This window comes from Bufo bufo, chromosome 1, assembly GCF_905171765.1.
Source record: "Bufo bufo chromosome 1, aBufBuf1.1, whole genome shotgun sequence".
Taxonomy (NCBI): Eukaryota; Metazoa; Chordata; class Amphibia; order Anura; family Bufonidae; genus Bufo; species Bufo bufo.
In genome coordinates this window covers 686,484,670-686,628,848 of record NC_053389.1, presented here as the reverse complement: position 1 = coordinate 686,628,848, position 144,179 = coordinate 686,484,670, and the positions used below count along the sequence as shown (strand labels likewise).

The 144,179-nt window shown below is 43.9% G+C and overlaps 1 protein-coding gene across 2 annotated transcripts; it reads right to left on the bottom strand.

Moving 5' to 3' along the window:
- Window positions 1-51,620: 51,620 nt before the first annotated feature.
- Window positions 51,621-115,205, bottom strand: HAPLN3 (hyaluronan and proteoglycan link protein 3). 2 transcript variants are annotated; one of them, XM_040414166.1, is made up of 5 exons: window positions 114,950-115,205; window positions 88,931-89,087; window positions 60,163-60,534; window positions 55,460-55,762; window positions 51,621-52,576 (listed from the first exon to the last, which is right to left on the bottom strand). In XM_040414166.1, the coding sequence occupies exons 2-5, from the start codon at window positions 89,049-89,051 to the stop codon at window positions 52,293-52,295; spliced, it is 1,080 nt and encodes a 359-aa protein (XP_040270100.1). In that variant the 5' UTR covers window positions 89,052-89,087; window positions 114,950-115,205; the 3' UTR covers window positions 51,621-52,292. The 2 variants fall into 2 exon arrangements, with proteins under 2 accessions (XP_040270100.1, XP_040270098.1); XM_040414164.1 differs by lacking the exon at window positions 114,950-115,205 and adding an exon at window positions 108,535-108,683.
- Between the last annotated feature and the right edge of the window lie 28,974 nt (window positions 115,206-144,179).

Genomic DNA, 144,179 nt, shown 5'->3' with positions numbered 1-144,179 from the left:
ACTTGGATCTGCACTGTAGCGTGTGTGTGAAGTTATTGAGAATTACCCTATCAGCACCTTGAATCTAATATACCCTTTTAGGAATAGATTTAAAGTAGGCCTGATACAGCAGAAACCACTAATTTAGAGAATTGCAAAATTGGGAATTGTATTTCAAACCAGAACAAAAACTGTGCTTTGACGGACACTAAATAACTTGACCAGCTAAAGCAGTAATGACAGATTTGGATGAATATAAATGTGAGGCCTATTATTTAGGCGCTGGGTGACAGGTATACGTTTAATCACAGAATTAGACTTGGATCTGCACTTAGCGTGTGTGTGAAGTTATTGAGAATTACCCTATCAGCACCTTGAATCTAATATACCCTTTTAGGGATAGATTTAAAGTAGGCCTGATACAGCAGAAACCACTAATTTAGAGAATTGCAAAATTGGGAATTGTATTTCAACCCAGAACAAAAACTGTGCTTTGACGGACACTAAATAACTTGACCAGCTAAAGCAGTAATGACAGATTTGGATGAATATAAATGTGAGGCCTATTTTTTAGGCGCTGGATGACAGGTATACGTTTAATCACAGAATTAGACTTGGATCTGCACTGTAGCGTTTGTGTGAAGTTATTGAGAATTACCCTATCAGCACCTTGAATCTAATATACCCTTTTAGGGATAGATTTAAAGTAGGCCTGATACAGCAGAAACCACTAATTTAGAGATTTGCAAAATTGGGAATTGTATTTCAACCCAGAACAAAAACTGTGCTTTGACGGACACTAAATAACTTGACCAGCTAAAGCAGTAATGACAGATTTGGATGAATATAAATGTGAGGCCTATTTTTTAGGCACTGGGTGACAGGTATACGTTTAATCACAGAATTAGACTTGGATCTGCACTGTAGCGTGTGTGTGAAGTTATTGAGAATAACTTTGTTACAGGCTCAGCTTGACCCTGATGTAGGATATAGCCAAAAAATAACCACACTATTGATGGTTAAATGCACTTGGGTGACAGGCTCAGCTTGCCCCTGATGTAGTATATGGCCAAAAAATAACCACACTATTGATGGTTAAATGCACTTGATGACAGCTTGACCCTGATGTAGGATATAGCCAAAAAATAACCACACTATTGATGGTTAAATGCACTTGGGTGACAGGCTCAGCTTGCCCCTGATGTAGTATATGGCCAAAAAATAACCACACTATTGATGGTTAAATGCACTTGATGACAGCTTGACCCTGATTTAGGATATAGCCAAAAAATAACCACACTATTGATGGTTAAATGCACTTGGGTGACAGGCTCAGCTTGCCCCTGATGTAGTATATGGCCAAAAAATAACCACACTATTGATGGTTAAATGCACTTGAGGACAGCTTGACCCTGATGTAGGATATAGCAAAAAATACCCACACTATTGATGGTTAAATGTACTTGGTGGCAGCTTGTGCTGGCGCACCACAAGCCACAAAATGGCCGCCGATCACCCCAGAAAAAAGTGACTGAAAAACGCTCTGGGCAGCCTAAAAACAGTGAGCAATTGAATAGCAGCAGTTCAATGATCCACAGCTGTAGATCGATCACTGAATGAAGTCTTTTGGAGGAGTTAATCTGCCTAATCTCGCCATAACGTTGCAGCTGCAACCTCTCCCTACACTTGTATCAGCAGAGTGACGTGCAGCGCTACGTGACCCAAGCTTATATAGAGGCTGGGTCACATGCTGCACTGGCTAATCACAACCATGCCAATAGTAGGCATGGCTGTGATGGCCTCTTGGGGCAAGTAGTATGATGCTTGTTGATTGGCTGCTTTGCAGCCTTTCAAAAAGCGCCAAGAAAGCGCCGAACACCGAACCCGAACCCAGACTTTTACGAATGTTTTACAGTTCGGGTTCGCTCATCCCTAGTTGTCAATAGTTGACACACTCATGACATAAATTTTATTCCTCTATGCGTCAATCTTGGTGTAGTGATGACTGTGCTCGTGCGCACGTTTGGGAGATTGCAGGCGATGGCGGTTTTTCTAAGCCTATGGTCGTGCTGAGGTTGTTCAGTGATAGTTAAGTGACCCAGAAAACAATGATTCTGCAGTGTGGGCCCATTGTTGGCCTAGTAGGCTTTAATGATCACCTTAGATGATCACAAAGAAAATTCATGTTTTTTCTATGCAAAATTATCCAGCCGATCGCTTTTGGTCTGTTCACAATGAAGCAACGACCTTATCATCTGGGGTGTGCCAACATTGCCATTGCCAACACACTCATAGAGGTGATCGCTTCATTGTGATACGCAAGCCCCTTCACCACAACAAGGTAACGATCACGAAGGGGAATTGACACATGTATGTGCCTTTTTTGTTTTTGCAGCCACAGTGCAGCACCAGAGGCCAGAAAAATTAGGCATGTACACATGCCCGAAAAACTAGGTATTGTTGCAGCCGCTGCTGCAGCGGCCGGAAAAATTTATGTTTTCCAGGCAGAAAGTGCACTAAAACATTGCAACTTGAACCCTAGTTGGTGGCGAAGAAGTCACGCTAGTCATCCGGCATGCAAAGATTAAATACAGCAGCGTGTGGAGCATTTTTAGCCCAAGGCATCTCATCAGGCCTTTTTTAGTCAAATGCATCCCCCACTGTCAGTCCCTTCGGGATCTATGCCTCATTCATCTTAATAAAGGTGAGGTAATCTAGATTTTTTTGACCTAGGCGACTTCTCTTCTCAGTGACAATACCTCCTGCTGCGCTGAAGGTCCTTTCTGACAGGACACTTGAAGCGGGGCAGGCCAGAAGTTCTATCGCAAATTGGGATAGCTCAGGCCACAGGTCAAGCCTGCACACCTAGTAGTCAAGGGGTTCATCGCTCCTCAGAGTGTCGATATCTGCAGTTAAGGCGAGGTAGTCTGCTACCTGTCGGTCGAGTCGTTCTCTGAGGGTGGACCCCGAAGGGCTGTGGCGATGCGTAGGACTTAAAAAGCTCTGCATGTCCTCCATCAACAACACGTCTGTAAAGCATCCTGTCTTTGCTTGGTCTGTTAGATTCCCGATGTGCTGTGACATTACCCTTATACGCTGTGTAAAGCATACTTTTTAACTTGTTTTGTAACTGCTGCATCCTTTCTGACTTCCGGTAATTTGGTAACATTTCAGCCACTTTCTGCTTATACCGGGGGTCTAGTAGCGTGGCCACCCAGTACAGGTCGTTCTCCTTCAGCCTTTTTAAACGAGAGTCCCTCAACAGGCATGACAGCATGAAAGACCCCATTTGCACAAGGTTGGATGCCGAGCTACTTATGTTCTGTTCCTCATCCTCACTGATCTCATTGAAGGTCTGTTCTTCCCCCCAGCCACGTACAACAACACGGGTACCAGATAGGTGACAACGAGCACCCTGGGATGCCTGCTGTGGTTGGTCTTCCTCCTCCTCAAAGCCACATTCCTCCTCTGACTCCTCTTCCTCAGACTCCTCTTCCAGCGTTGCCGCAGGTCCAGCAAGCAATGCTGATAAGGCTGTTTCTGGTGTTGATGGTGACCACAACTTTTGCTCTTCCTCTTCACGCTCATCTACGGCCTGATCCAGCACTCTTCGCAGGGCACGCTCCAGGAAGAAAACAAATGGGATGATGTCGCTGATAATGCCTTCGGTGCGACTGACTAGGTTTGTCACCTCCTCAAAAGGACGCATGAGCCCAGGGCCGTCTTTAATATTGATTGGACCCTGGGCAAGAATTTACTTGGGCCCCCTGGATCCCGCCTTCCCACACCTTAAAAAAAAGCGAAAATCTTATACTCACCTGTTTCCATTCACTGGCGCTCACTAGCTGCTGGTACGGCGAGGGATGGTGCAACGCAGACGCGCACACCTCACTGCGTCCTGGCACAGGCGGGCGTGATGACATCATCACGCCTGCCTGCGCTGAGATTTCACTACCAAATAGACCTCAGGCCTGTAGTCTATGACAAGTCTTGTCGCCATCTGCAAATTTTAAGGCACATTGGCGACCATTTTGCTCGCCATCTGGAGCGCTGTATTGCATCAGTGACATGAACACTCTCCACATATAATGATATATTACATCAGTGACATCACCGCTCTCCACATATAAGTGATATTTTACATCAGTGACATTACCGCTGTCCACATATAGGCGATATATTACATCAGTGACATCACCGCTCTCCACATATATGTGATGAGCGGTGATGTCACTGATGTAATATATTACTTACCGGTATATGTGGACAGCAATGATGTCACTGATGTAATATATTACTTATGTGTGAAGAGTGATGATGTCACTGATGTAATATATCACTTATAAGTAATATATTACATCAGTGACATCACCGCTGTCCATATATAGGTGATATATTACATCTGTGACATCACCGCTCTCCACATATAAGAGGCATATTACATCAGTGACGTCATCCCTTGGCGCTGGGGTGCGCAGCCAGGGCCGGCCTTAGGTGTTCAGGCGCCCTGTGCGAGCTAACCTTGTGGTAGTGTTACCTGCAGTCCTATGTAAAACCACAGATAACACTAGTGCTAAATAATGTAGTAGTGTTACCTGCAGTCCTATGTAAAACCACAGATAACACTAGTGCTAAATAATGTAGTAGTGTTACCTGCAGTCCTATGTAAAACCACAGATAACACTAGTGCTAAATAATGTAGTAGTGTTACCTGCAGTCCTATGTAAAACCACAGATAACACTAGTGTAGATCATGTGGAAGTGTTACCTTCGTCCTTAGTGTGCCTCCCTGTGTCTATCGCACGGACTCCATGCTGGCGCTGCCTCCTCTTCCATCTTCTTCCTCTTGTCCCGCACAGAACGTTCTGAAGCAGCTGCGTCAAGACATAGGAACACTGTGGGCATGGTGATGGTTACACACAGGGAGAGACACACACACAGGGACGGACACACACACAGGGACGGACACACACACAGGGACGGACACACACACACACAGGGACGGACACACACACACTGGCACACTCAACATCAGCAGCAAGGAGTTAAAGTCCAACCCTTAATGCCCCCAAGATCCCTGGGGGGGGGGGGTTGATGTAGTAGCAGGAAAGCACACACTGTCCCCCTGTCCTATATGAGCCCCCCCCTGTCCTATATGAGGCCCCCCCCTGTCTGTCCTATATGAGCCCCCCCTCCCCTGTCCTATATGAGCCCCCCCTGTCCTATATGAGCCCCCCCCTGTCCTATATGAGCCCCCCCTGTCCTATATGAGCCCCCCCTGTCCTATATGAGCCCCCCTGTCCTATATGAGCCCCCCCTGTCCTATATGAGCCCCCCCCTGTCCTATATGAGCCCCCCCTGTCCTATGAGCCCCCCCTGTCCTATATGAGCCCCCCCTGTCCTATATGAGCCCCCCCTGTCCTATATGAGCCCCACCCTGTCCTATATGAGCCCCCCCCCTCCCCTGTCCTATATGAGCCCCCCTGTCCTATATGAGCCCCCCCTGTCCTATATGAGCCCCCCTGTCCTATATGAGCCCCCCTGTCCTATATGAGCCCCCCCTGTCCTATAAGAGCCCCCCTGTCCTATATGAGCCCCCCCCCTGTCCTATGAGCCCCCCTGTCCTATATGAGCCCCCCCTGTCCTATACGAGCCCCCCCTGTCCTATATGAGCCCCACCCTGTCCTATATGAGCCCCCCCTGTCCTATATGAGCCCCCCCCTGTCCTATATGAGCCCCCCTGTCCTATATGAGCCCCCCTGTCCTATATGAGCCCCCCCTGTCCTATATGAGCCCCCCCCTGTCCTATGAGCCCCCCCCTGTCCTATATGAGCCCCCCCTGTCCTATATGAGCCCCCCTGTCCTATATGAGCCCCACCCTGTCCTATATGAGCCCCCCCCTGTCCTATATGAGCCCCCCCTGTCCTATATGAGCCCCCCCTGTCCTATATGAGCCCCCCTGTCCTATATGAGCCCCCCTGTCCTATATGAGCCCCCCCTCCCCTGTCCTATATGAGCCCCCCCCTGTCCTATATGAGCCCCCCCCCCCCCCCCCCCCCCCCATGGCTACCAAATACCTGTAAGTTCAGTTGCTTGGCTGGCTCAGGCTGTCTGTTGTGGCTGCCTGCTGGGGCTCCGCCTCCTTCTTCTCTCCCTCTTCTTCCTCTTGTCCCGCACAGAACGTTCTGAAGCAGCTGCGTCAAGACATAGGAACACTGTGGGCATGGTGATGGTTACACACAGGGAGAGACACACACACAGGGACGGACACACACACAGGGACGGACACACACACAGGGACGGACACACACACACACAGGGACGGACACACACACACTGGCACACTCAACATCAGCAGCAAGGAGTTAAAGTCCAACCCTTAATGCCCCCAAGATCCCTGGGGGGGGGGGGGGTTGATGTAGTAGCAGGAAAGCACACACTGTCCCCCTGTCCTATATGAGCCCCCCCCTGTCCTATATGAGGCCCCCCCCTGTCTGTCCTATATGAGCCCCCCCTCCCCTGTCCTATATGAGCCCCCCCTGTCCTATATGAGCCCCCCCCTGTCCTATATGAGCCCCCCCTGTCCTATATGAGCCCCCCCTGTCCTATATGAGCCCCCCTGTCCTATATGAGCCCCCCCTGTCCTATATGAGCCCCCCCCTGTCCTATATGAGCCCCCCCTGTCCTATGAGCCCCCCCTGTCCTATATGAGCCCCCCCTGTCCTATATGAGCCCCCCCTGTCCTATATGAGCCCCACCCTGTCCTATATGAGCCCCCCCCCTCCCCTGTCCTATATGAGCCCCCCTGTCCTATATGAGCCCCCCCTGTCCTATATGAGCCCCCCTGTCCTATATGAGCCCCCCTGTCCTATATGAGCCCCCCCTGTCCTATAAGAGCCCCCCTGTCCTATATGAGCCCCCCCCTGTCCTATGAGCCCCCCTGTCCTATATGAGCCACCCCCGTTCTATACGAGCCCCCCCTGTCCTATATGAGCCCCACCCTGTCCTATATGAGCCCCCCCTGTCCTATATGAGCCCCCCCCTGTCCTATATGAGCCCCCCCTGTCCTATATGAGCCCCCCTGTCCTATATGAGCCCCCCCTGTCCTATATGAGCCCCCCCCTGTCCTATGAGCCCCCCCCTGTCCTATATGAGCCCCCCCTGTCCTATATGAGCCCCCCCTGTCCTATATGAGCCCCCCTGTCCTATATGAGCCCCACCCTGTCCTATATGAGCCCCCCCCTGTCCTATATGAGCCCCCCCTGTCCTATATGAGCCCCCCCTGTCCTATATGAGCCCCCCCTGTCCTATATGAGCCCCCCTGTCCTATATGAGCCCCCCCTGTCCTATATGAGCCCCCCCTCCCCTGTCCTATATGAGCCCCCCCCTGTCCTATATGAGCCCCCCCCCTGTCCTATATGAGCCCCCCCCCCCCCCCCCCCCCATGGCTACCAAATACCTGTAAGTTCAGTTGCTTGGCTGGCTCAGGCTGTCTGTTGTGGCTGCCTGCTGGGGCTCCGCCTCCTTCTTCTCTCTGCCTGTGCGGCAGCTGCATCACGCTCCAGCAGCCACTGGTCTGCTCTGTTAAAGAGACAGGCAAGCCAGGCAGCAGAGCGGAGCGCAGAGCGGCCCAGGGCCCCGCCCCCTCCTCACTCTCTCTTTCTATAGTCCGGACCATGACTTTGTTATGTTACATGGCCGGCGGGCGGCGGCGGCAACAAAATATAGGGGGCCCAAGTAAAATCCAAGTAAAATGCTGCTTGGGCCCCCCAGGAGCAACTGGGCCCGGGGCAGCTGCCCCTTTTGCCCTGCGGTAAAGACGGCCCTGCATGAGCCTACAGGCATTGCGCATGAGCGTCCAGTAACGTGGCAAAAAAATACCCAGCTCTGCAGAGGCTGTCCTAGCACCCCGGTCATACAAATACTCGTTGATGGCTTTTTCTTGTTGGAGCAGGCAGTCGAACATTAAGAGTGTTCAATTCCAACGTGTTTGGCTGTCGCAAATCAAGCGCCTCACTGGCATGTTGTTTCGCCGCTGAATATCGGAAAAGTGCTCCTTGGCCGTGTAGGAACGCCTGAAATGGCCACACACCTTCCTGGCCTGCTTGAGGATGTCCTGTAAGCCTGGGTACTTATTCACAAAGCGTTGTACGATCAGATTCAACACATGTGCCATGCACGGCAGATGTGTCAACTTGCCCAAATTCAATGCCGCCAACAAATTGCTTCCGTTGTCACACACCACTTTGCCGATCTCCAGTTGGTGCGGAGTCAGCCACTGATCCACCTGTGCGTTCAGGGCGGACAGGAGTGCTGGTCCGGTGTGACTCTCTGCTTTCAGGCAAGTCAACCCCAAGACGGCATGACACTGTCGTATCCGGGATGTGGAATAGCCCCTGGGGAGCTGGGGGGGTGCAGTTGATGTGGAGTAAGACGCAGCAGCAGAAGAGGACTCAGATGAGGAGGTTAGCGAAGAGGATGGAGTAGGAGGAGTAGAGGAGGTGGCAGCAGGCCTGCCTGCAAGTCGTGGCGGTGTCACCAACTCCTCTGCAGAGCCACGCATTCCATGCTTGGCAGCCGTCAGCAGGTTTACCCAATGCGCAGTGTACGTGATATACCTGCCCTGACCGTGCTTTGCAGACCAGGTATCAGTGGTCAGATGGACCCTTGCCCCAACACTGTGTACCAGACATGCCATGACTTCCTTTTCCACAATAGAGTACAGGTTGGGGATTGCCTTTTGTGAAAAAAAAATTTGGCCGGGTACCTTCCACTGCGGTGTCCCAATAGCTACAAATTTTTTGAAGGCCTCAGACTCCACCAGCTTGTATGGTAAAAGCTGGCGGGCTAAGAGTTCCGACAAGCCAGCTGTCAGACGCCGGGCAAGGGGGTGACTCTGTGACATTGGCTTCTTACGCTCAAACATTTCCTTGACAGACACCTGACTGTGGGCTGATGAGCAGGAACTGCTGAAGGTCAGAGGCGGAGTGGCGGATGGTTGAGAGGGGGCAAGGAGGACAGCAGTGGTTGACGTGGCTGAAGATGCTGGACCAGGAGGAGGATGGTGGCTTTGAGTTTGTGTGCTGCTTGTACTCATTATGTGTTGATCCCATAGGCGTTTGTGATGTGAAATCTGACCCCGGGTGCCGATACATGCTGTCTGACTGTGCCACTAGCTCCTTGCGACGACCTCCCCCTGCTTCCAACTCGTCTCCTCCTCCTCTCTGTCTCCCCATCTAAACTTTCCCCCTGTTCTTCTTCTCTTCGAGCGGGCACCCACGTGACATCCACGGACACATCGTCATCATCAACCGCTTCACTTGTATCTGACAACTCAGCAAAGGAAGCAGCAGCGGGTACAACATCATCATCACACCGTACGTCCATGTGTGTAATGCTGCCTGACTGAGACATATCCCTGCTATCTACATCCTCTGGCAATAATGGTTGCGCATCATTCATTTCTTCCAACTGATGTGTAAATAACTCTTCTGACAGATCAAGTGAAGCAGCTGTGGTGCTAGTGTTGGTGGTGGCAGCAGGCGGGCGAGTGATAACTTGAGAGTTGCCCGAAGCTGAGCTGGAGGAGGATGGTGCGTCAAGGTTCCGAGCCGGAAGCTGTAGAAGATTGGGTGTCCTGTGTTAGCAAGTCAACTATGTCCTCAGAACTTTTCAAGTTCAGGGTACGTGGCCTCTGAACACTGGGCATTATTCTAGGGCCAAAGAAAATCACAGCACCACGACCACGACGGCCCCTGCGGGGTGGCATGCCTCTGCCTGTCATTTTTTTTAGATTAGTGGTACTATGCGTGCAAGGTACTGTGCCACCCTATATGAGTGGTGGGCAGTGGGCACAGTACAGTCTGTGGGCCTGACAAACACTGGCAGGCAACTGCAATTATATTACAGAGAAAAAATTAAATGACTTTTTTATCTGCAAGGTACTGTGCCACCCGATATGAGTGGTGGGCAGTGGGCACAGTACAGTCTGTGGGCCTGACACTCACTGGCAGGCGGCAACTGCAATTATATTACAGAGAAGAAATTAAATGACTTTTTTATCTGCAAGATACTGTGCCACCCAATATGAGTGGTGGGCACTGGCAGTGGGCACAGTACAGTCAGTGGGCCTGACACACACTGGCAGGCAACTGCAATTATATTAAAGGGTAAACATTTAATGACTTTTTTATCTGCAAGCTACTGTGCCACCCGATATGAGTGATGGGCACTGGGCACTGTACAGTCTGTGGGCCTGACACACACTGGCAGGCAACTGCAATTATATTAAAGGATAAAAATTTTATGAATTTTTTATCTGCAAGGTACTGTGCCACCCAATATGAGTGGTTGACACTGGCAGTGGGCACTGTACAGTCTGTGGGCCTGACACACACTGGCAGGCAACTGCAATTATATTAAAGGATAAAAATTAAATTACTTTTTTATCTGCAAGGTACTGTGCCACCCGATATGAGTGGTGGGCACTGGCAGTGGGCACAGTACAGTCAGTGGGCCTGACACACACTGGCAGGCAACTGCAATTATATTAAAGGGTACAAATTGAATGAATTTTTTATCTGCAGGGTACTGTGCCACCCCATATGAGTGGTGGGCACTGGCAGTGGTCACAGTACAGTCTGTGGGCCTGACACACACTGGCAGGCAACTGAAATTATATTAAAGGGTAAAAATTTAATGACTTTTTTATCTGCAAGATACTGTGCCACCCAATATGAGTGGTGGCCACTGGCAGTGGGCACAGTACAGTCAGTGGGCCTGACACACAATGGCAGGCAACTGCAATTATATTACAGAGAAAAAATGTAATTACTTTTTTATCGGCAAGGTACTGTGCCAGCCGATATGAGTGGTGGGCTCTGGCAGTGGGCATAGTACAGTCAGTGGGCCTGACACACAATGGCAGGCAACTGCAATTATATTGAAGGGTAAAAATTAAATGACTTTTTTATCTGCAATGTACTGTGCCACCCGATATGAGTGGTGGGCACTGGCAGTGGGCACAGTACAGTCTGTGGGCCTGACACACACTGGCAGGCAACTGCAATTATATTAAAGGGTAAAAATTAAATGATTTTTTTATCTGCAAGGTACTGTGCCACCCGATATGAGTGGTGTGCAGTGGGCACAGTACAGTCTGTGGGCCTGACACACACTGGCAGGCAACTGCAATTATATTACAGAAAAAAAAATGAATGACTTTTTTATCTGCAAGGTACTGTGCCACCCGATATGAGTGGTGTGCACACAGTACAGTCTGTGGGCCTGTGGCCTCTCACACACGGGCAGGCAACTGCAATATATATATAGAAAAAAGAAAAAAAAAGCAGACTGATGTACCAGCCCTAAAAAGGGCTTTTTGGGGTGCTGTCAGGACGCTGTCTTTGAGGACTGGAGTGGACACAGAACACTGGCCTAGCTAACGATTTCCCTATTAATTCAGCAGCAGCAGCACTCTCCCTGCTCTAACTAACACTGCAGCTTCAGAATGAATCTAAGATGGATGCTGTCCTTGCTTTTTGATAGGAGGTGGGAGGGTCTGGGAGGGAGGGTATGCTGCTGATTGGCTGGAATGTGTCTGCTGACTGTGAGGTACAGGGTCAAAGTTTGCTCAATGATGACGTATAGGGGGCGGACCGAACATCGTATATGTTCGCCCGCCGCAGCGAATGCGAACAAGCGATGTTCGCCGGGAACTGTTCGCCGGCGAATAGTTCGGGACATCTCTAAAGGCCACCTGCTTTTATCTAATACTTCTTCCACCTCACTGAGGTGAACACACATGCTCAGTTCCATCCTTCAACTGCCACCAGCTACAGCAGAAAGGACAAACCCCTGAGAAACTGCACTCCACCTGAGCTGCCAGCATGAAATAAATCTGGCAGAGCAATTGCAGCAATGATTGAGGAGATCCCTGAATCTAAGTGAGAAACAGGGCTGATTCTAGTTTGTTTGTTTTTTTATTAGAAAGAGACTGTCATGTACTATATGATATCTGATTTCCATTTTTCACATTAATCATGATAACCTCTTTAACTTACATAGAATGATATGATTATTTTGGAGTCAACAAATAAAAGTGGCCAAACTAGAGACCGAGAGATTACTTGCCAAAGAGAGTAAAACTAACCCTAAAATGTTCTTCAATTATATAAATGTTAAAAAGTATAAATTTGAAGGTGTCGGCCCTTTAAAGAGTAATGAGGGGGAGTCGCAGAGAGCGGCGAGGAGAAAGCAAAGCTGTTAAATACTTTTTTCTCTGATGTATTCACTGAGGAAAATAAACTGTCAGATGAAATGCTGAATGTAAAAATAAATTCCCCATTAAAAGTGTCCTGTTTGACCCAGGAAGAAGTACAACAGCGACTTAAAAAAGATTAAAATAGACAAATCGCCAGGACCGGATGGCATACACCCCCGTATCCTAAGGGAATTAAGTAATGTCATAGCCAGACCCTTATTTCTGATATTTGCAGACTCTATACTGACAGGGAATGTCCCACGGGATTGGCGCATAGCAAATGTGGTGCCAATATTTAAAAAGGGTCCAAAAACAGAGCCTGGAAACTATAGGCTGGTAAGTTTAACATCTGTTGTGGGTAAACTGTTTGAAGGTTTTCTAAGAGATGCTTAATTTCTAGAACAAAACACCTGTGGGATCGAATTGCTCACATCACCCCTTAATAAATACATTGAGGGGAGTAGTTTCCCATAGAGGCCTCTTTCACGCAAGCTAGTTTTCCACACTGAATCCTGACCCACGTTTTTCACGCATCAGTTCTGCGTTGTGTGAGAATCGCAGCATGTTCTATATTCTGTGTTGTCTGTGAAGGTTCTCATTTATCCAGGTCATGGTATATCTGTAAAGAATAAATCAAGGCAACTGGACTTACTGTAGATTTCTTGAAAACGTTTCACTCATTCTTCCAACGAGCTTTCTCAATTCTGAGTGACTGTACAAGAATTCTCTGGGAATAAATATGTAACTGAATCAACATCTGGTAATTATACCCAGCATGGGGTCAGAGGTCATTATACCCAGCATGAGGTCAAAGGTGTTGATGCCATTATCCTAATTGGAGTCAGTAGGTGATAATGACCTCCCAGAAAAAGGTGTCAAGACAGCATTGTATGTGGCAGACAATAGATGTCTACCCCCCCCCCCCCCCCCTCCTTCCCCGCCTCTATTCAAGCTTGGCTTCTCCATTTTTACGTAGATGGCCTCCTTCACGTCTCGTTTGTACCAATCGGCCTCCTTATCCAAAACACGTACTTGACTGTCTTCAAAGGTGTGACCTGTTTTTTTTAGATGTAAGTACACGGCTGAATCTTGACCAAAGGTTTTGGCTCTTCTATGCTGAGCCATACGCTGATGTTGTTTTGTTTCGCCGATATACAGTTCTGAGCATTCCTCATTACAATGGACTGCGTACACAATGTTGTCCATCTTGTGTTTAGGCGTTCGGTCTTTTGGGTGAACCAGTTGTTGCCTCAGTGTGTTGCTGGATTTAAAGTAGACAGGGATGTGATGTTTATAAAAAAATCCTTGGGTTTTAATTGTTTGTGTATCGTAGGGCAGTAAATACAAAACAGGTGTCATCGGATATACAACTGTAAGGAACTCCTTTAATTTCATATCGATGAACCCGGCTTCTAAGGCCTCCTGTAACAGGACTTGTATTTTTCTCTCAATATCCCACCTTGGATCACCATTGAGTCGTTGGTACATTTTATCATCCTGTAGTTGTCTATGTGCCTCATTTATATACAATTGTGTGTCCATGACCACAATCGCACCCCCTTTATCCACGGGCTTGATAGTGAGACTGTGGTCAACTCGTTCAATGCTGCACATCTACTATCAATGGATTTTTGAAAAACACCTGTTAAGTTAAAATGCTCACTACATCCATTGGTAAATTCTGTGAGGGGTGTGGTTGGGACATCCTAAAATATTTAATGTGAAAATGGCTTAATGTAGTTTAATGTACCATAATGTGCCTAAACCTCAATCAATTGCCTTGAAACTTTGCACAACTTAAGTTTCCAGCTTCCCAAACCTATCCTGGAAGTTTCATGGATTTTGGCTACCCACAAGGCAAATGAGTGACATTAAGTTTGTTTTTTGGGGAGCTTAATGTGGCTTAACGTGCAAAAAACAACTCAGATGTTAACCAATTTCCCCAAACTTCCCTTCCTACTAGACTCTCTCTATGCCAACATATTCTGAAGATTTGGGGTCATTTGATAAAATATACCAAAAGTTATTCACATTAAACTTTTTTATTCCTTTTTGAAAACATTCAGCTTACTGTAAAGAGAGCTTAATGTACCATAATGTGCCTAAACCTCAGTAAATTGCCTTAAAACTTTGCACAACCTAAGTTCCCAGCTTCCCAAACCTATCCTGGAAGTTTCATGGATTTTGGCTACCCACAAGGCAAATAAGTGCCATTAAGCTTGTTTTTTAGGAAGCTTAATGTGGCTTAACCGATTTCCCCCAAACTTCACATAATATAAGACTCCTATCTATTCAAATAAATCATAAAAAAATCTGTGCTTTTAGTAAAACCATAGCACACTTTATTTATTATTTTTTTAAATGACATTATATCCCTTTTTTTCTGTCAACGTTACCTTCATATTGCAATAACTCAGTTTGCAAGAAGACAATTATTTATTTATTTACTGTATTTATTAAACTATATAAACCAAAACATAATAGTGATCTTGGAGGAAAACGTCAGCCTGTATCCATAACCTTTCGATATGTCCCTATAGATGATAGAAAGCACCATCTGGAATGAAGAGTACATGTGAAATCCATTACAGAGGAGGTAGTGAGTGTAATAAGTATGCACATTCTTATCTATGGCATCAAATAATGTGCATAACTTTTGGTATGTTTTATCAAATGACCCAAAATCTTCAGAATATGTTGGCATAGAGAGAGTCTTGTAGTAAGACTACAAGGGGGAAAATCGGTTAACATTTAAGTTGTTTTATGTACATTAAGCCACATTAAGCTCCCTAAAAAACAAGCTTAACCACTTAAGGACCACAGGCTTATACCCCCCTAGTGACCAGGCCCTTTTTTACAAATCGGCACTTCACAACTTTAGCGGTTTATTGCTCGGTCATGCAACTCACCACCCAAATGAATTTTACCTCCTTTTCTTATCACTAATAGAGCTTTCATTTGGTGGTATTTCATTGCTGCTGACATTTTTACTTTTTTTGTTATTAATCGAAATTTAACGATTTTTTTGCAAAAAAATGACATTTTTCACTTTCAGTTGCAAAATTTTGCAAAAAAAAACGACATCCATATATAAATTTTTCTCTAAATTAATTGTTCTACATGTCTTTGATAAAAAAAAAATGTTTGGGTAAAAAAAAAATGGTTTGGGTAAAAGTTATAGCGTTTACAAACTATGGTACAAAAATGTGAATTTCCGCTTTTTGAAGCAGCTCTGACTTTCTGAGCACCTGTCATGTTTCCTGAGGTTCTACAATAGACAGACAGTACAAACACCCCACAAATGACCCCATTTCGGAAAGTAGACACCCTAAGGTATTCGCTGATGGGCATAGTGAGTTCATAGAACTTTTTATTTTTTGTCACAAGTTAGTGGAAAATGATGATTTTTTTTATTTTTTTTATTTTCTTACAAAGTCTCATATTCCACTAACTTGTGACAAAAAATAAAAACTTCTATGAACTCACTATGCCCATCAGCGAATACCTTAGGGTGTCTTCTTTCCAAAATGTGGTCACTTGTGGGGTAGTTATACTGCCCTGGCATTCTAGGGGCCCAAATGTGTGGTAAGTAGTTTGAAATCAAAATGTGTAAAAAATGACCGGTGAAATCCGAAAGGTGCTCTTTGGAATGGGGGCCCCTTTGCCCACCTAGGCTGCAAAAAAGTGCCACACATGTGGTATCGCCGTACTCAGAAGAAGTTGGGGAATGTGTTTTGGGGTGTCATTTTACATATACCCATGCTGGGTGAGATAAATATCTTGGTCAAATGCCAACTTTGTATAAAAAAAATGGGAAAAGTTGTCTTTTGCCAAGATATTTCTCTCACCCAGCATGGGTATATGTAAAATGACACCCCAAAACACATTCCCCAACTTCTCCTGAGTACGGAGATACCACATGTGTGACACTTTTTTGCAGCCTAGGTGGGCAAAGGGGCCCATATTCCAAAGAGCACCTTTCGGATTTCACCGGTTATTTTTTACACATTTTGATTTCAAACTTCTTACCACACATTTGGGCCCCTAGAATGCCAGGGCAGTATAACTACCCCACAAGTGACCCCATTTTGGAAAGAAGACACCCCCAGGTATTTCGTGATGGGCATAGTGAGTTCATGGAAGTTTTTATTTTTTGTCACAAGTTAGTGGAATATGAGACTTTGTAAGGGGAAAAAAAAAAAAATCATCATTTTCCGCTAACTTGTGACAAAAAATATAAAATTCTAGGAACTTGCCATGCCCCTCACGGAATACCTTGGGGTGTCTTCTTTCCAAAATGGGGTCACTTGTGGGGTAGTTATACTGCCCTGGCATTTTCCAGGGGCCCTAATGTGTGGTAAGTAGGTAAATGACCTGTGAAATCCTAAAGGTGCTCTTTGGAATGTGGGCCCCTTTGCCCACCTAGGCTGCAAAAAAGTGTCACACATGTGGTATCGCCGTATTCAGGAGAAGTTGGGCAATGTGTTTTGGGGTGTCTTTTTACATATACTCATGCTGGGTGAGAGAAATATCTCGTCAAAAGACAACTTTTCCCATTTTTTTATACAAAGTTGGCATTTGACCAAGATATTTATCTCACCCAGCAGGGGTATATGTAAAATGACACCCCAAAATACATTGCCCAACTTCTCCTGAGTACGGCGATACCAGATGTGTGACACTTTTTTGCAGCCTAGATGGGCAAAGGGGCCCACATTCCTTTTATGAGGGCATTTTTAGACATTTGGATCCCAGACTTCTTCTCACGCTTTAGGGCCCCTAAAATGCCAGGGCAGTATAAATACCCCACATGTGACCCCATTTTGGAAAGAAGACACCCCAAGGTATTCAATGAGGGGCATGGCGAGTTCATAGAAATTATTTTTTTTTGGCACAAGTTAGCGGAAATTGATTTTATTTATTTTTTTCTCACAAAGTCACCCTTTCCGCTAACTTGGGACAAAAATTTCAATCTTTCATGGACTCAATATGCCCCTCACGGAATACCTGAAGGTGTCTTCTTTCCGAAATGGGGTCACATGTGGGGTATTTATACTGCCCTGGCATTCTAGGGGCCCTAAAGCGTGAGAAGAAGTCTAAAAAAATGTACGCATTTGGATTCCGTGAGGGGTATGGTGAGTTCATGTGAGATTAAATTTTTTGACACAAGTTAGTGGAATATGAGACTTTGTAAGAAAAAAATAATAATTTCCGCTAACTTGGGCCAAAATTTTTTCTGAATGGAGCCTTACAGAGGGGTGATCAATGACAGGGGGGTGATCAATGACAGGTGAGTGATCAGGGAGTCTATATGGGGTGATCACCCCCCTGTCATTGATCACCCCCCTGTCATTGATCACCCCCCTGTTATTGATCACCCCCCTGTAAGGCTCCATTCAGATGTCCGTATGTGTTTTGCGGATCCGATCCATGTATCCGTGGATCCGTAAAAATCATACGGACATCTGAATGCAGCCTGACAGGGGGGGTGATCAATGACAGGGGGGGGTGATCAATGACAGGGGGGTGATCAGGGAGTCTATATGGGGTGATCACCCCCCCTGGAAGGCTCCAGGGAGACGCCTGTATGTGTTTTGCGGATCCGATCCATCTATCAGTGGATCCGTAAAAATCATGCGGACGTCTGAATGGAGCTTTACAGGGGGGTGATCAATGACAGGGGGGTAATCAATGACAGGGGGGTGATCAGGGAGTCTATATGGGGTGATCACCACAGTCATTGATCACGCCCCTGTAAGGCTCCATTCAGACGTCCGTATGCGTTTTGCGGATCCGATCCATCTATCAGTGGATCCGTAAAAATCATGCGGACGTCTGAATGGAGCTTTACTGGGGGGTGATCAATGACAGGGGGGTAATCAATGACAGGGGGGTGATCAGGGAGTCTATATGGGGTGATCACCACAGTCATTGATCATGCCCCTGTAAGGCTCCATTCAGACGTCCGTATGCGTTTTGCGGATCCGATCCATCTATCAGTGGATCCGTAAAAATCATGCGGACGTCTGAATGGAGCTTTACAGGGGGGTGATCAATGACAGGGGGGTGATCAGGGAGTCTATATGGGGTGATCACCACAGTCATTGATCACGCCCCTGTAAGGCTCCATTCAGACGTCCGTATGCGTTTTGCGGATCCGATCCATCTATCAGTGGACCAGTAAAAATCATGCGGACATCTGAATGGAGCTTTACAGGGGGGTGATCAATGACAGGGGGGTAATCAATGACAGGGGGTGATCAGGGAGTCTATATGGGGTGATCAGGGGTGATCAGGGGGTGATCAGGGGTGATCAGGGGCTAATAAGGGGTTAATAAGTGACAGGTGGGGTGTAGTGTAGTGTAGTGGTGTTTGGTGCTACTTTACTGAGCTACCTGTGTCCTCTGGTGGTCGATCCAAACAAAAGGGACCACCAGAGGACCAGGTAGCAGGTATATTAGACGCTGTTATCAAAACAGCGTCTAATATACCTGTTAGGGGTTAAAAAAAATCACATCTCCAGCCTGCCAGCGAACGATCGCCGCTGGCAGGCTGGAGATCCACTCGCTTACCTTCCGATCCTGTGAGCGCGCGCGCCTGTGTGCGCGCGTTCACAGGAAATCTCGGCTCACACGAGATGACGCCAATCGGCGTTAGCGTAGCCTGGGGGAGCCGCCGCGATGACGCCTTTCGGCGTTACAGTTGCGACAAGTGGTTAATGGCACTCATTTGCCTTGTGGGTAGCCAAAATTCATGAAACTTCCAGGATAGGTTTGGGAAGCTGGGAATTAAGGTTGTGCAAAGTTTCAAGGCAATTGATTGAGGTTTAGGCACATTATGGTACATTAAGCTCTTTTTAGGTTAAGCTAAATGTTTTAAAAAAGGAATAAAATAGTTTAATGTGAATAACTTTTGGTATGTTTTATCAAATGACCCCAAATCTTCAGAATATGTTGGCATAGAGAGAGTCTAGTAGGATGGGAAGTTTGGTGGAAATTGGTGAACATCTGAGTTGTTTTTTGTACGTTAAGCCACATTAAGCTCCCCAAAAAACAAGCTTAAAGGGAACCTGTCACCTCTACTATGCTACCCTCACTGAGCGTTTCTAAATGTTCATTGTGTTACCCTAAACATATAAATTACACTTTTAATTTAATTTGCAGACTAATTCAATAAGTATTATGCATTTTTGTACTTCCCGCCTTTTATGCAAATTAACATAAAAGAGTCATATCCAGGGCCGGACTGGGGATAAAAACCAGCCCTGGAAAAAGTTGCATACCAGCCCCACAGCATTGCGTCATTATTTATTTGCTTATAAAAGGGGAAAGCATTCATTTTAAAACAAGTGTGTAAACAAGAATATGAACTTTGTCCCACAATAGCTCTTTTGTAGAACCCCCATTGTTCATATTCTCACCGTAGACCAGCTTTTCCCTACCAGAATGCCTCCAGCTGTTGCAAAACTACAACTCTCAGCATGCCCAGACAGCATTTGGCTGTCAGGGCATGTTGGGAAATGTAGTTTTGCAACAGCTGGAGGCATCCTGGTAGGGAAACACTACAGTAGACCATTATCCCATCCAATTGGGTCAGAACTAAGAATAATCAAAGAACTTTACTTTAAAGTAGCGGTGGGACGAATCAAATTTTTTTCGAATCCGAATTCGAATCTGAAAAGGTTCTCGAATCTCTCGAATCTTTCGAATCTCAAGTCCTACGAATCCTGTACACAAGAATTGTGCGAATGGTGTAAGAAACAAAGTGATCCAAACTCAAAATTCTTTTAATATGAAAAAATAAAGAGTCCTTTTTTAACCCCTTAAGGACTCAGCCCTATTTCACCTTAAGGACTTGGCCATTTTTTGCAAATCTGACCAGTGTCACTTTAAGTGCTGATAACTTTAAAACGCTTTGACTTATCCAGGCCGTTCTGAGATTGTTTTTTCGTCACATATTGTACTTCATGACACTGCTAAAATTGGGTCAAAAAAGTTAATTTTTTTGCATAAAAAAATACCATATTTACCAAAAATTTTTAAAAATTTGCAAATTTCAAAGTTTCAGTTTCTCTACTTCTGTAATACATAGTAATACCCCCAAAAATTGTGATGACTTTACATTCCCCATATGTCTACTTCATGTTTGTAGCATTTTGGGATTGATATTTTATTTTTTGGGGATGTTACAAGGCTTAGAAGTTTAGAAGCAAATCTTGAAATTTTTCAGAAATGTACAAAAACCTAATTTTTAGGGACCACTACAGGTCTGAAGTCACTTTGCGAGGCTTACATAATAGAAACCGCCCAAAAATGACCCCATTCTATAAACTACACCCCTCAAGGTATTCAAAACTGATTTTACAAACTTCGTTAACCCTTTAGGTATTGCACAAGAGTTATTGGCAAATGGGGATGAAATTTGAGAATTTCATTTTTTTGCCTAATTTTCCATTTTAACCCATTTTTTCCACTAACAAAGCAAGGGTTAACAGCTAAACAAGACTGTGTCTTTATTGCCCTGACTCTGCCGTTTACAGAAACACCCCATATGTGGCCGTAAACTACTGTACGGCCACACAGCGGGGCGTAGAGTGAAAGGTGCGCCGTTTGGTTTTTGCAGGGCTGATTTTGCTGGACTGTTTTTTTGACACCATGTCCCATTTGAAGCCCCCTGATGCACCCCTAGAGTAAAAACTCCATAAAAGTGACCCCATCTAAGAAACTACACCCCTCAAGGTATTCAAAACTGATTTTACAAATTTTGTTAACCCTTTAGGTGTTGCACAAGAGTTATTGGCAAATGGGGATAAAATGGGGATGAAATTTGAGAATTTCATTTTTTTGCCTAATATTCCATTTTAACCCATTTTTTCCACTAACAAAGCAAGGGTTAACAGCCAAACAAGACTGTATCTTTATTGCTCTGACTCTGCCGTTTACAGAAACACCCCATATGTGGCCGTAAACTACTGTACGGGCACACAGTAGGGCGTAGAGGGAAAGGTGCGCCGTATGGTTTTTGGAAGCCAGATTTTGCTGGACTGTTTTTTTGACACCATGTCCCATTTGAAGCCCCCCTGATGCACCCCTAGAGTAGAAACTCCATAAAAGTGACCCCATCTAAGAAACTACACCCCTCAAGGTATTCAAAACTGATTTTACAAACTTTGTTAACTCTTTAGGTGTTGCACAAGATTTAATGGAAAATAGAGATACAATTTCAAAATTTCACTTTTTTGGCAGATTTTCCATTTTAATATTTTTTTTCCAGTTACAAAGCAAGGGTTAACAGCCAAACAAAACTCATTATTTATGGCCCTGATTCTGTAGTTTACAGAAACACCCCATATGTGTTCGTAAACCGCTGTACGGGCACACAGCAGGGCGCATAAGGAAAAGAATGCCATACGGTTTTTGGAAGGCAGATTTTGCTGGACTGGTTTTTTTGACACCATGTCCCATTTGAAGCCCCCCTGATGCACCCCTAGAGTAGAAACTCCATAAAAGTGACCCCATCTAAGAAACTACACCCCTAAAGGTATTCAAAACTGATTTTACAAACTTTGTTAACCCTTTAGGTGTTGCACAAGATTTAATGGAAAATAGAGATACAATTTCAAAATTTCACTTTTTTTGCAGATTTTCCATTTAATATTTTTTTTCCAGTTACAAAGCAAGGGTTAACAGCCAAACAAAACTCATTATTTATGGCCCTGATTCTGTAGTTTACAGAAACACCCCATATGTGTTCGTAAACCGCTGTACGGGCACACAGCAGGGCGCAGAAGGAAAGGAATGCCATACGGTTTTTGGAAGGCAGATTTTGCTGGACTGGTTTTTTTGACACCATGTCCCATTTGAAGCCCCCCTGATGCACCCCTAGAGTAGAAACTCCAAAAAGGTGACCCCATTTTAGAAAGTACGGAATAGGGTGGCAGCTTTGTTGATACTAGTTTAGGGTACATATGATTTTTGGTTGCTCTATATTACACTTTTTGTGCGGCAAGGTAACAAGAAATAGCTTTTTTGGCACGTTTTTTTTTTTTTTTGTTATTTACAACATTCATCTGACAGGTTAGATCATGTGGTAATTTTATAGAGCAGGTTGTCGCGGACGCGGCGATACCTAATATGTATACAATTTTTTTTATTTATGTAAGTTTTATACAATAACTTCATTTTTAAAACCAAAAAAAGTTTTAGTGTCTCCATAGTCTAAGAGCCATAGTTTTTTCAGTTTTTGGGCGATTATCTTGAGTAGGGTCTCATTTTTTGCGGGATGAGATGACGGTTTGATTGGCACTATTTTGGGGTGCATATGACTTTTTGATCGCTTGCTATTACACTTTTTGTGACGTAAGATGACAAAAAATTGCTTTTTTACACCGTTTTTATTTTTTACGGTGGTCACCTGAGGGATTAGATCATGTGATATTTTTATAGAGCCGGTCGATACGGACGCGGCGATACCTAATATGTATACTTTATTTTTATTTATGTAAGTTTTATACAATGATTTTATAGTTTTTTATGTTTTTGGGCGATTATCTTGGGTAGGGTATGATTTTTGCGGGATGAGATGACGGTTTGATTGGTACTATTTTGGCGTACATGTGACTTTTTTGATCACTTTTATTACCTTTTTGGGAAGTAAGGTGGGCAAAATTTCAATTTTCTCATAGTTTTTATTTATTTATTTTTATGGTGTTCACCGTGCGGGGAAAGTAACATGACCGTTTTAGAGATCAGGTCGTTACGGACGCGGCGATACCAAACATGTGTAGGGAATTTTATTTTTTGAATTTTTATTCAGTGATGAATGTTTTTTTTTTATCTTAACTTTTTTCACTTTTTTAAAAAAAAAATTTGACCCAGACCCACTTGGTTCTTGAAGATCCAGTGGGTCTGATGTCTGTATAATACAGTACAGTACAATATATATTGTACTGAACTGTATTTTACTTACACTTTGTCTGAACAGATCTATGCTTTTAGCACAGATCTGTTCAGCACCATGGACAGCAGGACGCCTGAGCAGGCGTCCTGTTGCCATGGGAACCTTCCCCGTCTGCCACAACTTCGCAGACGGGGAAGGGTAAGCACAGGGCTGAGGGGGGCTGTCGGGGGGCTCTCTCCCTCTCCATCGGGGGGCTGCAAAGGCACAGCAGCCCCCCGATGGTGAGGGAGGGAGCTCCCTGACCGATGACAGTTAACTTTTCCCATACAGCGGTCCGTACGGACCGCGGTATGGAAAGGGTTAAACGGCTGACATCTGCACAGATGTCATCCGTTTATACCAGGGTGCCAGCAATGTGCTGGCACCCTGGTATACCCACTAGAAGCCAACGATCATTCATGGGGAGGCGGGCGGGGGATCGCGATCCCGCCTGCCGCACCGCCCGCCTCCCGCAATGCCCCCACCGCATGCGACACCCCCCCCGCACCACCCGCCGGCATCAAATCGTGCAGGGGTGCAGGGGGGTGGTGAAAAATATTGATTTTAGGCACTCAAAAGTTTCTGATCCCCGTGGTCAGGGACAGCGGGGATCAGAAACTGCAAAAAGCGCAGCAAACCCCAGGTCTGAATTGACCTGCGGTTTGCTGCGATCGCCGACATGGGGGGGTCACATGACCCCCCCTGGCGTTGTCACAGGATGCCGGCTGAATGATTTCAGCCGAAATCCTGTTCTGATTAACCCCTGGGGCGCCGGAATACTGATTTCAAGTTAGGACGTACCGGTACGCCCTGAGTCCTTAAGGGGTTAACAAAGTATTCGGATTTGGATTCGAAAAAAATTGGAAATACAGGGTAATACAGCACACATACCTCTTACATCCAGTGACGTCTTTCTGACGTAGATGTTCTCTTTTCTCATCTTCTCCTTTCAGACCTTCAGATCAGACCTCCAGTTTTCAGCCATTTTTCGTCTCTGCAGTTTGACCAAAAAAAAATCTTAGTTTACTACTTTTCCATCATCCTCCCATCTTCTGGACAAATCATCCTACTACCCCCAATACTGTGCCGCTGTGCTCCCCAATATTATACTGCAGAAACAGATAAACCCCCTAATAATACTAGTACCACACAGAGCCCCTCCATATAAAATACCCCTTCTTTAAGGCCTCAGTAGATGCCCCCATAGTGCCCCCAAATAATGTGCCAGTAAAAAGGGACCCCCATAATGCCCCCATCATGTGCCAGTATCAAGTGCCTCTCTCCTCCCCTCCACATGTCCCAGTATCATAGTGCCATCTCGCCTGCCCCTCCAAAGTGCCAGTATCATAGTGCCATCTCTCCCCCCAATGTGCCAGTATCATAGTGCCATATCCCCCTCAATGTGCCAGTATCAAGTGCCTCTCTCCTTCCCACCCCCATGTGCCAGTATCATAGTGCCAAACCCCCCCATGTGCCAGTATCAAGTGCCTCTCTCCTCCCCCCTATGTCCCAGTATAATAGTGCCATCTCGCCCCCCCCTTCCAATATGCCAGTATCAAGTGCCTCTCTCCTTTCCACCTACCCCCCATGTGCCAGTATCATAGTGCCAAACCCCCCCATGTGCCAGTATCAAGTGCCTCTCTCCTCCCCCCCATGTCCTCGTATCATAGTGCCATCTCCCCCCACAAAAGTGCCAGTATCAAGTGCCTCTCTCCTCCCCCCATGTGCCAGTATCATAGTGCCATCTCCCCCTCCAATGTGCCAGTATCATAGTGCCATCTCCCCCCCAATGTGCCAGTATTAAGTGCCTCTCTCCTTACCACCCACCCCCCCACATGTGCCAGTATCATAGTGCCATCCTCCCCTCAATGTGCCAGTATCATAGTGCCATCTCCCCCCCAATGTGGCAGTTTTAAGTGCCTCTCTCCTCCCCCCCCATATGTGCCAGTATCATAGTGCCAACCCCCCCATGTGCCAGTATCAAGTGCCTCTCTCCTTCTCCCCCATGTGCCAGCATCATAGTGCCAACCCCTCCCATGTGCCAGTATCAGGTGCCAACCCCCCCCCCCCCCCCCAATGTGCCAGTATCAAGTGCCTCCCGCTCCCCCATGTGGCAGTAACAGTCGGGTATTTAAAAAACAAAACAAAAAAAACACTTATACACCCAGCTCTGCTACATCTATACACATGACAGCTGCCCCAGCACACCCAGCTCTGCTACATCTATACACATGACAGCTGCCTCAGGACACTCAGCTCTGCTATATCTCTATATATCTATCTACTGTATAGTAATACTTAGAGATATATAGATTTAGCAGTGCTGAGTGTGCAGGGGCAGTTGTCATGTGTATAGATGTAGCAGAGCTGGGTGTGCTGGGGCAGCTATCATATATAGAGATATAGCAGAGCTGAGTGTTCTGAGGCAGCTGTCATATAGAGATATAGGAGTACTGGGTGTGTTGGTGTAGCTGTCATGTGTATAGATGTACACTGACTATAAGAGCTATAGCAGAGTCTACAGTAGAAGTCTCATATATGGCTATGCAGCTTTATAGCTGTGTGGGTAAGTGCTTTGCCTCTGATACAAAAGGTCGTGGGTTCGAATCCCAGGAGACACATCTCTCCCTTTCCTGCCAGATGACTATGCCTGGCCTGGGATTTTGTTGATGAGAAGCGTGCAAGTTGTGATACAGTAGTAAGGGTGCTGCCGAGAGGTAAGAGAAGGCCGCAGCTGTCCTGCAGTTTGTGGCAGTTGCTACACCAAGGAGCCTCCTCAGCCGCCCGTGCAGCAGTCAAGGCTACAGGCCTAACAGGAATTTTCCAGGTAGGCCAGTCCGGCCCTGGTCCTATCTTACTTGTGTGACCAGAGAAGAGTAATATTTTCAAGCTCGGACTCATCTCAGGTAAAATCCTTTTTTACACAATAAAAGCACACAGAGCTATTGGGACTGGGTATTGCGGATGTGCTAGCGGCCATCTAGCAACCCATGTCCTCAGCTCTATACCCAAAATCCAGGTGACAGGTTCCCTTTACTGTCACTCATTTGCCTTGTGGGTAGCCAAAATCCATGAAACTTCCAGAATAGGTTTGGGAAGCTGGGAACTTAGGTTGTGCAAAGTTTCAAGGCAATTGATTAAGGTTTAGGCACATTATGGTACTGTCACGGGGCGCCGATCGTGCGGTTCGCTTCCGCTGTGCCGCCGGCAACCTGAGAATAGTTTGGAGCGAGGAGACGCACTGCGTCCTCTTCTCCAGGGCAACAGGGAGCGGGGAGGTCCCTCTCCCATGGGAACCATTGTAGGTCTCAGCGCCGAACTGATCACTCGGCGCTCAGCAGTAGGCAGAAGGACGGGTCATGTGACGCTGGCCACGTCACATGACCACTTCCCTCCTCTGTGGCCAGCAGGTTGTCTGTGATTTAGGTCCTCAGCTAGGTTATCATTCCTGTGGTCTCCTGGTCTAGGTGTGGAATCTCGGCTCGTGTATTGAATTCTGGTTTTGCCTTCTTTTTGGATCTCCACGTATCTCCTGGTATTGACTCTCGCTTGGCATTTGGATTCCCTTTGGTTGCTCCTTTTGGTCTGGTTTGTTCCTCCTGATTTTGACCCTTGGCTTGTCTCTGTTATTAGTTTTGTTTGCTACCTGGTGCCGTCGTTACCTCCTGGTATTTGTCCTAGCTTGCCTGACCTTGTTGTGTGTTGTCTGTCTCGTTTGTCGCCTCTGCACTTACTCAGGTCAGGGATCGCCGCCAAGTTGCGCTCCATTATTTAGGAAGGGTAAGTGCAAGTAGACAGGGACAGAGGTGTGGGTGGAGCCAGTTTGCACTTTCCCTTACCCCCTGTCCGTGACAGGTACATTAAAGGGAACCTGTCATCTTCAATTTAGCTATTAAACTTATCCTTTCTAAATCTTTATTGTGTTTCCCCAGTCATATAAATCACAATTAGAATTAAATCTGCTGCCGATTTAACTAACTAACAATCTTTCCTTTACTTCCTGCCATTCATGCAAATGTGCATAAAAGAGTCATATCTTACATCTCTCAGCAGAGAAGAGTCATATCTTCCCGGAGTCAAGCTCCTCAGCCCCGCCTCAGAAACGCCCCATATCGATGTAATCTCGCGCATTATTCTTATCATTGAAAATGAGGTTGCGTTGCTGTGAAGCAGGAACTAACGCGCCGCTATCTACTATCGCTGGGGGACCGGATAGTTGGGAAAATTTCAGCACGTTGTGGCGTGAGGGGACATACACTGAGCTATCTGATTGCTCCAAGAAAGAAAGGGCAGTTGCGCATGCGCGCGATTTCAGATGCGATTTCGAGCAAAGATGCAGAATATTTGCTGTCAATCAAAGTCTAGGGGGAGGGAAATAGGCGCTGATGGTGTGAGGGGAAGGAATTAAATATGCTGATGAGCATAACAGCTGGAAAGCTTTAGGGGCGATATATTAGGATATGGGGGTCCTGAGAAGGTTATGGATGGATCGCTGGAAACTCTCATGGTAGACAAGATTTAAGGTACCTTTAGTTTAATATGTAAAAACATGGTGACAGGTTCCCTTTAAGCTACGTTAAGCCATTTTCACATTAAATGTTTTAGGATGTCCCGTGTGGTTTCTAAAATGGGATCATTTCTTGGGGGTTTCTTTTTTTTAAATTTAACCTCAGATAATTGCATGATTTTCCTATTTTATGACGTAAAGTCATGATTTTATTAAAGAAACGGAGGCGAGTATTGCATCACTCCTTCTTTACTGAAATTCCACAGCAGCAAAGAATTAACATAAAAAACCAAGGACAACCCCAAACAACCCCTCCCAATAGTTAGTCCATAAATAGGTCCTCCCCTGTCATCTCTTCCTCTTTCTTTGATGAGAACCACACTCGAATACTGGACCGAACCTCTTCCAGCGGAAACTCCAACCGGGAACCATGAACCGAGAAACTGGAACCAGAGCTCAACCGGAGCATCGGCCAACTGGCATCAATAATTTTTTGGACACATCACTAGGTGTATATCGGGAATCAACCTACGGAAAGAAAAACAGGATAATACGAGGTAATTCACAGAACCTAAAATTTTTTACAAGCATGTGGAAGACAAAAGCGTCAATTATAAATAACATATAATACAATCATCTGGTCATCAGCTATAAATAACATATAATACAATCATCTGGTCATCCGCTAAACAAGAAGGGAGGGAAACAGAAGGGTGGGCAATACTCGCCTCCGTGTCTTTAATAAAATCATGACTTTACGTCATAAAATAGGAAAATCATGCAATTTTATAACAAGACACGGAGGCTCGTATTGCAAGTTTAAAGCGACAAAATAACAGCAGAAAAAGCATGTGGAGGTGGCCTGAAATAAAATTCCCTAAACGTTGAAGCTCTTGACCAATCAGCTAATCGCAGAATATCCTCCAGACGGGCTCCTGCAACGTTCATGGAGGTAGCCGAAGCTCCTCTAACCGAATGAGCCGTGAATACCGACGTATCAACCCCGGCTTGAGAAAGAATCCACTTAACCCAACGGGATAAGGTGACACTAGAAACCGGGAGAAACGGTCTGCGGAAGGAAATGAACAATTGCGGGGCAGAAGGAATACGTAAGGAAGTCGTGCGGTCTAAGTACTCCTTCAAACATTGCACCGGGCAAAGAGCTTGGTTATCAGGAAAAGACGGGTAGGATACCGACCGAATATTAGTCTTTGTGCGGCGAGATATATTAAAGGAGACACCACTTGGAGTAAAAGACAGAGCATCGAAATCCAAGGCTCGCACATCTGAAACCCTTTTGCAGGAGATCAGACACAGCAGGGTGACCAGCTTCGCCGAAAGTTGGCGTAGAGATAAAGAAGAATTGAGAGGCCAACCAGAGAAAAATTGAAGAACCAACATAACATCCCAGGAACTAGTGAAACGGGGTCTAGGAGGACGAGATAACCGTGATCCCTTGAGAAGCCGACACACCAAAGGGTGTTGACCCGCCGGGCAACCCGCAAACCCTTGGTGGCGAGAAGATATGGCTGAACGGAAGAGGTTAATGGACCTATAAGCCTTACCCTCTTCATAAAGAGACGACAAAAATTCGAGCATGTCCGTCACAGGAGCCGAAAAGGGATCCAGACTCCGCCCCACGCACCAGTCAGACCAACGTTTCCAGGCTGACTGATAAGCGCGTCGGGTGCCGGGGGCCCAAGCGCTCTCCAGAAGGGTACGAGCCGTTCCCGATAAGCCTGTGACGTCCCAACGCTCCCTGAAACTCTGCACGCGAGGAGACGAAGAGAGCCGTCCGTCACCAGTGGATGAAGTTGGTCCAGAGGTCCTCGAAGGAGATCTGGAAACGATGGAAGAAGACGGGGGTCCTCCACTAGAAGCTCCAGAAGTTGAGGGAACCATGATTGGGCTTGCCAAAAGGGAACTATCAGCACCAAGTCCGCCAGTTGACGACGAACCTGTGATAGCACCCATGGGATGAGCGCAAATGGGGGAAAGGCATAAGCCAGATGACCCGACCAATCCTGTAGTAGGGCGTCCACAGCCTCCGACCGAGGGTCCAGCCTCCAACTGTAGAAGCGCGGGAGCTGGGCGTTCCAATGTGAGGCAAAGAGGTCGATAGAGAGGGGTCCCCAAACCGACATGATGGAGGAGAACACCGCTGGATCTAATCTCCAATCGCTGAAGTCCGATGAGTGACGAGAACTCCAATCCGCGAAAGTATTGTGTAGTCCTGGGATATATTCCGCGATTACCGTGAAGCCTTTGTCTAGGCAAAAAGACCAAAACTCCTTCGCCAGATGGGTTAGGATCGATGAATGGGTGCCCCCCATGGCATTGACATAACGAACGGCCGACACGTTGTCCATCCTGAGTCTGATACATGCCGAGATCCTGTCGTTGGTGAAGCTGCGGATGGCGAAAGATCCCGCCAACAGTTCCAGAGCGTTTATGTGGAGATGAGATTCGTTGCCTGACCAGGGTCCTCCGGTGGAAACCCCATTGCAGTATGCACCCCAGCCGAGGAGACTGGCATCCGACTCCACAATCAGGTCCGGTTGAGGTCCCACGATGGCCCTGCCATTCCACGCGTCGAGGTTGGAGATCCACCACATGAGTTCGTCCCTCGTCTCGCGATCCAGGGTCACCACGTGCGCATAGGATGCTCCCGCTTGCAGGTGGGCGATCTTGAGCCGTTGCAACGCTCGATAATGAAGAGGTGCCGGAAAAATCGCCTGGATAGAAGAGGAGAGAAGACCGATAATGCGTGCCAGGTGACGTAGTGACATTTGAGGAAGTTTCAGAGCGTGACGTAGTTCTTTGCGTATGGACCTGACCTTGGGCCCCAGGAGGCATAGGGTCTGCTCGCTGGAGTTCACCACAAAACCCAGAAATTCCATCGACCTGGAAGGTTGTAAACAGGACTTCTCGGTGTTGATGACAAACCCAAGACCTGTAATAAGAGACATCGCAGACTGCAGGTGAGTTAGAAGCTCCGATGGGGATTGAGCCATGAAGAGGATATCGTCCAGGTAGATCACAAGACGAATACCCTGACTGCAAAGCCAAGCTACCACTTGTCTCATCAATTTGGTGAAACACCAAGGGGCTGACGAGAGGCCAAACGGTAGGCACGTGAATTGCCAGAGGAGGTCGCGCCAGCGAAATTGGAGGAGCAGTCTGGACTGAGGGGACACAGGAACCGTCAGGTAGGCATCTTTCAGGTCCAACTTCACCATCCAGTCCCCTGGAAGTAGAAGGTCCCTGAGTAAATGAATCCCTTCCATTTTGAAATGGCGGTAACATACAAACCTGTTCAGATTCCGTAAATTTATTACTGGTCGGAATTGGCCTCCCTTCTTTTCCACCAAAAACACATTGCTGACAACCCCAACAGAATGGGGAGGAGCCCTCTCTATTGCTCCTTTGTCCAAAAGGGAACAGAGCTCTTGGTCCATGCAAGACCGGGCCGGTTCTGCTAGGATTAGTGGATGAGGGTCTGGAAGTGACAGATGAGAAACTATCAGATCTATCCGAAACCCCTGGACCGTGTCTAGCACCCACGGATCGGAGGTAACCCGGTTCCAAGCGTGTAAAAAATGTTGGAGTCTGCCCCCGATACAAGGGTTGGAAGAAAACCATAGGTTTTGAGGACTTACCAAGTGGACGACTTGATCCAAGATTGCCTCTGAATCCTCTGGAGCGATACGTCTGACCCCTGGAGACTCAACTTCAGAGTCAGAACTGAGTTCGGGACGAGCCCGAGCGGACTTCCAGGGGCGCGCTTTTTCCGCCTGGCGCGGACAGGCTCTCTTACGTGACCTATGCACGCTGTCTTTTGATGGAACTAAGCCATCATTACAATCAATTCTGGAGGTAATCAGGGTTAGGGTAACAGTTGGGGTGGTGACAGGGTTTTGCGCTCTAAGAGCCTGGGATATAGACTGAGAAATAATAGAAGATACATTGCCCATGGCATTAGCAATTGCTGTAGAGATGGATTGTTGAAAATCCACAACCTGGGGCTCAGTATGGGCGAGATTTGATCCTGCAGGGAGCAGGGCAGAGCTAGTGGTGGGGCCCACTAGAGCAGAGGGAACAGAGGGAGTATCGCTAGGCAGGGACATGATAGAGGAGTTAGTCACTCCTGAGAAGAGCAGTACAACAATAGAAGGTAATAGAAAACACCTAACGATAATCAGAGCAGGCAGGAGCAGGCACCGATGTCCGAACGTGCGGTGGAATGGCGCCGCCGGAACAAGGAAGAGGGTGAAGGGGGAGGAAGCAGAAACGCCTCTCTACACCCAACAAGAAACAGAGGGGTACCAAGATGGCGGCCGAGATGTCCAGTCTCGGTGCCGCAAGAAGTAATACAGGCGAGTAGCAAGATGGCGCCCGAGAATCTCGGGACCAGCGCGCTAACCCCCCCCCACCCCCCCCTACCCCCTGCGCGACTGCCGCCGAAGTCCCGCGAGTCGCGATACTTCGGGCGGCAAGAAGCGCGAACGGCTAGACGAATAGGGGAGGAATGGCGCCTGGAAAAAGTAAGTAGGGAAAGGGGGGAGACGGAACGGGGAACTCGAGATAGAGAAGACTATGGTCCGCAGTAAAACCAAAACCGCGCACAGCTATCAGAAGGAATTAACTCCTAGGTACAATGAAAGAATATAGGACAAAATAAAAGAACCAAACGTAATCACATAAGAATCATCGTAATACATAAGGCTATAGTCTCAAAGGTTATAAGAAATAGACATTCATAACAGTAATACGAATAAAGAATAATCCCAAGTAAAATCGAGAGGCACTTATCTGCTGTGGGCAGCAGCAAAGAAAGAGGAAGAGATGACAGGGGAAGACCTATTTATGGACTAACTATTGGGAGGGGTTGTTTGGGGTTGTCCTTGGTTTTTTATGTTAATTCTTTGCTGCTGTGGAATTTCAGTAAAGAAGGAGTGATGCAATACGAGCCTCCGTGTCTTGTTATAAAATCAGCATTTGTCAGCCAGTGCTGAATAAATCACTCAAATGCACGTGAAGCTCTTTCTCTTCTCAACCCTGCTGTGTGTCCATACATTACTTAACAACCACATATGGGTTGTTGCTGTATTAAGGAAACAACGAGGAACAAATTGTGGGGTGATTTTATCCGGTTACCCTTAAAAAAAAAATGAAAAACTTGGTCCTAAATCAACATTTTCTTGTAAAATATGGAATTTTTTAACTTTCATGGCCAAGTGTTTCTACTTTATTTAAACCCTACTTGAACCAAAGTGGTCACTATGTATTACCCCAGAGTGGGCACTACCATCTTTATAGCCAGTTACTCTCTCTACTCGTTAACAATAAATACAGTATCATCTTTGTGCATTCCTTTACAAGTCTTCTTATTCAGTGTCATTATGCAACAGTTAATGTATTGCATTTCATGTAATGTGCCTAGTTTTCCAGCAGGTGGCATACGTTCTGGCAGATTCCTTTAGATAGGATGGAACTAACCATTCCATTCTTATCCCCCCTTGGGGCAGAAGTGGGCTAATCCTAACAGAGGAGAGGGTTGCTGAGGAAGGAGTGAGTTGAAGTTTAGATTCCAAAGGGACAAGACATGGTACAGGAGGGAGTGTTTTCCCCTTCTGCAGCAGGAGTCTTCCAGGGGAAGCAGCTTGGAGAGCAACCCAAATTTAATAGTTTGAGTATTACGAGGGGGTCAACAGCCAAAGCCACCCCACTCAACAGTGCCAGAACCTCTAGAAAGTCCAGTAAGCAGCCTGAAGCCTAAGATTAGCACAGCAGAGAGAGCAGAGTACTAAGGCCTGCCACCATATTGCATCCTGCTGGAACCAAGTAAAGGATAATTGTACTAAACCCTTTGAAACCTATTGTATTGTCAAGTTCAAGTTATTCCAGTAAAAACTATTGAAACATTCCCAATTCTGGACTTTACTTTATTCTTCAACTCAATCTCTGCAATGGAGTCTGAACCCCAGGAAACAACAGCCTGAAGGTAGGAGTACTGTGACACAAACATTGGGCTATGGTATACCACTTGGCATCCTACGCTCTGGGACTACTACTCCACCTGAGGGGAGTGGCCCATTGCAGTTTTTGGGATCACGAACAGGATATTTATTCTGTGCCTTACTACTGAAGGCTTACAACATCTGTAGAACCCCTATAAGTGACTTTATTGTATTTCCTGCTGAAGAGTGTGAATCTGCATCAGTTGTAGCACTGTGGCCAAATAGGGGTTAATCGGCTATCTTGGATTTGTTCCTCATGTACTAAGGGTAAAGACTGTTCCATCCAGCAGTAGGACAGGAATCAAAAGGCCCCCCTCCATAGAGGAACCATCCTTTGAACAGAAGGAACTGTTCAAGTTCCCAGGGGATGAAGAAACCAACTTTACCATTACAGGAAGTAAAAGCAGCAGCCATCGTGCAAAAGGGAGTGCAGAGCTGCAATACAGTTCATCAAACCCTTCATCGAAGATTCAACTGCCAAAGAGGTCTGAGTGAGTACTGCTGGTGAAACTAACCTTAATAAAGGCTGTTTGGGGCCATCTTCTGCCTTCCAGAGCATCATACTTCCCTATATTGATCTGTCGCTGCAACTCTTAAAGGGGCCACACACCTATTCTACTGCCATTGCCCATAGCAACACGCTCCCAAATTGCTGGAACAGCTGCACAACTCAGATTGGAGAGGCATGATGTGGGGCGACAAACCGAAAGTGCTCCTCATGGTAAGAGTAATACAGACTGCCCGGAAGAAGCTGCAGCTTCCAGCGACGTCATTGCACCCCTCACTGGCCGGTGCCGCGGACACAGCTGGAAAGAGCAGAGTACTAAGACCTGCCACTATGTTGATTGAGGCTGGAACCAAGTAAAGGAGAATTGCACTAAACCCTTTGAAAACGATTGTATTGTCAAGTTCAAGGGAAATCCCCCTTTCGTGCATGTGTACACACCATAAGTACACAGTAAAAGGTAGATCAACTAGGTCTCTTACTGGAAGCTTTATTGCTGAATTATTTGATTTGTTATGGTCAGCAGCTAGACAAAGTGACCTCTACATGCCTGGACTAGAAGTCAGTGCATTCCTATGAGAACCTCGATGTAAGTCACATGTACCTCGATATCACTGGATGTCACCATGTAACTTACAGTGCAAAGGCAGACTGACTTCTGGTCCACAGAGCAGACACTGTAGGATTTGCCTACACAGAGTGTTGGACATGTGGTCTAACAGCAGACTGGAAAGAACCTGACAAATGAGCAACAAAGTAGCGAGACTCTCTTTTACATCATGTATTTCACAAAATGTACTAATGGAGCGCTACTTTATTGGAGAATATAAGTATTTACTTATGCAGACATGTCAAGAGAAGTAAATGGTTGGCACATGGTCCCTTCCAGTATTCATCACTGATGACAGGTCTATAAAATACCAATCTTATTTAAGTTTTCTCTGCTCAGTGTGAAAAGTCTACCAGTGCTAATCATGTAAGTACATTTTAGGCTCTTCTTGATGGGTGAAATAACGAAAACTGCACAATGATCTAATCAATACCGCTACTGTCAAAGCTCCAAATCTTTGATTTCTCAGGATTCATTAAAAGGAAAGAGTGGTACAGATGAAGTGCACGCTTATTGATTTTGCATCAAGTAGGTTTTTGATCCCTTGACAAAATAACTCTGTATGTCTGATGGCGAAATCAATTTCCTACTTCGGGAGCAACACTCTAACCTGTGACCTGCAATCAGTTTGAAAAGTCTATTAGAGGAGCATTGAGAGCCTGGACCTCCTGTGTATTTGTTCTGAAATAGTAGGTGTGGCGGCACAATGACTGGCAGCTATAGCTTTACGGGTAAATGAGCGCACAGGGCTTTATAGCAATAAGAAGCTCTGCTCTCTGCCTTGTCAGAATGTTATTTTACCTCTTCTTTATGTGAGAGTCAATTGTTCATTTTCAGGATATAAAAGTGAAACAGGAGAAAGCTGGTAATATTACTGGACTGATGATATTAGCTGAGGTGCTGCATTTCATATATTAAAGGTGGATTCAGATGAGATGGTCCTGCATCTTTCCCGACAGTCGGCTGCTTGTTCAGTAACGGAGACTAGGGATGAGCGAATCGACTTTGGAAGATTTGCATAAAAACTTTGTTTCAATACTGTATGAAGCGAGCGCTCTGTACAGTATTAGAATGCATTGGCTCCAATGAGCCGAAGTTATTACCTTGGAACCGAACCCGAGTTCTGGAAATGTTTTTTTACACTAGAAATCAATTTATGAAGTTATTATGCAAAGTCTTGTGAGACTTCATGAAGTAATAATACATTCTAATACTATATGGAGCGCTCGCTCCGTACAGTATTGAAACAAAGTTTTATGCAAATCGACTTTGGATGTTTAATCCGAAGTCGATTAGCTCATCCCTAAAGGAGACTGCTGCGGTCATTCCCGATAATCTTGAGAATTATTGGCTCTAGTAAATGCAGTCTTAGGCTTCATGCACATGGATGTATTTTGCATCCGTGTCAGATCCTCAGTTTTTGAAATAGCACATGGACCCATTGATTTCTATGGGTCCAGAAAAATACAGAACAGATATGGCCATCATCCATGTACTGTCCACATCTGTTTGTCCGTTCCACAAAATGTAGAACATGTCCTATTCGTGTCCATATTGCAGATATGAATCGTCATTTCTAGTGATGGGAGTGAGAAAAATTTGCACCAATAACTGCAATTACATCTTTTCCGTAATTGTTGGTTAGTCCTGCACATCGGCTTGGATGATTTTTAGCCCATTCCGCTGTACAAAACAGCTCCAACTCTAATGAGGTTTTATGCTGGAATGCAGTGTTTTCCTTTCTCTAAACATAACACTTTTCATTTAAACCAAAAACTTCTATTTTGGTCTAATCTGTCCATATAACATTGTTCCATTAGTCTTCTGGCTTGTCCAAGTGATCTTTAGCAAACTGCAGACAGGCAGCATTGTTCTTTTTAAACAGCAGTGGCTTTCTCCATGCCATCCTGCCGTGCACACCACAGTTGTTCAGTGTCCTCCTGATGTGAGAAATGTGAGCTAGGCCTTCAGTTGTTTAGAGGTTAACTTGGGCTACTTTCTGACATTGCAGACTATTACACTCCTTGCTCTTGGCGTGATCTTTGTTGGTCAACCAATCCTGGGGAGAATAGTGATGGTCTTGACTTTTGTCCATATGTACACAGTGTGTCTCACTGTGGATTGTTGGAGTCCAAACTCTTTAGAAATGGTTGTGTTACCTTTTCCAGCCTGATGAGCATCAACAACTTTTCTTCTGAGGTCCTCGGAAATGTTCTTTGTTCATGCTATGATACACTTCCACAAATGTGTTGTGAAGATCAGACTTTGACAGATTCCTGTTCTTTAAATAAAACACGTCACCCACTCACACTTGATTATCCCATCCGAATGATTGAAAACACCTGACTAATTTCACATTCAAATAATTTGCTAATCCTGAAGGTTCAACATACATTTGCCACTCATAGACATGTAATATTGGGTCATTTTTCTCAATAAATAAATGCTTAAGTTTAATATTTTGGACTAATTTGTTTGCTTAAATTATCTTTATCTACTTTTAGGACTTCTATGAAAACATCATGGAGTTTTAGGTTAAATAGAAATATAGAAAATTCTAAAAGGGGTCACAAATCTTCAAGCACTCAACTGTTTGTGTGTCTGCAGCATTTTCTGCCTGATCCTGGCAAAAGCAGTAGAAATCCTGCAGAGAATAAAGGGGTTAATCTCATGCTGATCTGTTTCAGCTGTGGGAAGGGGCTTAGCCAAAGGGACAGAGCATAACATAGAGATGAGCTAATTGATTCTAAATTAATCAAATTCAAGCAAAGTTTTCTAAAAATTCTGATTAAATCTGATTCCAATCTTTTGGCAATTTTATTTTGGGAATCTTTTAAAATGGCATCAACATTTTTTAGGTCAGAAAACATGAAAGATGAAGGAGGATTACATGATCCCAAGGTAATGTGCATGTATACACAATGGCATTTGCCGCCACAAAGTCAACGTTTTTCGGACCTTTCTTTTTAAAAGAGGCTGTTTGTTACCACCAGCATTTTCCCATAACCATATATGTCCCCATATATGTCACTGTGACTTTAAGATTACTAATGCTGTCTTTGTGTTAGAGAGGCTTGAAATTATTTGCACACAGTCCTAGGAGACCCCAGAATGTCATTCAAAACTTTTCAGTGCAATTAGAGTATTTTCAATACAGGGTGAAATTATTTGGCTCAGAATTGAATCACCAATTTGGCCGAATCAAATCCGAATTGCTTTTCAGAGAATTCCCTCCTCACTATACATGTATAACAATCTTTTAGTCTTACAGCAGGCAGAAAACAGTAGGGAGCCTTCTGCTCAAGCCAGTTGTCTTACAGCCAGACACAAGGAGAAGATAGGGAGATATGGCTGATCTCCTGGAACACATAGAGCGCATTTTGTTATATGTTTCTTTATATATTTCTTAGCTTTTAATTGTAGTATCAGATAAATAGGATCACCAGAAAAAGAGGAAATAAAGGGAGGCAAATGCTGGGATATTTTGGGTTTTTGTGCATTTTCTGTTTGTAGAGTTCCTTTACAAGGGTTGTCACAAAAAATGCTCTGTTAGCTCAGGCAAAACAAAAAAAAATTTCATTGGAATCATTGACGTCTAGATAGTGCAGTTACATACAATACTTATTATTTACAACCCCTGATGTTCTTTAAATTCCCTCTTAGAACGTCACCCTAATGTGACAGGTGTCACTCAGTAGCCCACATACTCCTGTACCCAGGTGGCAGAGTCATTCCTGCTATTGTACAGGACAGTCAATAAAAAATCTAAGCTCTAGAAGTTGTCTCCTCTCGCCACTAGTGAACACATCTGGTACATAGTCAAAGAAGGAATAAGTAAAATAATGTTTAATCTTTAAAACACACCTGCATAACTCTGTGGAGACCATACATGGAATGCAATATTACATCTTCAAATTTTACTTCTTCCCATTGCAGCTGGTGAGGTCCGTTTGTAAACTGTACTTATTATATACTTAAAGGCTATGGACACCTTCGGGGCATTTTTGATGATTTTACTCATTTTGGGACAAAAATTATTTGTTCAATTGGTCTTTATTAAATATTTTCAGCCTTTTTTGAGATGCAACAGTTAAAAATCTATCTGTTTGCAGAGTATCACTTCTCAGTCCCATATTCTTATAAGCTTGATAAGAATTTAGCTATAATGAGTGTTTATGAGATCAGGAGATCAGAAATAAGGCTTCCCATGAGCTGACAGGACTGAGAAGTAAGACCAAATGAAAACATGATTTTTAGCCCAAAATGAGTAAAGTGCAATCCTAAAATAACTTGCCCCTTACGTGTACATAGTAGCCTCATTCCACTTGAAAAAAAACACCTTTTAAAATATGTAAATATATACATTAATAATAGCATAAAACTTTTGGTGTGGAATGATAATGAAAAATAAATTAGCCTTACAAGAAAAACATTTTTGTATTGACAGATGCTAAATAGCTATACATTTCTGCAGCAGAGCAAGGTGCTCTCTCTGCTTCTTCTCTCATAGTACATGGCTTATCGTGTATGCACAACAACCTTGACTGGGACACAGAAGAATGAATTTTGGTTTAGAATGGTCATACAATATCAATAAGGCATTGTACAAGAGGAAATGTTCTAAGCATACAAAACAGTATTTTTAAGAGAGGGGAAGGGGGGCTTTTAAAAATGCTTGGTACTGGAAACCTATCAGCACAGCTCTGTTGTTTTATAAGGAGTGACTCGTGGCAAACTGTATTTTAACAAACTAGCAAAAATACTTAATATTTCTGAACCCTGCATTGGCATTAAAACACTCAATTGAAATTGCATTCGCTGTGGGTTGGAACATGACAAGGCTATTTGGTGTGGGAGACGCAACATAATAACAGTACTAAAGTCTATTAATTTCCCTATCCTTGATAACAACATTAAAGGGAGCCTGTCAGCAGTTTCGAGCCCTAAGAATTAATAAAAGAGGTAGGTAGGTGAAGGGAAAAGTTTTATATCTAGTGGTGGTTGGTGTGGTTAGCGAATCAAAGCTAAACAAACTGACTTCGATCCGAATTTCAGGTAAAATTTGATTCGTCACAAAGCCGAATTTCCTGGTGCTTCATGGTAACGAATCAATTTTTCCTAAAATAGCGGTAAAAAAACAAAAAAAAAAAACATACTCACCTCATCCATTTGCTCATGGAGAGGCCGTCGCGGCCATCTTAATAAAAGAAAACGCAACAAATTTTCTGCGTGCTGACACTGGTCAGGCGATGACGTCTTCACGATGACGTCATGATGTCATCATGTCCGCGTGCATGAGTTTTGGAGCATTTTGCTCAATTAAGGTGGGCGCAGTGGCCTCTCCGCAAGCAAATGGATGGGATGAGCATGTATTTTTTTTGTATTTAACCCCTGATTAACCCCTGAAAGGGTTCAATGTGACCGTCAGATGCCACTATCAGTGTTGAATGTGGCATCTGAGGGATTCAATGATGAAGGGCGGCACAATCGTCGTTCCCCGTCATTGCGTCCCGCTACATATAATGGAATGCTTTTCATAATTCATAATAAATGTAATTTCTTTGTGAACTTTGGTGGAGAAGCCAAATAAAATTTTTGATAACTCCGCTTATCTCTAGTGGTGGTACTCATGCTTTTTGAATGACGAAGGAATAGTTTTAATGCCCACTGTACTGTGATTGAAAGTGTCATGGGGATTGTCGCTTTGTGTGCAGTCTCTCTGTACTGAAGGTTTGTGAGTGATGCTAGAGCTCTCAGTGAGAGAAGAGGGGAGAGTTAGAAATCCTTTGGGGCAGAGATCCCAGGATAATGCCCATGAATGGACTGCCCCTATATCAAAACATTAGGGGCATTAAAACTTGTCCTTAGTCACACAAGAAACATGACCACCCACCGCAGTATGTTTAAAAGGTTTGGTCAGATTTTTATACTGATGGCCTACCCAAAATATCTGATGGGTTGGAGTGCTAGCTCTGTCTTCCCCACCAGTCAGCTGTTTAAAGAGGCCACAGCGCTATGGAGAGTGCTACAGCTTTCTCCTAGCTTACCAAGCACAGTACCGTACATTTTATAGCAGATGTGCTTGCCATTGGTTCTTAGCTCTATTCACCTGAATAGGACTGAGCTACACCTAGGCCGTGTGTCTGATGAATGTGACGTCACTGGCCTAGGAATAGGTGGCAGCGCTTACTGGAGCTCTTGAAACAGCTAATCAGTGCGGGTGTCGGGAGTTGCACCATCACTGATTAGATATTAGTAGCCTATCCTGAGGATAGGCCACTGATATAGAAGACCCAGAAAACCCCTTGGAGACCTGAACCCATACTTGTTTCCTATGGTGCTGTAAAATTGGTACAGTATATTGGATGGGGACACCACCACCAGTTGATTAATGTCCTTTGTGTCAAAGCCCCTTCAATCACAGCACATTTTTGAGCAAAATGTTGTAATGGTTGCTGATAATGTGCTGACAGGTCTAGTATTAGCATCTACAAGTGATATTTTTTATAAAGTAAGGCTCATTTTCTGCTAATGTTGTCTTAAATCAGTGATGCCCAACCTACAGCCCGCTGTGCCATGCGGCCCGTGCAGCAGAGGTCACAATTTTACTCCCTGTAAAAAGTCTAAGGCGTACCGATACGCCTTAGACATTTCCCTTGCGTTCATCAGCGCAGTGAGCGCTGTGAACGGCATGGGCAGTTCAGCGATGCTGCCTGTGCTTGAAATAACCAATAGCAAAGCTCCTCACAGCAAGAAGCTTTGTTATTGGTTATTTTTGGCGGGTGCTGGAGAGATACAGGTCCTACAGTAGGGGAAGCTGGCTGGAGCTGGAAGGAGGAGGGGTCGGCACCCGGGGGTGGCGGCAGCAAGTAGTGCTAGGCGCGCTGCGCAAGGACCCTGGCAACCATGGCTTAGTTTGGTGCTCAGCAAAACATGCTGTGACCAGAAAAAGGAAGATAATGCCACCCCAGGCTGAGCTAAGACACATTCCCTGTCACCGCCGGCCCTGGGAGAGACGTTCAAATAGACGGAAGACTCAGGAGTCTATTTGACAGATCTCTTGTTTTCATTGTTGCTGACAGGTTTCCACTCCTTTGCAGATGCTGCTCATTATCAGTCAGGTGGCTCTTTATATGTTCCGCCTCTCACTTGTTTCATTGCAGCTGATAGCTTTTCTGTGGTGTGCTCTGCTTGTGTGGTGGTTCTCCTGTTCCAGTTACATCTCAAGCTAAGTACTTTCCCTTTTCTTGGTACATCTGTCCTGTCTAGGCCTCAGGGGGACACTAGCTCCTTCAGTTTGGAAGGAGCCGGTTGCCTCTTTCCCTGTTCCCTAAGCTGAGGGTCTGGTGCAGTGTTTCAGCAGTCTCAAGTTCCTGTGCATGTGCATTTCTACCATTGAGATTTGCACATGTTGTTAGCAGCTTAGGCTGAATCAGGGAATGCTAGGAGGTGACCTCTTTACTCCCTAGGTTTGGGGCCTAGTATGTTGTTGTTTAGTTGTGGTTCCCTTTGGTTGTCTTTCCTTCCCCGTACTTCCCGTGACATTCCATCTCCAACAACATTCTGTGTTATGGCTTCATTAAATCTAACAGCATCAATAAACCTTAAATTTCACTCATACTGCTCCATTCTCCTGATCATGACGTTAACCATACACACTGCGCCACATACATCACTCTGATGTATGTGGTGCAGTGTGTGTGATGCGTGTGGTGCAGTGTGGAGTGCCAAGTGATAAAGTACAGGGAAGATCCGCCATATTGGATTGGACTTCATCACTTGGCTATAATTGTCTGCTGTTATTCAGATCAGTAATGGCCCCCTACATAAATACTCACCTCTTTGGCCCCGTTCACACCACCGCTATTTATTTATGTTGTTCTGCTCAGTTACCTGAGGAGAAAAATGAAAATAACGGAAGTGCGGGATGCGCCCCCTTCACAGTGGTAATGCCCAGATGTGCCCCCTTAACAGTAAAAATGCCCAGATGCGCTTCATTCACAGAAAAAATGCCCAGATATTTTCCCCTTCACAGTAGTAATGCTCGCACGTGCCCCTTCACAGTGTTTGAATTTCTTTCTGGCAAAGCTACCTGGTTCCGGCCCGCTAAATTTATACCATGTCTAGTGCGGCCCTCAGACGAGAAATGGTTGGGCACCACTGTCTTAAAGGTGTTCTCCGGGCATATGCTTTTTTTTCCTTTAAAAATATAACCTGTGGAGGAAAGATTAATGATCACATACTTACCTTCCACAGTGCAGCCACTCCCAGTCACGTGGTCCCTCCAGATGGGTTTTCTTGGCTTCCGTCCGAAGTCCTTCTTCTTATCTTCCTGTCTTTGCTTCCTTTCTCCAGCAGGAGATGGATCATCATTAGTGATCCTGTGACCCCCCCCCCCCCCCCCGTATCGGTGATCACTGCGGATTAACCCCTTCTATGCCGCTGACCGCAGCATAGAAGGGGTTTGTGTTTGAGTGAGTCCATCGAGTCCCCGCGCTGCTGTGGCGGGGACTCGATGTCTCAGAAGGCAGCCCGATGCCATAGAGAGGCTGCCCAATGCCTTGCACGGCATCGGGACCTGCCTTCTATGGGAGCCGAAGAGATCCAGCCTCAGGCTGGGTCTCCTAGGCAACCTGTTAGGCCCCTTTCACACGGGCGAGATTTCCGCACGGGTGCAATGCGTGAGGTGAACACATTGCACTCGCACTGAATCCGGACCAATTAATTTTTATGGGGCTGTGCACATGAGCGGTGATTTTCACGCATCACTTGTACATTGCGTGAAAATCGCACCAATCTTCTATATTGTGCATTTTTCACGCAACGCAGGCCCAATAGAAGTGAATGGGGCTGCGTGAAAATCGCAAGCATCCGCAAGCAAGTATGGATGCGGTGCGATTTTCACGCACGGTTGCTAGGAGACGATCGGGATGGGGACCCTTATAACATGGTTATAAGGGAAAATAATAGCATTCTTAATACAGAATGCATAGTACAATAGGGCTGGAGGGGTTAAAAATAGGGCTGGAGGGGTTAAAAATAATAATTTAACTCACCTTAATCCACTTGTTCATACAGCCCGGCTTTTCTTCTGTCTTCATCTTTGCTGTGCACAGGAAAAGGACCTGTGGTGACATCACTACGTTCATCACATGGTCCGTCACATGATCCATCACCATGGTAAAAAAAGATCATGTGATGGACCATGTGATGAGCGCAGTGACATCATCAAAGGTCCTATTTCTCAAAGAAGAAGACAGAAGAGAAGTCGGGCTGCGCGAACAAGTGGATTAGGGTGAGTTAAATTATTTTTTTTAACCCCTCCAGCCCTATTGTACTATGCATTCTGTATTAAAAATGCTATTATTTTCCCTTATAACCATGTTATAACGGAAAATAATACAATCTACACCACACCGATCCCAAACCCGAACTTCTGTGAAGAAGTTCGGGTCTGGGTACCAAACATGCCGATTTTTCTCACGCGCGTGCAAAACACATTACAATGTTTTGCACTCGTGTGGAAAAATTGCACATGTTCCCGCAACGCATCCGCAACTTTTCCCGCAACGCCCGTGTGAAACCAGCCTTAGGCCTCATGCACAAGACAGTATTTTTTCACGGTCCGCAAAACAGGGTTCCGTTGTTCCGTGATCCGTTTCCATTTTTGTTTCCGTGTGTCTTCCTTGATTTTTGGAGGTTCACCAGACATGAAGGAAAGTGAAAAAAAATCTAAATCAAGTTTGCCTTGCAAATGATAGGAAAAAAACGGACGCGGATGCGCGGACACGCATGACAATCTTGTGTGCCTCCGTGTTTTTTCACGGACCCATTGACTTGAATGGGTCCGCGAACCGTTGTCCGTGAAAAAAATAGGACAGATCATATTTTTTTGACGGAATGGAAACACGGATCACGGACGCGGATGACAAACGGTGCATTATTCGAGTTTTCAACGGACCCATTGAAAGTCAATGGGTCCGCAGAAAATCACGGAAAACGGAACAACGGACATGAAATACAACAACGGTCGTGTGCATGAGGCCTGAGTGTATGACTCAGTGTCATACACTTACAGGCAATGCATTATAATACAGATGTATTGTAATGCATTGCAGAGGGGATCAGACCCCCAAAAAAGAACATCAGAAATAAAGTAAAGAAAAAAAAAGTAAAAAAAATGTGCTTTTAATAAAATTAATAGAGTAATAAAATTAATAATGTAAAAATAGAAAAAAAAACACCCCTTTCCCCTTATTTTATAATAAAAAACTGGAAAAAAAACACATATTAGGTATCGCCGCATCCGTAATGACCGGCTCTATAAATCTGACAGACTAGAGAGAGCATTGCACAAGAAGGTAGGGGGAAGATCCTGTGTGTATTAGCAGTGTCATTATACAGCTGGGACTTGTAGTTCTACACTTACAAGTTGCTGTTTTCTCCCAGCACTCAGGGCAGCTCTTGTATCCACTCCCTTAGCAGTGTCAGTATACAGCTGGGACTTGTAGTCCTACACATACAACATGCTGCAGAGTCTCCCAGCAGGCAGACATGTCACTCAGGGCAGCTCTTGTATTCACTCCCTTAGCAGAGCAGGGGGAGGGGCAGAGATTGTTTTTATTGCATGTAAACAAAGGGCCAGAAGAGAGCCAGGGAAATGAGGAAATATATATATTTTTTTTTTGCCTGAAACTTGCTTAGCTTAGTTATACAGGGTGGGCCATTTATATGGATACACCTTAATAAAATGGGAATGGATGGTGATATTAACTTCCTGTTTGTGGCACATTAGTATATGTGAGGGGGGAAACTTTTCAAGATGGGTGGTGACCATGGCGGACATTTTGAAGTCGGCCATTTTGAATCCAACTTTTGTTTTTTCAATAGGAAGAGGGTCATTTGACACATCAAACTTATTGGGAATTTCACAAGAAAAACAATGGTGTGCTTGGTTTTAACGTAACTTTATTCTTTCATGAGTTATTTACAAGTTTCTGACCACTTACAAAATGTGTTCAATGTGCTGCCCATTGTGTTGGATTGTCAATGCAACCCTCTTCTCCCACTGTTCACACACTGATAGCAACACTGCAGGAGAAATGCTAGCACAGGCTTCCAGTATCCATAGTTTCAGGTGCTGCACATCTCGCATCATCTTAAGGCAATCGTCTATGCTGTGAAGATACGAGATGTGCAGCACCTGAAACTACGGATACTGGAAGCCTGTGCTAGCATTTCTCCTGCGGTGTTGCTATCAGTGTGTGAAGAGTGGGAGAAGAGGGTTGCATTGACAATCCAACACAATGGGCAGCACATTGAACACATTTTATAAGTGGTCAGAAACTTGTAAATAACTCATGAAAGAATAAAGTTACGTTAAAACCAAGCACACCATTGTTTTTCTTGTGAAATTCTTAATAAGTTTAATGTGTCAAATGACCCTCTTCCTATTGAAAAAACTAAAGTTGGATTCAAAATGGCCGACTTCAAAATGTCCGCCATGGTCACCACCCATCTTGAAAAGTTTCCCCCCTCACATATACTAATGTGCCACAAACAGGAAGTTAATATCACCAACCATTCCCATTTTATTAAGGTGTATCCATATAAATGGCCCACCCTGTATATTGCTGCCCATCAGATTTTCAGTGCTATATTATTATTTTTCATAACTCGGACAACCGCTTTAAGTAAATTAAAAAAGTAGACATATTAGGTATTGCCGCTTCTCTGCTCTATAAAAATATCACATGACCTAACCCCTCAGGTGAATACTGCAAAAAATAAATAAAAAAATACGGTGTAAAAAAAGCTATTTTTTGTCACCTTACATCACAAACAGTGTAATAGCAAGCGATCAAAATGTCATACGCACCCCAAACTAGTGCCAATCAAACCGTCATCTCATCCCACAAAAATCATACCCTACCTAAGATAATCGCCCAAAAACTGAAAAAACTATGGCTTTCAGACTATGGAGACACTAAAACATGATTTTTTTTGTTTCAAAAATTAAATCATTGTGTAACACTTACATAAATAAAAAAAGTAGACATATTAGGTATCAAAGCATCCGTAATAACCTGCTCTATAAAAATATCACATGACCTAACCCCTCAGGTGAATACCTTATAAAAAACGGTGTAAAAAAAGCAATTTTTTGTCACCTTACATCACAAAAAGCGTAATAGCAAGTGATCAAAAAGTCATATGCACCACAAAATAGTACCAATCAAACCGTCATCTCATCCCGAAAAAAATGAGCCCCTAGACAAGACAGTTGCCCAAAAAATAAATAAAACTACGGCTTTCAGAATGTGGAGACACTAAAAAATCATTATTTTTTCAAAAATGCTTTATTATATAATAATGAAACAAACAACCAAAAAAAGTAGTCATATTTGGTATTGTTGCGTCCGTGACAACCTGCTCTATAAAAATACCACATGATCTAACCTGTCAGATGAATGTTGTAAATAACAAAAAAAAAAACTGTGCCAAAACAGCTATTTCTTGTTACCTTGCCTCACAAAAAGTGTAATATAGAGCAACCAAAAATCATATGTACCCTAAAATAGTACCAACAAAACTGCCACTTTATCCCGTAGTTTCCAAAATGGGGTCACTTTTTTTGAGTTTCTACTCTAGGGGTGCATTAGGGGGGCTTCAAATGGGACATGGTGTCAAAAAACCAGTCCATCAAAATCTGCCTTCCAAAAACCATATGGCGTTCCTTTACTTCTGCGCCCTGCCGTGGGCCCGTACAGCAGTTTACAACCACATATGGGGTGTTTCTGTAAACTACAGAATCAGGGCCATAAATATTGAGTTTTGTTTGGCTGATAACCCTTGCTTTGTAACTGGAAAAAATGGATTCAAATGGAAATCTGCCAAAAAAGTAAAATTTTGACATTTTATCTTTATTTTCCATTTATTCTTGTGGAACACCTAAAGGGTTAACAAAGTTTGTAAAAAATCAGTTGTGAATACCTTGAGGGGTGTAGTTTGTAAAATGGGGTCATTTTTGGGTGGTTTCTACTATGTAAGCCTCACAAAGTGACTGATCCTGAAAAAGTGGGTTTTAGAAATTTTCTGAAAAATTTCAAGATTTGCTTCTAAACTTCTAAGCCTTGTAACGTCCCCAAAAAATAAAATGACATTCACAAAATGATCCAAACATGAAGTAGACATATGGGGAATGTAAAGTAATAACTATTTTTGGAGGTATTACTATCTATTATAAAAGTAAAGTAATTGAAATTTGGAAATTTGCTAATTTTTCCAAGTTTCTGTTAAATTTGGAATTTTTTTATAAAAAAATATAACTTTTTTTTACTCAATTTTACCACTATCATGAAGTACAATATGTGACGAGAAAACATTCTCAGAATGGCCTGGATAAGTAAAAGCGGTTTAAAGTTATCACCACATAAAGTGACACATGTCAGATTTGCAAAAAATGGCCCGGTCCTTAAGGGGTTAAACCTCTCCCCTGAGAAAATCTTGCATACACCCCTGAAACCAAAGAACGCAAATAAAAGAAACAGAATAAAGATACAGAACATGTTAATTGGGGATAAATGGCCAAATTGTTTATTTAAAATAGTCACCCTCCAGCACGCAGGAGAGGGAAACCTCTAGGGAACCAAGGGCTGCCCTTCCCTTGGGCTTAGAGGGTAATGCCACTATGTGGCTGCCACATAAATAATACATAATAAGCTAGGGGTGCAGCAGCCAATCTGATCTGGTTGGCTAGGCAAATGCCTCTTTTCTCTTATGGGGCTTCCTGCTAGAACCTCCAAATTTCATCATTAGTAGTTAAACTCAAGGTCCTCAGGCCATCAAGTACGGCACCAAATATGGCCGCACACCTGCTTTTTACAAGGGTTTGTCTCTTATGACTCACCTACTTGTGATGTCACAGGTGTCTATGACTAATGTGTGTGGCAGTGTTCCGAAGGGTTAACCCTTTAGTGATCTATCAGCTAAACAGCTTGATGGTGTCAGTTTTTCACAGAGAAATATAGCCCTATAGTTACAAATCTCAGTTGCAGTTTCTGACAACTCACGCTACCAAGATGTGGCGGGGCACGTGGATCAGGGCTGTCTTGTCAGGGCCACACTATGGAGGCCATGATATACTCTCTTCCCTCCTCCCAATTGTCATCTTCCCCTCAACTGCCTCTTGCTGTCTCCTCTCCTTGCCTGAGCCTATGAAGAACAGACTCACTTGTTTATATTATTATGTATTCTTTATTGTCACATTTATTTTATGTAATGCGTTTTGGCTAAATCAGCCTCCTTCAGACATATTCTGAGGAAGGCTGATTTAGCCAAAACGCGTCACATAAAAGAAATGTGACAATAAAGAATACATAATACTGTTCTGTTCTTCATATGCAAAGCGGAGTGCCTCTCCTAGACGAGATCAACACATCTGTACCGGAGTGTCGACTTCTGTTCAAACTCCTTTACACATATCGGACACAAGAAGACATCATATGTGTCCTCTGATATCACATAATAGCCTGTTCATTCTGGGAGTTGTAGTCCTCTTCTCTTATACCCCCTCCCTGAAATATCCTCTGATGTCCCATAATATCTGTCTGGACATGCTGGGAGTTGTCGTCCTCTCCTCTTATACCAGTCACTGAAATATCAATAATAAAGACCTAGACATGCTGCGATTTGTAGTTCTCTCCTCCTCTACCTCATCCCAGTAATGTTCTCTGATATCACATAACAGCCTGGACATGCTGGGAGTTGTAATCCTCTCCTATTATACCTCCTCCTTGTAATATGCTCTGCTATCACATTATATCAGCCTGAACATGCTTAGAGTTGTAGTTCTCGGATCATAGACCTCCTCCCTGAAACGTCCTCTGATATCCCATAATAATTACCTCCCTGTAATGTCTCCTGACGCTGGTATATAGATTATGCTTTCCATTCTGTATCTTGTATCGTCACCCTTTTTGACGGTTATCAAAGTGGTTACCCTAACAAGGGTAACAATGGATGAGCGAAGCGAGCTTCGGATCCTAAATCCGAAGTCACTTTGCTCAAAACTTCGGTTTAATGCTGTACGGAGAGCCATCTATGTACAGCATTAAAATGCATGCCTCCCAAGTGTCCCTCTTTTGGAGGGACAGACCCTCCTTTTGACCCAAGTCCCTCTGTCCCTCTTTGATCCTTAAATGTTCTCCCTCTCTGATTTGTCTGCTTATATCCCATAATAACAAAATGGACACACTGGGAGTTGTAGTCCTCTCCAATGTCAGACTGGGGTGCCCAGGGCCCACCAGCAAAATTAATTGTGGGGACCTACAGTATGGATACATTCAAATGTTACCTGCTCACACAGCAGCAAGACACTACAAGATGATTAATTACAGGGGTCCCTGCAGCGACTTCAGCAAGGCGGGTGCCTAGAAAAGGAGGACACTGGCCGGCCTGCCGCTGTGTCTACAAGTCATCTCGGCCATCAGATGCAGCTATAACAATAAACTGCTAAATAATCTACCCATTTTTTTTATATATTGTTGAGATACTGTACGCTGCCTATCTGTATGTATGCATTCACTCTACTGTGCCATATGCCAGGTGTGCAGGAGATGGGGGACTAAGGGCCCACTTTGTTCGGGGCCCTCTAGGATAGTCACCTGTACCCCTGTTGGCCAGTACAAGCCTGACTACGACTCTCAGCATGTCCAGGCTGTTAATATGTGATACCAAAGGACTTTACAGGAATGAGGTATGACAAGTAAACTACAACTCCCAGCATGCCCAGGCCATTACTATAGGATATCAGAGGACAATTCAGAGAGGAATTATGAGAGGAGAGGACAAGGCTCAGATTGTCCGCCCCGGTGGGCCCCTAGTCCCCCACCCTGCTCAGTGGAGTGACTGCACTACATATAGGTAGAGAGCGTACAGCATCTCAACCAGCCTAAGTTCATATAAAAACCGGGTAGAATATTTAACAGTTTACTATTATAGATGCACCCGGCTTCCTGAAGTCGCTGCAGGGTTCCCCATAATTAATCGCCTTGTAACTTCTTGCTGCTGTCTGCTGCTGTGTGAGCAGGTAACATTTATATGTATCTGTGGGCTGGGCCCCCACAATGAATTTTACTGGTGGCCCTAGGCACCCCAGTCCGACACTGCTTGTGGCCCAACACATTTTCCAAAATATGTGCCAGGAAAATTACACCTGAAATCTATACCAGCTCCTTTACTGGTGCAGGTTTCATTTTCTGAGGCATGACCTCCCCAACATGTGCCAGAATTATCTTCTTTTAATATTTCTGGGGCATAATACGCAGGGCTTGTTATTAAGAAACACTGGTCTTAAAGAGGTTTTCTTGGTCTTCTATATTGATGACTTATTCTCAGGATATGTCTTCAGTATCTGATCAGTGGGAGTCAACCAACAACCACGCCGTTCAACTGTTTGAGGACTCCGCAGGGCTCTGGTGAGCACCTTGGCCTCCTCATAGCTTACCAAGCACTGCACCACCCATTGGATAGCGGCTGTGATTTTAATTATAGCGCAGCCCCATTTACTTGAATGGGACTGAGTTGCGCTTGGACCATGTGATTGATGAACGTCACATCCGACACTCACCTGAGCACCGCGATCTCTTCGAACAGCTGATCAGCAGGGATCCTCAGACTGTGGCCTATCCTAAGGATGGGTCATCAATATGAAAATCTCGGAAATACCCTTTAATATAGTCTCCCGTTATGTAGGTGACTATTGGTGAGGCATTATAGATCCACATAAAATACAAAGAACATATAACATCATGGTTTTATTGTATAACTCTTACAGGTACAGAAATTGAACGGTACTGAAGAACTGGACTTTTTTCAGGATTTATTCTTTATTCTCCTTCATAAATGAAAGGGGATTCAATATTTACTTCTATAAATAAATATACTGCACCTCTAATGACAACCCTTTGTGGAGTTACTGTTCCCCCTCTTAATTCATAATGTGCCCTCTGTTGGTCAACTATATTATTGCATACGGTAGAGTACATCGATGTACAGAACATTATGTCTCTATGTCTCTCTGAGTCCCAATGTGAGGTTCAGTAACCTATTGACTAGGGGTGTTAATATGCACCAATTCTTCGGTTTGCACTATATACATTCCAGCTCTAATACTAGAGTTAGTATCATTCTTACCTCTTTAACAAATCAAATACCATTCGACAACTGTGAAAAATATAGTCTTAAATTTGACAGAAATACAATATAAGGACTATATGACATCACCGATTTACTGGATCATAGCCCTTTGGCTCATGTTTCCACATGTTTTCTATGACAGTCTTTGCTGTGAGACAGGTTTATCAGGCAGGACTTCTCCTTCTGTATATCGACCTTTATTCTGGTGGAACAAGAGAATATGCTGCATAAAGCAAATGTTCGTGGCCCCCACTTGGGGCTCACTGCAGCATTTAACTCATTTTATAGCAATAAACCCCAAATTTTGTGTGCTTTTCTGGGAAACCAAAGCTCCGTACACCAGGTTCTGGTGGTCCACAGTTAAGACGAGGAAAAGCAATGGGATATCTGACACTTCCATCATTTAACCATCCAGCATCACAGCGATCTAAGTCCACAAACTTCCATGCGGCGTAGAGTTGACCAACTTTGGCAATCTGAGCACCATCTTGAATGCAGGCATCTCTGGCTTCGTGAAATGTCAGCTTGTCTGGGTGTTCAAGGTAGTAAACTCGACCTGTCAAACAAAAAACATTCACAAAATAATTATTTATAGACAATAGCTACCAAATCCGTGGACATCTTACTTACAGTTCTTCTATTATTCCTTCCAGAACATTCACGAATACATTGCTAATTCAGTGTTACCCCGTCTATAGTCTAAGACGTGCGTCCCACACAATGTCAGTACCGATTGGATCGGGTCATAATATGCAGGGGCACCCCCACAACTGGTAACACAACATTGTCATTGTATTCCTATATTTCTACAAGGCATTGAACAACATAAAGGGCTAATGCTGATGCTGGATGATAAATCTGGCGCACCATTAGACCATCTAGTCTAAGCCATCCTTTTAACGTATACAAAAAAACATGTGCATTAAACAGATGCCTCAGATTGATGCCGTACAGTGGCATCTGTTTACTATAGAGTTTCATTGTAAAAAAAAGCTGCGTTTTTGTATCTTTATTTTTTTCTAACGTATAGATCAAATGGAGGCATAAAACGTGACGTGAACCCACCCTTATACAAACTGTTATTTGGCTTACTTTGCGACAAATTTTAGTGCCAGAATGTGGGTGCATCTTAAGCCACGCCCTTCTCTGAGAAGACGTGCCCCTTCTCTGAGAAGACGTGCTCATTTATGTCTATAATGACAAGCTCCAAATTTTGGTGAAAATTACACCATAATTCAGGCACAGCCAGAATAGTACATGTCACCCATTGTATTAAGCAAAAATGCTCCAGAATTGGTATTTCATGAGGAAGACAAGTATTAACTAAGAAAAAAAAGATGAGTCAGGAAAAATGATCCTTAGGGCTCATTCAGACGGCCCTTTGTTGCTTTCCGCATCTGATTCGCAATTTTGCAGATTAGATGCAGACCCATTCACTTCTATGGGGCCCCAGAAGATGTGGACAGCACTCCGTTCCACGGCCCCGCAAAACAAATAAGCGTGTCCTATAGGGCTCATTCATGCAGCCATGTTTTACGGTCTGCAAATTTGCGGATCCGCATAACACGGATACCAGCCCACGTGTTTTCCTCATTTTGCAGAACGCACACGGCCAGTCCTATGATAGAAATGCCTAGTCTTGTCTGCAATTGCGGATAAGATTAGGACATGCTGTATCTTTTCTGCAGGGCCACAGAACAGAAGCTGTCCGTGTGCTGTCCGCATCTTTAAGGCCTCATTAAAATGAATGGGTGCCGCATCTGATCTGCAAATTTGCGGATCGGGTGCGGACACCTATATACAGCTGTCTGAATGAGTCCATACTTGTCAGTGAAAATCGGGACGTGGCCCCATTGTAGTCTATGCAATCCGTTTTTTTGTGGACATGCTGAACTGACCGCAAAAAACGGATCAGAATTTTTGTGGACCGCAAAAAACATACGGCCATCTGAATGAGTCCTTAAAGGCATTTGGTGAGATTCCTAAGTGGTCTGTTTTGTGTTTGCTGCCTTTAGAAGTCTGCCTGAGCAACTTTTATCATTTCTGGTAAAAAATGGCCAGGCACAACTGCTATATGTGAGCCAGGCTATCTAACAAACCAATGGTTTAGCTTTGCTACGTATGTTAAAAATATTCTGCATATAACAATATTGTGCACACATAGCGTAAGTCTCATATTGACTATGTGGCGCTAGCAGTCTAATACAGTACCAGCAAAGTGTCTGAGGTTAGACAAATCTCACGTACACTGTGCTTTTTACTTACAGTAGGTGCGGAAACTGACCTGCAGTGCGGGATTAAGATCTGCGTGTCAATTGTTCTTGCGTTTTTCTTGCACAGATTTCATCCTTTTCAATATAAGGCCTCATGCACACGACCGTTGTGGGTTTTGCGGTCCACAAATTGCTGATCCGCAAAACACAGATGACGTCCGTGCGCGTTCCGCAATTTGCGGAACGGCACGGACAGCCTTCAATATAAATGCCTATTCTTGTCCGCAAAGCGCGGACAAGAATAGGACATGTTATGTTTTTTTAGCGGGGCCACGGAACGGAGCAACGGATGCGGACAGGACACGGAGTGCTGTCCGCATCTTTTGCGGGCCCCATTGAAGTGAATGGGTCCGCATCCGAGCTGGCTCGGATGCGGACCAAAACAACGGCCGTGTGCATGAGACCTAAGGACGAGATCTGCGGTAAATCCGGATCAAATTCGTTTTGTTATGTGCAGATTTTCTGTACATAAATCTGCACCGTGTGCCACCACACTTATAGACTGAGTATAGGTATGGCCATGATAGCAGATTTAAAATCCACACCTCAGGTCCATGTACGCTGCAGATTTTTTCTCCGCATGTGGATGAGACTTCTTAAAATCTCTTCTGTAAAATACTGCAGATCTGCCATACACAAATTCATGGCAACAAATCTGCAGTTTACCTGCTTCATGTGAACATACCCTTTAAAGAGAATGTGTCATCAGAAATTGACCTAAAGGATACAAAAACACAGCATACCATTTTCTTGTATCCTGCAGAGTCCGGTAGAAAAAGTATAAATGTTTTTGTTTTTTTTAACAATGGAACTGTATGATGAACAGATGCCAATGTATGGCATCAGTCTGGGGTATCCGTTTAACGTCTACGTTTTTTGTATATGTTAAGCGTATGGTAAAGACGTGATGTGAACCCAGCCTTTAGAGCACAGCCCACAACCCTTACCAGGTGCAAGGTGAGCCCAGAGTGAAACCTACACTCTGTATTCTATAATCCACTCAATCTGTACCATATATAGATACAACTTTTTTTGGTGTACTTTGAGAAGAATCTTCACCTGTTTCCATCTGTTGTTAACCACATCTATCTTTCTGATTGGCCCACAATTGGAAATGAAAACCAGATAACTGAATATAATTTACAAATCTCCGTCTGAGACCTCACCTTTCAGGGCTGAAGAAAAGCAGAAGGCATTATATTTGTGCAAGTGTTTGTGACGTTCTCCATAGCTCCTTACTCCAGGTGCTGTCTCCTTCCCACCACAAGGTTCTCTGGATAAAGTAATAGGGTACTGGACAGTGCCATCCATTAGCCATCCAGCATTGCACCAGTCTAGACCTTCTTCCCAGGCTCTAAACAGCTGTTCAAAGGAAGCCATCACGGCGTCTTGAGCTTCACAGGCTTTCTTTGCATCATGGAAGTTCAGCTGATACCTTCCATGATGAGGCTGGTATGGATAGACAACTCCTGCAAACAAGAATGTTTCATTAGTAAGACATGGAAGGGCCAAGACTGCGGCCTGCCTGCGACCATATGCTTCTGGCTAAGGGTAAACATAAACTTTGGCAGCATTTCAATCCACAGGGTTCTGAGTTTATGGTCCAGATGTAGCAGATCTGTATTTATGGGTCAAACAGAACTAAGTGTAAAATTTAGGATAACCCATGGTCATATTCTGTGATTTTCTAGGAAACTGTTATATTATCTTAAAGTACTAAATTAAGAAAATAATACTAATATATCTGTGTTCTAGAGCTGACTGGAGGTATATTCCCTCAAGGGAAAGGTACAGTATAGAGAATAATACAGCCCCCTCTCCAGTAGTATAGAGATCCAGCAGTATCAGCTATATACAGTATACAGCAGCAAAGGCACAAAATATAGCCTGGCAAAAATATCATTAGGGAGTCTGATTGACTGATAACTGCTTAATCTCAATGGAAAAATCAATAAGGGTTCCTTTAATTTAGAATGTGAGTGCAATACACAAAAAGTCTATATGACAAATGCAGCCCTGCTACATTAATCAAAATGCATTGGTATTATTGATTTATATGTATTTTGAGCAAAAAAAAATATTTGGATATGCTTTAAAAAATAAATAAAATTTTTGCATTACTTTGCTTTTGTATATCGTATGTTTCACAGTAGATATCAGCTGCAGAAGCCAAGGGGTGCAAAATTTTATTAAACATTTTTATCTAATAAAAAAAAAAATATTTTAACCTGAAATAAATATAAATCAATCATTAAAAAAATGCCTTCAATGGTGTGCACAGCCCACTGGTCTCCTAAGACGAGAAGGAGCAAAGGTCTGTAAAAACTTTTGTACTTGCACCTTCCATAATGAAATTTGTTAAAAAATAAAATAAAATACAGGTCAAACTGAATCTTTCCGTGCAAAACTACATATCAATCTGCTCAGTCCCTCCTGCTCTGCTCATTAATGGCATATGCATAGAGGTGCCATAGATGTCCGATAGTAGGCTGTCTCCCTATCTATTGGGACAATGGAGGTGCCCTAAACTAAATCTACCAGGTGAAGTGGTCAAAAAGTTTGCTCAGCTTTCAGATGAAAGCAGTCCCAATATCTGGGTAGAACCTTTTGAAAGACCATATTTTAAAATAAATGTGTCATCATTGTTTTTTTTAGGATGAGATCATTTTGTTCATTTTTTTTTATATTTTTGGAAATTTTTTTTTTTACGTGTCTGGAAATATGAAAACTTAATTAATAATGGTGACCAGCAGAGGGAGCTAGCAAATGTGTTGAATACAAGCTGATTCTAATCTTGTTGCTGCAAAATTGGCCTCTTTACTTTGGGGTATATATTGTATATCCTGCTAAAGTGAAGATAAGGAGTGCTCTTTTCAAAACTGAATGGGCCTAAGCAGGCCATAGGGTCAATTGGCCAGTAAGACGCTCCAGAAGGGGGTCACATGCCAACATTTACATGCAACATGAAGCTTTCAGATTGCAGGGCTGTTTAGGCCCCTTTCACACGAGCGAGTATTCCGCGCGGATGCGATGCGGGAGGTGAACGCATTGCACCCGCACTGAATACTGACCCATTCATTTCTATGGGGCTGTGCACATGAGCGGTGATTTTCACGCATCACTTGTGCATTGCGTGAAAATCGCAGCATGCTCCTCTTTGTGTGTTTTTCACCGTGGTGATGGACCATGTGATTGGAGCATGTGATCTGACGTCACCAAAGGTCCTTTAGCCCACAACTCATCATTAAAGAACTAAAGACCGGGAGAACTACGCGAACAAGAGGAGAAGGTGAGTTAATTTTTATTTATTTTTTTAACCCTCAATTGATCACCTACTAAGCATTCTGTATTCAGAATGCTATTATTTTCCCTTATAACCATGTTATAAGGGAAAATAATACAATCTACAGAACATTGATCCCAAGCCCGAACTTCTGTGAAGAAGTTCGGGTTTGGGTACCAAACATGCGCGATTTTTCTCACGCGCGTGCAAAACGCATTACAATGTTTTGCACACGTGCGGAAAAATCGCGGGTGTTCCCGCAACGCCGGCCTTAAGGAATAGAAGTGTGCCCAATATCTTCTCTTTATATACAGTGCTGCCCATAATTATTCATACCCCTGACAAATTTTGACTTAAAGTTACTTTTATTCAACCAGCAAGTAATTTTTTGATAGGAAATGACATAGGTGTCTCCCAAAAGATAATAAGCTGATGTACAAGATGCATTATTGTGTGGGGGGGGGGGAACACATTTCTCAGCTTTTTTTTTACATTTGAGCAAAAAATGTCCAGTCCAAAATTATTCATACCCTTCTCAATAATCAATAGAAAAGCCTTTATTGGCTATTACAGCAATCAAATGCTTCCTATAATTGCAGACCAGCTTTTTGCATGTCTCCACAGGTATTTTTGCCCATTCATCTTTAGCAATGAGCTCCAAATCTTTCAGGTTGGAGGGTCTTCCTGCCATCACCCTGATCTTTAGCTCCCTCCACAGATTCTCAATTGGATTCAAGTCTGGACTCTGGCTGGGCCCCTTCAAAACGTTAATGTTGTTGTCTGCTAACCATTTCTTCACCACTATTGCTGTGTGTTTTGGGTCCTTGTCATGCAGAAATGTCCACTGGTGCCCAAGGCCAAGTTTCTCTGCAGACTGCCTGATGTTGTCGTCCTCATGTATTGCTCTTTTTTCATGGTGTCGTTTACTGTGATTATGTTCCCTGGTCTATTGGCTGAAAAACACCCCCAAAGCATTAGGTTCCTACCACCATGTTTGACAGTGGGGATGGTGTTCTTTGGGTTGAAGGCTTCTCCTTTTTTACGCCAAATGAAGGAAACATCATTGTGACCAAACAATTCAATTTTTGTTTCATCTGACCATAACACAGAAGACCAGAAGTCTTCTTCTTTGTCCAGATGAGCTTTTGCAAAGGCCAAGCAAGCTTTTGTGTGCCTTATCTGGAGAAGTGGCATCCTTCTTGGTCTGCATCCTTGGTGTGCAGTGTCCGTTGGATTGTCTGCCTTGAGACATTGCCACCAGCAGAGCCCAGATTCACTAGGATGGCCTTGGTGGTGATCCTTGGATTCTTTTTCACCTCTCTAACTATCCTCCTGGCCAGCACAGGTGTCACTTTTGGCTTCCGACCATGTCCTCTGAGATTTTCCACAGTGCGGAACATCTTGTATTTTTTGCTCAAATGTAAATAAAAGCTGAGAAATGTTTTTTTCCACAATAATGCCTCTTGTACATCGTCTTATTATCTTTTGGGAGACACCTATGTCATTTCCCATCAAAAAATTACTTGCTGGGGTATGAATAATTATGGGCAGCACTGTATGTTATAGAAAAATAACCCACTCAAACATATCGGTTCTCTGCTCTAACTAATAAAAGGGCTCCTGGGCTGGGGAACCCTTCTCTGTTACTTTCATAGGCCCTGAGTACAAAACTTGGCCCTGATCGATTTCACTGACACAAATGAAATCTGTTTATTCAGATTTTATCACAAATCAATTGAAAAAAGATCTGCTTAAGAATGCAAGAAGTCAATCTATGTTTTGTGGTCAAATGCTAGGTTCCTTCAATCTACCATTTCAGATTTTCTTCCTTTTTCTTTTTTCTTTTTTTTTTTGGGGAAGGGGAATTCTAGTTGTAGCGATATGTTAATAGCTTGTCAACAGTGACATCTAGTGGCTGCTTGCAGGAAGGTACTACATGAAGCGATAGCAGCATATTAATAACCATGTTGATCGTGTTCTTTACCAAGGAACAGCTTTTGAAGAGCTATAGGCAAAAAAAAATCTTCCCATTGTACATATTTGTGAAGATAATCTTGCAAATCAATCATTTTCATCTAACAAACTACTGTGTTGTCTTGCTCAACATTCAGATTGAAAAATACCCCACTACTAGCATGGTGACCAGGCTGTCTCTCCTAAATATCACGGCAGCCACCTTCTGGTCCACAGAAGGTCTACAAAGGTGGCATATACAGTACCACTGGTATTTCCGTCACTTGCATTTCTCAAAGAATGATAGCTGACTTTTATTACATTTTCTACAGGAGACATTTACCCTCCAACATGGGGTTTATATGAATATAAGGCACTGTCCAAGGTTACGGTATGAATGCTTAAAGTGGTTTTCCAGCAGTTCAATATTGCTGACCTAACCTAAGGAGACTGGTAAGGAACCAACTTCTAGTACCACCACAATCAGCTGATTGAAGGGTCTGCAAAGCTGCAGAATAGGCATAGCTCCTTACACCACTTACTGGCCATGAATGGTACTGCAGCTTTCTCCCAATCATAAAATTCCCACTAGCAGATAATATTCAGTATAGCTTGTACATATTTTCTGCTTACCTCGTAACTCCAATTCCACAATGCCACTTTCATCTTCAAGTCCGTCAATGACCTCACACTTGTACTTTCCGTAATCCTCTAGGCGTAGATTAGTAATAGCAAGGGACACCTCATTGGGCTTATTTTGATGCAAATGTACTCGACCTTTGTATTCTCCAAAACTACGGTGCCTTAAACCAATAGCTACCAGCACATCCTTCTCCTTGGTGTTATCTTTGTGCAGTTTGGCCCACTTGATGCGGAGTCTTCTTGGAGACTGCAGTTCTGGTTCATAGTGGAATGTGCATGGTAGTGTGATGTTACCACCACGGTAGGCAAAGAGGGTATCTTCAGGAGTATTAACTACAAGCTTCACGCCGTTGAAATGAATGACTGTAAAATAAAGCAAAAAGAGAAGGGCATTTACAGAACTATAATTACAATATGTTTTATTCTTACAATCTGACCACAAGAGTCAAGGTTTCTGGATTCATTCGTTCATTCAGCCATGCAGTTTGAGGGGCCATGGAGTTTGAGGATGGTGTTGAGAAGGAAATCCTATTATACCCCATCTGGAGTGTTACTTTAAGGACAGCTTAATTAGCAAAGTCACATTTTTAATAATCTATGTATAAAATACTTCTGAGAACCCGAAGAACCATGGCTAATATGACTGGCTACATTGTATACAACATGGCAGACTGTAATAATGCTATGCAAGGGTGTAACAAGTAACATGGCAAAATTTGGAACAGGTGCTGCACTCTATCAAGGAGTGTAAAGATCTCATCATTTGTCTGGATCTCACCTTCAAGTGGAGATGGGTCTCTTTAGTTGCTACGGACTGTAGAAACAGTTTTGCCCGCCACACTGCTAGTTACACTTATAGTGCTAGTGGTGTACCTTCAATGGAGGCAGACTATGCAACTGCTATGCACCCTGGGGAGTGGGGCCGATGCTGAATTCCTTTTTCTGTTGTCGACATGAAAAGGCTGCGTTTTCATGTAACAGCCACTAGGGGGCGCTCAGTGCAAAGGGATTATTAAAGCTTCCATTGCAGTGACTGGTAACTATAAATTCCTATGCAGTGAGCTCCCCCTAGTGGTAGCTGCAGGCAGCCAGTTTTGTAATATACAATGGTGGCCAAAAGTTTTGAGAATTACATAAATATTGGAAATTGGAAAAGTTGCTGCTTAAGTTTTTATAATAGCAATTTGCATATACTCCAGAATGTTATGAAGAGTGATCAGATGAATTGCATAGTCCTTCTTTGCCATGAAAATTAACTTAATCCCAAAAAAACCTTTCCACTGCATTTCATTGCTGTCATTGAAGGACCTGCTGAGATCATTTCAGTAATCGTCTTTTTAACTCAGGTGAGAATGCTGACGAGCACAAGGCTGGAGATCATTATGTCAGGCTGATTGGGTTAAAATGGCAGACTTGACATGTTAAAAGGAGGGTGATGCTTGAAATCATTGTTCTTCCATTGTTAAACCATGGTGACCTGCAAAGAAACGCGTGCAGCCATCATTGCGTTGCATAAAAATGGCTTCACAGGCAAGGATATTGTGGCTACTAAGATTGCACCTCAATCAACATATTATAGGATCATCAAGAACTTCAAGGAAAGAGGTTCAATTCTTGTTAAGAAGGCTTCAGGGCGTCCAAGAAAGTCCAGCAAGCGCCAGGATCGTCTCCTAAAGAGGATTCAGCTGCAGGATCGGAGTGCCACCAGTGCATAGCTTGCTCAGGAATGGCAGCAGGCAGGTGTGAGCGCATATGCACGCACAGTGAGGAGAAGACTTTTGGAAGATGGCCTGGTGTAAAGAAGGGCAGCAAAGAAGCCACTTCTCTCCAAAAAAAACATTAGGGACAGATTGATCTTCTGCAGAAAGTATGGTGAATGGACTGCTGAGGACTGGGGCAAAGTCATATTCTCCGATGAAGCCTCTTTCCGATTGTTTGGGGCATCTGGAAAAAGGCTTGTCCGGAGAAGAAACGGTGAGCGCTACCATCAGTCCTGTGTCATGCCAACGGTAAAGCATCCTGAGACCATTCACGTGTGGGGTTGCTTCTCATCCAAGGGAGTGGGCTCACTCACAATTTTGCCCAAAAACACAGCCATGAATAAAGAATGGTACCAAAACACCCTCCAACAACAACTTCTTCCAACAATCCAACAACAGTTTGGTGAAGAACAATGCATTTTCCAGCACGATGGAGCACCGTGCCATAAGGCAAAAGTGATAACTAAGTGGCTCGGGGACCAAAACATTGACATTTTGGGTCCATGGCCTGGAAACTCCCCAGATCTTAATCCCATTGAGAACTTGTGGTCAATCCTCAAGAGGCGGGTGGACAAACAAAAACCCACTAATTCTGACAAACTCCAAGAAGTGATTATGAAAGAATGGGTTGCTATCAGTCAGGAATTGGCCCAGAAGTTGATTGAGAGCATGCCTAGTCGAATTGCAGAGGTCCTGAAAAAGAAGGGCCAACACTGCAAATACTGATTCTTTGCATAAATGTCATGTAATTGTCGATAAAAGCCTTTGAAACGTATGAAGTGCGTGTAATTATATTTCACTACATCACAGAAACAACTGAAACAAAGATCTAAAAGCAGTTTAGCAGCAAACTTTGTGAAAACTAATATTTGTGTCATTCTCAAAACTTTTGGCCACGACTGTATTATCTGAAGAGATTTGGTTGTGATTTAGACCTGTATGGGAAGAGATGTATCAATGTATTTATGCCAGCTATCTGGTGTGAATACACTGAGAAATATTCTGTTCAGAATGAGTGCCATGTTTTGGAAGGACCTGTTGTATTGGGTGAGGCCAAGGGTGACCTTATTTTATCACAATTTTTTTTAATCAACATTTCTTCAACTTAAAAAAAAACATTATACATTTGTCAGAAATCTGTGGAGTTCTTCGTTCTTTGTGTTTTTCTATGGGGCCCTATGAGATTTGTGTATGTCCCGGTGTAGTGCTATCTAAATAAAGAAAAATATTTTTAAGAAGTGAAAGGAACCTTCTTACTGATTTATTAAGATTTATGATTTATTTAAATGAATCCCTATAATGCTACAGTCGAACGTAGTAAACTGAAATAATCAAGACATATGTTGGCACAAAATGCTTCACATATCCCACAAAGATGGAGTGAGGCGGTACATTTCCTGCTCTGCTTGAAACACCTGACAGAATTTTACTATGACCTGCATTCTGATGGTTGACCACCAGAGGAAGCCAAATTGTAACTTTACAACAGTTTAGTCTGCAGAACTCTATTTTATAATCGATCTAGATACAAATTACCGCAAATCAAAAAACTAACACATGCTAATAAATCAAGAAATTTAATACATTCTTGATTCTAAACAAAGTCTGAAAACAACTTGAACATTTAATGTGGTTTAAAAATTTTAGACAAACATGTTATACCAAAGTGTAGTCGTAATAAAGCTCACAAATCTTATTTTTTGTACTGTTATCTGCCCATTCCACTCTCTGCCTCTTTTTGGATTTCAAGTTGTGTGGGCATGCCACAAAACCAGCTGCGAGCTCCCACAATTCCTCCAGTGCACATCTTCTGCACCCCCCCCCCCTTTAGTACATGTTCTAGCTATGATTACATGGTGTCATGTGTTCTGTATATATCACGGACACACTCCCTGGCTCTTTGTCTCTGCTTATGTACATAGTCTAAATAATGCAGAGTACGCACACTGCTAACCTCGGTATCATCTGGCCCATGTACAGTACAGACCAAAAGTTTGGACACACCTTCTCATTCAAAGAGTTTTCTTTATTTTCATGACTATGAAGGCATCAAAACTATGAATTAACACATGTGGAATTATATACATAACAAACAAGTGTGAAACAACTGAAAATATGTCATATTCTAGGTTCTTCAAAATAGCCACCTTTTGCTTTGATTACTGCTTTGCACACTCTTGGCATTCTCTTGATGAGCTTCAAGAGGTAGTCCCATGAAATGGTCTTACAACAGTCATGAAGGAGTTCCCAGAGATGCTTAGCACTTGTTGGCCCTTTTGCCTTCACTCTGCGGTCCAGCTCACCCCAAACCACCTCGATTGGTCCGGTGACTGTGGAGACCAGGTCATCTGGCGCAGCACCCCATCACTCTCCTTCATCGTCAAATAGCCCTTACTTTCAAAGTTTTCCCAATTTTTCGGCTGACTGACTGACCTTCATTTCTTAAAGTAATGATGGCCACTCATTTTTCTTTACTTAGCTGCTTTTTTCTTGCCATAATACAAATTCTAACAGTCTATTCAGTAGGACTATCAGCTGTGTATCCACCTGACTTCTCCTCAACGCAATTGATGGTCCCAACCCCATTTATAAGGCAAGAAATCCCACTTATTAAACCTGACAGGGCACACCTGTGAAGTGAAAACTATTTCAGGGGACTACCTCTTGAAGCTCATCAAGAGAATGCCAAGAGTGTGCAAAGCAGTAATCAAAGCAAAAGGTGGCTACTTTGAAGAACCTACAATATGATATTTTCAGTTGTTTCACACTTGTTTGTTATGTATATAATTCCACATGTGTTAATTCATAGTTTTGATGCCTTTAGTGTCAATCTACAATTTTCATAGTCATGAAAATAAAGAAAACTCTTTGAATGAGAAGGTGTGTCCAAACTTTTGGTCTGTACTGTATGTGATGTCGATGCTAAAGATACATACATGGACCTTGTATACCAAGCAACCAAGATCACATGTGTGATACCTACACCAAAATATAAAAGGGAATGGTCAAAGATAAACCCAGAAAATCCCTTTAAAGAGGCTCTGTCAGCATGATCAACCCTATTAAACCAGGCGTACTGCCTGGTAGGGCTCATAACAATACCTTTCTTTTGTCTCTATGCTAAACAGCTGCAGATAAATCAGTGTTTTATTCATATGCAAATGAGCAAGTTTGAGCACCAGGGGGAGGGGCTGAACCCATGGAGCACTGCTTTGGAACACTCCCTGTGCTCTGCACACTCCTTCCTCCCTCTATTTGACAAGACTAGATATCAGCATTCTGGGGGCAGAGCTGTGTCATATCATGTACATATCATTATAGCCTTAGCACACTGAGATCTGCTCAGAAAACGAATCTACATATTTCCGCTTTATTCACAGGCAGAATATATGATTAGAAAGACACCAGTAATATGTGTTAGGTTTCTGAGCATAGAAATACCATCTTTCTCTATGTCAGGCCGTTCCGTGCATTGTGGACCGCAATTTGCGGTCCCCAATGCATAGGCAACATCTGTACGGCTGCCGCACATGGATCCAGACCCATTCAACTTGAATGGATCCATGCTCCTTCTGCACCGGTGCGGAGGCACAGAGAGAAAACCCAAGGAAGCACTCCGTAGTGCTTCCGCGTGGTTCCATGCCTCCGTTACGCACCGCACCTTCCGTATTGCGGACCCATTCAAGCTGTTTTGCAACGGCAGTGTGCATGAGGCTTTATAATGCCATAGCTTAGTGTTAAGTGCTCAGCCTTGCATGTTTGAATCTTGCAACAATCAGATGTTTTTCTTCAGATATTTTTTCTGCTTCATTTAACCCATAATAAAAGTCTATATCTGTAATATACTTACCTGGCATGGTTCCAGCAGTGCGTTCCTCAGCTACGGCACCCGCGCGTCGGGAGAGACACACTTCTGAGCCACGCCCACCAGTGACGCTGTTGTATTCCTAGTTACAAAGTGCAATGCTCTGCTTTCTCCCTGCAGCACGCATGCGCTGGGGGAGATGAGAAGTGAGCTGAATGACAGCCCATCTGCTCAATCATCTGTTCTGATTGCTGGTTAACCTATGGGAGAATAAGGTCACAGGTTCAAGTCTGGGGATCTGGTTCTCTATTTAAATTCCATAAGAGCATATACCATTGCTAGTGATAATCACTTGTTCCTTATTCCTGTTCAGCTGGTTGGTACTCCAAGTTTCTGACCCCAGCTTGTCTTCTAACCATTCTCTGTCTCACGTCTCTGCTACTGCGCAGTTTGTCTGGTCCTCTGGTTCTCTAATTATTGTGTTTGTGCTGTCTGTGTTTGTCCGTCTCTGCACTTACGTAACGTAGGGACCGTCGACCAGTTGTGGTCTAGCCATTGAGGGCTTGTACTGCAAGTAGGTAGGGACATTAAAACGTAGGGACATTAAAACGTGTGCAACGTAGGGACCGTCGACCAGTTGTGGTCTAGGCATTTAGGGCTTGTACTGCAAGTAGGTAGGGACATTAAAACTAGCTACATGCATTATTGTGGGCAGCATTAGCCTCTCAAATGGAGGGTATTGCTCAGTTGGTGTAGGATTTAGCAGAGAAAATCCAGCAGCAAGAATCTATTCAGACTAGTCCCCCTGCTTCTGCAACCCTGTCACAGGTAGAGTCTAAGATTAAGCTCCCTGACTGCTGCTCTGGTGACTGTAAGGGTTTTGCAACTATTAGGAAGAGTTGCAAACTCTATTTTCATTTGAGACCTCACTCCTCAGGTACTGAAGCACAGAGAGTTGGTATCATCATGTCTCTGTTCAAGGTAATCCCTGTGAGTGAGCATTCTCACTTCCACCTAATTCCCCTTTATTCTGCTGACCATTTTTTTCTAGCTCTCTGCTCTTTTATATGATGAGCCTGATAGAGCAGTTTATCCTGAGCTCCAATCTTTACGTCAAGGCAGGCGACTATTTATTTATTTTTATTTATTTTATGCACTTATATAGCGCTACTATGTTCCGCAGCGCTTTACAGACATTAGCATCCAACTGTCCCCAATGAGGCTCACGATCTAAGGTCCCTATCAGTATGTCTTTGGAGTGTGGGGGGAAACTGGAGTACCAGGAGGAAACCCACGCAAACACGGGAAGAACATACAAACTCCATGCAGATGTTGCTCTTGGTCGGATTCGAACCTAGGACCCCAGCGCTGCTTGATAGGCTGCTCCAGCAGAAACATGCCATTAACGACTACCTGTACGAACTCTGCGGCAGGACAGATTCTGGGGAGCTTGTTTTTTTTTCACCACACCAGTGGCTGCTCATGCGAGACGCATGCAGACTTCTGCGGCCATTTGATGAGATCACCAAACTGGTCAGTCGCAGCCAGGGCGCCATCAGTGACATTATACCTAACGCCTTCTTTCTAGGGCGTGCATTTCGTTGTGTCATTGATCAAGCTGTCGAGAAGCAGGAGCTGGAAGATGAGGAAGTCGCAATGCTGAATGAATTCTCAGGGGGTGCTACTCCATCTGAGACAAGTCAGCAGGAGTCTGAAGAGGAGTCAGAGGAGGATGGTGCCTGAGAGGAGGAGGAGGAGCAAGAAGGCTTTAAACTTTTCTGGGATCCCTGGTGTTGTCCGTGGATGGGGGGAGGAGACCGAGGACGACATTCTCTTGGGCGATGAGCAGGAGCCAGGCCGCTCCACCGCTTCCAAATTAGTGCAAATGGGGGCCTTCATGCTCCAGTGTTTGAAGAGGGACCCCCCGTATATAAAGCATAAAAAGCAAGGACCAGTATTGGGTGGCAACGTACTTAGACCCCCGGTACAAACAAAAAATGGCAGACATGTTACCAGCATCACAGAGGGCTGTCAGAATGCAGCATTTCCAGGCCTTGCTTCGAGAGATGCTGCATTCTGCTGTTGCGAGCGCTGGCAGAGGAATTTCCACACACAGAGAAAACAGTTGCAGGTACCAATCCTACCGCGCATGCAAGAAGAGGGCGGTTTGAAGATGTGTTGGTCACTTCAGATATGAGATCATTCTTGCATCCAACCCATCGACAGCCGTCTTCCGGATCCAGACTCAGGGAACGCCTAGACCGACAGGTGTCCGAATACATTGGGTTAACGGCCAATGTGGACGCTCTGAGAAGCGAGGAACCCCTTGACTACTGGGTGTGCAGGCTTGACCTGTGGCCAGAGCTGGCACAATTTGCCATGGAACTCTTGGCTTGCCCCTCGTCCAGTGTCCTGTCCGAAAGGACGTTTTGCGCAGCAGTGGGGATAGTAACCGATAAACGCACTCGCCTAACTCACGACAATGTGGACTACCTCACATTTCTAAAAATTAATGAGGCATGGATCTCGGAGGAATTCAACACCTGTGACAACCACGTTTAATTTAATTTCACCTATGACCATTGGGGAAGTTTTCAAGAGGGGGGAATTTGTTAGCCATGTTTTTAATCCAATTTTATATTTTTAGTTCTTTTAAACATATGTATTTGACATGTATTTGTACTGGACTGCAGTAAAATTGATATCTAATGACCGTCAAATATACCTCCAGCCACATAATCACTTGATGTTTTCTGTCCGGTGAATGCTTAATGTTTGGGGCCTGTACTCCACTGGCCTGCAGTAAAATTGATATACACTCACCTAAAGAATTATTAGGAACATCATACTAATACGGTGTTGGACCCCCTTTTGCCTTCAGAACTGCCTTAATTCTACGTGGCATTGATTCAACAAGGTGCTGATAGCATTCTTTAGAAATGTTGGCCCATATTAATAGGATAGCATCTTGCAGTTGATGGAGATTTGAGGGATGCACATCCAGGGCACGAAGCTCCCATTCCATCACATCCCAAAGATGCTCTATTGGGTTGAGATCTGGTGACTGTGGGGGCCATTTTAGTACAGTGAACTCATTGTCATGTTCAAGAAACCAATTTAAAATGATTCGAGCTTTGTGACATGGTGCATTATCCTGCTGGAAGTAGCCATCAGAGGATGGATACATGTTCTCATTCTGTTTACGCCAAATTCGGACTCTACCATTTGAATTTCTCAACAGAAATCGAGACTCATCAGACCAGGCAACATTTTTCCAGTCTTCAACAGTCCAATTTTGGTGAGTTCGTGCAAATTGTAGCCTCTTTTTCCTATTTGTAGTGGAGATGAGTGGTACCCGATGGGGTCTTCTGCTGTTGTAGCCCATCCGCCTCAAGGTTGTGCGTGTTGTGGCTTCACAAATGCTTTGCTGCATACCTCGGTTGTAACGAGTGGTTATTTCAGTCAACGTTGCTCTTCTATCAGCTTGAATCAGTCGGCCCATTCTCCTCTGACCTCTAGCATCCACAAGGCATTTTTGCCCACAGGACTGCCGCATACTGGATGTTTTTCCCTTTTCACACCATTCTTTGTAAACCCTAGAAATGGTTGTGCATGAAAATCCCAGTAACTGAGCAGATTGTGAAATACTCAGACCGGCCCGTCTGGCACCAACAACCATGCCACGCTCAAAATTGCTTAAATCACCTTTCTTTCCCATTCTGACGTTCAGTTTGGAGTTCAGGAGATTGTCTTGACCAGGACCACACCCCTAAATGCATTGAAGCAACTGCCATGTGATTGGTTGACTAGATAATTGCATTAATGAGAAATAGAACAGGTGTTCCTAATAATTCTTTAGGTGAGTGTACAATAACAGTCTAATATACCTCCAGCGACATAATGACTTGATCTTTTCTGTACGGTGAATGTATAATTTTTGGGGCCTGTAATCTAACTGGCCAACAGTAAAATTGTTATACGGTGACCGCCTAATGTACCTCCAGGCACATAATGAATTGATCTTTTCTGTACGTTGAATGCATAATTTTTGGGGGCTGTAATGTAACTGGCCAACAGTAAAATTGTCATACGGTGACCGCCTAATGTACCTTCAGCCACATAATCACTTGTTCTTTTCTGTACGGTGAATGAATAATTTTTGGGGCCTGTAGTCCACTGGCCGGCAGGAAAATTGATATCCAATGACCATCTAATATACCTCCAGCCACATAATCACTTGATGTTTTCTGTCCGGTGAATGCCTAATGTTTGGGGCCTGTACTCCACTGGCCTGCAGTAAAATTGATATCCATTGACCGTCTAATATACCTCCAGCCACATAATCACTTGATGTTTTCTGTCCGGTGAATGCCTAATGTTTGGGGCCTGTACTTCCGTGGCCAAAAATATAAATTTTCTATGCTCCAGCAAGGCACATTTTTGAGAGTTTCCCTTTAAAACGCATAAAAATGGCCCCTGATTAAAATACATATTTTTTGTGGGATTTTTTGCCATTGATCCCCCTCTGGTATGTCACTGTCCATGTTGTGTGACGATTTGTGCACTTCTAGTAAGTATTTGGTGGCTGCAAATATGACCTGATGGTATTTCAGGTTTCGCCTGCCATTGAAGTGAATGGGGCCCGCCGCGAACTTGCAGTTCACGAACATTTGATCGCGTTCGCACATCATCCCGGCCGATGTTCGTCCGTCACTAGTTACATCCTCTTCATTGTTTATTACTACATTATTGCAGCTAAGTCTCATTGACTTGAGTGGGAATTGGCTGCAGTAAACTGAAGTACAGAAACAACCACCGCAAAATTAATGGAGCTGTGCTTGATAAAAATTAAGGGGATGCAGTGCTAAGCCGACTCATTCAGCTGATCAGCAGAGGTGTAGGGAGTTGGATACTGTGAGACAGTGACAGGTCTCACGCAGGGTAGAGGCAAGGAAGGGGTGGATAGTTCGGTCCACACTACTATTCCACAGGCGAGACCAGCTGAAAGTAATCAGGCTGGCACAAAGCACCTCCCAGGGTGTCAGCAAGGGGGGTGTGTTGCCTATGGACAGAGGCCTGAAGGCTCTGTGTGGTCCAAGCCAGGAGGGCTGAGAGACCACTATTCCCCATGTGTGCTGAGACACTGGACTGGAGACAGTGGGCTTACTGTGCTCTGTACAGCCAGGAGGCTGTGGGACATTGGCTGAGAAATCCGCATGTGTTCACAGGGTATGAACAAAGACTTAGGTTTTATTATTACAGTATGTTTAGTTAGAGCCTGGACGGGCGAGTGTTTATTATTTTGTATTATTGTTTATGTTTATGCGGATGTGCCGCAATAAAGCACCGTGTTTGGATCTTAAACTTGGTGTCCTGAAGATATCTGTGAGAATGACCCCCGAAAGAGAGCTGATGCCCTACAATACCTAAGAATATGCCATTAACATTAAGTCCTTTAAACAACTCTGGGTCTGGAGTCTTGGACCAGAAAGTCAATTGTGCTGTGGTCAATCACATACAGTACAAGCTCCTTTACTTATCAGGTCCCCTGCACTCAGCAACAGCCTCGGCCTCGGCCTTCAGGCTTATACCGGGACTTTATACTTCAAGTAAAAATTGTATTGGCAACAGGAACATTTTCAGGCTTCTGACCTCCCCCAATGGAGCAATATATAATGTCAAGTGGTTCTCCCAAGCATTGAGAACCTGTATACTTCTATATGTTTCCTCTATATAGAAAAGTGGTGACAGGTCTCTCTCATCATTTTGCTTTTGGCTAATACTTGAAAAAAACTTTATCCAGAAGAAAGCATATTATTTCTGGACTGCAAGAGCCATCATGTGCCCTAAATAAGATGGCATAGGTCAATGTGGGTTATCTGGTGATAAATGGCCCTCAGTTCATCCTTGCACTGTTTTCTTCTCGGTGCAGCCAGGGTTATAATAAGTGTTAGAAAATGGGGTAATTTTTTAAGTCACCTGGTCTAACACAAGAAGAGCAGACCGGCACCTTGACATATCACTGTCATACGAAAACTCAGTCTATAAAGTATAGGTCACACAAGCTCATTACCTGGCCCTGCACATGTCTGATTCTCAGGAGCTGGACCACTCTAAAAGAGCAGCAGCAACAATGTAAGCCTCTTGACTTAATCTAATTATTTCCTGCTGAAGGGAGAGAGATAGCCTCTGCAGAAAACCAATGCACTCACACAAACAAGGACCAAATATTAATTTACTGGGAGTCCTTAAAGGGCAGTTACAAAAGCTGTGTAGTTTGTTCTGCAATGCTGTTTGCATAGCTCCTATTCACTAAAATGGGAATTGCAGTAAAGTGCCGGCCTGCTAGGTAGCCTTGCCACCTAGGGCTGGAGCTTAGTCTCATTTCTCCATGGAAATGGCGAAATGGGGCAACCCCTTTAATTCTGGTTGTTTGCAGCTGTTTATGACACACTGAAGATGGCAAAAAGACTGGGTGTATTGTGACGTCAAGACAAATATTTAATGTCAAATGATAGGTGCAGGCAGGGACGGACTGGAAACTTAAAGTGGCCCTGGAAAAACACTAAAAGTGGTCCCATTTTATAGGCAGGCCCAAATAAAACAGTGTAGAACAATATATTGCCCCAAAAGCTGGCCCTCTGCGGTGGCCATCAATAGCTACCATTTTCTGTCCTCCTCCTGCTGTTGTCTATGGAGCAGGGGGCTAAGGAGGTGAGGTGCGAGCCACAACAGTTGAATTCAGGAGGACATGTGTTGTAGCTGGCATGAGTACCTGATTCTCATAGCTGTTGTCAGTGGCAGAGAGGAGGACTTGGGTGGCACCTCTGGGTCATCGGCCCACGGGGAAATTTCTCTGTAGGGTTTATGGCCAATCCGCCCCTGAGTTCAGGAGCCTGCTATTCAAATTCTAACATACAAGTGCCTTGCAAAAGTATTCACCTCCTTGACTTTTTTCGTGTTTTGTTAAATTACATCCTTAAGTTCACGTGATGGATCAGTACACAATAGTCTAAGTTGGTGAAGTTAAATAAGAAAAAGATATAAATAAAACTATTGGTTAGATACAGAAAATTGGCATGTGCGTATGTATTCACCCCCTTTGTTTGGAAGCCCATAAAAAGCTCTGGTGCAATTGCCTTCAGAAGTCACATAATTAGTGAAATGATGTCCACCTGTGAGCAATCTAAGTGTCACATGATCTGTCATTACATATACACACCTTTTTTTTAAAGCCGCCAGAGGCTGCAACACCTAAGCATCACTAACCAAACACTGCCATGAAGACCAAGGAACTCTCCAAACAAGTAAGGGACAATGTTGTTGAGAAGTACAAGTCAGGGTTAGGTTATAAAAAAAATCCAAATATTTGATGATCCCCAGGAGCACCATCAAATCTATCATACCCAAATGGAAAGAGCATGGCACAACAGAAAACCTGCCAAGAGACAGACAGCCGCCCACCAAAACTCACGGACCGGGCAAGGAGGACATTAATCAAAGAGGCAGCACAGAGACCTAAGGTAACCCTAGAGAAGCTGCAGAGTTCAACAGCAGAGACTGGAGTATCTGTACATAGGACGACAATAAGCCGTACGCTCCATAGAGTTGGGCTTTATGGGAGAGTGGCCAGAAGAAAGCCATTACTTTCAGCAAAAAACAAAAAGGCACGTGAATTTGCGAAAAGGCATGTGGGAGACTCCCAAAATGTATAGAGGAAGGTGCTCTGGTCTGATGACATTAAAATAGAACTTTTTCGGCCACCAAAGAAAATGCTATGTCTGGCGCAAACCCAACATATCACATCACCCAAAGAACACCATCCCCACAGTGAAACATGGTGGTGGCAGCATCATGCTGTGTGGATGTTTTTCAGCAGCCAGGACTGGGGAAATTGGTCAGAGTTGAGGGAAAGATGGATGGTGCTAAATACAGGGATATTCTTGAGCAAAACCTGTACCACTCTGTGCGTGATTTGAGGCTAGGATGGAGGTTCACCTTCCAGCAGGACAATGACCCCAAACACACTGCTAAAGCAACACTTGAGTGGTTTAAGGGGAAAAATGAAAATTTATTGGAATGGCCTAGTCAAAGACCAGATCTCGATCCAATAGAAAATCTGTGGTCAGACTTAAAGATTGCAGTTCACAAGCGCAAACTATCCAACTCGAAAGAGCTGGAACAGTTTTGCAAGGAGGAATGGGCAAAAATCCCAGTGTTAAGATGTGGCAAGCTCATAGAGAGAAAGTATTGACTTTAGGGGGGTGAATAGTTATGCACATTGACTTTTTCTGTTGTTTTGTCCTATTTGTTGTTTGCTTCACAATAAAAATAAATAACAAAAATCTTCAAAGTTATGTGCAAGTTCTGTAAATTAAATGATCAAACAAGCCATGTTAATTCCAGGTTGTGAGACACCAAAACACGAAAAAAGGGAAGGGGGTGAATACTTTTGCAAGGTACTGTAAGTGTGTAAGAGTTGAGATTCCTACAAAAGCAGGAAGTTCAGTGCTACGCCTGATTCAGATGGTATTTTCAGTCCATGTGCTATCCCTGTGCACAATGGACAGTACACAGACCAAGAGAGTCCCTGGTGCACCGCATCATTCCTGAATCTCATTGGGCCCACCAGTGGAAACCACTCTGAGGGCCAGCCTCTGTGTATACAGGACATATGCACGTTCACTTTTAAAGAGGTTTTCCGGTTATAAAGATTTTTTTAGCAAGTACCGCAGTCTGCCCACTGAAACAGAATATTCCTACTTACCTGCTCCTGAAAGTACTGCCCATGCTGCCCAGCCGCTTCCCTACGGGCTCCTCGGCAGTCAGCAGCCAAGTGAAGCTTCCCCCGCCCACCTCAGCTGTTATTGGCTGGGAGGGAGAGGGCAGCACTGCCATTGGCTGGCTGCCTGTGTATTTCAGCCTAGCAGGACCTACAGAGGCAGAAAAGAATGCGGCTTGTGGATTTAACATCAGGAAACATTGTTGCGCGCCCCTCCCCTGCCACCACGCCTAGAGGAAGAAGCCACGAGGACAGAGCACATCAGAACTGTAAGTACCTTTTAAGTACCTTTTCTATCTGAGATGCACCCCTGACCAGCGCCCCCTGCGTTACATGCACCCCTGACCACAACCCCCTGCATTACATGCACCCCTGACCAGGCCACCCTGCATTACATGCACCCCAGACTAGCGCACCTTGCGTTATAAGCACCCCTGACCAGCGCACCCTGAGTTACACGCACCCCTGACTGCCGCACTCTGCGTTACACGCACCCCTGACTGCCGCACTCTGCGTTACACGCACCCCTGACCACTGCATTCTGCGTTACACGCACCCCTGACCACCGCATTCTGCGTTACACGCACCCCTGACCACCGCATTCTGCATTACACGCACCCCTGACTGCCGCATTCTGCGTTACATGCACCCCTGACCACCGCATTCTGCGTTACACGCACCCCTGACCAGCGCATTCTGCGTTACAAGCAGAATAAGTAGTATTAGTTGCACACACCAACAACACCCACAGGGTTATTTCGCAAAAGGGTGAAGAGTTTGGAGAAGTCAAGAGAAGTGAACAATATAGGACAACATAGCTGATTTGAAAAAAAATCTCCAATTCAGCTCACTTTCCTATTCAGTCATGTTGTCCTAGATTGTTCCCTTCTCCAAACTCTTCACCCTTTTGTGAATAAGCCTGTGAGCGTCTGTTCAGTGGTCTTCTTTAGTAACATGTTTAACATATGGGATTATTTACACACCCCTGGTGTTTGCTGAAACTGCTTTAAACTATAAAGAAAAATTTTCGAGAGTGATTAAGTGGAGAAAATTATTAGTGCCCCACCCCCCCATTTTTTACTGTGATATCTTATGTGCCCCCCTATATATTGTTCCTAGAGTCGCCACTGCCTCCAGTCCTCTGTACTGCCTCTATCTTGTCTCTGTCTTTCAGTCCCCGCACTGTTTACGTCCAGTGGTGCACGGGTATGGTCACCTGCACCTCTCCAGTCAATGACCTGGCTTCATAGGTGAAGTAAACAGAGCACCACCGCTGATATCAACACAAATGATTTTTATTACGCCCTTCTGAATCCAGCTTTACACAATTATTTGCTCACATGCACCGTTTCTGTTTCACCAGTTCTCGCAGTGATTCGTGATTTTTTTTCTCATTGGGATTCATTAGGCAGACTGATTTGCCGTGTGGATATTAGTGATCATTCTGTCACCAGCAACTAAGGATTCATTTGGTAAATTTGGTTCAAAATTCACAGACTTTAACCATGTACACACGGAAATACAACATCCGATACTTTTACAAGATTGGCAACAAAAGGAAACTTTAATATATAATCAAAAAACATGCATGCAGCACATTGGTTTGACTAAGGAAGGCCGAATACTTAAGATTACAGCCGCCAAACTTTCCATCAACCGACTGCTATTCCTTCTGACTCTATCATTAAAGAACTCCTGCAAAAAATGTTATTCTCTGACCTGTTAGGTGCATGATTAGGGTTGAGCGAACCCTAACTGAAAAGTTCGGGTTCGTACCGAACTTTGCGAGTTCAGGTACCCGGACCCCAACCCGGACTTTTTCATTGAAGTTCGGGTTCGGTGTTCGGGTGATTTTATTATTTTCCATTATAACATGGTTATAACGGAAAATAATAGCATTCTTAAGACAGAATGCTAAATAAAACGGCCATTGAGGGGTTAAAAATAATTTGAAGAAACCTCACCCCATTCACTTGATCGCGCAGCCGGTATCCTCTTCTTTCTTCAGGATACCGGCAAAAGGACCTGTGATGACGTCATCGTGCTCACCACGTGGTGAGCACGGTGACATCATCGCAGGTCCTGCTGAATGAAGATAGAAGGACCTGCGGTGACACAGGTCCTTTTGCAGGTCCTGCAGAAAGAAGGAAAAAGAGGATACCGGCTGCGCTATCAAGTGGATGAGGTGAGTTTTTTTTTATTATTTGTATCCCTCAATGGCCATTTTATTTGTCATTCTGTCTTAAGAATGCTATTATTTTCCGTTATAACCATGTTATAATGGAAAATAATAAAGTCAAGTTCGGGTCCCCATGGACTTTAAATGGGTTCGGGGTCAAGTTCGGGTCCCGAACACGAACTTTGACCTGAAGTTCGTCCGAACCCGAACTTACACAGGTTCGCACATCCCTATGCATCTGTAATCTGTAGTGAATGTAATCTTCTGACTAGTGACTGTATGTGTGAGCTCTCTTCTGCTTCTCAGTTGTATCATGTGACCAGCAATCAGACTTTTCAAATGACGCAGTATCTTATGTGTTGACAGGAAGTCAGTTTCTCTATGTATTCCCATGGGAGTCTCAATGTCAGTCTCATAGGAATGAATAGGGAAGTAACTGGCTTCCTGTCCTGTGTCAGTTGGAGATCAGAGAGTTGGTCACATGACACAGCTGAGGATCAGAAGGGAGGGGATAACTCAAATACAGTCACTGATGAGAAGATTACATTCACTACAGATTACATCATGTCCACTTCTAGCAGGTCACAGAATAAAACCTTTTGTGGGAGTACTACTTTAACCACCTCAGCCCCCAGTGCTTAAACACCCTGAAAGACCAGGCCACTTTTTACACTTCTGACCTACACTACTTTCACCGTTTATTGCTCGGTCATGCAACTTACCACCCAAATGAATTTTACCTCCTTTTCTTCTCACTAATAGAGCTTTCATTTGGTGGTATTTCATTGCTGCTGACATTTTTACTTTTTTTGTTATTAATCGAAATTTAACGATTTTTTTGCAAAAAAATGACATTTTTCACTTTCAGTTGTAAAATTTTGCAAAAAAAACGACATCCATATAGAAATTTTGCTCTAAATTTATAGTTCTACATGTCTTTGATAAAAAAAAAATGTTTGGGTAAAAAAAAAATGGTTTGGGTAAAAGTTATAGCGTTTACAAACTATGGTACAAAAATGTGAATTTCCGCTTTTTGAAGCAGCTCTGACTTTCTGAGCACCTGTCATGTTTCCTGAGGTTCTACAATGCCCAGACAGTACAAACACCCCACAAATGACCCCATTTCTGAAAGTACACACCCTAAGGTATTCGCTGATGGGCATAGTGAGTTCATAGAACTTTTTATTTTTTGTCACAAGTTAGCGGAAAATGATGATTTTTTTTTTTTTTTTTTTTTTCCTTACAAAGTCTCATATTCCACTAACTTGTGACAAAAAATAAAAACTTCTATGAACTCACTATGCCCATCAGCGAATACCTTGGGGTCTCTTCTTTCCAAAATGGGGTCACTTGTGGGGTAGTTATACTGCCCTGGCATTCTAGGGGCCCAAATGTGTGGTAAGGAGTTTGAAATCAAATTCTGTAAAAAATGACCTGTGAAATCCGAAAGGTGCTCTTTGGAATATGGGCCCCTTTGCCCACCTAGGCTGCAAAAAAGTGTCACACATCTGGTATCTCCGTACTCAGGAGAAGGTGGGGAATGTGTTTTGGGGTGTCATTTTATATATACCCATGCTGGGTGAGAGAAATATCTTGGCAAAAGACAACTTTTCCCATTTTTTTATACAAAGTTGTCATTTGACCAAGATATTTATCTCACCCAGCATGGGTATATGTAAAAAGACACCCCAAAACACATTCCTCAACTTCTCCTGAGTACGGGGATACCAGATGTGTGACACTTTTTTGCAGCCTAGGTGGGCAAAGGGGCCCATATTCCAAAGAGCACCTTTCGGATTTCACTCCTCATTTTTTCCTGAATTTGATTTCAAACTCCTTACCACACATTTGGGCCCCTAGAATACCAGGGCAGTATAACTACCCCACAAGTGACCCCATTTTGGAAAGAAGACACCCCAAGGTATTCCGTGAGGGGCATGGCGAGTTCCTAGAATTTTTTATTTTTTGTCACAAGTTAGTGGAAAATGATGATTTTTTTTTTTTTTTTTTTTTTTTCATACAAAGTCTCATATTCCACAAACTTGTGACAAAAAATAAAAACTTCCATGAACTCACTATGCCCATCAGCGAATACCTTGGGGTCTCTTCTTTCCAAAATGGGGTCACTTGTGTGGTAGTTATACTGCCCTGGCATTCTAGGGGCCCAAATGTGTGGTAAGTAGGTAAATGACCTGTGAAATCCGAAAGGTGCTCTTTGGAATGTGGGCCCCTTTGCCCACCTAGGCTGCAAAAAAGTGTCACACATCTGGTATCCCCGTATTCAGGAGAAGTTGAGGAATGTGTTTTGGGGTGTCTTTTTACATATACCCATGCTGGGTGAGATAAATATCTTGGTCAAATGCCAACTTTGTATAAAAAAATGGGAAAAGTTGTCTTTTGCCAAGATATTTCTCTCACCCAGCATGGGTATATGTAAAATGACACCCCAAAACACATTCCCCAACTTCTCCCGATTACGGAGATACCAGATGTGTGACACTTTTTTGCAGCCGAGGTGGGCAAAGGGGCCCATATTCAAAAGAGCACCTTTCGGATTTCACAGGTCATTTTTTACAGAATTTGATTTCAAACTCCTTACCACACATTTGGGCCCCTAGAATGCCAGGGCAGTATAACTACCCCACAAGTGACCCCATTTTGGAAAGAAGAGACCCCAAGGTATTCGCTGATGGGCAAAGTGAGTTCATGGAAGTTTTTATTTTTTGTCACAAGTTAGTGGAATATGAGACTTTGTATGAAAAAAAAAAAAAAAAAAAAATAAGCATTTTCCACTAACTTGTGACAAAAAATAAAAAATTCTAGGAACTCGCCATGCCCCTCACAGAATACCTTGGGGTGTCTTCTTTCCAAAATGGGGTCACTTGTGGGGTAGTTATACTGCCCTGGCATTTTCCAGGGGCCCTAATGTGTGGTAAGTAGGTAAATGACCTGTGAAATCCTAAAGGTGCTCTTTGGAATATGGGCCCCTTTGCCCACCTAGGCTGCAAAAAAGTGTCACACATCTGGTATCGCCGTATTCAGGAGAAGTTGGGGAATGTGTTTTGGGGTGTCATTTTACATATACCCATGCTGGGTGAGAGAAATATCTTGGCAAAAGACAACTTTTCCCATTTTTTTATACAAAGTTGGCATTTGACCAAGATATTTCTCTCACCCAGCATGGTTATATGTAAAATGACACCCCAAAACACATTCCCCAACTTCTCCTGAGTACGGCGATACCAGATGTGTGACACTTTTTTGCAGCCTAGATGCGCAAAGGTGCCCAAATTCCTTTTAGGAGGGCATTTTTAGACATTTGGATACCAGACTTCTTCTCACGCTTTGGGGCCCCTAGAATGCCAGGGCAGTATAAATACCCCACATGTGACCCCATTTTGGAAAGAAGACACCCCAAGGTATTCAATGAGGGGCATGGCGAGTTCATAGAAATTTTTATTTTTTGGCACAAGTTAGCGGAAATTGATATTTTTAATTTTTTTCTCACAAAGTCTCCCGTTCCGCTAACTTGGGACAAAAATTTCAATCTTTCATGGACTCAATATGCCCCTCACGGAATACCTGGGGGTGTCTTCTTTCCGAAATGGGGTCACATGTGGGGTATTTATACTGCCCTGGCATTCTAGGGGCCCTAAAGCGTGAGAAGAAGTCTGGAATATAAATGTCTAAAAAATTTTACGCATTTGGATTCCGTGAGGGGTATGGTGAGTTCATGTGAGATTTTATTTTTTGACACAAGTTAGTGGAATATGAGACTTTGTAAGAAAAAAAAAATAAAATTCTGCTAACTTGGGCCAAAAAAATATCTGAATGGAGCCTTACAGAGGGGTGCTAAATGACAGGGGGGTGATCAATGACAGGGGGGTGATCAATGACAGGGGGGTGATCAATGACAGGGGGGTGATCAATGACAGGGGGGTGATCAATGACAGGGGGGTGATCAGGGAGTCTATATGGGGTGATAACCACAGTCATTGATCACGCCCGTGTAAGGCTTCATTCAGACGTCCGGATGCGTTTTGCGGATCCGATCCATCTATCAGTGCATCCGTAAAAATCATGCGGACATCTGAATGGAGCTTTACAGGGGGGTAATCAATGACAGGGGGGTGATCAGGGAGTCTATATGGGGTGATCACCACAGTCATTGATCATGCCCCTGTAAGGCTTCATTCAGACGTCCGGATGCGTTTTGCGGATCGGATCCATCTATCAGTGCATCCGTAAAAATCATGCGGACATCTGAATGGAGCTTTACAGGGGGGTAATCAATGACAGGGGGGTGATCAATGACAGGGGGGTGATCAGGGAGTCTATATGGGGTGATCACCACAGTCATTGATCATGCCCCTGTAAGGCTTCATTCAGACGTCCGGATGCGTTTTGCGGATCGGATCCATCTATCAGTGCATCCGTAAAAATCATGCGGACATCTGAATGGAGCTTTACAGGGGGGTAATCAATGACAGGGGGGTGATCACCACAGTCATTGATCATGCCCCTGTAAGGCTTCATTCAGACGACCGGATGCGTTTTGCGGATCCGATCCATGTATCAGTGCATCCGTAAAAATCATGCGGACATCTGAATGGAGCTTTACAGGGGGTGATCAATGACAGGGGTGTAATCAATGACAGGGGGGTGATCAGGGAGTCTATATGGGGTGATAACCACAGTCATTGATCATGCCCCTGTAAGGCTTCATTCAGACGTCCGGATGCGTTTTGCGGATCCGATCCATCTATCAGTGCATCCGTAAAAATCATGCGGACATCTGAATGGAGCTTTACAGGGGGGTAATCAATGACAGGGGGGTAATCAATGACAGGGGGGTGATCAGGGAGTCTATATGGGGTGATCACCACAGTCATTGATCATGCCCCTGTAAGGCTTCATTCAGACATCCGGATGCGTTTTGCGGATCCGATCCATCTATCAGTGCATCCGTAAAAATCATGCGGACATCTGAATGGAGCTTTACAGGGGGGTAATCAATGACAGGGGGGTGATCACCACAGTCATTGATCATGCCCCTGTAAGGCTTCATTCAGACGACCGGATGCGTTTTGCGGATCCGATCCATGTATCAGTGCATCCGTAAAAATCATGCGGACATCTGAATGGAGCTTTACAGGGGGGTAATCAATGACAGGGGGGTAATCAATGACAGGGGGGTGATCAGGGAGTCTATATGGGGTGATCACCACAGTCATTGATCATGCCCCTGTAAGGCTTCATTCAGACGTCCGGATGCGTTTTGCGGATCCGATCCATCTATCAGTGGATCCGTAAAAATCATGCGGACGTCTGAATGGAGCTTTACAGGGGGTTGATCAATGACAGGGGGGTAATCAATGACAGGGGGGTGATCAGGGAGTCTATATGGGGTGATCAGGGGTGATTAGGGGTGATCAGGGGCTAATAAGGGGTTAATAAGTGATGGGGGGGGGGTGTAGTGTAGTGTAGTGGTGCTTGGTGCTACTTTATTGAGCTACCTGTGTCCTCTGGTGGTCGATCCAAACAAAGGGGACCACCAGAGGACCAGGTAGCAGGTATATTAGACGCTGTTATCAAAACAGCGTCTAATATACCTGTTAGGGGTTAAAAAAAACACATCTCCAGCCTGCCAGCGAACGATCGCCGCTGGCAGGCTGGAGATCAACTCTCTTACCTTCCGTTCCTGTGAGCGCGCGCGCCTGTGTGCGCGCGTTCACAGGAAATCTCGCGTCTCGCGAGATGACGCGTATATGCGTGACTGTGCGCAGCGCTGCCACCTCCGGAACGCGATCCTGCGTTAGGCGGTCCGGAGGTGGTTAAACATGCACATTCAACTTGACTGAGCATGCTAGTTTGGGCAATGGGGAGAGGGCCTCCCTGATGGTAGCTGAAATCTAATATCAGATCCTTCTTGCATCAGATATCTGCCGTCAGTTAAGAGACAGGCGGTACACATGAGAAAGTCAATCTCGCTGAACCAGAATCTGTTCCTTCTCTTACATGATACATTTTCAGATGTATCAGCATTAAAGTACTATTCTGGAGGTAATTATGCTGTAAAACATGCAGCCTTGAAGCTATTTTTTTACAATATGTTTCTTATCATGCAAAAATATGTATAGGTGTAGCAAGAGAGGGGATGTCAAAGATTAGAAAAACATGTCTGCTTCCATTCAAAAACAGTATCACACCTGCCCACAAGTTGCATGAGGTACTGCAGCTAATGTGCCCCAGTCCCCTTTAACTTCAGTAGAGCTGAGCTGCAATACCATTTACAATCCATGAACAGGTGTGGAGGAAAGCAACCATGTTTTCTAAACCTGGGAAACCCCTTTAAGGATAATGGTAGGGAACAGGGGGAAGTTAATAGGCAAATTGAAAATGAAAGACGATTCCGGCACTGTGTATTCTTCCCATAAAATCTTCTTCTTTATTAAATCACAGCATATGCGGACAGTATCACAAACAAGCAGTTGTTTAAGCGTTTCGGAGACCTTCTCCTTAGTCGTAACAATGTGGTCTGAGGGTTTGGAAAATTTAAAGACCCATGTACCCTCCCCCAACTAGTGGGTGGTGGTAACATGATGTCATAGCTTAATCAACCCAAAGACTCACACCTGAAGTATCAGAAGTATAAATATACCTGAAGGATAAATATAAACGGGAAATAGTAAAGAAAGATCCACCGACATTGGTTTTGACATACAGACGGCAGTTCAATAAAATACGAAGCATTGTGCAGAAGTGTCTGCCTATTCTATTTGATGACAATATTTTATACAATGCTTTAAAATATGGCTGTAAAATAGTGTCCAGAAAAGCATCAACCATAGCGAGTTCCCTTTCCCCTTCCCTGTACATGGCCAACAAAGATAAAAAAAAATACAGAGCATGTGGATCGGTTACAAAATGTGGTGGCCATCCTTGTAAAACATATAAGTATGTTTCAGTCAAAAAAAAGTTTTCACAATGCTGACCATTCCACAACCTTCCCTATAAAGACATATATCAACTGCAATAGCACGGGGGTGATCTATGTTATACAGTGTGTGGAGTGTGATCTGATGGATGTTGGCAGTACCATATGCAAGTTTGGTACCATACGCAACTGTGTACATGACTGCCCCCTGCTGCCTGGCAGCAGGGGGCAGCCCCCCCCTGTAGTTAACACATTGGTGGCCAGTGGGCCCCCTCCCTCCCCTGTAGTTAACTCGTTGGTGGCCAGTGCGGCCGCCCCCCCCCTCCCTCCCCTGTAGTTAACTCATTGGTGGCCAGTGGGCCCCCCCTCCCTCCCCTGTAGTTAATTCGTTGGTGGCCAGTGCAGTTGGCCCCCCTCCCTCCCCTGTAGTTAACTCGTTGGTGGCCAGTGGGCCCCCCCCTCCCCTGTAGTTAACTCGTTGGTGGCCAGTGCGGTTGGCCCCCCTCCCTCCCCTGTAGTTAACTCGTTGGTGGCCAGTGGGCCCTCTCCCCTCCCTCCCCCTCCTAATTAAAATCTCCCCCCCCTATCATTGGTGGCAGCGGAGAGTACCAATCGGAGTCCCAGTTTAATCGCTGGGGCTCCGAACGGTAACCATGACAACCAGGACGCTACTGCAGTCCCGGTTGCCATTGTTACTTAGCAATTTGTAGAAGCATTATACTTACCTGCGAGCTGCGATGTCTGCGTCCGGCCGGGAGCTCCTCCTACTGGTAAGTGACAGGTCTGTGCGGCGCATTGCTTAATGACCTGTCATTTACCAGTAGTAGGAGCTCCCGGCCGGACGCAGACATCGCAGCTCGCAGGTAAGTATAATGCTTCTACAAATTGCTAAGTAACCATGGCAACCGGGACAGCAGTAGCGTCCTGGTTGCCATGGTTACCGATCGGAGCCCCAGCGATTAAACTGGGACTCCGATCGGTACTCTCCGCTGCCACCAATGATAGGGGGGGAGATTTTAATTAGGAGGGGGAGCGAGGGGAGAGGGCCCACTGGCCACCAACGAGTTAACTACAGGGGAGGGAGGGGGGGCCCACTGGCCACCAACGAGTTAACTACAGGGGAGGGAGGTGGGCCGGCCGCACTGGACAACAAAGAGTTAACTACAGGGAAAGGAGGGGGGCCCACTGGCCACCAATGAGTTAACTACAGGGGAGGGAGGGGGGGGCGGCCGCACTGGCCACCAATGTGTTAACTACAGGGGGGGCTGCCCCCTGCTGCCTGGCAGCACCTGCCAGGCAGCAGGGGGCAGTCATGTACACAGTTCTTTTAGTATATTCTAACCTGAAGCGTCCCCATCACCATGGGAACGCCTCTGTGTTAGAATATACTGTTGGTTCTGAGTTTTCACAAAGTGAAAACTCAGCTCTGAAAAAGCTTTTATGCAGACGGATCTTCGGATCCGTCTGTATTAAAGTAACCTACGGCCACGGATCACGGACACGGATGCCAATCTTGTGTGCATCCGTGTTCTTTCACGGACCCATTGACTTGAATGGGTCCGTGAACCGTTGTCCGTCAAAAAAATAGGACAGGTCATATTTTTTGGACGGACAGGATACACGGATCACGGTCTCGGCTGCAAAACGGTGCATTTTCCGATTTTTTCCACGGACTCATTGAAAGTCAATGGATCCGCAAAAAAAAAAAACGGAAAACGGCACAACGGCCACGGATGCACACAACGGTCGTGTGCATGAGGCCTTATTCACATGATGTGTTTCCTCACACCTTGCGCTTGTGCTTACTCTCTTGATATGCAAAGACTTCCAGCCATGATGACATGCATAGTCCAAGCGCAGGGTAGTGAGGAGCACATCGTGTGGGGCTATTTTAACCCATGTGTTAACTGAGAATAATACTTCAGGTGTGAGTCTTTGGGTTGATTAAGCTATGACATCATGTTACCACCACCCACTAGTTGGGGGAGGGTACATGGGTCTTTAAATTTTCCAAACCCTCAGACCACATTGTTACGACTAAGGAGAAGGTCTCCGAAACGCGTAAACAACAGCTTGTTTGTGATACTGTCCGCATATGTTGTGATTTAATAAAGAGGAAGATTTTATGGGAAGAATACACAGTGCCGGAATCGTCTTTCATTTTCAATTTGCCTACACATCCAGGAACTTGCTGGTTTGACTCCGGGCACACGGGATATTATAATGCCGAATAGGTGAGCTGGACAAACGTTTCTTAAATGGAAGTTAATAGGCCCCAGTTTATATTTTGAAACAAAGCTGCTAATTACAATGTATCATTACTAATGTCTTCTTATATGAGGGTGCTGCCTCCGGGGGTACTATTACTTCCATGCCCTGTATATATTCACTTGTATATGTAGCTTCACCCCTGCATGTATTTAAAGGGGTTATCCAAGACTATAAAATGCGCTCCCCCATATGCCGGGCACCTCACAATGAATATACTTACCTGGCTCCCCACTCCCAGCTCCGCTCCTGGTCCCCACACTGCCGCTGCTGCTTCTCCCTGTGCCCGGATGAAAACATCCTGTGTCGAGGTGGAGCAGCCAATGGCATGCGGTGACGGAGACGAGCCTCCCTAACATCGCGGGTAACGCAAGGGAGGCTCATCCGTGTTTTCATCTGCGCACAGGGAGAAGCAGCAGCGGCGGTGCGGGGACCAGCAGCGGCGCAGAGAGCCAGGTGAGTATATTCATTGTGAGGGGCCCGGCATATAGGGGGGCATTTATAGTCTTGGATAACCCCTTTCATTTTGTTGAGGACCATCCAACTGAGTAGGCAATTGTCAGGAGCAAACTGTTCATTCTCGATAACTGCCAGCTTGTCAGATGAGTTGAGTGCTGCAGTTACATGCAGCAATCGTCTCTGCATGGCGATGAGCAATCGTTCATCCCTACAGAGATTCACTGTTTCTGGGCAGCAGATCCCTGTTTACAAAGGGGGTCATTTATCAAACTGGTGTAAAGTAGAATTGGCTTAGTTGCCATAGCAACCAATCAGATTCCACCTTTCCTTTTGGACAGCTCCTTTGGAAAATGGAAGGTGGAATCTGATTGGTTACTATGGGCAACTAAGCCAGTTCTACTTTACACCAGTTTGATTAATGACCTCCAATGATTTTATATGTCACATGAACGGTCCTTTCACCCGATAAACGAGCTTGTTCATCACCCGATCTGCGGCACATTTCAAAATGGCAATTTTAGGGAACTAGCAATTGGCAGCACCTTTACCAGGGCCTAGTATCGGGAACATGTGTTCATACAACTTTCATTCTTGACAATCTGCTTAATGATCAGCCCATCTGAAGCATCTTTTACTATGGCTGCTGGGTGGACCTCTGATAATGCAGTTCCTGTAAGACTGGTTTCACACGAGCGACTGTCACGCTCCAAACTTGCAGCACAGCACCCGTCCTGAACTTCCAGCACTGAGCGGGTCGCATAGCATTATATTGATTTATGATGCTATGTAACCCTTACAGTTCTGGAATGTATTGTATAACACTGACAGCATGATGTCAGTGTTATCCAATACATTCCAGAACTGTAAGGGTTACATAGCATCATAAATCAATATAATCCTATACGACCCGCTCAGTGCTGGAAGTTACTGCGCGTGCTTCGAGTCCGGAGTGTGACACTCGCTCGTGTGAAACCAGCCTAAAGTCCAGAAGATTATCCAGATTACTGAGATTTGTGAATCATTGGATACTTCAGCTCATCTCCAATGCCCCAGGAGTATGGCACAGATAGATTTTTTTACATACTTTTGCACTGTTCAGACTGTCCAGACTTCTACATCTGCCCCTCAAAGCCCCAATCGCCTGTCTCTAGACATGTTCTGAATATATGGCCTAAGAAAGTTGCCCATGTAGCTGCCAAATGAGATGATGTATGTTAATTATTCAAAATCCAATTTGTTTCCCAACTTCAATGGCCACATTTACTTTGATCTACTTGTCATCTGCCAGGGCCATTCATTAAAAGGCTGAATTATCAAGTAATGATGGGAAAGATTCATACATGAAAACTGCAGTTCTCGGAAAACAGAAAATGTTCAGTAATTGCCCCAAAAATAAATTCAGCTGAAGGCAGATCACACTTCTAGTAGGACAATGGGTCCGACTGTCATACATGGCTGACGCCCCACGTACAGGCAGTGGTTAAATGGTACATGATTTGTAAATGATGATTTTGCAAAAGTGACGTTCTACCTTCAAAATTATGCAAAATGATGGTTTTGGTGGACTGTCTGTTCTTTCTTCCACTAGTCATCAGGCCTCTCTTTTTAGGAGCTGTTTTATAGAATGTACATTTTATATATAACATATTTTATGTGTAATCCTCCTCTAGTCAGAGTCAATCGAGTCATAAAGTAATCCCCTGGTAATACATCCCATGTGATTGGCTGCTGATTGTGTAATAATCCAGTGAATTTATTTTAATCTGACATTTGATAATCCAAAAACTCTGGCACATTTCCAACATAGAATTTCAATATAGCATGCACATTCTGCAAAACCAGAAGCACAGGACTGAGCAGAGAAAAACTATAGAAAACTTTCCCTAAGGCTGGATTCTCATGTCTGTGTGCCATATGTATTATACATTCGTAATATAAGTGTCACAGCCCGACTGAGGCAGAATGGGAATTTAAGAGAAATGTGTCACCAAAAATGTTATTTGCCATTTAAAGCCAGATAGGGACACATCTCCTTTTTTTTCTATTCAGATTTTATATCTGATTTCAGTTTTTTTTTTTATTCTATATCCTGAACATGATTATGGGGGCGGCCATCTTGAGCCTGAGCTATTCTTAACAGCATTTAGAAAGCATTAAGAAAATAGCTCTACGGCAGCCCTATGGTCCATAGACACAATGGTCAGGAGAGGACCTCATTGACTTCTATAGGAGAGTTTTCTAGACCTGCTCTGTGCCCTGTGCAAACGTCATTGTACGAGGAAAGAATAGATAAGCTGTAACCATCACCTATTGTCAATGGTGGATCCTGTCTTATCTATAACTCTAATCCTGCCTGTAATGATATCACCTCTGTCTATAGCTAAGCAGGTAACTGCAGTAAAGTGATCTGTACAGACCAAGAAGTGGTGTCTATTATTAGGCTTAGTGGTCAGTGGGTAAACTGCAGGATTTCATGGTTTAAATATTACGTACATTCAATGCAAGTCTACATGACATCCACAATAACATGTTCTCACGTAAGAAGACACAGTGGCCTTGAGATTCATACCGTCTCCATTGCCATTTCCAGATTTGTTATTCAAAATATGATCGTAGTAGAAGCCATTATAAAAAGGAAGGCAGTGGCAAGTGCCAACTAGCATGAGGAAGACAGCTAATCCCGTCTGCATGGTGGGTCAATAGGACGTGCTCCAGATGAACTGTCTCTGTAAAGAAAGATATAACAGGCAGTTAGAATTTGACAATTTGCTTATGCTATCAGCAGTTTTCCATAAAATCTGTTATTGCTTTTACCGTTTTCAAAAAATTGGAGTCAAGACTACCTTAGAGAAGTGGGCCCATTTGCAATAAACCATTGCATTTCAGCCAATGAGCAATTACTGGCCGCTCCATCACTCATTACTTATTCGGCATGTTCAGTAAAACTTATTTAGGCTTGTCAGTCAGGCATGCTGATTTAAAATGAATTTCTGCTATTGAATACTATTTTGTGCTGATTAATTACATAAAGGAATTTGCCACCATGATTTTGGACTATCTACAGTAATACTATTTTTTTATTGTCCTACTGCCCCTACCCCCCATCCTTTCCCCATTCCCTCGGAACTAGCACTCAACACTACACTAAACTACACAGTCCAGACTGCTAGGCTGTCCTAACATAATGGATTCATGTGCACCTGCACAGCAGTCCTGACAATGAATTTTGAAGCAGCTCTGAGCACTAACAACAAGGGAACAGGGTGCAGTAGGAAAAAAAAAAATTGTCATCTGGACTCCATATCTGCAGTACTATATCTATTACTGTAAATAATGGTCCCAAATTATTGTGCAGATTCCCTTTAATCTATCTTCATAGGGGAGAGATCTCCATTTTCTGATACAAATATCCAAACCCCCAAGAGTTATAGGGACATTTTATCACATAGTATAAACTACATGTGACTATGCTATGTTTTTCTTTATAAAAGATGGTTGGATGGTTTTCTGGATTAATGAAGTCACTCCATGTACACTAGTTCCCATCCAGAGTCTGTAACTTCTTCCATGTCTAGAAATTCAGCACGGACTCACTTAAAACTTTTTTCTCCCTGGTCAAGGAAGAGTGAGGGGTGATGACTCAATTAGAGCACCACACCATAGCTATGTAATCCCAATAGTGTGGCTACTCCGGGCTTATTACATTGTACTAATCAATGTACTGCTCCTCTGTTTGCATGTTTTTTAAGGCCTTTCAGAAGTAGAAAAGATCTATAATCCTGTAGTGTTCCACTCCCGTGTGTATGGTCCACTCCAAATTGTTGTGTAATATGATGTTTTTTTGCACTATTTCTATGCTGCTAAATCCATATTTCAGGCTGGTAACTTACACTACATACTTTTCACCACTAGAGGTCTCTAACATACTACTTATATAGTACAGACACAGGAAGTGAAAAAGGGAGTAGAGAATAGGAGAGGAGGAGTTAGGAGGCAGGAGAAGAGACAGTCTTGTCTCTGTCCTCCTGAGCCTTGCCCAGGGGAACCAACTGGTTTCAACCATTGAGTCCAAAGATCAGGACTTTAGGATCCTACGTTGTAGAGTACCCTTCCGGGGTATCAAGTGGATTATTTACTCTGAAGACCACAACCTTTTCAAATAATGAAGCAGAGTGTTTGCCTGCTATGAGAGAGATCGCACTTGGGTTGTTGAATCATTGAACTAAAGACTATAGGCGAAGGAAGGTCATTTATTAGACTCCAGACTCCTTTGCATCAGGTGGAGAGATTCTAAGCTTCCGGCAGCTCCACCATAATCAAGGATAAAAAGGCCATCTGTCAGAATACTCATTTACAGAGGATCTAAACTAATAGCGAAAGGTTGAGGGATCAGAGCAAGACCAGAAACCAAGCACAAGTAAGAACATCACCTTCTCTCAAGTGGGCTGGAGGTAACCTATGCACTTCACCATAATAAGCCTGCTAATTTGGATTTTGCAGCTTTACCCTTTTTGCCATCTGTATGAAAGACAAAGTGATGTTATTGGAAGCCTTACTACATCTGACAAGTAAATTTTATGCCTGGTTGAACTACTGCCTCTCTCATCATTCCACTTCTCCTCATTGCACCTTATGGTGCTGGCGTCACGAAGCAGGGGCCCAGCCGCAAAAGCACCTTACACCAATTACCATCAAGGGCACCTTAACCAACATCTGGCTGGTGTTCCCTGCAACCGAGAGTGCCCCGGGCAGATTTCGTGCTCTCTTCCCATCCACTGCACTGCCGGCCCCAAGGGACAACTAAACCGTAAGTACTACTATCTTCGGCACCTTATCCTCCATAGGGAGTCCCGGCATGCTGCATACCTATTATTGTAATGAGATTACCTAGCTGATAATCCATTCATTGTGCAACAGTCATGAACTGAGACTTCTTTGCTTTCTCGTTGAGAAATGTTATCTCCTTTAGATTACTGCTATAGTAGGACAATATTTGTATGTAAAAAGGATGTGTCACCACAAAATGCAAAGCAATCTGCAGACAGTATGCTATAGAGCAGGAGCAGCTGATCAGATAGATATATAGTTGTGTGGGAAAAGATTCATTAAAAATTGCAATTTATACATTTATATCTCTGCTTTTTCTACACTTAAATGGTCACTAATAGTGTTGGGCGAGCATGCTCGGCCGAACACCATTTTGACTCGAGCATCGCAATGCTTGGCACATCGCGTGTTTGGTCGATGCTTGAGTCTCCTACCTGGACGTTTGTTGGCTGCTACGCAGCCAATAAACGTGCGGGGAAGTACTGACACTCACTGTAATGCCATAGCCATGTTGGTTACTGGCATTACAGTGATTGGCTGGACAGAACGCGTCATCGGATGCTATATAGCACCCAATGACACATGGTTCGGCTTAGTCTTATATATCACACCAATGAGACCAGGTAGTCGGTTGTATTGCAGCAGATAATGCTTCCAGTCGGTTAAGCACCACCCTGTCTTCAACAAAGTCCAGTCTCAGTAGCCAAGAGTCTGGTCAACAGAATCCTCACCCTGATCCTCCTTCCTACCACCATGGAGAGTCTTGGCAAACAAATGATCCCACACTCGGATATTCCGAGGAGTTCTTTTCAGCGCCATTCCTTGATTTGGGCCTCTCGCCAAGCCCGCTTGAAGAGGGACATAAGGGGATCTTATGCACTGATTCCCAAACTCTTGAGCATCCGCAGTCAGAAGAATTTGACGGTGGGGAACGTCAATTACTGTTTCACGAGGTGGATGATGATGATGAGACACAGTTGCCAATAAGTCAATGGCAATTAGTGTCTCAAGATGTTGATGATGAGGATGAGACACAGTTGTCAATAAGTGAGGTTCTTGTTAGGTCAACAAGTCAGGAGGATGACCAGAGTGAGGAAGTGGAAGAGGAGGGTGTGCACGATGAAATCACTGACTCAACCTGGGAAGGTGGCAAGCCAAGCAAGGACAGCTGTACAGAGGGGGAGGGATCCGCAGCACTGCAACAGGCTGGAAGAGTCAGTGGGGTGGCAAAAGGGAGAAGGCAGGCCACACCAAACAGGCCCGCAACTGTTCCCCGGAGCACCCCCTTGCGGAAATCTCCCTTGCCAAGGGGTAGGTGTTCCGCAGTCTGGCGCTTTTTTGAGGAAAGTGTAGACGATAAAAGAATTGTCATTTGCAACCTGTGCCGTACCAAAATGAGCAGGGGCGTGAACACTAGCAACCTCACCACCATCAGCATGATCCGCCACATGGCATCAAAGAACCCTAATAGGTGGGCCGAACGCCTGGGTCCACAATCAGTGTCTGCAGGTCACACCACTGCCTCCCGTTCCCCTGTGTTACGTGCTGGCCAATCCCCTGTCCAAGACGCAGGCCTCCCGCCCTGCACCTGGACCTTCGCAAGCACCATCAGCTAGCACATCTACATCTGTGTCCCAGCGCAGCGTACAGATGTCCATACCCCAGGCCTTTGAACGAAAGCGCAAATACCCAGCCACCCACCCACAGGCCATAGCACTAAATGCGCACCTTTCCAAATTGCTGACCCTGGAAATGTTGCCATTTAGGCTTATGGACACTGAGACTTTCTGCAGCCTGATGGCGGCAGCTGTCCCTCGTTACTCAGTCCCCAGCCGCTACATTTCCCTGACGGCACACTGGGTAAAATTTGTGGATGGCACAGGTGCTACCGACGCCAAGGGTTGCGGGCCCTACTTCTATCAGAATTTCGGCCACCACCTACATTAGTGACTACAGAGGGTAGTACCCATAGCAGGTTTATTCCATCTGTTCAGCGTGGATGGGCCGATGAGGAGGAAGAGGATGAGGAGATTGAGAGTCATCCTCCTGATGAGGACAGCGAAGTCTTGTCTGTTGCATTTTGGCCAACACCGATTACTGGTTGTTCACCCTTCTCGACCCCCGCTACAAAGAGAACTTCTCATCTCTCATTCCTGTGGTGGAGAGGACTAGCAAAATGGTGAAATACCAGAAGGTCCTTGTGGAAAAATTGCTCCAAAAAAAGCTGACAACGCTGGCAGCTGAGTACGTAGTTCCTTGGGCAACCGAGGAGGGGAGACGAGGGGAACACACAGCAGTTCCAACAGAGGCAGGGCAACACATTTCAAGGCCTGGGACAGTTTTATGACACTCCGCCAGCACCACGGCCTAGTGTCACAAGGAGGAAAAAGTTTTGGAAGATGATGGAGTACGAAGCAGACCGTGTCAGCATCCTCAGTGATCCCTCTGTGCCTTACAACTATTGGGTGTCCAAGCTGGACACGTGGCATGAACTGGCACTCTACGCCTTGGAGGTGGCCTGCCCTGCCGCCATCATTTTGTCAGAGCGGGTATTTGGTGCTGCTGAGGGCATAATAACTGATAAGCGCATCCGCCTATCAACTGAAAATGCTGACAGGTTGACTCTTATCAAAATGAACAAGGCCTGTATTGCCCCTGACTTCTCTACTCCACCAGAGAAAAGCGGCTGAACATAAAAGCACTTTAAAAGGAACCTGTCACCGGGATTTTGTGTATAGAGCTGAGGACATGGGTTGCTAGATGGCCGCTAGCACATCCGCAATACCCAGTCCCCATAGCTCTGTGTGCTTTTATTGTGTAAATAAACCCGATTTGATACATATGCAAATTAACCTGAGATGAGTCAGAGCTGGAAAATATGACTCTTCTCTGGTCACACAAGTAAGATATGACTCTTTTATGTTAATTTGCATATGTATCAAATCGTTTTTTTTACACAATAAAAGCACACAGAGCTATGGGGACTGGGTATTCTGGATGTGCTAGCGGCCATCTAGCAACCCATGTCCTCAGCTCTATACACAAAATCCTAGTGACAGGTTCCCTTTAAATGTGGCTTTTATGGTGTATTGAATACACTGTATTCCCATGCACCCCTTCCACCACAAAATAGGGTATATGGTTCAATCTTCCTTTTCTCTTCCTCCTCCATCATATCAACATGTATATTAGGCTGCCCTCGCTCCTAATGTTTTAGAGGGTCAGCTCAGCAGCAGACCCTCACCCCTAATGTTTTAGAGGGTCAACAGCAGGCCCTCGCCCATAATGTTTTAGATGGTCAGATCAGCAGCAGGCCCTCGCCCCTAATGTTTTTGAGGGTCAGCTCAGCAGCAGACCCTCACCCCTAATGTTTTAGATGATCAGATCAGTAGCAGACCCTCATCCCTAATGTTTTAGATGGTCAGTTCAGCAGCAGACCCTCGCCCCTAATATTTTAGAGGGTCAGCCTAGCAGCAGATCCTCACCCCTAATGTTTTAGATGGTCAGATCAGCAGCAGACCCTCTCCCCTAATGTTTTAGAGGGTCAGCAAAGGCCCTTGCTCCTAATGTTTTTGAGGGTCACCAGCAGGCCATCAATTAAACATTTTCAAAGATTTGTATGATGCCCTCCTTTATGTGTAATAAAGGGTGTATTGGAGTGCCGGATCCTTGTAATTGTTGGTAGCCCTTTCACTTAGTGCATAGGCTTTATGAGTGTAGGAGTCCCACTACCTGAACAATTGTACCACAATGTGAATGAGGCCCTCCTTTATGTGATATACAGGTTGTATCAGAGTGCCTCTTCCTTGTAATTTTTGGCAGCACTTGCACTTTATATACAAGTAAATATACAGGAAAGAATGTTTCCTAACAATTTTTCCTCTAAAATCTATTTTATCTTCGGCTTTGTGCGTATTATTGTCAGTCTGTAAAAGTGGCGTACTACTCGGACAACATCATTCCCAGCAGCAACCTGGGAGTCCAAGATGCATCCATATATCCTCCCCATGCTGTTCCCGAACTATTTCATTGGTGTTTCCATCAATTTCTGACCTTTTCCTGTGAACCAGACACCCTCCCCTCTTCAGAGCAGGGGGTGCCTGGTTTAATGCTCCGGTTCTCCCATTGATTTCCATTGTGCTCTGCTGCTCTGTAGAGCACCCGAGCATCCCGATGTGTTCTACTCAAGCACCAGAGCACCCGAGCACTTTGGTGCTCGATCAACACTAGTCACTAACTTTTCACACAACTTTGCATAAATAAATAGTACAAGCCACCACAAGAAACATTGTACTATGTCTTATCAGTGAGAAATGTCTAGTTCTCCTGTTTATCAGTTATTCACCTCCAGGATATGTCCATTGCTGCAATCCAGTAGTGGAGGCCATGCTTGCACACGGTAGGTAGCTGGGCTCTCTGGTGGCTGGCAACATGGGAGCGTGCATAAGCAGGCGTGCGCAGCAGCAGTGGTCATAACCCCTGGAAATGAGCAGTGTATAATGCGATGGAAAAATGAATCAAGACAGCGGAGGCAATATGGATAATCACAATACATTAGGAAGTGCCTTGTATTAACTTGGTTGAACTTTTGTTTAAGACACAGTCTTAAACAAACTCATAAACAAATGCATATCAAACACACTTCTTTTTAAAGGACCATCAATTATTTGAATTACAATGAAATAAGGCATTAGCTAAAAAAAGAAGAATTGAGTTCTTGTTATAAAAGAGCTCTTAGATTATAAAAAATTGACCTTTTTTATCACCATGCACAAAGGGTATGGCTGACATACTCCACCACCAGTTTATGAACTTGATTTTCATGTCTAAGAACAGAATTCTTTTTGATGTTTGAATATATGGTATATAAAGAACAAGGCCAGTGAGTAGATATCTACGGTATTTACATTCCTTAGAGATTAGAAAATTAAAGGGTTCCTCACAGAATTAAGGCTAAGAACTGTTCTGGCTACTAATTTGTCAGCTTATTCATCTCCAAAGCTCATTGTAAGACATATTACATGGTAATGATAAAGGTCAAATAATTAGTCTTATCTAGTATATTGAGAACACCTGGTCTTTTCATTTACAGTTCTGTATAATGATCAGGTCAATGAACACCAACCATTGATTGAGTCTTTCTAGGCACTTGGAGCACTGCGATCAATATGTTTTCAGAAGGAAAAAAGCAGGTATGTACTGATACAGCTATCTATGGCAGGCAGCATCAAAGACGTGCCTTTTGTATGTTCCTCAGCTGTACACAGCCTCCTTTCGGGTGCTTTGTTTTTCTGATGATAATGAGATATATTGGTGCAGGATATGAACTAAGGGACAAAGCCTCAAGCGACCAAAGTTTATATTTGCATGTGGTAGGTCAATTTAAAATATGACTTAAAAGATGTCAGAGCACTCTGGGAGTTGTAATTCTGCAAGCCAGAGGTTAATGAGCACTGGTTACTGTATAGACCTGGAGCTTTACAATGCAGAACATATTATTTTGTGGCGCTTGTTAATACCAAGCAATCTGCCATTACCCATACACGATCTCCCTTCTGCCGCCAGAACAGCTCTGACCAATAGAGGCATGGACTCCACAAGACCTCTGAAGGTGTCCTGTGATATCTCGCACCAGATTAGCAGCAGATCTGTTAAGGCCTGGAAGTTGTGAAGTGGGGCCTCCATAAATTGGACTTGTTGTTCTTGTACATCCCACTAATTCTTCATGACTGAGGTCTGGAGAACTCGGAGGCCAAGTGAACACCTGTCATTTTCCTCAGACCATTCCTGAACAATATTTGCAGTGTGGGAGGACACTGCAGGCAATAGACTTCTGCCATGAGGGAATACTGCTGTCATGAAAGAGTGTACTTAGTCTGCAGCAATGTTAAGGTAGGTGGTAATATCCACATGAATGGCAGACAGGGGTAGATCGACCATAGACCCTACAGGGAAATTTCCCAGTGGGTTGATGCCTAGGAAGGCCACACAAGCCTTCCCCCTTTGAATCCAGAGGTTTGAGAGCTGCACTTATACAAGCAGGCAAACAACGTGAGTTTGTGAGCGTTTGCGTGTTTGATTTCAAGTAGGTGTTTGTATTAAGTGTGTGACTTTAGATTATGTTACTTCAGATTCAGAGACTTTTGGAGGGGACTACAGTAAGTTATATTCTTATCACTGCACCATATTGTATTTTTTTTCTTTTTTCTTTTCTTGCGTAATCGCCATTTAGTATGTGTTCCATTATTGACAGCGCAGTCCAGTGCACATCTTGTCTAATGTATGCAGTCCTGGAACAGCCGTTTGAGGGTGCATAACTTTGTTCAAAATGTGAGCAAATTGCCAGTTTGGATTCGCACATTGAGTATCTAACCGGGTGAGTTTCAACACTGAGAAGCGTTGACAATTTGGAAAAGAGTTTGCTGCTCACTGAGCAAGCACTCTATGGGGTAGATGTGGGGGAGGGTGGTAGCGAGGAGGCTCAGGAAAGTGAGGTAGGTAGCTAGGTAACAGTTAGAAAGTGGGATAGAGGGAAGAGTGCCAGGGAGGCTAGCCCTGATCTGACACACCCCAACAAGTTTGCAAGGTTGGCAGATGAGGGGGATGTCAGTTCAGGGAGAGCACTGCTGCAGCCGGACACTTCCTCTGCCAGTCAGGGGAATGTCAGCTCCAGTAAGCATGGGAACAGGAGGCAGGCCAGACAGGTGCTGGTAGTGGGAGACTCAATTATTATGGGTACAGATAGTGCAATCTGTCACAAAGACCGGGATCGTCGAATGGTGTGTTGTCTTCCTGGCGCTCGAGTCCGACACACCGCGGATTGGGTTGACAGATTACTGGGAGGGGCTGGAGAAGATCCAGCGGTCATGGTCCATATCGGAACCAATGACAAAGTTAGAGGTAGGTGGAGCGTCCTTAAAAATGATTTTAGTGATTTAAATCACAAGCTTAGGGCAAGGACCTCAAAGGTATTGTTTTTCGAAATACTACCTGTACCAAGAGCCACACAAGAAAGGCAGCGGGAGATTAGGGAGGTTAACAAGTGGCTCAAGAACTGGTGTAGGAAGGAGGGGTTTGGGATCCTGGAGAACTGGGCCGACTTCTCTGTCGGCTACAGGCTCTATCGTAGGGACGGGCTGCATCTCAATGGGGAAGGGGCAGCTGTGTTGGGGGAGAAGATGGCTAGAAGGTTGGAGGAGTGTTTAAACTAGGGACTGGGGGGGAGGGTAATTACATTATAGGATGGGAAGATAGTGCAGATAGAGACCGGGGGCAAGGTAATCGGACTGGGGGAGGAATGGAAGGAGGGACTAGAACAGTTCAGAAGGAAAGGTGTAGGATAAAAAATATACATAAACCTCTTAATTGTATGCATACTAAATGCCAGAATCCTGACTAATAAAACTGGTGAACTGGAATTAGTGATGTGTGGTGGGAACTATGACATAGTGGGAATAACTGAGACATGGCTGGATGATAGCTATGACTGGGCGGTTAATGTACAGGGTTAAAGTCTGTTAAGAAAGGATCGCAAAAAACGGAGAAGGGAAGTGAGGGACATTAACATGGGGAGTCACTGTGGGTAGAAATACATGGAGGCAAAAACAATAATAAAATACTAATAGGAGTTTATTATAAACCACCTAATATACCAGAGTCCACAGAAAATCTGCTACTAAACAAGATAGATGAGGCGGCAGATCATAATGAGGTCATTAGTATGGGGGACTTCAACTACCCAGATATAGACTGGGAAACTGAAATCTGTATATCTCATAAAGGAAACAGGTTCTTGGCAATAACCAAAGACAATTACCTTTCCCAACTGGTTTAGGACCAGACTAGAGGGACAGCCATATTGGACTTAGTATTAACCAACAGACCTGACAGAACAACAGATGTGCAGGTTGGGGGACACCTGGGAAATAGTGACCATAATGTAATGACCTCCCGATTATCATTCAAAAGAGTGTTTCTTCAGGGAGGAACAAAGATACCAAACTTAAAAAAAGCTAAATTTAGCCAACTAAGAGAGGCCATAGGCCTAACTAACTGTGACAAAGTCCTCAAAAATAAAAATACAGCCACAAAATGGGATATTTTTAAAAATCTGATTGTGAGAGGTACATACCTTATGGGAATAAAAGGTTAACAATGTGGATAAATACAACTGTAAAGAAAGCAATAAATGACAAAAAGAAAGCATTCAAATCACTAAAACAGGAGGGTAGGGAGGAAGCACTGAAAAACTATAAGGAAAAAAAAAACAGAACATGTAAAAAGCTAATAAAAGCAGCCAAACAAGAGACCGAGAGATTAATTGCCAAAGAGAGCAAAACTAACCCTAAAATGTTCTTCAATCATATAAATGTTAAAAAGTATAAATCTGAAGGTGTTGGCCCTCTACAGAGTAATGAGGGGGGAGTTGCAGAGAGCGATGAGGAGAAAGAAACGCTATTAAATATTTTTTTCTCCACTGTATTCACTGAAGAAATTAAACTGTCAGATGAAATGCAGAATGTAAAAGTAAATTCCCCTTTAAAAGTGCCCTGTCTGACCCAGGACGAAATACAGCGGAATCCTAAAAAGATTAAAATAGACAAATCACCAGGACCAGATGGCATACACCCCCTTATCCTAAGAGAATTAAGTCATAGTCAGACACTTATTTCTGATATTTAGACTTTATACTGACAGGGAGTGTTCCACAGGATTGGCGCATAGCAAATGTGGTGCCAATATTCAAAAAGGGAAACTATCTGTCGTGGGTAAACTGTTTGAAGGTTTTCTAAGAGATGCTATCTTGGAGTATGTCAATAAAAATAAGCAAATAACGCCATATCAGCATGGCTTTATGAGGGATCGGTCAAGTCAAACGAATTTAATCAGTTTATATGAGGAGGTAAGTTCTAGACTTGATAGTGGCAAATCAATGGATGTCGCATATCTGGACTTCTCCAAAGCATTTGACACTGTACTGCATGAAAGGTTAGTATATAAAATGAGAATGCTTGGACTGGGAGAAAATGTCTGTATGTGGGTAAATAACTGGCTCAGTGATAGAAAACAGATGGTGGTTATTAATGGTACACATTCAGATTGGGTCACTGTCACTAGAGGAGTACTTCAGAGGTCAGTATTGGGCCCTATTCTCTTCAATATATATATTAATGATCTTGTAGAAGGCTTGCACAGTAAAATAAAAATTTTTGCGAATGACACTAAACTGTGTAAAGTAATTAACATGGAAGAGGACAGTATACTGCTACAGAGGGATCTGGATAGATAAGGGATTGGGCAGATAAGTGGCAGATGAGGCTTAACACTGACAAATGTAAGGTTATGCACATGGGAAGGAATAATGCAAGTCACCCGTACATACTAAATGGTAAAACACTGGGTAACACTGACATGGAAAAGGACATAGGAATTTTAGTGAACAGCAAACTAAGCTGTAGAGACCAGTGTCAGGCAGCTGCTACCAAGGCCAACAAGATAATGGGTTGCATCAATAGGGGCATAGATGCCTGTGATGAGAACATAGTCCTGCCACTTTACAAATCACTAGTCAGACCACACATGGAGTACTGTGTACAGTTCTGGGCTCCAGTGAACAAGGAAGACATAGCAGAGCTAGAGAGGGTTCAGAGGAGGGCAACTAAAGTAATAACTGGAATGGGTGGACTACAGTACCCTGAAAGATTATCAAAATTAGGGTTATTCACAAAAAAAAGACGACTAAGGGATGATCTAATGACCATGTATAAATATATTAGGGGTCATTATAGAGATCTCTCCCATCATCTATTTATCCCCAGGACTGTGTCTGTGACAAGAGGACATCCTCTGCGTCTGGAGAAAAGAAGGTTTGTACACAAACATAGAAGAGGATTCTTTACGGTAAGAGCAGTGAGACTATGGAACTTTCTGCCTGAGGAGGTGGTGATGGTGCATTCACTAAAAGAGTTCAAGAGGGGCCTGGATGTATTTCTGGAGTGTAATAATATTACAGGCTATAGCTACTAGAGATGGGTTGTTGAGCCAGGGAGTTATTTCGATTGCCTGATTCGAGTCGGGAAGGAATTTTTTTCCCCTTAAGTGGGGAAAATTGGCTTCTACCTCACAGTTTGTTTTTTTTTGCCTTCCTCTGGATCAACTTGCAGGATAACAGGCTGAACTGGATGGACAGATATCTTTTTTAGGCCTTATAAACTATGTTACTATGTTACTCACGGCCGCCAGCCGGGTTCATAATGATCTTATTCTCTCTTACGCACCTATCCAGCAGCTGCAGGTGTCCTGCAGAATTCAACTGTATCAACATCCTCAGGACTGTGATTCAGTTGAATACTGTTGCGTAGGTGGCAGTATTTTGTATAATTTCCAAACTCTAAGGCCACTTTGACATGGTAGTATAGTCACTATCTGCAAACCAAACCAGGAGTGGATCCAAGAAAGGGGTACAATTTTGCTATCTCAGAAGGAAATGGCTCAAGTGCATGCCAAATGTGCATGACTGATGCTCAGGATCGTGATGGATCAGAAGAACAAAAAAATTAACTGTGAAGTGAATTTGCCCTTACATTAAAGCAGGCCAATTACAGGAACACAGAGCTAATCCTGGATGGAGGTAACAGACCTCAGATGTATTTAATTATTTTCTCCCCTGCTCCACCACAGGCTGTTAATCACAATTCATCAACTGCTAATTCATCAACTGCTACTTTCAAATTAGCGTCGGCCTTCTCTGGCAGGCTGTTCTGGGAGGTGAACAGCCTGCCGGATCCGTGCTGCCACTAGTGTTGCCGTTTGAAGTCTGCTCCAGCCCCATTCACTATAATGGTCGGGCAGGAGGTCTGACCGCAGTGCGGCAAACATGCCGAGAGGCGGCCGGGATAAAACTATGACATGTCGTAGTTTTATTCCGACCGCCTCTCGTCATGTTTGCCGTGCTACAGCCGGACTTCCGGTGGCATGCATGCACTAGCGGCAGCACGGATCCAGCAGGCTGTTCATCCACTGGAACAGCCTGGCGGAGAAGACTGCCGCTAATGTGAAAGTAGCCGAAGTCTGAATATCCTGTTAACTGACATCTAGAACCTACAATCTTGTTCAACCCAGCTGCAGTGATGTCATTTCTATGACATTTCAATAATAAATCCCATTTTTTTTTACTATAAGGTCATAACCTGGAAGGGTGTATTCTGTATGTTCTCATCATGTGCAATGCATTACTGACAAGAAGCAGACGGCAATGAAATCCTCTAAGGAGCCTTTTAAAGAATTGAAGAGAGTACATCTGCTCCAATGCTCTTATGTACACATAACTCTGTGCCCCATTAACTTTAAGATCCCAACTTATTAAAGTAGAAGACTAAGAACATTGAAAATTAATCTGACCACATGGAAAAATGTCACAAAGCTGAGAATATGTGAAGAACAGGAACACTAAAGCATTGAACGATAGTTGGAAATTGAAGATATAATAGACAATGAAGATATTTGGCTCCACTGCCCGCTCACCCCAAGGGCAATGGAAAGCTGAGAGTCTACGATGCAATGGAACATCTACTGCCGATTCCAAAAATGGCTTTAAATAGAAGTTAAGCCTGGCACAGATTTCTAGATTTTATTTCAGGGTTGTAAAATGTGCAAATTCTCTATGACCAAACAATTTCATATTTAATAACTTGGAATAAATCAAAACCCGATGGCAAAAATACTTAGGAATCTGCTGATGGAAGTATTATATGATCAGTTACCATGGCCTTCAGAATGTCTGTTTTATTGGCACTAGGGGTAAATATACACTTTGATGGTTTCTTCAGCTTGTTGTGCATAGATGCAGTGATTGACAGCGCGTCTGTCTGCACCAAAAAAGAAAAAGCAGCATAAAGCCAATTACATTTTCGTTATAGGAAACTACAAGAACCAAAAAAATCAGTAGACTAGGTTTCACATAGTCTTCCACTCCTGTGATTTTTAATGAAACCACAACAGCTGTACAAATGAAAGGGTTCAGCCCATCTGCTTCAAGGGTCACATATAGATGTTCCAGTTTCTTACACTATATTCATTCTTAGACTTTGTTGTATTTATTCTATCAAGAAATCCTCTACCCGTCAAAATCACTTTCAAGTATGGTACAGGTCCGTGCACCAATAAGAAATTTTGCCTCATGGGGTGTTTTACCTTCCTGTCGATCAACTTTGCAGGATAGGAAGCTGAACTGGTGGACATATGTCTTTTTTCAGCCTTACAAAGTATATTACCATTTTATGGTCCTTACTCTAAATTGCTATAAACAACACTTTCCTGCCTGACCCCTCATGATGTGGCCCTATGATGATACTGCCTCAAAGACATCACCAGTGCTAGTCTGGAAGAACATTTAAATGAGATTTCAATACTGATATAGCTTTGTAATGTGATGGAGGAAACTGGAGCCAGGCAGTTTTATATTGTCTTTAGAAGGGTGCGCTATACATGGGATGAGACCATAAGAATTTCTTAAGAGTACAGTGTTATGGATAGTATTTCTATACAAATGCTAAAGCAGACCATACACAGCTGACCAGCTACGGGCCACCCGACAGCTATTCATAACTATCTCCCCATGATACACATGCATGCTGGGCTTGGCTGACAGTGCATGACACCTCTGTCAGCAGTCTTTCTCCACTCAGAACAAAGGATCGGGCCTGTTGAAACTAAACTTGACTATTTTTTTTTAACCAATGTATGCTGAACGAATGTCCGCTGAACTTGTCACACATGCTCAAGAACCAAATTGTAAGGATACTTTTACATCTGTGGTAGTGGATGCAGCAACTATTCCAGCAGAGAGCAGCCTGCTGGATTTCGGCCGATCCAGCATTGCCAGATTTTTACAGTTCACCGCCTGATGCCCATTGACTATAAGGGGTCCAGTGGTGATCCGGCTGCTTTCTGGCATAAATGCTGGGTTTCGTCCAGACAAAACCAGTTGCATGCAATGTTTTTTGACCAGCACACAGCTGGTCAACATAGCCTAATTAAGTGTATTTTAAGAAGTCTGACTGAATAAAGGAGATAATTTACTAGGCAAAACACTAAAAAGTGTGCACCAAATGTATTACACTTTTATACTACTAACACCTATGTCAACACATAAGCATCAATATGTGAAGGCAATGGGATTAAGAAGTGTAAAATGCACCAGGTTTATAGTATATCATGTTTTTTTGGGCAGAAATTATTGATGTACAGAACATGTGGGCCACTCATCAGGGGCCTCAAAGTAGAAAACACGTTTCTAACATATCTAGCAAATTTTGGTACATGAATGATGCCGTGTCTGCCATTTTGGTAAATTTTCATAGACACTGTTAGCAGGCGCTATTTTGAACACGGCCGTCCGTTTCCTACACATTGTATATACTGTATGTCATGTCACTGTATATAATGTCATTGTATAATACTGTTGAGGTGGCCCAAACAATAAAATCTTTTAGTCCTCCTTCTGGGTGGGCCCCTTCTGAGTCCGGGCCCCAAAGCAGCCATTTCCTCTGCTTGTCCCTAAAATGTGTGTGATTATATTGTGAGCTCTTCAGGGACAGGGACTAATGTGAGTGATTTATGTTCAGCACTACAGAATATGTTGGTGCTATATGTGATATATAATCCAGGAGAATCCCTGTAAGTATACTGAGCAGATTCAACCTTAATGAAGAGTATGAACTAGTATAGTAGGTCCACTATCTTCAGCCATAGAGGGACACTGAGTTTGAAGGGTGACAATCGTATCTTCCTTTCCTACAAACCTTTCAACCTGACGATGGCTGAATAAATAAGGCTGGATATTCTATAATGACATGTCAACCTATATATACACCAAGAGGAAACAGAGGAAGATAAGACTGGCCAATGTTTAACCAGCACTACATAGTTGTTTCCCGAAGAATTTTAAGTGGAGGGACTGACACATCAAGGTCGGACCACCACCCCTCCTCCATAATTACAATCACTCCAGAAGAAGATGCTATGAGATATGGAATCCTGTCATGTGTATCCCATTATAACCTGCAACGTCTCTATTATTATCTGTGGCTTCGATGTACAACTTTAGACTATAGTCTTTGATGATTAAACTAAAACATGTTTAAGCCATAAAAGCCTGCAAAATCTATAAATCTTTAAGGCCCTCCAGCTATTATGCCTAATTTATAGTACTAGTCTCCTATGGCTCGGAGGGTCTTTTAGCCCATTCAATTGCCCAAGTGCTACGGCAACTGTTGCATTCCCTAGTGGTATACTCTATATCATTAGTAGATTCTTTCTGCCTACATTGAAGAAGCAGTCTGCTTCTACCCCTTCTTATTTTGTGGGTTACCAAATGTTGAGGGTCCTGTTGCTGGTATCCCCTGAAATCAAAGGAATGAGATGAAAATGCTTATTTTAAGGTCAATGGTCAATGTGAGGAATGTGAGGAAACCGTCTCTTGAAATGCAAGATCTAGAAAAAAAAATACTTTAATGTTAGAAATCATAGGGATTTGGTGTGCAACACAGATACTCACCTGTCATTTACTTTCATAATTATCTCCTATGAACTCATCTATTTCCAGAGGGCAAGATTTCTGAACAATCTCTCTCTGCCCCTCCTATATAATTCACACCAGGCATACTGTGTCCCCATTCATGGAGTCATTCCCCTTGTGCTGAACATTAGAAATGTAATGAAATTAACCCCTTAGTGACCACGCACATTTTTTTTCAAAATTGCATTCCAAGAGCTATAACTTTTTTGTTTTTTCATCAATATACCTTTATGAGGGCTTATTTTTTGCAGGACAAGTTATAGTTTTTAATGCACCATTTTGGGGACATATAATCATTGATTAACACCAGCTACCTGTCTTAAACCCCTTTTGTTTACATCAGTAAAAAGGCGTATTGGTGGTCACTAAGGGGTGAATAAAGCTAAAATAGCAGAGCAGTAGATATGCTTTCATTTCTGGACTTGAGTGTGGATCTTGGCGGCTACAGCTTCTGATCAGATTGTTTATATCTACTTCTCTTCTCTTCCCCAAAGTAAAAGAGACTCCCCAGACTACCAGTAGGGAGGCACTACACTGCTTCTTCCTGGCAGCTAATCTTTTGCTCTTCGCCACGCTGATCTGATGACAGGGATGAGTGCAGAAAGAGAAAATGACCTGTATGTAGCCCCTCGTTAGCTCTTCACATATCACTAGACCTTGGTTGGGTTTTATGCAGATATTGTGACAGCTATTAGGGAATGCACTAGGGCTGCCATTAAAGGGGGTCTCTGATTGTTAATTTAGTGGTATAGTTAAGAACTAAGGATGCATGGTCAGAGTATTTAAAGGGATTGTTCAGGATAAAGAAAAACGCAGCTGCTTTCTTCCAAAAACAGCACCACCCCTGTCCACAGGCTGTATGTGGTATTTCAACTCAGCTCCATTCACTCCAATGGAGCTCAGCTGCAGTACTACACACAACCTACAGACAGGGATGGTGAGGTTTTTGGAATAAAGCAGCCATATTTTCCTTATCCTGGACAACCCCTTGAAGGACAGACCTGAGATATATTTTAAAAAAAATGCTTTTACTAGGACTGCGATGGCGGCGAGGTTTGCATCTTAGACACAGAGAAGGACTGCTTCAAGCTGTTAATGTTAAACTAGAGAAGCTAAACTTTAATAGAGGTCTGACATCCATTGCCTGCCACTTACAATGCTGCTCATACACCTCTCTCTTTAATCACACCTAATAAACTTTGTAAATGCAATCAATATCTCACCTCCATGACTGAAGCATGAGTCACCAGTATTTAATGCAGGAGATTTCTCATACAAGCCATTCTAATTGCGAAAGCCAGATGACTAGCAAAAGAAACATACAAGTCCATGCGCTCTGACTTATTACCCCTAATATACCATGACCTATATGAATGAGAACCTTCATAGATCTTTTGCTGGGATCTATTTTTTTCAATTTTCTCCATTGCCTAAAAGTATACTATACCCACTTGTCCACAGAGGCTGCTCTGAATGTAGATTACAGCCTTAGAGATCGTAGAAGTGCATATGTATAAGCGCATGTAATTTTCCTCTTCCCTGGTTGAACCTAATGGACATATGTCTTTTTTCAACCATGCTGGGTATGATATGTATTTTTTTCAACCATGCTAGGTATGTGTTTCAATATACTGTATAGCACCCTCCATCCTCCTGCAGCTTCAGTCCCTGATGTCAGCAGTTAGGGATCACATTTTATTACCAATATATTTTAGGATGTTTGGTGACAGTGTCTCACTGGTTCACTTATATGAACCCTTTACTTATGCTGCAATATTCCAAAAGTTCATTTAAGGAGTTACTATCATTAGAAGATAAGTGAGGAAGAACAAACAGAACATTGCTAACCCATGAAAAAGTTGAGTGTATTATGCCATTCATCCTAAGATAGTGGTTCTGAGATGTGTTATCTCTCATAATGCAACCATGCCACCGGTATCACCCAAGTTGAATTGGCAGATCTGCAATTTAAGGTCCACTTCAGAACATAAATCCATCCTTAGAAATACAAGGATGATCACACTGCTAGAAATGGTGTGCGACCACTTGAAATGCTAGAGAAATCCATAGCTTCCAGAGTCGCACCAGCAGAGGGGGACACATTCTCACAGTCCTCCCATCTCATGGGTAACCAGACTGACATCTGTTTGGAATAGTAGGTGAATTTCACTCAAGAAACAATTCACAATGAGAAAGAGGGAAATCACATCTAAAAGTTGCAGAAAGAGACTACAGCCCTTAGTATGAAAGACCCATCAGGTACAGCATCTCAATTGTCTTCTCTGTATAAAGCGTTCTAGAGACCAAAAATATTAAGAATCTCCCAACTTTAGTTAAGACAAATACATTTGCAGGAGGTGTTGTGCCTAGAGTATGTGAGCAACAGGCAAATCCTTACAAGCATTTCACTGATGTGATCATTATCTGGACTGCTCTGTGGTCTATAATGTCAGCAAAGAAATACTAGAAAGCAAATAAATGCACATATTAAAATAAGAATAAGGCAAAAAAATTCTATATATATAACTATTATTACAATAAGAAAGAAATCAATTGTGATGTCAGCCCAGCAACAGATTGCAGAGGGTTGTCTCTGCAAATCTTCAAATGCATTCACTGTGAGATGACTTTGGTCATCATGAAGTCAGATGCAATGATTGGAATAGAGCATTTGTTCCATAATCTGGAAAAGATTGGAGGCACATTTCATAGACAGGAGGCTGATGCAGAGGATGGAGATGTGTGCAGGCAGTGATTCATATACTCACAGTTCTGGGTTAGTCAAGGGGATGTGTTGGACCCCCTCCTCCTCAGTGACTGGTTCTGCAGCTCTGTAGTGAAATGTTTGGGTTCCAGTCTTAATGAGTGGCAAAGGGAAAGCACAGGACGTCAGCACAAGCCAAGCCCCAAGTCAGCTCTGAGATACAGCCCCTTCACAGAGAACATACCTCCTTCCAGAGCTGCTGTGAATGGATAGGTGGGGATTGGGTGTGTGCCAGTGACCGCAGCCATCCACTGTGCCATCACCCTGTGTAGTGTAACCCTACACTCCCTCCAGCACAGGGTTAATGTGCCTCCCATGCATTATACTTGGAAGGGTTTTTTTGGTTATTAGATGTGGGTGATGGGTTGCAGATGTCATGTTACATGGGCACCTGCTGGGTTTATGGGCACTGAAGTCTGTATATATGGATGACTTGCTGTAAGTAAATCCAGGCTCATTACAGGCAAGTTTGGTATTTGCAGCTCCTTTCCCCATTTATCACAGTGTGGAATGCAACGTGATCCTTGTTGGTTGTGAATGCTGTTAAAGACAGGTCTTCAGTCACGCTTCTGGAAACATAAGGGCAGGAATACAGATGTAAAGGGGACTGTCACTCAATCCGGTCATACAATATATGAGACATATGTGGTTGTGACCATTGGAGGAGCTTTACAAAAACTGGTGAAAGGAAAAAGTGTAAAAGGTTGCAATGGGTTAATGGTCCATTTCTCCCATGTACTAGTTTTGGTGAATTTTTCCCTTTGTCCACAAGGTAGCAAAATTGTAAAGACTGAATGGAAAATTATCATTAGAAGTATAGCTTATAAGGCTTCAAAAGAGACTGGTCTAAAGGTTCCTAAAGGTAACCCCCTTCTCTTTTATTGTGCCATGTATACTGTCTATGAATAAAACCAAAGAGTTCCAGAGTGAGACCTGACTAAGGCTGACAATGTACTAGCTGCCTCCATGTAACCCTGGACCCAGGAGGTAGATAGAATCGATTTGCAGGGACAAAACATTAAAATGTTGTCACCTTAACCCTGCAGAGTTTAAGTTTTGCACTCCTAAGTACATGAAGCTATGGCCATACTGGTGGAGGAGCCACACAGTGAGACTTGACATCCAAAGGGTCCATTTCATAACATGAAAAAAGTCCCCAAAACACTCTAAAAGGGGGGTTACCTGGTTTACAAAAGCCATTTTCTACCACCACATTTAAAATTCTTAATTAAAGGTGTTGTCCAATGACCCCAAAAATCCTTCAGTGAATTACAAATGTAAATGAATGAAATGTACTTAATTCTGTCTCCACTGCGTGGCCCTGGAAGTGGAGCTTCTATTATAAGCAATGACACTCCGACACCAGCAGAGAGCTGCTTACCTCTCTTTACATGATAGGGGACAAAGAGCGTCTCTTTCTCAGGAGGACCTACCAATATTGCAGTGTACATGGACACAATTAATATCTTCACCTCCTCTGTGGTGATGCTACAGGGAAATTGAACAGGTTCCTCCACACGTTCCAGCTGATTTTTAGAGATCCCTAGCAGTGGGACACCCAGTGATAAGCCTATTATCAGGGGACTCTTCTAACAAAAAAGGAGTTTCCAATTTGATAATGCCATGAGTTGTGATCCATGATGGCCCTTGTATATTAAAGGGGTTCTGCAGTTTGTTTAAACTGATGATCTATCCTCTGGATAGATCATCAGCATCTGATCGGCGGGGGTCCGACACCCGGGACTCCCGCCGATCAGCTGTTTGAGAAGGCAGCGGCGCTGGCAGTAGCGCCATGGCCTTCTCGCTGTTTACCGCAGGCCCAGTGACGTCACGACTAGTATCACTTTCACTTGAATGGAGCTCAGCGCCGCCCAGGCCAGTTTATACTAGTCGTGACGTCACTGGTCCTGCGGTAAACAGTGAGAAGGCAGCGGCGCTCCTGGAGCGCCGCTGCCTTCTCAAACAGCTGATCAGCGGGGGTCCCGGGTGTCGGACCCCCGCCGATCAAACAAACTGCAGAACCCCTTTAAGGAATTGCATTAAGCATAATTCCATTATATTCATGAATCACATGTATTTCTACCTTTTATAAGATAGGGTTAACCAGTTTTAAAGAGGATTTGAAATCATTTTGTCTGCTATTCTTGCATCTATATTGTTCACGTTTTCAATGTATCTATTGTATTCCATCACTTTATATTTATTGCTCCTGTGTCTGACTCTTTCTGTCTCTGCAAAGCCTCCAGCTTGTTATTCTGACAATAGTTGGCATAGTCTGGACTTGTGGTGCAGGAAGGTCCAAGGGAGATAATGCTAATACTGTCCAGTGCCAGTGTGCTTTGTTATCCTACTGCTTGTCCAGTGACCGAGGACATAGCTCTAGTCAGTCCCCAATAAATGGACTGGAGAGAAGCTGAGATGGGACTAAAGGTATCTATAGGTGGGGGTCTTAGGATACATATTTAATACATTACCAATATGATTGGAATAGAGATCCATATACAAAAGACAAACAGAGATGTCCATGCAAGTATAGGGGTGGCTGATGCCAGAGGACAATAGCTTATGCACTCACTTTGTGCAGCTGTGCTGAAGGCACAAATCCTGTCTCACTTTACTATCAGAGTGGATCCAGATATCTCTGGAGCTTCCAGTGCAGTGGAGACAGCAAACCGTAAATGGAGAAAACAATCACCAGGCTGCACTTCTAAGAGTAGGTACCAGTAACTTCATAGGATAAATATTGTATTTACTTCTGAGCATTAGCTACGCATTTCAGGCCTCTAGATTGACCCTTCTTCAAAACATCAGCAAATATGATAATGTTGATAACGTTTTCAATTGAAGTCAATGGGGATATTCACTTGGCATCAAAAAATAGCACGTCATATTTCTGCACCTATGTAACAATTGTTATAAATGGGTACACTAGTGAAAAATGGTGCGATTAAAATAAATAAAAAAATTACTGACCTCATCCACTTGCATGCGCAGAGACAGTCACTCCTCAGTTGATGCAGAAGGACCTGCGCTCCCAGGTGGGAGCACATGGTGACATATTCACACTGGGAAGCACAGGTCCCTCTGCATCAAGTGAGGAGCGACTGTCCCTGCGCATGCAAGTGGATGAGGTGAGTAATTTTTTTAACACAAGCAGGACTGGGGGCATTATTTGTACTGGAGGCCACTAATAGGACGTTCCTTATACACTGCGTGCAGAATTATTAGGCAAATGAGTATTTTGACCACATCATCCTCTTTATGCATGTTGTCTTACTCCAAGCTGTATAGGCTCGAAAGCCTACTACCAATTAAGCATATTAGGTGATGTGCATCTCTGTAATGAGAAGGGGTGTGGTCTAATGACATCAACACCCTATATTTGGTGTGCATAATTATTAGGCAACTTCCTTTCCTTTGGCAAAATGGGTCAAAAGAAGGACTTGACAGGCTCAGAAAAGTCAAAAATAGTGAGATATCTTGTAGAGGGATGCAGCACTCTTAAAATTGCTTCTAAAGCGTGATCATCGAACAATCAAGCGTTTCATTCAAAATAGTCAACAGGGTCGCAAGAAGCGTGTGGAAAAACCAAGGCGCAAAATAACTGCCCATGAACTGAGAAAAGTCAAGCGTGCAGCTGCCAAGATGCCACTTGCTACCAGTTAGGCCATATTTCAGAGCTGCAACATCACTGGAGTGCCCAAAAGCACAAGGTGTGCAATACTCAGAGACATGGCCAAGGTAAGAAAGGCTGAAAGACGACCACCACTGAACAAGACACACAAGCTGAAACGTCAAGACTGGGCCAAGAAATATCTCAAGACTGATTTTTCTAACGTTTTATGGACTGATGAAATGAGAGTGAGTCTTGATGGGCCAGATGGATGGGCCCGTGGCTGGATTGGCAGGCTTTTGAGTGTCCTTGCAAAGAAAGGTGGCTATATTGGTCACTGATTTCTTTTCGTTTTGTTTTTGAATGTCAGAAATGTATATTTGTGAATGTTGAGATGTTATATTGGTTTCACTGGTAAAAATAAATAATTGAAATGGGTATATATTTGTTTTTTGTTAAGTTGCCTAATAATTATGCACAGTAATAGTCACCTGCACACACAGATAGCCCCCTAAAATAGCTAAAACTAAAAACAAACTAAAAACTACTTCCAAAAATATTCAGCTTTGATATTAATGAGTTTTTTGGGTTCATTGAGAACATGGTTGTTGTTCAATAATAAAATTAATCCTCAAAAATACAACTTGCCTAATAATTATGCACTCCCTGTACTGGTGGCCACTAATGGGGCCATTATTAATCCAGGTGGTGGGAATTAATGGAGGCATACTGAAGGGGCACTATGGGGCCATTATTCACACGGGGGGCACTATGGGAGCCATTATTTATACTGGGGGGAGCACTAATGAAATTCAGTTGTTGTCTGATGCAGTCATTGGCTATCTCTGGGAGGTGCCAAAGGATAGATGTGCAGCCCATGAATAGAAGCCCAGGAGGTAGAGATCGCTTGGTCATTTGTTGTTTTACTTTATGGCATTGTTGTCCAGCGTGACAACATTCACAGACCAACATCATAAAAAAAAATATGGACGACTTAAATATCTAGAGTTTGACCAGCTCAAGAGGAGCACCCTAGCTATATTGGAAAATAGCCCTGATTGTGTCACTTCTGTCACTATCATTATAAAACCAGCACTTCAGACTCCCCAGGATGCATATAGGTTAGGACTGCTGGTTCCTGCATTTTATACCTAATATCCATGGAGTACTATGTACAGTGGATCATACGTCATATCTCTTTTCTCTTTGGGGAGTCAATCTGACACCGTCTTGTAGCTGCACAATTTCTTTTGTAAATTATTTTGCTAAGGGTCCTATTAGACAGGAAGTAATTTTTTAATTAATGAGCAGTGACTGGAAATTTAGCGAGTTCTTTGCATTGAAAAGACGTTCAATTGCATAAAACAATAATCACTAAATATTTTTCACTATTTTCTGGCTTTTGCAATATATGCTCATTCGCCCCACAGTATTTACACTCCTAATGACTGGTAGATTTCTGATTAGATAAGGGTGGCGACTAACAATATACTTTCAGTCGGGCAGATTTGTCTGATCCATGGAAAATAAATGATTTATCGTTCTTCATTTGATCCCTGCATGCTATTACATGCAACGCTAATTTCTAAAATTTGAACAATTAATCAAGGATTGAAGCACTAATTGTTCAGTCTAATAGGTCCTTAACTCTTCCATGCCACTTGTCTAGAATGAGCTTAAAGAGCTTGTTTACCCCTGGAGTCCTTTTCTACAAACCCTTCACTGTGCGTGGACCTGCAGTGGTAATCATACTTACCTGATTCCCGCCAATAAGGGCCAGCTCCATCGTTGCCCCACTGGCTCTGCAGGTCCAAGATCTCCCAGCGTCAAGATCCTGTGCCCATTCATTGGCTGCAGGGGTCACATGTCATCTATGCATCATGTGACCAAGTGACACAACACATGGGTGGGTGGCTCCAACGCTCACATGACCCACGTCAAAAATCCTGTTTGACATGGGGAGACCCGGGAGTTACAGAGCCATCAGGGCATCGATGGAGTTATTTTGCAGTTTGGAACCAATAAACGCCAATGTCTAACTTTACCCAAGCCACATTTACAGAGGTCCCTGAAAAATGAGATATGAGGAGCTCTTTGGTCTGTTCCTCACTCCACTGTTCATGTCCATGTCTCTGACATCATGGAGACAATCTTGTTGTCATTAGTGATTTTTACCTAACAAAATAGCATATTTACAACAAATTAGAGATTTTGGCACTATTTTAGTATGAAAATAAGACCATGGGTGAGCACAGGGTTCTCTCAATGTCACAGATAGGCTCTGGTCAGATGTGTGTTTGAGGTGAACACTGAACTATGTTATTTTTGATAATGTAGCTAAATAGTATAGAATCTATCACATTGGAGTCAACACTAATGTATGGTATTATGGTAATTTTAAGATGTATCCTTCAAGAAGAACAGTGAATCAAAATGATCTTGGTTAACTAAATCTGACTAAACAGAGAATTCTGCTGCAGGTAAAGTCTTGCTAGTGATGTCAATGCTGAACTCCACGAGACACTGCGTGAGCCTGTCCTGTTCTTTTGATAATGGACTGGGTCTTGTCTGCTGCATTTGAAGTAGTTAGGAGTGTATTAAGTCATCTGTTTATTTGGTAGTTATCACAGTATCCACTCTTCACTTCCTCTCGGAGCATCATTTTCACATACACATTTGAAACCTGACAGTTCATCTAATGTTTGCTAATCCTTTACTTTGAAGATGGAAATGTTTTCATTGAGGGCATCACCCTAGGCTTCTTCCTCATATTCTTTTGTTTTGTCCTGTGCAAGTTGTCACATACCTTGTCATTTTTCACCCCCTGGACTTGATTTTGACAGACACCAAGTACAGCTGCTCCATGTTCTGTTTAACCACTTGCTGGGAAATGTATTTTCTCTGAACTTAGGCTTCCATCACCTGCCATCCCAGGCAGGAGAAATAGCTACTGCCCCTGACAGGGAGGGATCCTGCTGAGGAACACACAGGAGGTTTACAAGAACCCCTTGTCTTTCATTCGTCTGTTTACTACAGAGTTATAGTGCATGGTTCCAGAAAAGCAAACAAACTTAGTGTCACCTATGGAGAGTACAATCGCAATGTAACAATTCATTGTTGTTTATAACCTTTATTGAGGGGGATGGTCCTTTTTAAGCTGCCAGTACATTTGAGATAATGATTGACTGCATTGTGGCCAATCAGTCATCCGTGGGATCATTCGTAGGAAAACGCTGGTCCTAATAAATGTGCCCTTTTGTGCTCTTTTTATGGCCACTGACTGGGGGTCGGATAAACCCTTTAATCATATATACAGTGGATATAAAAAGTCTACACACCCCTGTTAAAATGTCTGGTTTCTGTGATGGAAAAAAAAAGATAAATCATTTCCGAACTTTTTCCACCTTTAATGTGACCTATAAACTGTGCAACTCAATTGAAAAACAAACTGAAAACTTTTAGGTAGAGGGAAGAAAAAATATAAAAATAAAATAATATGGTTGCATAAGTGTGCACACCCTTAAACTAAAGCCTCATGCAGACGTCAGTGTTTCACGGATGTATGCTGTACGTGTTCTCCACGGACAGCACACGTCCCAATTCATTTTAATGTGTATTCACACATCAGTGTTTCAGCACGGTCCGTGGGTCAGTTTTTTTTACCACGGATGCATGCTCTATTTTGTCCGTATTCACGGATCCATCAGGCCTATTATTCACTGATGCCATCTGTGTTGCATCCGCGTTTCACGGATCATTAACAAGAGATTCTTAGAAAATTATTTTTCAGCTGTTGAGTGTTAGTGAAACACAGATGTAACACGGACAACAAAAAACTGACCCACGGATCTGTCACGGGAGAAAACACGGATTGAACACGGTCCGTGTTACCACTGATCCAAAACTGACACGGACGTCTGCATGAGGCATAATACTTTAATGTTGCTGTAGGCCTCTTGATAGCCTCCCAGACCAGTTTTCTTCTTGTCTTTTCATCAATTTTGGAGGGACGTCCAGTTCTTGGTAATGTCACTGTTGTGCCATATTTTCTCCACTTGATGATGACTGTCTTCACTGTGTTCCATGGTATATTTAATGCCTTGGAAATTCTTTTGTACCCTTCTCCTGACTGATACATTGTAACAATGAGATCCCTCTGATGCTTTGGAAGCTCTCTGTGGACCATGGCTTTCGCTGTGGGATGCGACTAAGAACATTTCAGGAAAGACCAACTAGAGCAGATGAACTTTTTGGGGGGTTAATCAGAGGCACTTTAACCACCTCCGGACCGCTGTACGCACAGACGCGTCCTGGAGGTGGTTGATTCATTCCTCCTGGACGTGCCGGCACGTCCTCTCGCGAGACGCGAGATTTCCTGTGAACGCGCGCACACAGGCGCGCGCGCTCACAGGAACGGAAGGTAAGAGAGTTGAACCTCCAGCCTGCCAGCGGCGATCGTTCGCTGGCAGGCTGGAGATGTGTTTGTTTTTTTTAACCCCTAACAGGTATATTAGACGCTGTTTTGATAATAGCGTCTAATATACCTGCTACCTGGTCCTCTGGTGGTCCCCTTTGTTTGGATCGACCACCAGAGGACACAGGTAGCTCAGTAAAGTAGCACCAAGCACCACTACACTACACTACACCCCCCCCCCCCGTCACTTATTAACCCCTTATTAGCCCCTGATCACCCCATATAGACTCCCTGATCACCCCCCTGTCATTGATTACCCCCCTGTCATTTATCACCCCCCTGTAAAGCTCCATTCAGACGTCCGCATGATTTTTACGGATCCACTGATAGATGGATCGGATCCGCAAAACGCATCCGGACGTCTGAATGAAGCCTTACAGGGGCATGATCAATGACTGTGGTGATCACCCCATATAGACTCCCTGATCACCCCCCTGTAAAGCTCCATTCAGATGTCCGCATGATTTTTACGGATGCATTGATAGATGGATCGGATCCGCAAAACGCATCCGGACGTCTGAATGAAGCCTTACAGGGGCATGATCAATGACTGTGGTGATCACCCCATATAGACTCCCTGATCACCCCCCTGTCATTGATTACACCCCTGTCATTGATCACCCCCCTGTAAAGCTCCATTCAGATGTCCGCATGATTTTTACGGATGCACTGATAGATGGATCGGATCCGCAAAACGCATACGGACGTCTGAATGAAGCCTTACAGGGGCATGATCAATGACTGTGGTGATCACCCCATATAGACTCCCTGATCACCCCCCTGTCATTGATTACACACCTGTCATTGATCAACCCCCTGTAAAGCTCCATTCAGATGTCCGCATGATTTTTACGGATGCACTGATAGATGGATCGGATCCGCAAAACGCATACGGACGTCTGAATGAAGCCTTACAGGGGCATGATCAATGACTGTGGTGATCACCCCATATAGACTCCCTGATCACCCCCCTGTCATTGATTACACCCCTGTCATTGATCACCCCCCTGTAAAGCTCCATTCAGATGTCCGCATGATTTTTACAGATGCACTGATAGATGGATCGGATCCGCAAAACGCATACGGACGTCTGAATGAAGCCTTACAGGGGCATGATCAATGACTGTGGTGATCACCCCATATAGACTCCCTGATCACCCCCCTGTCATTGATTACACCCCTGTCATTGATCAACCCCCTGTAAAGCTCCATTCAGATGTCCGCATGATTTTTACGGATGCACTGATAGATGGATCGGATCCGCAAAACGCATACGGACGTCTGAATGAAGCCTTACAGGGGCATGATCAATGACTGTGGTGATCACCCCATATAGACTCCCTGATCACCCCCCTGTCATTGATTACACCCCTGTCATTGATCAACCCCCTGTAAAGCTCCATTCAGATGTCCGCATGATTTTTACGGATGCACTGATAGATGGATCGGATCCGCAAAACGCATCCGGACGTCTGAATGAAGCCTTACAGGGGCGTGATCAATGACTGTGGTGATCACCCCATATAGACTCCCTGATCACCCCCCTGTCATTGATTACCCCCCTGTAGAGCTCCATTCAGATGTCCGCATGATTTTTACGGATGCACTGATAGATGGATCGGATCCGCAAAACGCATCCGGACGTCTGAATGAAGCCTTACAGGGGCATGATCAATGACTGTGGTGATCACCCCATATAGACTCCCTGATCACCCCCCTGTCATTGATTACCCCCCTGTAAAGCTCCATTCAGACGTCCGCATGATTTTTACGGATCCACTGATAGATGGATCAGATCCGCAAAACGCATCCGGACGTCTGAATGAAGCCTTACACGGGCGTGATCAATGACTGTGGTTATCACCCCATATAGACTCCCTGATCACCCCCCTGTCATTGATCACCCCCCTGTCATTGATCACCCCCTGTCATTGATCACCCCCTGTCATTGATCACCCCCCTGTCATTGATCACCCCCCCTGTCATTGATCACCCCCCTGTCATTGATCACCCCCCTGTCATTGATCACCCCCCCTGTCATTGATCACCCTCCCTGTCATTGATCACCCCCCCTGTCATTGATCACCCCTCTGTAAGGCTCCATTCAGACATTTTTTTGGCCCAAGTTAGCGGAATTATTATTTTTTTTTCTTACAAAGTCTCATATTCCACTAACTTGTGTCAAAAAATAAAATCTCACATGAACTCACCATACCCCTCACGGAATACAAATGCGTAAAACTTTTTAGACATTTATATTCCAGACTTCTTCTCACGCTTTAGGGCCCCTAGAATGCCAGGGCAGTATAAATACCCCACATGTGACCCCATTTCGGAAAGAAGACACCCCCAGGTATTCCGTGAGGGGCATATTGAGTCCATGAAAGATTAAAATTTTTGTCCCAAGTTAGCGGAACGGGAGACTTTGTGAGAAAAAAATTAAAAATATCAATTTCCGCTAACTTATGCCAAAAAAAAAAAATTTCTATGAACTCGCCATGCCCCTCATTGAATACCTTGGGGTGTCTTCTTTCCAAAATGGGGTCACATGTGGGGTATTTATACTGCCCTGGCATTCTAGGGGCCCCAAAGCGTGAGAAGAAGTCTGGTATCCAAATGTCTAAAAATGCCCTCCTAAAAGGAATTTGGGCACCTTTGCGCATCTAGGCTGCAAAAAAGTGTCACACATCTGGTATCGCCGTACTCAGGAGAAGTTGGGGAATGTGTTTTGGGGTGTCATTTTACATATACCCATGCTGGGTGAGAGAAATATCTTGGTCAAATGCCAACTTTGTATAAAAAAATGGGAAAAGTTGTCTTTTGTCAAGATATTTCTCTCACCCAGCAAGGGTATATGTAAAATGACACCCCAAAACACATTCCCCAACTTCTCCTGAATACGGCGATACCACATGTGTGACACTTTTTTGCAGCCTAGGTGGGCAAAGGGGCCCATATTCCAAAGAGCACCTTTAGGATTTCACAGGTCATTTACCTACTTACCACACATTAGGGCTCCTGGAAAATGCCAGGGCAGTATAACTACCCCACAAGTGACCCCATTTTGGAAAGAAGACACCCCAAGGTATTCCGTGAGGGGCATGGCGAGTTCCTCGAATTTTTTATTTTTTGTCACAAGTTAGTGGAAAATGCTGATTTTTTTTTTTTTTTTCATACAAAGTCTCATATTCCACTAACTTGTGACAAAAAATAAAAACTTCCATGAACTCACTATGCCCATCAGCGAATACCTTGGGGTCTCTTCTTTCCAAAATGGGGTCACTTGTGGGGTAGTTATACTGCCCTGGCATTCTAGGGGCCCAAATGTGTGGTAAGGAGTTTGAAATCAAATTCTGTAAAAAATGACCTGTGAAATCCGAAAGGTTCTCTTTGGAATATGGGCCCTTTTGCCCACCTAGGCTGCAAAAAAGTGTCACACATCTGGTATCTCCGTACTCAGGAGAAGTTGGGGAATGTGTTTTGGGGTGTAATTTTACATATACCCATGCTGGGTGAGAGAAATATCTTGGCAAAAGACAACTTTTCCCATTTTTTTATGCAAAGTTGGCATTTGACCAAGATATTTATCTCACCCAGCATGGGTATATGTAAAAAGACACCCCAAAACACATTCCTCAACTTCTCCTGAGTACGGAGATACCAGATGTGTGACACTTTTTTGCAGCCTAGGTGGGCAAAGGGGCCCATATTCCAAAGAGCACCTTTCGGATTTCACAGGTCATTTTTTACAGAATTTGATTTCAAACTCCTTACCACACATTTGGGCCCCTAGAATGCCAGGGCAGTATAACTACCCCACAAGTGACCCCATTTTGGAAAGAAGAGACCCCAAGGTATTCGCTGATGGGCATAGTGAGTTCATGGAAGTTTTTATTTTTTGTCACAAGTTAGTGGAATATGAGACTTTGTATGAAAAAAAAAATCATCATTTTCCACTAACTTGTGACAAAAAATAAAAAATTCTAGGAACTTGCCATGCCCCTCACGGAATACCTTGGGGTGTCTTCTTTCTAAAATGGGGTCACTTGTGGGGTAGTTATACTGCCCTGGCATTCTAGGGGCCCAAATGTGTGGTAAGGAGTTTGAAATCAAATTCTGTAAAAAATGACCTGTGAAATCCGAAAGGTTCTCTTTGGAATATGGGCCCCTTTGCCCACCTAGGCTGCAAAAAAGTGTCACACATCTGGTATCTCCGTACTCAGGAGAAGTTGGGGAATGTGTTTTGGGGTGTCATTTTACATATACCCATGCTGGGTGAGAGAAATATCTTGGCAAAAGACAACTTTTCCCATTTTTTTATACAAAGTTGGCATTTGACCAAGATATTTCTCTCACCCAGCATGGGTATATATAAAATGACACCCCAAAACACATTCCCCACCTTCTCCTGAGTACGGAGATACCAGATGTGTGACACTTTTTTGCAGCCTAGGTGGGCAAAGGGGCCCATATTCCAAAGAGCACCTTTCGGATTTCACAGGTCATTTTTTACAGAATTTGATTTCAAACTCCTTACCACACATTTGGGCCCCTAGAATGCCAGGGCAGTATAACCACCCCACAAGTGACCCCATTTTGGAAAGAAGAGACCCCAAGGTATTTCGTGATGGGCATAGTGAGTTCATAGAAGTTTTTATTTTTTGTCACAAGTTAGTGGAATATGAGACTTTGTAAGAAAAGAAAAAAAAAAGAAAAAATCATCATTTTCCACTAACTTGTGACAAAAAATAAAAAGTTCTATGAACTCACTATGCCCATCAGCGAATACCTTAGGGTGTGTACTTTCCGAAATGGGGTCATTTGTGGGGTGTTTGTACTGTCTGGCCATTGTAGAACCTCAGGAAACATGACAGGTGCTCAGAAAGTCAGAGCTGCTTCAAAAAGCGGAAATTCACATTTTTGTACCATAGTTTGTAAACGCTATAACTTTTACCCAAACCATTTTTTTTTTACCCAAACATTTTTTTTTTATCAAAGACATGTAGAACAATAAATTTAGAGCAAAATTTATATATGGATGTCGTTTTTTTTTCAAAATTTTACAACTGAAAGTGAAAAATGTCATTTTTTTGCAAAAAAAATCGTTAAATTTCGATTAATAACAAAAAAAGTAAAAATGTCAGCAGCAATGAAATACCACCAAATGAAAGCTCTATTAGTGAGAAGAAAAGGAGGTAAAATTCATTTGGGTGGTAAGTTGCATGACCGAGCAATAAACGGTGAAAGTAGTGTAGGTCAGAAGTGTAAAATGTGGCCTGGTCTTTCAGGGTGTTTAAGCACTGGGGGCTGAGGTGGTTAAATGATGGCAGGTGTATGCTGACTCCTATTTAACATGATTTTGAATGTGATTGCTTAATTCTGAACACGGCTACATCCCCAGTTATAAGAGGGTGTGCACACTTATGCAACCACATTATTTTTTTTGTTTGTTTGTTTTCTTTCCTTCACCTAAAAGATTTCAGTTTGTTTTTCAATTGAGTGGTACAGTTTATAGGTCACGTTAAAGGTGGAAAAAGTTCTGAAATGATTTATCTTTGTCTAATTTTTTTACAGCACAGAAACCTGACATTTTAACAGGGGTGTGTAGACTTTTTATATCCACTGTATGTAAAGAAGCTGTCCGGGGGGGCGGAATGCTGGTGCTTCAATGCTTACTGGGTCTCCTCTGTTCCATGCTTCCTGTTCCAGACTGAGCACAAAGGAAACAGCAAAAGATACCGTTCAGCCAATAACTGGTGGCAATGGTGACCAGTCTCAATCAGTGATTAGCTGAGAAGGTATCTCCAGGTATTTCCTACGTGTGGAGCTGGGACCAGAAAGTGGAGAGCAGCAGGGACCAGGTAAGCATGGGAATGAGAGAAATGGAGGATCAAGCAAGTAGTGTTTTTTTTTTACTTCCACTCCTGTCCCTTATATAAAAATGAGATCCCGCCAGACAACCCCTTTGATAAGCATTTGCAAACAGGCTCATAAGGAAAAGCTTTAAACAAAGAATTGCTTTACCTCCTTAAAACCAGCCGTTTCACCTCACTTTGGGTGCTCAGTCCATTTTGGCTACCACCCTTATTTTCGCAATAATGTTTTCTTCCCAGAGCTCAGCAATTACACCCGTTTCATATCTCTTGGATTCGCGCAAATGGCTACACCAAGAGATAATTCAGTTTGCATCTGCCAAAAATAACACAAGTGAATAACATATCTCACTCCTAGCCATACATTACTGAGAAATATTTCAGGAGACTGTTAGAAAATGAAAGTCCCGACTGCCATATGGCATTGGATCTCAGCGCAGACTGGAAAGTTCTCACTGCCATAGGTTATTCAATCTGCTACAAGACTGTGTTTTCTTTGGACTGATTAAAATACACACAGGCATGTTTTCAGTTTGCGGCTGTAACCTGAAGAATGTCAGGGACGGGCGCACAATCTTTTAAAGATCTTCGACATCAGTAAAGAACATTTCCAACAAGGATCATTAACAATGTATAGGTAATTCCCACAAGGGTTATTAACTAGGTCAATTACGTTGTGTCAATTATTATTACAGACTATAAATCTGATGCACAGAGGGCTAGTAGGAACATTGAGAGAGGAGGACGTCCACTGTCCTGATTGGTTGGCTCACATTGAAGTTGGCCTCTTAGAGCCAAAATGCATAACAATATTAACCTGAGCAAAGAGGATGTAAAATGAATACTAAGTCTCACTGCTCCCTTGTGCCATTTCCATGACTTGTGTTATGGCTCAGTGTAAATTCTGTCTGCCAACATTGTTGTCAGCTTTGGAACAAACCGGATCCTTAAAGTTAGGATGAAGAGGGTTAGAAATGCATACCGTACAAAGATTATGTACTGTGCAAAGCTTGGTTTCTGGGTGTTTTTGTACAAGGCTAGAGGGCTAGCCTTAGGGCTCTTTCACACTACCGTATGGCTATTTCAGTGTTTTGCGGTGCGTTTTTAACGGATCAGTTGTTCCGTTTTATGTTTCCGTTGTGTTTCTGTTTTTTCCGTATGGCATATACAGTATACAGTAATTACATAGAACAAATTGGGCTGGGCATAACATTTTCAATAGATGGTTCCGCAAAAAACGGAACGGAAACGGAAGACATATGGATGCATTTCCGTATGCATTCCGTTTTTTTTGCGGTCCAATTGACTTTAATGGAGCTACGGAATGTGGTTTGCGGCCAAATATAGGACATGTTCTATCTTTGCACGGAACGGAGATACGGAAACACGGAAACGGAATGCATACGGAGTACATTCTGTTTTTTTTGCGGACACATTGAAATGAATGGTTCCGTATATGGACCGCATATGGACCGCAAAAAACGGCCCGCTAAATGAAAAAAAAAAAAACGTAGCGTGAAAGAGGCCTAAGCCTGAGTTTGAGCCTGTGCAGAAGTGTGGTGTCCACTCTCCACAGGCTTCCATGCAGAAACCACACCTACAGTGCACACACAGCACAATCAGTACATACCTATAGTGCAAATATATGAGCAAACACCATACACAAGAACACACAGTATCCATACAGAATTCATACACAATGGCACCCTGATATTTTACCCATCCAAAATCCGTTTTTTTTGTGGACCCATAGTAACAATGACTATTGTTGTTCGTAAAACGGACAAGAATAGGACACATTCTGTCTTTTTAGTGGGACTACAGAATGGACATAAAGATGTGGCTAGCACACGGTGCGCTGTCTGCATTTTTTGCGGTCCCAGAAAAAGGCGGATCAGATGCAGACCAGAAATATGGTTGTGTGAATGGGGCCTTATAGGAACGTTAATTCAGATGCTCATTGGCCTGTCTAAAAACCCTACCATTCTACACAGATCTGCTATGCAAGCATAAAGGCTCAGTGGTCGGCAGCACATGTCCCCATGTGTAGAGGGAATAATAATAATGTGCTAGCAACTTAATGGAAAGTATATGGCAGATGAGCGATCACAGTAATGATCAGTTGTCTCACATGCAGTTGACCTGTTAATCATAAATCTTAACCAAAAATTCTAATTGTTGATGTAATATTTATATATATATGGCCAAGGTGTTTTTTTTACATTATACCTCTGATTCCCAAGAAGTAGTGTCACCAATCTTCTATTTGCAGAGCAATAAGCAGCACTTACAGTAAAATGTTTTGGATCTCCTGTAGACAATAATGGATAGTCTATGTTCATGCGCTCTTTTTTGTCCCTGGCAAACAGGACACAAATGGGACTGGCAGAAATTGCGTTGGACAGAAGCCCACTTTATTGAACATTTATGTTATATCTTTTCAACCTGTTTTTATTTTATCTTACAGGTACCATAACGCAGTTAAACGACAGTGTACTACCTTCAGAAGTGGACAAGAGACCATCACAAGGCAGCTGCAAATATCAGGAAATCCACCAAAACTGCAGGCTTTAGGTGAATATACCAATTTTATTTTCATAAACATATCCATGAAAAAGTTGATTTATCTGAAAAGCTTGTATAATGAATGTATTCAATGTGAGACCCTCTAAAGCTGGCCATACACATTCAGTAGCTGTTTGATCATTTGGTCAGCAGATTTTGATCCAATTGAGTGTGTATGTGTTGTCAATGGGGAGAAGGGAGAAAGCTAATGTCAGGCACCTCTGGCGGTGGGTGTATTCCTGGGAGGGCAAAAGAACAGGGTGGGAGTCTTCTTCAGTTCATCCAAATTTCTCTCTCCCTGACATCATCTGTCTGAAAGATTTGAGAGCTCCCCATGCACATTACACTGACAGCTAAACTCCTCATTCTTTGGAGATTCGGCCTATAATACAGTCCTGATCAAAAGTTTAAGACCACTTGAAAAATGGCAAAAAATCATATTTTACATTGTTGGATCTTAACAAGGTTCCAAGAAGAGCTTCATCAACAGGCAACAAGAAGAAATGAAAGTGAGACAAAACATTTTTGAAAATAACGATTAAACTGAAACAGGCTGTTTTTCAGCTGATCCAAATTTTAGGACCACATGTCTTTAAAAGGCCAAATCTGTGCAAAGATGTGGATTCATTGTCATTTTCTGTCAGGTAGTCACACGTTGTGATGGCAAAGGCAAAAAAACTCTCCCTTTTTGAACGTGGTCGGGATGTTGAACTGCATAAGCAGGGTCTCTCACAGCGCGCCATCGCTGCTGAGGTGGAACGCAGTAAGATAGTCATTTGGAATTTCTTAAATGATCCTGAGGGTTATGGAACAAAAAAGTCAAGTGGAAGACCCAAAAAAATTTCATCAGCACTGAGCCGGAGGACCCAATTGGCTGTCCGTCAAGACACTGGATGATCCTCGACCCAAATTAAGACCCTTACTGGTGCTGACTGCAGCCCCATAACCATCAGACGGCATCTGAGACTGAAGGGCTTCAAAAACAAAAAACTTCTTTAAAGACCTCGTCTCCTTGAACACCACAAACTGCTCGTTTGGACTTTGCAACAGAGCACCAAACATGGAACATTCAAAGGTGGAAGAAAGTTTCATTCTCTGCTGAGAATTTTTTTTACCTTGATGGTCCTGATGGTTTCCAACTTAACTGGCATGACAAGCAGATCCCACCTGAGATGTTTTCTACGCGCCACAGTGGAGGGGGCGCCATAATGGTCTGGGGTGCTTTTTCCTTCAGTGGAACAATGGAGCTTCAGGAAGTGCAGGGGCGTCAAACGGCCGCTGGCTAAGTCCAGATGTTGCAGAGCGCATTCCTCATGACTGAGGGCCCTCGTCTGTGTGGTAACGACTGGGTTTTTTAACAGGACAACACTACAGTACACAATGTCCGCAGGACAAGGGACTTCTTCCAGGAGAATAACATCACTCTTTTGGCCCATCCTGCGTGTTCCTCTGATCTAAATCCAATTGAGAACCTTTGGGTTGTTGAAGCTCTACTTGGAACCTTGTTAACCGCCTCCGGACCGCCTAACGCAGGATCGCGTTCCGGAGGCGGCAGCCCTTCGCAGAGTCACGCATATATGCGTCATCTCGGGGGAGACGCGAGATTTCCTGTGAACGCGCGCACACAGGAGCGCGCATTCACAGGATCGGAAGGTAAACGAGTGGATCTCCAGCCTGCCAGCGGCGATCGTTCGCTGGCAGGCTGGAGATGCGATTTTTTTTAACCCCTAACAGGTATATTAGACGCTGTTTTGATAACAGCGTCTAATATACCTGCTACCTGGTCCTCTGGTGGTCCCTTTTGTTTGGATCGACCACCAGAGGACACAGGCAGCTCAGTAATAAGTAGCACCAAACACCACTACACTACACCCCCCGTCACTTATTAACCCCTTATTAACCCCTGATCACCCCTGATCATCCCATATAGACTCCCTGATCACCCCCCTGTCATTGATCACCCCCCTGTCATTGATCACCCCCTGTAAGGCTGCATTCAGATGTCAGTATGTTTTTCTACGGATCCACGGTTACATGGATCGGATCCGCAAAACACATACGGACATCTGAATGGAGCCTTATAGGGGGGTGATCAATGACAGGGGGGTGATCAGACCATATAGACTCCCTGATCACCCCCCTGTCATTGATCACCCCCCTGTCATTGATCACCCCCCTGTAAGGCTGCATTCAGATGTCCGCATGTTTTTTACGGATCCACGGATACATGGATCGGATCCGCAAAACACATACGGACATCTGAATGGAGCATTATAGGGGGGTGATCAATGACAGGGGGGTGATCACCCCATATAGACTCCCTGATCAACCCCCTGTCATTGATCACCCCCCTGTCATTGATCACCCCCCTGTAAAGCTGCATTCAGATGTCCGTATGTTTTTTACGGATCCACGGATACATGGATCGGATCCGCAAAACACATTGCCCACATTCCAAAGAGCACCTTTCGGATTTCACCGGCCATTTTTTACAGATTTTGATTTCAAACTACTTACCACACATTAGGGCCCCTAGAATGCCAGGGCAGTATAACTACCCCACAAGTGACCCCATTTTGGAAAGAAGACACCCCAAGGTATTCGCTGATGGGCATAGTGAGTTCATAGAAGTTTTTATTTTTTGTCACAAGTTAGTGGAATATGAGACTTTGTAAGAAAAATAAAATAAAAAAATAAATCATCATTTTCCACTAACTTGTGACAAAAAATAAAAAGTTCTATGAACTCACTATGCCCATCAGCGAATACCTTAGGGTGTCTACTTTCCAAAATGGGGTTATTTGTGGGGTGTTTCTACTGTCTGGCCATTGTAGAACCTCAGGAAACATGACAGGTGCTCAGAAAGTCAGAGCTGCTTCAAAAAGCGGAAATTCACATTTTTGTACCATAGTTTGTAAACGCTATAACTTTTACCAAAACCATATTTTTTTTACCCAAACATTTTTTTTTTATCAAAGACATGTAGAACAATAAATTTAGAGAAAAATTTGTATATGGATGTCGTTTTTTTTGCAAAATTTTACAACTGAAAGTGAAAAATGTCTTTTTTTTTTCAAAAAATTTGTTAAATTTCGATTAATAACAAAAAAAGTAAAAATGTCAGCAGCAATGAAATACCACCTAATGAAAGCTCTATTAGTGAAAAGAAAAGGAGGTAAAATTCATTTGGGTGGTAAGTTGCATGACCGAGCAATAAACGGTGAAAGTAGTGTAGGTCAGAAGTGTATAAAGTGGCCTGGTCATTAAGGGTGTTTAAGCTAGGGGGGCTGAAGTGGTTAAAGAGGACCTTTCACCTATTATTACACTGTGAACTAACTATACAGACATGTAGAGCGGCGCCCGGGGATCTCACTGCACTTACTATTATCCCCGGGCACCGCTCCGTTCTCCTGCTATGCCCTCCGGTATCTCCGCTCACTAAGTTTCATAATAGGTGAAAGGTCCTCTTTAAGATCCAGCCATGCTAAATATGATTTTTTGCCATTTTTCAAGTGGTCTTAAACTTTTGATCAACTATCTCACTAGAGTGGTGGTGATCTTTCTCTCTTCAGGAATAAACTATCCTCTGGGCTCCTGCTCTTCAGTATACAAGTTGAATTCTGAAAATGATAAGATCATTGATGCATCAAGAAGTTTAAGAAGTTTATCACTACCTTCCTAAATAGACATTAGAATGGAGAAACTCTCTGTAAGTGCTATACTTCTGGTATAAAAACAATACGTTCATTAGATACACATCAGGCTCCAGAATTCTCGGAAGGATTAGGGACACTAATAGTGGGAAAAGAAAGCAAAGATTAAATTACACAATAAACAGGTAATGTCATGCGGGTGGCGTCTAACACGTCTCCGCTTTAACCATAAAGTTAAACAAACAGTAATCCTGACATGGGTTGCCTCATCCTTCACTTTCTTTGTTATACACTGAGACCTTTATCAGTTTGTGACAGATGTTTTTGTTTCACTGGGGCAGATTAAAGGTCCCTTTAGATGGAACGATACAGCAGGCAATTGTCGGGAAGGAAGCGTTACTATCCAGAAGTTGCCTGCTCGTCAATGGAGGAGACTGCTGCATTTACATGCAGACTCGTCCCCATACAGACTCGTTGTTTGGTAGCAGCAGAGCATGTTTACACAGCACAATCTGCTGCCTGCAAACACTGAATGAGCAATTCTCTTTTTCATCATGTGATTAGTGGCACCTGTACACTGCTAGATAATCACTAACATGCATTCGTATGAACGCTTGTTAGCGATTATCTGGATGATGCTCGGCCTGTGTAAAGGGCCCGTAACAGCCATTTTGAAATGTAGATCTTGGCTGATGTCACCTTGGTCTCATAACTTATCTTTGGAATTGCTCTGCTCAAGCAAAGCCAATTAATGGGGGCCTACACTGAGTAGATAAACATTTAAAATTCTATATATTGAAAATGTTACCACAATAAACTAAATGTAAAGGGGCGCCGAAGGCGCACTCGGTCTCCCATCAGCCGCAGACCTGCTGCTTAGCTTCGGGAACGAGGATCTGTGTTTGGCCTCATTCCCAGGGCGGGAGGCTCCCTGCTAGCTGGGAGGCTCCCTGCTCCTAGGTCTGCCTTGAGAGCCGAGCTGATCACTCGGTGCTCGACTTGTCTGTCTGTCGGTCATGTGACGCTGGCCACGTCACATGACCCTCACTCCCCACTATAAATACAGACGGCCTGCTGGCTACAGGTTGCCTGTGATTTTAGTCTCTTAGGCTGTGTGTATTGTTAGCTACTCTATTGATTGACCTCTGGAATTTGACCTTGACCGTTTCCTGACCTCCCTTTGCCTGCTCCCTTGGTTTTGACGCTACATCTTGGATTCTGACCTCGGATCGTTCTCGGATTTGCCACCTGCCTCTTCCCTTTGTATTGACATGACCCCCCGGATTGACCTCAGCTAGCTGACCCGCCTTTGCCTTCTCCTTAACAGTGTACCTCTCTCTTGTCCACTTCCTTGTCCATTTTTCTGCCTGCATCTCGCTTACCGTTCTCTGCCTAGCTGTCCGGTACCCTCTCTGTTCCTTCCTCCCCTAACCGACACTCACGGAGGGTAGGGACCGTCGCCCAGTTGCGCCCCGTCACCTAGGGCGGGTGGTGCAAGTAGGCAGGGACAGGGTTGAGGGTGGCAGTCTAGTGGGTGCACTTCCTTCTACCTTCCCTTCCCATGACACTACAACTATTGCAAGTAGATAGCTAGCAACATCTTACATTCTTGTGGAAAGAACTGTCTATTTGACCAGTGTTGGCCAATTTATACAATGACCAATGCTAAAGAAAAATGGCAGAAAATTTGGGAGGCTATACGGAAGGTGGTAACAAAAAGTATACAACATGGTCAGTTTTGGAAATGATGAATTTGGAAGTGATGGATAGATTTGTGGCACCTTATTTAAAGTAGAAAGTCTAAAGGGGTTTCCCAGTAGAAAAAAAAACAGTTGGAAGTGGCCTAAGAGTGTTATACAATGCCTGTTTTCCAAGACCCTTCCCCTCACTGTGTCACAATAGGAAGGATATGGGTGGGGAGTGGTCAGGTTAATACCTTTTTTGTTGTTGTTTTTCAACCCACTATGAGCCAACTACTACCATTTTTTCTGGTGGAAAATCCCTTTAAAGGTTGTTTCAAGTGCTCCTTGCCTAAAGCAGATTGATAATTCTTATATATTTTAAGCCATAAAGGGATAGCGCTCATATGGAGTTTATAGCTTATGGAGGCCTAGCTTAAAGTCCACAATATCATAGTTCCAGAAGGAGCCATCTGATTGTACTCTTAATTGACTATAGAATTGGTTCTTGAATAAACTCAGATATATACTACATGATGTCCCTCTACCGGACATCCATCTATTTTTGGAGTATAATATTTCATATGAACAAATGTGTCATTCCATTGTTTCAAAGTATAGGAAACACCTGTAGACTGACCTGACTGACTTTTGAGGATTTATACCGCCATGTCCTAATGCATGTTTAATGCTGATACAGTCTTTAATGTTTATATGGGAGTTTCATCCCATTATGTTCCTTGACATAAAATGAGATTATTTATTGGCTTTGCCTGTGTGTTTAATGTCTAGACTATCATGCCTTACTGGTAAAACGAGTGGATGTCCTGAACAGACAGTGTTTGTGCTAATGTCAGAGTCTCAGAGTAAAGAGAAAATTATGCATTTTTGCTGGAATTCTTCCCTTATGATTGCAGAGATGTGTTTCCTGTAGTTTTCACTAAATAACAGATTTAAGAAGAAAAAGAATGCGGAAAATATAAAAACTGTGATTCCTGTCCAGATGCACCAGAGGCAGCTTGTGCCATTCTGATTAAGAACAAATGATTTATCCTATTCAGAGGCTTCCTCTAACCCTTTGTATGGCTTATAGGTATTTACGAAACAAGAGGTGGACCTGGAAACAGATTGTGCTTTGTATGAATTTTTTTGCTAATGAAAACAAGACTTTCTCATTCTTTCGAGTTGTGCAGTAAATTGCAAAAATGCTAGGCTGCAAAATAACTAGCTTTAATACCACAGCCAAAAGATGAGTATGAGTATTATTTTCTTCATCGGTCCCCCTATTCCTGAGATCTGGCCCCCCAATAGTATTTGGCGCACTGTATGTTAATAGAGTGTGGTTTGTCACTTGGGTGGTAACCATATCTCTTTTCTGTAGACTGTATCTACCGATTGCTGTGACATTGTCCAATCAGAGCAGACAGCCTCAGAGTGACGCAGAAACCAAGTAGCACTGCAAGCATATGGAAGCTTCAACATGAACCAACAGCTTCAGAAGACCAGTCAGTGGGATAGACATCATCTTGCTGACTGGTCTTGTGAAGCTGCTGGTCGTTGTTGAAGCTTTTATCTCGTTGTATTGATGGTCAGTCCTGGAATAAGGTCTTCACGCAGCCTGGTCTTACAAGATGAGAAAGAGTCAAGAGTGATGCTGTAAACACCATCTACAGAAAACGAAACAGAAATGTGGTTGACACCCAGGTGGAGGACCACACTCTAGTGACACTCCAGTGGACTAAATACTATGGGAAGCCAGATCTTAGGAACAAGGGGACAATAAAAAGCAATAACCCTATACTAAGGAAGCAATTGACTGTCTTTATTTCCCATTTTTTTATCTGACAGATCCTCTATAGGTTTTAGGTGTTAATGATGTAACTGGTGAGCATGTTCACTGGATGCTCAGTGCTATTGGGGTGACAATAGGCCACACTGCCTTAGCTGGGATAGTCATACACAGGGCTTGGGATACAAAATGAATCTTTCCCCAAGGGAAAGCAAGTCAAATTGTGCTACTGCTTTTGTAACTGGAAAAAATGGGTTGTATTTCTGTTAAATTAAGCAAGCTCATGTTTTATATGACTCCTGTGTTTATTGAGGGCTATTCTTGGCAAATAGAATACCAAATGGCAAAGGAGAACCAAAGGATTAAAATAATATTGCATATACATGTAAAGGAGTAAAAGTAATTGGTGTATCTGTGAATTCTCTCAATTACTCAGTTAGTGTAACTGTTTATTCCTTTAGTCAGCAATTCAATCTCAATGATGCACCCTCGTCATAGAGTATATCAATATATCTAATCAGACTGCTGCAGTGTCACTACTCTCCATATACAAATACTTCAGGTTTTTTCTCTAGTACTAATTGAAGTAATAGGTCACTTTTTTCCTACCTAAAGATGTTACATCTGGCTGTAAATTCACAGTTTATGGCCTCATGCACACGACCGTTGTGTGTTTTGCGGTCCGCAAATTGTGGATCCGCAAAACACGGATGGCGTCCGTGTGCGTTCCGCAATTTGCGGAACGGCACGAACAGCCATTGATATAACTGCCTATTCTTCTGCGCAAAACGGACAAGAATAGGACAGGTTATATTTTTTTTGCGGACCACGGAGCGGAGCAACGGATGCGGACAGCACATGGAGTGCTGTCCACATCTTTTGCGGCCCCATTGAAGTAAATGAGTCCACATCCAAGCCGCAAAAACTGTCGTGTGCATGAGGCCTATGCTTGTCTGAGATAAGTTACAATCTCAGACCAGCCCCCAAATGGTCAAAAATAAAAAAATGTTGTTATACTTACCTCAGTCACCAGTACCATTTTGTAAGCCACTGGTCCAGTTGTCATGCTACTAGCTGTTTACATACTGCAGTGGTGGCATCTACTGCTGAGGACAGTGGTTGGCTGCTGTGGTCATGTGCCATGTACTGGCATGTCACCGCTGCAGTTCATAAACAAGAAGCATCTGGAGGATAGGACTGGTGGCACAGCGCTTGAGAAAGAGTTAAGTAATGCATAATTTTTTTTTTTTTTTAGACCATTCAGGGGCTTGTCCAAGATTCTTAACTATCTCAGACAACACCTTCTACAGGACTTTAACTAACTTATCTAAAATGTCTGTCCCTGCCAGGACTAGCGTATTGTCAATTTGTTCTCCCTGCCCATACCCCATTTCCCCAATAAGACTCAACAACAAAGGTGGATTTTATTGGCCACAGCAGCCATTTTATTAAACATAAATAACATAAATATTAAATAACAACTTACCCAAGGCCTTCCCACCTGAAGGCCTGCCACAGAACCTAACCAACCCCTAGAACCTGCTGAGAATCACGGGGGGGGGGGGGGGGGGGCCTTGGAGCCCCGCAAACCTGACGGGTACCTGCCCTGTCTCTCCTTCAAAATTATCTCTAGCCTTTAAACGCCAGCTCAGAAGCAGAACCGGTAATCATGGGCAACAACGAGGGCAGATACCCACCATACGCCACTCTATAAACCAATCCCTGGGGAGTCCAGAGACTCCTTTGGTTCCCACCCCACTTCGCCAGAGCCACCATAACCACTAACTCCAAGGACCCCCCACCGCCCATGACCCAAGGGGGGAATACCTCACCCCCTTGAGTCCCGCCACACCCGCAAAGCCACCTCAATTCCGTCCTGCAATCCTACGAACCACAGATCAATACCCACCGCATTGAGGTGCACCCCATCCCTTCTCCAAAATGCCCCTAATGCCCCTTCCCCTGCCTCAAGCTCCCTGTGCCTCACAACAACACCGCCATTCATTGCCACAAAACGGCCCACCGCCCTATTGACCTTAATCCGTGCCTTGTTCAACCTTTCCACCGACCTGGCCTCCCTCGAATGCTTCCTCGGCACAATGTCAGACCAAACCATCACTACATCTGGAAACTGCGCCCACAGCCGAAGCAGATCGAACTTTATATCCTTTACGAGCTCCCGGCAAGGACGCACTTCCAAGTCGATGCCCCCCACATGCAACACTAAGACCGCTGGAGAAGCATCCAATCTCGCAAACTCTGGTAGCACCCGACTCCACCGCATGCCCCTCAACCCCAACCACCTAATCACCGCTATCTCTCTTGGAAAACTCAGCTGCCTTCCATCCGACCTGACATCTGCCCGCAACTCCCCCCAAAAAACATAGGAGTGGCCCATAATCCAAACCAGACAAGCCGCACCGCCTGCAAAATACAAAACACTAAGTCAACAATAGAAGGCCCCCCTCCCCCCCAACCTGACTCATTCCCCCAAACTAACTACTTTCATAACAACAACGGCCTGACGTACGACCGAAACCGAATGGACCGAAACCGAACGCCCAATACGACGAATAACGTCATCCCCGAAACCACTACGAACCGCCTCAGTAGCCGCCCCAATACGGAATGAATGACTCCCAAATAGCGAGGGATCCCTCCCAAACTTTTTTAAACACCCTTTATAAACTGAAAACGAGACAAGAATGATCCATCCTCATGAACCAACAACGGCCCCTCTACCCCAACACCCCGCACCCCAAACTCCCTAACACACAGTACAGGGCACGCAACCGAACCCTCCACAGGAACAAAATCACTCTACATCCCCTAGTCAACTGGTCAGTTTTTGACCTCCTGATACAAAACTCAATCCTATCATGAAACAAGACCACGTCTTCCCTCCGTAAACCCCCAACGCAGCACCTGCTTGGGCTAACCAATTCCCCAATACGTAATGCCCCAAAAAATGCTAGAGAAAAAGCCAACCTAAACAACTTCTCTTCTCCTAACGATCCACAAACCTGCCCCAACTGTACAAACAGATCCCCTAACAACTCAAAGGAGACCGGCCGGCGCTGATCCAAGCTGGACGACGACCTCCTCCAACCCTTCAGCGCCTGTACCACCCAAAATGATTTTGTAACATCCTGCACATCCCGGCTCCTACAACCAAACGCCACCCCTGCCATAAACTTGTTCATCCTGGATACTGACCATCCCTCCTCAGTGCAATGCCCAACAAACATCAGCAACAAAACCCCCTCCTCTAGCCCACACCCCTGAAAACGCTGCTTCCATGTACCCCACAGATCCCATGCCTTCTCGTACGCCACCCAGGTACCTGACGCCAACGACCTCCTCACCAACTGGTCTACCGACCGAATGACAGATTCCACAATTCCACGTCCGCCTCCGGAGCCAGCATCCGAAACCGGTCCCACTGTAATCGAGACAAAGCATCCGCAATTTAAATATCCTCTCCAGGAACATGGGCTGCGACTATCCAAGCATTCAAAGACAAACAGACCAAAACCAGGCACTGCAGCAAGCACACAACCAGCAGAGACGAGGACGAAAGGTGATTAATGGCCTCTACCACCCCCAAATTGTTGCAATGGAAGCACACATTTGTATGCCGGAAAAAAATCCCCCCAAATAACCACCGCCACCACAATGGGGAAGAGCTCTAACAACACCAGATTCTTCACCCAACCCTCATCTCTCCATTGTGCTGGCCACTCCCCCACGCACCACCAACCTTGCAAATAAGCCCCGAAACATACCCCCCGCCGTGTCTGTAAACAAGTCGAGGTCCGCTGCCCCCTCACATCCGCCATCCACAACGAACGCCCATTATACAACTCTAAAAAGGACGCCCACAACCCCCAAATCATCCCCCAGCTCCCGATGTAGCCGCACAAAATGATGAGGGGCCTGAACTCCAGCTGTTGCCCTAGCCAACCTTCTACAAAAAATCCACTCCATGGGCATGATACGGCATGCAAAATTGAGCTTTCCTGACAACGACTTAACCTCCCACAGCCGCATCTTTTTGCACCCGCGTGCTGCCGCCACCACCTGCCTTAAATCCTCCACCTTATCCTCAGGCAACCTACACTCCATCGCCACTTGTCAATAACTATCCCTAAAAAACTCAGCGAGGTAGTAGGGCCTTCAGTTTTATTAGATGCCAAAGGAAAACGGTGCGCCATAACCTCAAAGGAGCGTAACATAACCGAACACCCCTTCGAATTCGGCGGCCCGATGAACAAAAAATCATCCAAATAATGGATGATGGAACCCAATCCTGGCCACTCCCGAGCCTCCCATTCCAATAACAGACTAAACGACTTAAAATAGGCACATGAAACCGAACAACCCATGGATAAGCATCTATCAGCAAAAAAAAAAAACATCCCAAAAACAACCCAGCAAATGCTGACACTCAAAAGACGAAATGCCGCCTCATGTGAACCTTGGCTAACAGAGCCACCCGTCCATACTCCCTAACCCAATGAACCGCTTCGTCGAATGATGTGTAAACCACTGAACACAACTCTGGCGCAATCCCGTCATTAACCGAACCCCCTTTGGAAAAGAAAGGTGATGGATAAGACGAAATTTGTTAGGCTCCCTCTTTGGTACCACACCCAGCGACAACACCCGTAACTCCGCCATGCGACCCAACTCCATTTCTTTCCGCAACTTCTCAGACACCACCCCTTTTCCAGCTGCATCCCCCAACTCCTCCCCTTGCGTCCCTTGAAGCACCTCTATGCCCCGTGATTCCCCCCACATGAGGAACATTCGTGCTTAAACTTGCACCTGTCCCCATATTTGCATCCCCCTTCGTTGAACTGGAAACATAACTCCTTTTAAGAGGCCGCCGAGTGCTCCGATTGCCCAAAACCCCCGGCTCCTCCTTAAAAAGGACTGCCATGCCCTACCCGGAGCCATCACCCACATCCAATGTCCTTGTGGTCCCACCGGATGCTCGTATGGACCGCCTTCCGTTGCCGAAACTGCTCATCATAACGCAGCCATCCCTGGCCCCCGTATACCCGATACGCCTCCCCCACCACATCCAGGTAACAAAACAGCGCAGAACAATTCTAAGACACTTTCTCCCCAATAACGCTAGTCAGGATCACAAACGCCTGCAACCAGTTATAAAACGTCCGCGGAATCAGCTGGTACCGCCGCTTATCCTCCTCCTTTTTATCCTCCCTCCGGTCCCTATCCAAATTAAATCTTTCCAGTGGGAGTAACGAGAATATATCCACGTACCCCCCTTTCCAAATCTTCTCTTTTAACTCAGGCTTCAAATGGGCCCCTCAAAGCACACATAAACCTCGCCCTTTGCTGCGTCGTCCAGCCGAGGCTCCCTGTTATCTTTAGCCCCCTCCTTCTCCCCTTCCTTATCAGCCGAACTTTGCAACACCGCCCCCGACAATCCACTAGCCGCGCTTCCGGCCGCCTCCCCCCCTGTCACCCCTGACCCAATATTACCCGCTGGTCCAAGCACTGGTAAACCCCACACAGGCAACTGCGCCCCGGACGCCGGCCAAGTCCCTACCCACCCCATAACCAAATCCCGCAAACCCAATAAGAACTCTCCCAGACCGCCTGCGACCGCCGTCTCAGGACCCCCTCCCCCAACTACCGGAGCCCCCCCAATACAAGAATCCGTTAAAGGTAAACCCCCATGTGGCTCACCTAGCTGCGTGGACGCTGTGCTTCCACCAGCCGCAACGTGATGCAGTGGAGCTTGACCGGTGCAGACCTCTCCTCTGGACATCCGTGGTTCTTCAGCACCGCCTGTGCCCTCCCACATCCAGCCTCCCCCTCTCCGGGTCCCACCTGACGGTAGGATTCCTCCCGAAACGCGACCGCCGGGGCCACTGTGTTCCGACCCGTGGCACGTGCCGGAGGGTCCCTGGACTAAGGCGCGCCAGAGGCCTAGTCCTCCGCGGCCAGCAATGTGGGGAAGCTGTGGCACCTGCATCTCCCGACCCCTGCAGGAATCCCTGGATGGGCTCCTCTAACCAATCCGCCCCTCTGATCACCGCTGTAGCCCGAAGCTGCACTAACAGCGCTCCCACATCGGACATCGGGACAGACATCGACGGCCAAAGGTACTGGGGTTCACGGCTGGCTGCTACCTTCTCTGTCCCCTCAAAATGGCACCTTTTCCCGACCCAACAACCCTTATGTATTAAGCAAATATATTGCTGCATTTGTGGGAGGGGAGGCTGATTACAAGGCTATTTATACGTACCTGTGGGCCCAGGCTGGCTGATTACTAGGCTATTTATAGGCACCTGTGGGCCCAGGCTGACGCCGATTCAGCTGATTTCACCCACCCACCCACCCACACCATCTTACAGTCACTTCACATTAGGGTGGCCCCCTTTAGGCTGCCCTACCACAGCAGTTATGGCATAACTCCACTGCTTGTTGTAGATAGGGTTAGATAGGTTAGGTTCACCTTTCTGATAGCCGATCCAACCACAAATAATACCTAAACCCCCTCCACTAAAACGCCGCCCCTTCCTGCCCACACATTAACCCTATACTAGCCTACCACTCCCTCTTAAATGTAGTCATGCCTGGCCTTCCCTCAGGCTTTCAGCCCCAGGTCCGGCTGGCAGTTTCTCCATCGTTCTGGTCTTCTAGTTGGCACAGTGTACATTTCCACCTGGCCTATGGCAGGATTTGGCTTTTTCACCAATTAGGGTGCCTGCACACGGTGTGGATTACGTACGTTTTTTCTGCCAGATTTCATGCGGAAAAACCAGAGTGTATGAGAATTGACAAATATCATGTACACTTTGCTTTTTTCTTAGGTGTGGAAACTGATCTTTGGTGCAAATCTTAAAATCTGTAGAATGTTAATTGTTTGTGCAATTCCACACCTTCTGTAGAGTGCTTTTCCCCATACATATCAACGATACCATAAACAGAAACTCCACAACAGAAAATGCATTAAAAAACACACCAAAACCATGATAAATACTACAGATTTATATGCGTTTTTTGTGCGGTTTTGGTGCTGATTTAATGTGGATTTTCTGCACGCAAATCTGTGCCATGTGCAGGTATCCTTATGAGATTTGGCTGGCTGCCACTATCACAAGGTTGGATTTGCAGACCAAACAAGGGTGCAGACAGCAGGACCATACAGCCTGCTTGGTACTCTATTTGAAGTTGGCTTCCCCTGAACCTCTGGCAGTTGTTGTATCCTACAACCTGATGTATTTTTGGCGAGCTTTTTTGGAATTCTATTTTCTGACCTGGATCCCTTGGCCACTCTTCTAGATTTACCCTTCCTTTACATTACCAGTATTGAAGTTCAGATCCCTCTACAAGAGGTGAACTGTGGTCCCTTCGATTCTGCTAAACTGAGAGGCTAGCAAAAAGTCTGATTTTGGAGACTCTGTTATGAAATAGTCAAGCTAAACTGTCGCATTAAACCAAAAGTGTAAAGCTGACTTTTGGCTACAATGTAGGTTACCTCTACCATAAACTATTGTTATATAACATATCTAAATAGACTGGTAACTTTTCATGGGTTTCTAATAGCTTTCGCTGTATAAATATTACATTTTAACAATATTTAGTATTAGGCCACTTTTTCTGAAACCTACAAAAGTCACACTATAATAGGCTTAAAAAGGTCAACCAAAAGTAAATGCATGTGATCTCCATATCTAAAATGGTTTCATTGTGATCATAATTATCCAATGGGTAAGAGTGAAACCTCTGAATGACACCCTATGGTGAGCTATTTACTTCCTCATGTGACATTGGAGTCTCCTCTTGACCTATCTCAATTAGTGGGGTCACAATTACATGTGTCCAAAGGAATCTTGAAATTCTTTGTTTTATATGAAACAACACCAAATCTTTACACGACTTCCACTCTGCATAGTCTGAATGCCTGGTGCCTGCTGTACCCTCAGGAGGTTTGTGTGGCCCAAGTAACAGCTGCTTGGGGAAGTGATGGTCGTGGAATGTGCAAGTTAAGACAGGGTTTACTTATAGGGGTTGTAGGGTCCTGACACTCACATTTTTCTGGTCTCTTCATTGTAATGAGTTTAAGGCAAAATCATTTTCTTTCTGATCTTGTTCTTTTAAGCACAGAAACAAGACATATACATTACCATATGGAATGTTGGAATCCAAAAATTGCTGAACATTTCATGTTACTATAAAAGACGATCTCTGTCCAATTAATAAGAGATGAAATTATCAATGAACCATACAATAATATGGTATTGCTTTCATCAAACTAGACTATAAATTATTACTTCTAATATCCATTTATTTACCTATATTATATCTATCTATCTATCTATCTATCTATCATACAATACCTCACAGTACTCCCAATCAAAGTGCATTCAAGTAGGGCAGCATGATGGCTCAGTGGTTAATACTGGGGGCTAGCACTTGGGGTCCTAGCTTCGAATCCAACCAAGGACAACATCTACATGGAGGTTGTGTGTTCCCTCAGCATTTGCATGATTTTCGCCCCTCCCTCCAAAAACATACTGATAGGGTACTTTCAAACTCCAATGGAAGCAGCAAGCAATAATAACAACAGTAAATCTCTGTGGAATATGTCAGTGCTATATTAGTGAGTAAAATAAATAAGTTTAATTCACACATGTAGGAATCAATTCATTCTGAACAAGAGTGCTGCAAGTTCTTGAATTTTAGGTGGAGGATTCTAATCAGAATTGTGTTTTCGAGCACACCTATGCATTCGATTTACACATTATAGCTTAATTTGCTATTTATGTAATCATCTAGTATGCGGACCCTCCGGATTTAACAGTTTTTTCTGCACTGATTACTAATAAAATGTGGCTTGATTAATATTTAATGCCTCGTTGATTTAGGTGGATTTACACAGGCAGATAACCAACAGATTACCGGGAACGAACGTTCCTGTAAACGCTCATTCCTGATAATCTGCCCGCATAAAGATGCAGCAGATCACCCAATGAGTGAAACATTCGTTCATCAGGTGATCCTGTCCTTCATGCAGGCACCTAAATGATCATTTCTGGATAGCAGATCATGGTGTCTAAACAGAGATCTGCTGAACAGAAACAATGCAGCTGAATGAGGACAAGGGATTGTCCTTACATTCTCCTGTAAAATGTTCCCAATGTGTTCTGGCCTTGAAGCAGTAAAGCAGCCCCAAATCATGATGTTCTTTTCACCGTATTTGTCAGTTGGGATAAGGTTTTAGTTTTGGTGTGTTCTTTTTTTTTTTCTCCAAACATTATGTACAACATTTTCCCAGAAACATTGCTGAACATCCAGATAGCCGTAGCCAAACTTGAGATGGGTCACAACGTTTTTTGTTTTGTTTTTTCAGACTGCAGCGGCTCCCTTCATGATATCCTTCCAAGAACACAGTTCTTATTCAGGGTTTTCTGATACTGGACACATAAACACAGGTTTTTGCAGTGTGTGTGTCTTCAGTAGGTATTTTGCTGTTACCCCTGGGTTCCTTCTCACCTCTTTCAGGATTGCCTATTGTACTGCTGGAGTGATCTTAACAAGAGGTTTTCTCCTAGGTCTTTGTTAGCAATAGTTTTGTAGCCTTTTCTACATCCTTTTCTAGCTTCATGCATCTCTATAACTTGTCTTCTGAGATATTCTGTTGGTGTAATAAGTTTCCTTTGATTGTATATATCTATAATTGTGACAAAGATAATATTCAGACCACATTTTAACAATAATCAATTAAAAAATCGAAGTAAAAAAAATCGAAACAAAAAGTGGCCCCCTCTTGTAGACAGGTCCAAATTGACAGAATGTGGAATAACAGAACTAGATGGGCCAGCAATAGCTTAGTGCAGAGAAAAATACTGCCCCTGCAGAACTAAACAACCCAGCACAAAATACTGCTGCTCATGCCACAGTATGAAACTGTTTCATCGTCCTGAGCACGTCAATACAGTTGAATTAAGGAGGGTTCCTGTGGGCACTGGTCAGGTGCATTAGTGCCTGATACTCTCAGCGTTAATATAGGAGTATCAGATCTTTATGTACCACCTGGTGGTTAAGAGGAGAGGGTTTGGCGGCCCCCTAGGCTTCGGGCATTCTGTACTGTGCATTTGGCATATGCATCGGAAAACAACAAGCCCATATGACAAACACACCATAGACTTTATTAGAAAAACATATACCAAAACAGTGTCCTTTTGGTATACATTTGGCCAGTATGTGTCAACCTACGGCAGTTAATAAGAGCAGTTGCATAAGTATATACTTCCAACAGGTCCATTTACATGGGCAGATTATTAGACCAATTATCGGGAAGGAACGGATGTACACGTACCTAATCCTGATAACTGTCCCATGTAGATGTGACAAACTAGCAAAGCACTGATTTGTTGGGTGATCAGTCGTTTGTACAGCACATAAAATTATCGCTGATCACCCACACATCGTTCTGTGTAAACAGGAATGTGCTGCCGACACACAATGAATCTGTATGAGGATGAACGACAGTAGTAACGATGCCTAAAGATGGGATGCGTACTGCATGTAATGACCAGAAATGAACAGTTTGTTCTCCATCATAGTCCTGCGTATCTGAATCATCATTTTTGTCTTGTCCCTTCAACATTTGAAAGCATATTTGGCTTTTCTAGTCACCTTCCTCTGCTCATAATGAGAGATTTCTAAAATTGTGAAAAAGAAAAATTGCCTTTGTTGCCCATAGCAACTTATCAAAGCACAGATTTCATTTTAAAGAGCACTATAAGAAATGAATTCTGAGCTGTGATTGGATGCTCTGGGACAGTTTTTCTGTTAGACATTTTTATAATTCTCCCCTAATATGTCTGAACCATGGTTGATTGTGGCAATTTGTTCTTAAACTTGAAGAACTTGGCCAAACATACCAGAGATGGCTCACATGAATTACCACAAATGTTTCTTATTTCAAAGAGGCATAAGTTGTTGTTTTTTTGTAATTGTAGGCATTTTCACTTGGTAATTGAGGCTCTCATTTCCTATACATACCACCATGGACACTACGATCAGTGGCTGCTCATCAAGGAAAGGTGTATTTACTTTGTCACATTGTCAGGTTTATTAGGACCACTTTCAGGGGGTTTACCAAAGTAATTTACAGTTAGTGTTAAAGCTCTAATTGCTTTTACCTATTGACACTGTGTTGTTAATCAGTTATTTAGCTGTCCTTAGGATTTCCATAGGTCAACAGAAAGCGCAAATTCTTATTTCCTTAGGCTAGGTTCACGTCTGCGGCAGATGTTCAGACAGGAGCCTCCATTGCAGATTCCGGGAAAAAAAGCTGAAATACCACTGTATGCAGAGGTTGGTATTCACTTCAGACACCTGATTAACCCCATTATAATGAAGAGATCTATTAGGTGCTGACAGTGTCCAGCATATGCTAAATCGGAACAGAATACCAGAATCCTAGCCCAGATGTGCACCGTGCCTTAGTAGGATATACATCATATTTTCCAAGAAGACAGTTTTTGACTTGTTCTCTATTAAAGGAGTTGTCCTATGAAAAATATTCTACAGTTTTCAAACCAGCACCTGGATCTGAATACTTTTGTAATTGCATGTAATTAAATATTTTGTATAGTCACTGAGTTATTCAATAAAATGGATCTGTATATCGCCACCTGCATATATATTTTTTTCTTATTTCTTTGACCTGCTCTCTGAGATGGCCGCACATGCTCAGTTTCATTCTTCTACTGCCTCTTGAGTTGTGATAGGCAGAGCATGGACACGCCCCCTGAGCTGTGATAGGCAGAGAGAGCATGGACACGCCCCCTTGAGCTGTCAGCTTGATAGAAATCCAGCAGAGCAATGAATGGGGAGATCTCTGGATCCATGTGAGGTCCAGGGCTGGTTCTAGCTTTGTTAGAGAGAGATTGTTATGTCCTATATGATGTCTGATTTTCACTTTTTACATTAGTCATGGGATAACACCTTTGA

Coding starts and splice junctions, on each gene's coding strand:
- HAPLN3 (XM_040414166.1), bottom strand. CDS start 89,051: ATGCAGACGGGATTAGCTGTCTTCCTCATGCTAGTTGGCACTTGCCAC. Junction 55,763..60,162: donor TGTGGAATTGGAGTTACGAG/GTAAGCAGAAAA, acceptor TCTTGTTTGCAG/GAGTTGTCTATCCATACCAG. Junction 52,577..55,459: donor CTTTTCTTCAGCCCTGAAAG/GTGAGGTCTCAG, acceptor TTTGTTTGACAG/GTCGAGTTTACTACCTTGAA.